The following is a 142,695-nucleotide window of genomic DNA, read 5'->3' as shown; positions in this document are numbered from 1 at the left end:
TTAACGAGCAAGATGTTGTGCGATATAGTGTCAAAGGCACGAGAAAAATCCGTATAGATAACATCTATCTGACCCCTTCTATCAAGTGACTCACATAAATCTTGGGTTAAAACAGCTAAATTTGTAACAGTGGATCGCCCCGTCATAAATCCATGTTGGTTCTCAGAAATGTAGCTATGAACGTTACCATCTATACACCGATAGAGAACTTGTTCAAAAACTTTTGCAAAATTGGGAAGGATGGAGATCGGTCTATAATTACTTAACAGATGTGGGTTATCCTTTTTTAAAACTGGGATAACTCTATTTCTTTTCCAACGACCCGGAAACGAACCTGAACGTAGCGCCAAGTTTATTATTATGGCTAAAGGCTTCACTAGCAAAAACCTACAGTCTCGAACCATGAAGCTAGGGATTGAATCATCTCCAGCAGTTAGATTGTTTGAGCATTTTGCCATTATAGGGATTAGATCTTCCTCCCTGACATGAGATAATGAAAATGATGACAATGAGCAAGAGGAGAACTGAGGAGGAGACGAATCAACCGGGGAAAATGCTCTTTCAAATGTACTTGCAAACGCATCAACAATTTTCTGCGGTTCGGCATATTCAGTGTTGTCATCATCAACAAGTTGATTAGGTATTCTGGAAGTACCTTTCTTTTGGTGTAAGAATCTCCAAAGCGCAGCAGGATTGGATTTAACATCCTCTTGAATTTTAGCAAGGTAAAAATTATAAGATACGGATATTTGACGTTTCAGCACAGCTCTCAATTTTTTAAATTCTTGATAATGATGAGGGCAACGGGTTCTCATCCATAGATGTCTGTGATAATTTTTTGTTTTTATAATCTGCTTAATATCGGATGATATCCAGGGCGGAAAATTAGACTTATTCGGCTTTGTTAGAGGAACATGTAGGTTAATAATTAGATACAATGAATCATAAAATTTATCAAGGGCAAGATTCACATCATCAACTGAATCAAGAAATGACCAGTTAATATCACAAAGATCTTCATAAAGTCTACAAAAATTAGCTCTACGAAAGTTGTATCGGCAGTTATTAGAAGATGGAAATGAAGAATTCTTAGTGGTCAACGGAATGGTAACAGTTATAAAGAGAGCTGGATGATGTCTGTCTTCCGGCACCAGAGCTGGAATAAGATGATCAATGTTGAACTGACCACTGTTATTGACAAACAGTAAATCTAATATGTTGCCATAAAAGTTGCTAATCGAATTACATTGGGTGAGTTTTACAACATAGCAGAAGTCTGTAAGGACTGAACTTTTAGGACAGAAAGCACCGCCCCGTTTGGAAAATTGGGGTACATTAAAGTCGCCAATAAGTATAACATTCTCATTTATTAAAAGAACTTCCAACGCATTGAGAAATATTTCAAGATCTTGACAGCTGACATCAGGTGGAATGTAAACAACAGCAATAAGATAACGTATATTAGAAAGAATACATCTGCATAAAACAATATCAATAATTGGAACGAGGTCGGTAAGAAACATTGTATCAACTATAGAGAAGTGGACAGCACTAGAGATAGCAAGCAAGACTCCTCCACCCTTAGTTCGACCTACCCTTGCAAATTTCCGGTCGCATCGTACTACATTAAATTCCGAAGTAAATAATTCCGAATCATAGACCGAGTCGTTAAGCCACGTTTCTGTAAGCGCAATCATATCAAAAGACTGATCAGAACAATTTTTTAATAGTAGATGTGTTTTACAATTAAGACCACGTACGTTTTGATAGCATAAAGAAAAGCTATTTATTTTAAGATTTGTTCCCAAACTCACGCAATGGTTTTTGGTATTCATAAAAAATTAGTCTTAGGAAAATTAAAACGCCTCAGTATAATACCTTTCGGCCAAAATTCTGTATCCTGAAGGACCTCTTTGTGAATAAAAGGCACCCCTAATTTAAAAGCTTGGAAGTTACCTTTTGCTGGAAGTTTCTCAATTATTAATTCTACGTCAGAATTCTTCAAACGTTTTCCTATATATGTCTTAATTGCATCAATTTCTGCATCTTTATCAACCTTGCCTATATAAAACCATGCTCTTTTTACGTAGGATGAAGTAAAACTACTATTGTTGTCATCTGTAGATGTTCCTGTTATAGTAGCTCTTTTTTTAAATCTACGTCTGCGCTGAGTTAGCCACGATCCTTGCTCATCATTCATTTTGTCCTCTACATTTGCAGGGACCTGCTTTTTATGCACAGACACTATATCATTTGTTTTGTCATCTACATTTGCCGGGATCGATTTGCTATGCCCAGACACAACATTAGTATCCTCAATGTTGTTATACACGTTCATATCAGATTCTAAGGCCGATTTATTTACCGATGGGGGATGACCTTTCATCAACTGCTTATCATATATATTATCATGTTTCGGTTGCTGAGAAACTGAAGATGATAACTTAAAAGACTTTGAAAACATTTTACTATTAATATTAGTGTTTGGACTATTGAAGAAAAGCTTCACAAGATCCAGATTACTATCACGAAGGCACTTCACCTCATCTGACAAAGTTTTAATTTCTAAGCGTAATGGAGCGACAGCTGCATCAACGGTATCATTGTTTTTCTTCAAACTCATTACTTCCTGTCTCAACAACTTTATTTCTTCGAGCAATGGGGAAATTGTCTCTATCACAAACGTACGGATCCACATGTCTCTGGGACTTACTTCATCCTGATCCTCAGATCGATCACAACAAATTATTTCTTTATCACTTATGTATTTTATATTTCTTAGAAGTTTTATACAACTTGGGTGGCTCAAAGAATTACATTTCAGGCAAGTTAAACCTGAATTCGGTAGAATTTTGCATTTCTTACAAGGCAGGGCCATGTAAGCGTCTTTACTATTCGACATCCTGTATACGTGTCAACAGAAAGTATTACGGTAAGTATTTAATGACGATCTTTAAACACGAATAAATACTGCAAAGTAATTCATATACAAAGAAAATAGAATATAAAAATAAAACTGAAAAGTAAACAAACACAGTGAACCCACCTGATGAACAGATTTCAATAATCCGAGCGCCGCGCGGCGGCAACTTCGTGAGTCCTCAAACAATAACAAAAATATTTACTGGAAGGCACACAATACCGTTAAAAAGATGAACAAGAAGCTCAATTAACTTCTGAACCCATTCGGGAGACGAATAATGTGGCCCTAACACCAATTTTGAAAATTATAATCACATTAAACACAAAATAATGATAGTGATAAGCACAGCACACACTACTATTCCATGACAGTTTTTATTTTTGGTGTTCTGAGGAATTCAGGATTATGGGGTTCTGAGGATCTGAGGATTTGGCTGTTTTGAGGAATTGAGGATTTTGGTGTTCTGAGGATTTAAGGATTATGAGGTTTTGAGGAATTGAGGATTTTGGAATTCTGAAGATTTGAGAATTATGAATATCTGACAATTTGAGGATTTCGCTGTTCCGATGATTTAAGGATTTTGAGGTTTTCAGGATTTGAGGATTTCGCTTTTTTGAGGAATTGAGGATTTTGGTATTCTGAGTATTTCAGGATTTTGGATTTCTGAGGATTTGAGGATTACACTGTTCTGAGTATTTGAGAATTTTGGTGTTCTGAGGATTTCAGAATTATGGTGTTCTCAGGATATAAGGATTTCCTTGTTATAAGGATTTGGGGATTGTGCATTTCTGAGAATTTGAGGTTTCGGAGTTTTGAGGAAATGAGGATTTTGGTGTTCTGAGGATTTGAGGATTATGAAGTTCTGACGATTTGAGGATTTCGCTGTTCTGAGAATTTGGGGATTTCGTCCTTCTGAGGATTTGCGGATTATGGAGTTCTGAAGATTTGAGGATTTCGTTGAGGATTTGAGGATAATGGAGTTCTGAAGATTTGAGGATTTCTTCGTTCTAAGAATTTGGGGATGGAGGGTTTTGGTGTTTGATTTAAGAATTATGGCGTTCTGAGGATTTGAGGATTTCGCTGTTTTGAGGAATTGAGGATTTTGGTATTCTGAGTATTTGGGGACTATGGAGTTCTGAGGATTTGAGGATTTCTCTGTTCTGAGGATTTGAGGATTTTGGTGTTCTGAAGATTTCAGAATTTTGGTGTTCTGAAGATTTCAGAATTTTGGTATTTTGATGATTTGAGAAATATGGAGTATTGAAAACTTGAGTATTTTGGTGTTCTGAGAATTTGAGGATTTTGGAATTCTGAGAATTTGACGATTTTGGTGCTCTGAGGATTTGAGTGTTTTGGACTTTGAGAATTTGAGGATTTTGATGTTCTAAAGATTAGAGGATTTTGGTATTCTGAGGATTTGAGGAATTTGGGCTTCTGAGAATTTGAGGAATTTGGGCTTCTGAAGTTTTGAAGATTTCGCAGTTCTGAGGATTTGAGGATTTTGTAGTTCTGAGCATTTGAGAATTTTGGAGTTCTGAGGATGTGAGGATTTCGTTGAGGATTTGAGGATAATGGAGTTCTGAAGATTCGAGGATTTCGTTGTTCTAAGAATTTGGGGATTGTGGATTTCTGAGGATTTGAGGTTTCGGACTTTTGAGGGATTGAGGATTTTGGTGTTATGAGGATTTAAGGATTATGGAGTTCTGAGGATTTGAGAATTTGGCTGTTTTGAGGAATTAAGGATTTTGGTATTCTGAGTATTTGGGGACTACGGAGTTCTGAGGATTTGAGGATTTCGCTGTTCTGAGGATTTGAGGATTTTGGTATTCTGAAGATTTCAGAATTTTGGTGTTCTGAAGATTTGACAATTTTGGTATTTTGATGATTTGAGAATTATGGAGTTTTGAAAATTTGAGTATTTTGGTGTTCTGAGAATTTGAGGATTTTGGAATTCTGAGAATTTGAGGATTTTGGTGCTCTGAGGATTTGAGGGTTTTGGACTTTTGAGAATTTGAGGATTTTGATGTTCTAAGGATTAGAGGATTTTGGTATTCTGAGGGTTTGAGGAATTTGGGCTTCTGAGAATTGGAGGAATTTGGGCTTCTGAAGTTTTGAAGATTTCGCAGTTCTGAGGATTTGAGGATTTGGAAGTTTTGAGCATTTGAGAATTTTGGAGTTCTGAAGATTTGAGGATTTCGCAGTTGTGAGAATTTGAGGAGTTTTAAGTTCTGAGGATTTGAGAATTTTGGAGTTCTGAAGATTTGAGAATTTTGGAGTTCTGAGGATTTGAGGATAATGGAGTTCTGAGGATTTGAGGATTTCGCTGTTTTGACGATTTGAAAATTATGGTGTTCTGAGGATTTGAGGATTATGGAGTTCTGAAGGTTTGAGTATTAGGAAGTTCAAAAAGATTTGAGGATTTTGGTCTTTTAAGGAATTGAAGATTATGGTTTGAGTTCTGGGGATTTGAGCATTTCGCTGTTTTGAGGATTTGAGCATTTCGCTGTTCTTAGGATTTGAGTATTTTGGTGTTCTGAGGATTTGAGGATTTTGAAATTCTAAGAATTTGAGGATTTTGGCGGTCTGAGGATTTGAGGGTTTTGGACTTTTGAGAATTTTAGGATTTTGATGTTATGAGGATTTGAGGATTTTTGTATTCTGAGGATTTGAGGAATTTGGACTTCTCAGGATTTCAGGATGTCGCAGTTCTGAAGATTTGAGGATTTTGAAGTTCTGAGGATTTTGGTATTCTCAGGATTTGAGAAATTTGGGCTTCTGCGGATTTGAGTATTTCGCAGTTCTGATGATTTGAGGATTTTGAAGTTCTGAGCATTTGAGAATTTTGGAGTTCTGAGGATTTTGGTATTCTCAGGATTTGAGGAATTTGGGCTTCTGAGGATTTGAGGATTTCGCAGTTCTGAGGATTTTGAAGTTCTGAGGATTTGAGGATTATGGAGTTCTGAAGGTTTGAGTATCAGGAAGTTCTAAAAGATTTGAGGATTATAGTGTTCTGGGGATTTGAGGATTATGGTGTTCTAAGAATTGTGACGATTATGGAGTTCTGACGATTGGAGAATTTCGCTTTTCTGACGAGTTAAGGATTATATGAGTTCTGAGGATTTGAGGATTCCGCTGTTCTGAGGGATTGAGGATTTTGATGTTCTGAGGAATTGAGTATTTTGCTATTCTGATAATTTGAGAATTTTGTTGTTCGGAGGATTTGAAGATTTCATTGTTTTGAGGAATTGAATATTTTGGTGTTCTGAGGATTTGAGCATTGTAGAGTTCTGAGGATTTGAGGATTTCGCTGTGCTGAGAATTTGAGAATTTTAGTGTTCTGAAGATTTGAGGCTTTTGGAGTTGAGTATTTGAGGATTTTGAGGTTCTGATAATTTGAGGATTATGGAGTTCTGAGAATTTGGTGATTATGTATTTCTGAGGTTTTGAGGATTTTGGTGTTCTGAGAATTTGACAATTATGGAGTTCTGAGGATATGAGGAGTTCGTTGTTATGAGGATTTGAAGATTTTGGTGTTCTGGGAATTTGAGGATTATGGAGTTCTTCAGATTTGAGGATTATGGAGTTCTGAGAATTTGAGGATAATGGAGTTCTGAGAAGTTGAGGATTTTTGGTGTTCTGACGATTTGAAGGTTTTGGTGTTCTGAGGATTTGTGGATTATGGAGTTCTGAGGATATGAGGAGTTCGTTATTATGAGGATTTGAAGATTTTGGTGTTCTGAGAATTTGAGGATTATGTAGTTTATGTAGTTCTTTGGATTTGAGGATTATGGAGTTCTGAGAATTTGAGGATAATGGAGTTTTGAGAAGTTGAGGATTTTTGGTGTTCTGACGATTTGAAGGTTTTGGTGTTCTGAGGATTTTTGGATTATGGCGTGCCGAAGATTTGAGAATTATGGTATTCTGAGGATCTGAGGATTGTGGAGTTATGAGGATTTGGGGTTTATAGTGTTTTGATGATTTGAAAATTGTGGTGTTTTGAAGATTCGTGGATTAATGTAATTTGGGACTTTGAGGATTATGGTTGTCTGAAAATTTAGGCATTATGGTGTTGTGGAGATCTGAGAATCATGATGTTCTGAAGATATGAGGTTTATGGAGTTCTGAGCATTTGGTAATGCTAACTTTACAACGCTTTCGGAAAGTATCAAACAATACATATTCATTGTGACTAGATGAAATTTTAAATTTTTTGTGCGAAACTTTTTTAGACTTAATTAATTTAAACAGCGTTAGTGAACCAATTGGAATACATATGTGGATGATTTTTTACACTTAAGGGTAGCATAATATAAATGAGAATAAAATTTGGAAACCGCTTCTTCAATATTTGGACTATTTAAAACTTCAAGGCAATTAACATTAACTAATTTAGTTTCCCTTACAATTAGAATTTTAATTATATTGATAATAGTTAAGACTAGAGTAGCCATCAAAGAGAGAAGTCTCTAGACCCTTTGATCTTCTGCCATGAAAAACTGGACAAATTAAAATCACGTTAAGCAACAATGTGACAATCTGTTTCACTGATCAACTCTGAGGAACTTCTTTCTCTTATTATTGTTACTTAAAGCTGGGCTGACCTGACTTGACATGATTTTGACTTACTCTCTATTAATCGCCATTTGGATTTAAGGAGACTTGAAGTGGAAATAAATACTGAAGTGATTTGTGACCGTGAAATAAATGTTCTTGGGTGTTTTGACACAATTATCGCTTGTATCTAAGCGTTTAGATTCTTAATTAGAAATGCCAGATTTTATTAAGTCATTTAAGTCTTCCAAACTTATTCAAATGTCGCTCATAATTCTAGCAGAAGTTTTTTGTGCCTCAGGTAACAATGATTTTTTTCTTATTAATTTTCTTCCTTCCGTTTTTTTTTGTTGCTTATTAATTGGATACGCTCCGTCAGGCAGTCTAATTAATAATAAAAATAGTAAGACAATAATAATACTAATAATATTCAGTTCTTTCGGGGCTGCACTTCTAATTAAAACCTACTAACAAATAATACCCACCTGCTGACCCTTACTAAACAACCACCATTTTTCCCTTCCAAAACACCAGCACCCCAAACTCCAACAATTACAAAAACCTAGCTAATTTCTTAACCTTGACAGGCTTTTGCACTGTCGCTGTTTTTGGCGCAGCTTAATGAGATCGTCTTTTTTATAAAATATGCAGACTAATGCAACGTGCCAAATATTCTCACAGTTGAATAGTTTCCATTGCGAAACTCGGATTCAATCTATTTAGGAGTCACTAGGTCAAAAGTCGCCAACACAATTAAAGATAACCGAATTTCCGGCGCGAGTGAAAGCGGCAGTGGGTTTTAGTTCCTATTTTTCAAACCTTCCGTCCTTTCCCTTCATAGGAAGGCAACAATGTTGCGACCTTTATTTTTATGCGGCGACCTAAAGGTCAACATTCGCAACACCACTTTCGGTTAAGTAATAATTCAAGCATCCGAAGATGCTCTTTATCAAATGTGAACTGATGTTATTCTTTTTTTGCGTTGGCATTAAAAGAACCGAGATTTATTGTGTGAGCTAATTTTTGTCTGTTTTTTGTTTGCTAGTTCGCAGTTTGTAGAATACGAAAATGCCTAGATCGTTTCAAGTAGTAACTACTCTGACCCAAAGCAAGATTACATTGTATTATTTGACTTAAATCTCTTCCCACTTTCACCAAAACCATAAAACAGCGACATCTCACCTTTAATTATTCCATTATGATTTCTGCGGTATTGCACCATCCAAAACCATTCAGTTCTTGAGAGGCTGTGACAAGCTTACCCACTTTACGTAATCCATTTTAGCGACGAATGCATTAAGCTACAGGGTAGAATCTCGTCAAGGTCACTGAAATTTCGCCACTTTTTTTTAATAAGTCGTTTTGCGTGAATTGCTAATGGTTTTGGCATTTGGTAAGAAAAACACTGCTTTGTATTCATAATTAACAAAACTTTGCCAATCGGTGGCGCAACGGGTAGGTATTATTTGAATAATTAGTCACGGATTTAGTTTTTTTTTAATTAAGTGGCCAAGTTGACATTAGGAGTGACATTGACTCGAGAACTAATCAAAATGGGTAAAGTGTGTATTAAGACTGACTGTCGCATGGATGAACACCGACAACTGATGAGAATTATCGGGTTGAGTGTGTGCGACCGACCTTTTCTAAGGCTCGGATTATATGCATCAAAATATCGAAGAAATAGGTGAATTATACAGGGTGTTTATTTTATCTGTTCACGCCTGAATATTTTTTTATTTTATTTTTAAATAATAATGAACGCATAGATAGCAGTGATCGTTTGCTTTAAAATGTTTTCGAGTTACATGACAATGTGCAGACCGGTCTCGATGACCTCGAGACCGACACCGACACCGACACCGACACCGAGCTCGTAGCTCGAACTGGACATCCCATTCCGGCGCGCGTCGTATACGTGTTCTATATTACGACAAGAAAGGAGTTAAAACTCCAAAACGAATTTTCGATTTCCGATTCTTATTAGATATTTTCAATTAGTTTAATTTTCGGTTTCCATTGAAGAAGCTAAATATTGAGAAATTCAAAAAACTAAAATATCGAAAAATTAAAAATCAAGTTATCGAGTGAAGTCGAAAAGTTGGTAAACTAAAATCGAGAAAAATTTTAAAATAAAAAAATTAGAAAAACCGTAAAACTCAGTGCAACATTGGAAAATTGAGAAATCAGAAAATTGAAAAATTGCAACACTGAAATATCGAAAAAAAAATAGAAAAATTGAGAAACAAAAATTCAAAACTTAAAAAATCAAAAAATTGAAAAATCGAGAAATTGGAACATTCCAAAACTGAAATGACGAAGAATTGGGAAATCAGAAAACGAGAAATTGAAAAATTGGAAGGTCGAAAAATTTGAAACTGAATCGATCAAAATCGAAGGGTTACAAATTGAAAGTTTTAAAATTAAAAAACCTCGAAAAATTGAAAACGGGGGAAATCGAACATTCAAAAATTCGAAAGATCGAAATCTGTATAAATCGAGAAATTTAAAAATTTAATAAAGAAAAAATCGAAAATATAAAAATTCCAAAAATTGAAAAATAAAAACATCGAAGATCTGGAAAATCGCAAAATTGAGACATCGAGAAATCTAAAGTTTCAAAATTGAAAAATGAAAAAAAACGAAAAATTGAGAAATCAAATATTTAGAAAGGCGGAAAAGTAAGAAACCGACAAATTCCATTCTTCGTTTTTCGATTTTCGGTACTCTAATTTTTAATCTTTCTACTTCTAGATTTTCAATTTCTGTTTTTACAATTTTTCAAGAAAATGGAATTTCAATATAAGTAGACTGTGAAATTACGCGATGAACATAGGTATATAATTTCTTGCCCATTCGATCAATATATAGCTTATCCTGCACCCAAAAATGAAAAAAATATTAAATCTGAATCCGGGTAACACCCGAGTACCAAAAAATTGAAAACGTCACCACCAAAATGTTTAGGTAGGTATTTATTGCAGTTTCTACAATAATTTGAAGAGAGCAAACATAATTCACTGTTTTAGAATGAATAAATTTGCTAAATGTCTAATTTCACATTTTTTCGACTGTTCATAACCCCTAGAGTATGGAAAAGTAGGTCCCCGTTTCCATCTGATTGTTGTCTGTGTATTGGCGGATATACTTTATTTTATGAGTCATCAACTCATCAATTATAGACTATAGATATGAATGAATTTATATATTGTTGTCAGGTTGGGTTATGTAACGTCGATAAATCATAAATGCGATGTACCCTTTGATACTATCGATCACACAATCTTATCTTGTTTCGACAAGATTAATTTAGGTGACATAAAAAAACTCCTTATTCAACTAAGTACACAGCAACACCCATTTGCATGATGTTCTTTAATAAAATTAACTACTACATCCTGTTTCGTCTGATCTGCAATCCACAACGGCGTCTGTCCGCTCTGGTTGGCCCCCAACCCATCAACTTCTCTCTGGACAAGAACCTTCATCAAATCAAATTCGCGTATTGCTATCGCAAAATGCAGAAGATTATTTCCTGCAAGATCTAGAACCTTGACATCTGCACCACTCTCAATCAAAACTTTAGCACTTTGCACATTTCCAGTCATTAAAGCTGCCATTAGTGGAGTATACTCATAACGGGTATCCACAGTGTCTAGTCTTGCTTTTTTCTCAACTAGGTACTTAACAACAGCACTACTATCTTTTTTTTACACCTGTAGCCATGTACAGAGGTGTCACTCTATTGAGGTCAGGTACATTCAGCGCCATTTGTCACCAAAGCTTTGACAACATCTAGATGGCCGTTGGTCGAAGCTCTATGCAATGCTGTAACACCCTCTGGTGTCGTCGAGTTAAAATCGGCACCATTTTTGATTAGGAACTCAACAAGGAGTAAACAGCCTGAGGTTGATGCTACATGGAGTGGTGAAAGCCCGTTTTCGTTACGTGAATTGGGGTCGAACCTGAAACTGAGTAAGTGTTTGACGATATCTAAACATCTAGAGCGAGCCGCTACCAAAAGATGCCCCACGTTTGGTTTCGAGTTGTCAATATCAATTTAACTAATTCGACGTTTTTATTTAGTATGGACACCTCTATGACGATTTCGTTGACAAGGGCGCCTTTTTCCATCAAGAATTTCGTCATCGATATGTTGTTTCTCGCAACCACGTGCGCCAGCGTTGTCAAGCCGCGTTTATTGACACTATTTACATCGACATTTTTCTCAACCAGGTACTTGACAATGCCGAAGTGTTCCTCGGATGCTGCCGCAATGACAGGTGTGTCTCCTTGATCATCGGCTGTGTCAACGCTCGCCCCTCGTTCTACCAAGAACTTGACAACTTCGAAGTGACCGTTTTGGGCAGCTAGGAACACCGGTGACACTAGATCTTGACTAAGAACGTCAATGTTGACATTTTTCGCTACGAAAAACCTAACGACATCTAAATGACCGTTTTGGGCCACCAGGTGGAGTGGCGTTAACCCATTGTCATTACTCCTGCGGATATTGCCGTCTGCCAGGTGTTCGACAACGGCAATATGTCCCTTGAAAGCGGCGTTATGGATACGTCCATCACCAACTCGATTTTTGACGTTGACGCCACAGTTATTGTCAAGCAGAATTTTGACAATTTCCAGATTTCCTTGAGTGCGGCTTCATGAATCTGGGTTATTCCTTGAGAGTCGGCGATATTGACATCGGCACCGTTTTTTGCCAAGTGGTCGACGATGCGGTGGTGGTTTCCGGAAACTGCGGCAAATAAAGATATCACGCTTTCTGAGTCGGCTATGGTGACGTCGGCGTTAATGTCAAAGAGGTATTTGACTACTTCTATGTGTCCTTCAAGGGCGGCTTCACATATTGTGGTTCTTCGGCTTCGATTGACAAGATTGACATCGGATTTGTTTTCTACCAGGAACTTGACTAGCTTGAGACGGTCGATTTTCTTGTTTAGGACTGCGGCGTGGAGGAGAGAATTGTCGTGGTCGTTGACGGAATTGATGTCTCCGTTGGTTTTGAGCAAATCTTGGACTGCTGGAATCTCACCATAGAGCGCAAACTCCCAAATCGTCTAAAAATGAAAAATACAGACAATGGGTGTATGTTTTCAGATCTTCTATGTTTACCTTCGGATTCTACATTTTGTACTGCCACTGATACATGTATTATTTCTCTCGACCATCTGGTTTTTGTTATTAGATAAGCGCTGATAACTGATTTTTGCCAAAAATGATAAGAGCGTCATTTGTTTTACAACTGCACTTATTCGTCAACGTGGAATGTTTTGCTTTTACTGATATCAGATTGCCAAAATAACTACTTAATTACGTAGATATGAGCGTCACATTATTAAAATGTTTTCGTCGACGAGAAGGAGAAGGAAATCAGATAAGATATTTTTTGTCATTTTGATTTTATCTTTGTTATTTTAAATTTGTTTTGCAAGAGGCGTCTACGTCAGTAAATTAGTCATTTCCTTTTTTCTCCTCATGTGTATTTTTGATTTTTCGAATTTTCCATTTTTCAGTTAGTCTATTCTTCAGTTTTTAGATTTTTGTTTACTTTTCGATTTTTCGATATTCAAATTTTTAATTTTCTAGTTTTCGATTCTCAATTTTTCTATTCTTGAATTTTTCGATTTTGCAATTTTTTCACATTTTCCGGGTTTCAATTCTTGTATTCTTCGGTTTTTCAATTTTTCAATTTTTTTACTTTTCGGATTTTCCAATTTTTAAAATTTCTGGTTTTGTAATTTTCGATTTCTCCAATATTTGATTAATCGAATTTTTGATTTATCGATTTTCGATTTTGATATTTCGAATTTTCGGTTTTTCAAATTTTCGACTTTCGGATTTTAGAATTTTCCATTATTCGACTTTTGATATTTCGTTTCTTTTGTAAGTATTTCGTTTATGCGTTTTTTTCGGATTTTCGATTTTCGAATACATATTTGATTTTTCAATATTTAAATTTTCTATTTTTTAATTTTTTGATTTTCATTGAAGAATCGAAATATCGAAAAATACCAAAATTGAAATATCCAGAGATTGAAAAATCAAGAAATTGAAAAATCGCAACATTGAAAATCTAAAAATTCAAAAAACTGAAAAATCGAAACATTGAAAAGTCGAGACATCCGGAAGTGGAAAAATCAAAAAATCGTTTAATCGAGAAATTGAAAAATCGGAAACTTGAAAATTTTGAAAATTAAAAAATTTAAAATTTAAAAACCCGAAAAATATAAAAATAGGAAGTTTGGAAAATCGTAAAACTGAAACATTGGAAAAATCGAGAAATCAAAATCCAAAATTTAAAAATTCGAAAATGTATTTCCCAGAATTTTTTTAAGATGTTTTGGTAAATTTTTGAATATAAATTTTCCGATGAGTTTTTCAATTTTTGGTTTGTCGAATATTTGATTAATCGAATTTTCGATTATTCGACTTTCGATATTTCGTTTTTTCGTAGGTATTTCGTTTATGCTTTTTTTTTAATTTTTCGAATTTTGGATTTTTCGGTTCTGTGACTTGCGTTTATTAAATTTTCGAATTTTCGGTTTTCCGATTTTTCGGATTTTCGATTTTCGATTATTTGATTTTTCTATATTCGAATTTTCCAATTTTTTTTACTTTCCGATTTTCTTTGTAGAACCGAAATATTGAAAAATACCAAATTTGAAATATAGAGAAATTAAAAAATCAAGAAATCGAAAAGTCGCAAAATTGAAAATTTTTAAATTCAAAAAACCGAAAAATCGAAACATTGAGTAGTTGAGGCATCGAGAAATGGAAAAACAAAAAAAATCGTTTAATCGAGAAATTGAGAAATCGAAAAACTGAAAATTTAGGAACGTCAAAAATTTAAGAATTATAAACTCGAAAAACATAAAAATAGTAAATTTGAAAAATCGTAAAACTGGAACATTGGAAAATTGGGAAATCGAAAAATTGAAAAATCCCAACACCGAAATATTGAAAAATAGAAAAACCGATAAATCAAAATCCAAAATTTAAAAAATCGAAAATATATTTCCCAGAAAGTTTGAAGATTTTTGGATAAATTTTTCATAAATCTCATTTTTCAATATGCATTTTCCGATGAGTTTTTTCAATTTCCGGTTTTTTGAATATTTGATTCAACGAATTTTTGATTTTTCGACTTTCGATTTTGATATTTCGAATTTTTTCATTTTTCAAATTTCCGGTTTTCGAAGTTTGGAATTTTTGATTTTTCCATTTGCGACTTTCGGATTTTAGAATTTTCGATTATTCGACTTTGGATATTTCGTTTCTTTGTAGGTATTTCGTTTATTGTTTTTTTTTCGGTTTTTCGAATTTCTGATATTTCGGTTCTTCGATTTGAGTTTATTAAATTTTCGAATTTTCCGTTTTCCGATTTTTCGGATTTTCGATTTTCGAATACATATTTAATTTTTCTATATTTGAATTTTACATTTTTCAATTTTTCGATTTTCATTTAAGAATCGAAATATCGAAAAATACCAAAATTGAGATATCGAGAGATTGAAAAATCAAAAAATCGAAAAGTCGCAACATTGAAAATTAGAAATTCAAAAAACTGAAAAATCGAAACATTGAAAAGTCGAGACATCGACAAATGGAAAAATCAAAAAATCGTTTAATCGAAAAATTGAAAAATCGAAAAATTGAAAATTTAGAAACATCAAAAATTTAAAAATTAAAAACCGGAAAAATATAAAAATGGGAAATTTGAAAAATCGTAAAACTGGAACACTGGAAAACTGCGAAATCGGAAAATTGAAAAATCCCAACAATGAAACATCGAAAAATAGAAAAATCGAGAAATTAAAATTCAAAATTTAAAAAATCGAAAATGTATATAATTCCAAGAAAGTTTGAGGATTTTTTGATAAATCTCATTTTTCAATATGCAATTTCGGATGAGTTTTTCAATTTCCGGATTTTCGAATATTTGATTCAACGAATTTTTGATTTTTCGACTTTCGATTTTGATATTTCGAATTTTCTCATTTTTCAAATTTTCAGTTTTCGAAATTTGGAATTTTTGATTTTTCCATTTGCGACTTTCGAATTTTAGAATTTTCGATTATTCGCCTTTCGAAATTTCGTTTATGGGTGCTTTGATTTTTCGAATTTTTGCATTTTCGATTCTTCGAATACATATTTGATCTTTCTATATTCGAATTTTCTATTTTTCAATTTTTCGATTTTCATTGAGGAATCGAAATATCGAAAAATACCAAAATTGAAATATTTAGAGATTGAAAAATCGCAACACTGAAAATTCAAAAATTCAAAAAACTGAAAAATCGAAACATTGAAAGGTCGAGACATCGAAAAATGGAAATATCAAAAAATCGTTTAATCGAGAAATTGTGAAATCGGAAAATTGAATATATAGAAACATCAAAAATTTAAAAATTAAAAACTCGAAAAATGTGAAAATAGATAATTTGAAAAATCGTAAAACTGGAACATCCGAAAATTTTTTCAATTTGTTTACTCTTTTATCTAGTTCAAGTTTAGTAAGATTTATATTTTTAATGTTTTTTTTTTCTCTGAATACTTTTGTTTATGTTATTTGTTTCCACAATAGACTAATTGTCTGTTGGAATAAAGCTCTATTTATTTATTTATTTATTTATTTATTTAAATTGGGATATTGAAAAATTCAAAAATCCCAACATTGAAATATTGAAAAATAGAAAAATTAAAATCAAAAATTTAAATATTCGAAAATATATCTCCCAGAATTTTTTAAAGATTTTTTGGTTAATTTTTCACAAATCTCAGTTGTTGAATATGAATTTTCGGATGAGTTTTTCAATATTTGATTTTTCGACTTTCGATTTCTATATTTCGATTTTCGGTCTTTCAAATTTTCAGTTTTCGAAATTTGGAATTTTCGATTTTTCCATTTTCGACTTTCGGATTTTAGAATTTTTTATTATTCGACTTTCGATATTTTGTTTCTTTTGTAGGTATTTCGTTTATTGGTATTTTCGATTTCTCGAATTTTTGATTTTTCGATTCGACTTGCGATTATTAAATGTTCTAATTTTCGGTATTCCGATTTTTCGGATTTTCGATTTTTAAATTTTTCGATTTTCATTGAAGAATCGAAATATCGAAAAGTACCAAAATTGAAATATCGAGAAATTGAAAAATGAGAAAATAGAAAAGTCGCAAAATTGAAAATTTAAAAATTAAAAAAACTGAAAAATCGAAAGAATGAAAGTCGAGACACCGAGATATGGAAAATTCAGAAAATCGTTTAATCGAGAAATTGAGAAATCGAAACATTGAAAATTTAGAAACATCAAAAATTTAAGAATCAAAAACTCGAAAAATTCGAATTTTCTATTTTTTAATTTTTCGATTTTCATTGAAAAATCGAAATATCGGAAAGTACCAAAATTGAAATATCGAGAGATTGAGAAATCAAAAAATAGAAAAGTCGCAAAATTGAAAATTTATAAATTCAAAAAACTGAAAAATCGAAACATTGAGTAATCGAGACATCGAGAAATGGAAAAATCAAAAAATCGTTTAATAGAGAAATTGAAAAATCGAAAAATTGAAACTTTACAAACATCAAAAATTTAACAATTATATATAAACTCGAAAAATATAAAAATAGGAAATTTGGAAAATCGTAAAACTGAAACACTGGAAAATTGAGAAATCGAAAAATTGAAAAATTCCAACACTGAAACATCGAAAAATAGAGAAATCGAGAAATCAAAATCCAAAACTTAAAAAATCGAAAATGTATTTCCCAGAAATTTTGAAGATTTTTTGATAAATTTTTCAAAAATCTCATTTTTCAATATACATTTTCGCATGAGTTTTTTCAATTTTCTGTTTGTCGAATATTTGATTCATCGAATTTTTGATATTTCGATTTTTCAAATTTTGAGTTTTCGAAATTTGGAAAATCCGATTTTCACATTTTCGACTTTCGAATTTTAGAATTTTCGATTATTCGACTTTCGATATTTCGTTTCTTCTGTAGGTATTTCGTTTACTGTTTTTTTTCGGTTTTTCGAATTTTTGATCTTTCGTTTGTTCGATTTGCGACTATTAAATTTTCGAATTTTCGTTTTTCCGAGTTTTTGGATTTTCGATTTTCGAATATTAATTTTTCTGTATTCGAATTTTCAATTTTTTTAGTTTCCGATTTTCATTGAAGGATCGAAATATTGAAAAATACTAATATATCGAGGAATTGAAAAGTCGCAAAATTGAAAATTTGAATATTCAAAAAATTGAAAAATCGTTATATTGAAAAGTCGAGACATCGACAAATAAAAAAATCAAAAAATCGTTTATTCAAGAAATATTGAAAAATCGAAAAATGTAAAAATAGGAAATTTGAAAAATCCTAAAACTGGAACACTGTCAAACTATCGAAAAATAGAAAAATCGAGAAATCAAAATCCAAAATTTCAAAATTGAAAATGTATTTTCCAATATTCTTGTCAATTTTTCAAAAATTCTAATGTTTCAGTATGAATTTTTTTGCAATTCTACAAGCACACTTGGAAACTCACCAAAGACACTTGCAGATTTCGAATTGAAGAAGTTTTTTTTTGCTTTTTATTTTTTCGAAAATTTCAAAAATTTATCCAGAATCCAAAAAATGAAAAATTTCGATTTTCAAACCGAATTTTTCGAAAATCTTGGATGATTTTCGAGTAAGGTGAGACATGTTCTCATATAATTCGAGTTCTAGAAACCGTTTTCGAAAACCTAAAACACCAAATTAACCAAATTTCATTTTCTTTTAATCGCTAATGTTCGTGCTAGTAGTCGAATTCGGTTGAAGTATAAACATAAACAGTCGAAGTTAAGCATGTTTTGAGAAATTGAGAATGTCTATTTTTGTCCCGTTAGTTATCTACTTTATCTTTGAAGACGCATTATATTACATTATGCTTCAAGGGCGAGGTAAGTTCTGTCAAAAAAAATCCTGTTTGTTTTATTCGCAGTTTTATCTCCCCTCTGGCACAATTTTTCCACGGCCTGACAATGCAATTCCCGGATAATGAATGAACGTTCTCATTCCGATGCAACAATTAGTAAAAGTTGCGCTATAATAATTCATAATTCAATTCAACACACGTGAGATAGAAAAATTCACACAACACCCGGATAATTCCGTTACATAACCGCCAATCAGTGTCCACGCCGTTCTAATAATAATAATTGTAAACATAATAATAACAAATTTATTGAGTCAGTTTCGTATCTCGAGAAACAATAATTGTCGCTACGTTTTTAAACGTTATCGATCTACGTCAAACGCTAATAAAGCGACCGAGTGCAGTAAATGTCAATCAGTTGGAAAAATGCTAAAAATGCTTTATGTAACAGTCAGACGACAGGTGGTTGACGGTAATTGTTTTGTTTCCTGTTTGATCGTTGTGTGGACTATTTTTCAGACTGAAAAACAATGGATGGGACTGAAGCGAGAGCATTAGAACATTATCTTATTGTGTGTTGGTATTATGCAACCCGAGATTAGAGTTTGTGTAGTTAACCTTCTGGTTGGTACCGACAGCAAAAAACCCATGAGTATACCAAGAAATAGAAAAGTTGGACAAATTTCCGAAAACTTTGTTATATCGGATATATTAAAATAAACGTGTGTCGAAATTTAAGAAGCAGACTTTCACGACTAAATAAATGCAAGACGTTCGAAAAATATATGGGATGCTGTAATGTTTAAAAGTATAAATATTTATTGAATTCGTAACACCTTTCTTGAGTGAAACATTCACTGTTTTCGCTTTTGAGGTCAACGTGTGTCTGAATAGTAACTCCGTCTACGTCTGGTCTTTTTTATGATTACTTCCGGAGCGTCAATCGGGGGATTTGCCACTTTCATGTTTTCTCGACGTTTCATGACCTCTAGAGTACGAAATGTGCGAAATTTAGGAAACCTATATTTACCTGTAATGGGTTGTTTCTATTCTCGTTGCCCTGACATCTTACAATTAATTAAATTAATTAGTTTATAATTATACAGTTATTATAAATAATTTGGTACAAGACATATAGTCGTTAAATTTAATTACTAAACTGCGATGTTTGTGTAATTGTAATAGGATCCATTTAAAGAGTAGTTGCTAATTTCGTGTTCTCTACCTTTTGATAACTTTTATCTAAAGTCGTTTAAAAGTAGTTCTAAGCTGATTTTTTTTTTTCAAAAAGTCACCGCTTACTGCTCATGCTGAGTAAAAAATATTTATTCACTGATCGTTATTTACAAGGTGAACATCTATCTTAAGTTAATGCCATTAACACTCCTTAGCTGATTTTTTTCAAAAATTTCACTTAAAATAGCTGTTTTGTTCTGCATGGATTCTTCATCTGCAGTGGGTGGCCTTCAACCACAATGCGTTTTTAACTTAAAATATCTGCTCTAACATCTGGACGAAAGGCGGCAGACGACCTTCTAGAAGAATGTCCGGTGTATTTCTGTAGATTGAACAATCCAAGATCCTTATTTTGAAAAATTTGTCTAAAAGTCCATAAAAATTCTAGGATATAGATCTCGATGTGCTGATTCGAAGACTAATGTTTATGGTCCCAAAATGAGACTTTACAAACATTAGGCTTGAGTGTCAATTTTTTTTTAAACCTAAAAATTAGCATAATTTTGGAGTTCGGAGTATAGAAAAAGTGAGATTTCGAAAAAGTTGGCTAAAAATATTCCAAAAAAGACCATAAATAAAGGAGACAAAAAAGACAACAAAAAAAGAAGATGAAAAAGAGACAAAAATGACAAGAAAAAAAACGTGACAAAAAAGTGAAAAAATGCGAGAAAAAATATTGTCAAAAAATTCGACAAAAAAAATAGGAAGAAAAAAAAAACAAAAAAAAAGGCAACAAGAAAATGGGTGAAAAATAGGCGACGAAAAAGCGATAAAAAGAGGGCGTAAAAAATCCAGGAAAAAAAGAAGAGACAAAGAAAACCTAGAACATTACTATAAAAAAAATATATTTTGGAAATTTCCGCAAATGGCCGAAAAAAGGTCTAAAATTTCATAAAAGGTGCAAGACGATAAAACGATCATAAACAGAGGTGAAGAATAGGCGAAAAAAAGTAAGATAAAACAGGCAATTTGCAATTTTTGATTTTTGCTTTTTCGATTTTGCAATTATTCGTTTTTCAGTTTTTTGATTTTTCAATTTTTTTCAATTTTTGTGTTTTAATTTTTCGATTTTTCGATTTTTCAGTATTTTGTTTCTTCATTTTTTAAAAATTAAAGAAATCGGAAAATCGTATAACCGGAAATCCAAAAATTGCACAATTGAAAATTTTCAAAATTGGAAAACTCAGCGACTGGAAAATCTAAGACTGAAAATTTGAAAAGCTGAATAAAATATAAAATTGAAAGAAACACTGAATAAATAGAGGAAATAAAAAAAACAAAAATTGTGACAAAATCGAGAAAATGAAAATAAAAAATCGGGAAAATTACAAATAAATATCAAGAAAAGTCAAACAATTAAAAGTCGAAGGGTGGAAAAATCGAAAGTCAAAAAACTCAAAAATCCCGAAACTGAAATATCGAAAAATTGAGAACTCGAAATATCGAAATATTCAACAATCGGTTATCAAAAAAATCTCTTTTCTTTTAGATTTTTCAATTATTGGATTTGGTTTTCATTTTGAATATGTAATAATAATTTTAATTTTTAAAATGTGTCACTTTTTCAATTTGACAATTTTAGAATTTCTCCATTTTTCACTAATTTGATTTTAAATCTCTTTTATTTTCTGATTTTTTAATTTTTCTATTTTTAATTTTTCACTTTCTCGATATTTAGTTTTTCAGTCTTTCGATTTTTCAGTGTTACATTTTTAGCATTTACAATTTTGAGGATTCTATAATTTTTGGATGTTATGATAATTGGATTTCCAATTTTTTTATTTGGATTCGATTTTTCGTCTTTTCAGTTTTTCAGTTCATTAATTTTATTCGATTTTATTTTCTCGATTTTTGTTTTTCATGCTTGAATTTTTCGATTTACAATTTTGATTTTCCATTTTTTCGATTTTGCAATTTTTTTTTCAGTTTTTCAATTTTGCAATTTTTTCTGATTTTTGAGTTTTTCGTTTTTAATTTTTCGATTTTTCAGTTTTTTGATTTTCCATCTTTTCAGATCAAAAAAAAATTGAAAAATTACAAAATTGTAAAATTGAAAAAACAAAAATAAAAATACCAAAATGTATAAAATGAAAACTTTGAAAAAAAATTATTTGGGAAATTTTCGAAAATGGCCGAAAAAAGGTCTAAAATTTCATAAAAGGTGAGATTTTGAAGAAGTTTTCAACAACTCTACAAAAAAATTTGAGACAATAAAGACGATAAAAAGATCATAAATAGAGGTGAAGAATAAGCGATAAAAAAGTAAGATAAAAAAAGGCAATTTCCAATTTTTGATTTTCCACTTTTTCGATTTTGCAATTTTTCGTTATTCAGTTTTTCGATTTTTCAATTTTTCCAATTTTTGTGTTTTTAATTTTTTGATTTTTTGATTTTTCAATATTTTGTTTTTCCATTTTTTTAAATTTAAAGAAATCGGAAAATCGTATGACCGAAAATCCAAAAATTGCACTGGAAAATCTAAGACTGAAAATTTGAAAAGCTGAATAAAATATAAAATTGATAGAAACACTGAGTAAATAGACGAAATAAAAAAAAGCAAAAATTGTGACATAAAATCGAGAATATGAAACATAAAAAATCGGGAAAATTACAAATAAATATCAAGAAAAGTCGAACAATTAAAAATTGGGAAAAAATTGAAAATCGAAAATTTGAAGAAACGAAATATCGAAATGTCAAAAACTCAAAAATCCCGACACTGAAATATCGAAAAATTGAGAACTCGAAATATCGAAAAATTCAATAATCGATTATCAAAAAATCTCTTTTTTTTAGATTTTTCAATTTTTTGTTTCTTCAGTTTTTGGATTTGGTTTTCATTTTGAATATGTAATAATAATTTTAATTTTTAAAATGTGTCACTTTTTCAGTTTGACAATTTTAGAATTTGTCCATTTTTCACTTATTGGATTTTAAATTTCTTTCATTTTTCTGATTTTTCAATTTTTCTATTTTTAATTTTTCACTTTCTCGATATTTAGTTTTTCAGTCTTTCGATGTTTCAGTGTTACAGTTTTTCGAATTTACAATTTTGAGGATTTTATAATTTTTGGATTTTATGATAATTGGGTCTCCAATTTTTTTGTTTTGATTCGATTTTTCGTCTTTCCAGTTTTTCGCTTCATTAATTTTATTCGATTTTATTTTCTCGATTTTTAGTTTTTCATGCTTCAATTTTTCGATTTACAATTTTGATTTTCCATTCGATTTTGCAATTTTTTTTCAGTTTTTCAATTTTTCAATTTTTTCCGATTTTTGAGTTTTTCGTTTTTAATTTTTCGATTTTTCAGTTTTTTGATGTTCCGTCTTTTCAGATAAAAAAAAATTGAAAAATTACAAAATTGTAAAATTAAAAAACATAAACAAAAACACAAAAGCAAATAAAATGAAAACTCTGAAAAAAAAAAATTATTTTCGAAATTTTCGAAAATAGCCGAAAAAGTCTAAAATTTCATAAAAGGTGAATATAAAAAATGAGATTTAGAAGCAGTCTGCAGCAACTCTACAAACAAATTTGAGACAAAAAAACGATAAAACGATCATAAACAGAGGTGAAGAATGGGCGATAAAAAAGTGAGATAAAAAAAGGCAATTTGCAATTTTTGATTTTCCACTTTTTCGATTTTGCAATTTTTCGTTTTTCAGTTTTTCGATTTTACAATTTTTTCCAATTTTTGAGATTTTTATTTTTTGATTTTTGATTTTTCAGTATTTTATTTTTCCATTTTTTTTTTTAATTAAAGAAATCGGAAAATCGTATAACCGGAAATCCAAAAATTGCACAATTGAAAAATTTCAAAATTGGAAAACTCAGTGACTGGAAAATCGAAGACTGAAAATTTGAAAAGCTGAATAAACGAAAAAATATAAAATTGAAAGAAACACTGAATAAATAGAGGAAATAAAAAAAACAAAAATTGTGACATAAAATCGAGAAAATGAAAAATAAAAAAATCGGGGAAATTACAAAAAATTATCAAGAAAAGTCGAACAATTAAAAATTTGGAAAAAATTGGAAATCGAAAATTTGAAGAAACGAAATATCGAAATGTCGAAATTAGGGAAACCGAAAAAAAAATCGAAAAGTCAAAAACTCAAAAACCCCGAAACTGAAATATCGAAAAATTGAGAACTCGAAATATCGAAAAATTCAACAAATTTTTATTTGTAACAATTAAAATTTGTTGAATTTTTTGTTACTTTTTCAATTTGACAATTTTCGAATTTCTCTATTTTTCACTTATTGGATTTTAAATTTCGTTCATTTTTCTGATTTTTCAATTTTTCTATTTTTAATTTTTCACTTTCTCGATATTTAGTTTTTCAGTTTTTCGATTTTTCACTGTTACAGTTTTTCGATTTTACAATTTTGAGGATTCTAAAATTTTTGGGTTTTTGTGATAATTGGGTTTCCAATTTGTTTGTTTTGATTCGATTTTTTGTCTTTCCAGTTTTTCGCTTCATTAATTTTATTCGATTTTATTTTCCCGATTTTTAGTTTTTCATGCTTCAATTTTTCGATTTCACAATTTTGATTTTCCATTTTTTCGGCTTTGCATTTTTTTTTCAGTTTTTCAATTTTTTTTCCGATTTTTGAGTTTTTCGTTTTTAATTTTTCGATTTTTCAGTTTTTTGATTTTCCATCTTTTCAGATCAAAAAAAATTGAAAAATTATAAAATTGTAAAATCGAAAAAACAAAAATAAAAACACAAAAGCGGATAAAATGAAAACTCTAAAAAAAATTATTTTGGAAATTTCCAAAAATGGCCGAAAAAAGGTCTAAAATTTCATAAAAGGTGAGTATAACAACATGAAATTTAGAAGAAGATTGCAACAACTCTACAAACAAATTTGAGACAAAAAAGACGATAAAACGATCATAAACAGAGGTGAAGAATAGGCGATAAAAAGTGAGATAAAAAAAAGTCCCAAGAGAAAAAAAGCGATACAAAAGGGTTAAAAATAATCAACAAAAATGCGAAAAAGAGCCGATAAATAAAGGTGGCAAAAAAGCTATAAAAAGGCGATTAGAAGAAGTGATTCAAATAAAGACGACAAAAAGAAAGGCGAGAAATAAGCTACGAAAAATAATTGAAGAAAAGGCGCCTAAAAAGCAAAAAACAAAAAAAAGAAACAAAAAAGACAAAAAGGCGAATAAAGGCGACAAAGACAATAAATAAAGGGGCAAAAAATGCTACAAAAGAGGATAAAAAAGGTGAAAGACCACAAACTGCCAGAAAAAAGAGTTTATAAAAAAGTGGCAAAAACGGCGACAAAGAAAATACGATAAAAATAAGTGACAAAAAGGCATAAAAGAATTGGAAAAGAAGAACGGATATAAAAATATAAACGGATGACAAAGTGTAACTCAAATAAAGACGACAAAAAGAAACGTGTTAAGAAAAATCTATAAAAAATGCTAGAAAAAGCGACGAAAACCTTGATTAAAAGAAAAGGAAACACAACAGGTGAATGATACGAAACAAAAAAATTGGAGTGAAAAAGGAGACAAAAAGACAAAAAAAGGCGACAAAGACAAAGAGTCAATTAATAAAGGAGATGAAACAGGTGAAAAAAAAATAACAAAGGGCAACAAAAAAGAAGATGAAAATTGACCAAAAAATGCCACTCAAAATAAAAGTCAAATAAAGAAAAACAACAAAAAAATTAACTGAAAAACTGAGCAGGCTTTTGAAAACGTTGCTAAAAAATTCACAAAAAATTCTGAGATATATAGATTATAATTCCGGGGGCAAGATTTTCACAATATTTGTCTCAATAGTGCTTTTTAATCTAAAAATTGCCATATTTCTTATAGGAGATTCTGAAAATTCGTAGATATTTTCGACGAAATGGAGCCGAAATCTACACAAAATACGAAAATCTGTTTCACACTATGATGCAACAAAAAATACACACTCACACTAATAAATTTTTTTCTATAACGTGGGTCAAAGAGAAGGCAGTCGACTTTGACTAAAACTAATATTGGCATTTCTGTAAATGTTGTTCTGTCATGTTGAAATCGTGGTTTTAACTTGAAATTACACTGACATTTTAATTCAGTGGTTAACATTCAGAGTTGACTGACAACCTGACGTAATGTGATGGACCAAAATTGCCTATTTCAGTTATTATTTTCTTGGATATGGTATTGTTCAGAAGTGAACCCGTTTGTTGCATAAAATTCCAAGTTATTGTCGTTATAACATAACGGAATAACAGCTAGTAGTTGGAAATTAAAAGGCTAACTATTATGCAACCAGTAAAACTCTCAATTTCTCGGTAAACGCAAAGACGAAATCGTAAATAGAATATTAAATTAACAATAAAAAGGGGAAATTATTGTTAACATCGTAGCTATTAAATATAGAGAGTGTTCGGAAATTTGGATACCAGACAGTCTATCAAAGACAAACTTTCAAAAATCGATGGCTGCCTTTGATCGTATTTGGTATTGCTTGCTTGTATCAGCTAATTTTTGAACATATTTTTGATTTTCAATTTTTCAATTTTTCGATTTGCAATTTTTCGTTTCAGTTTTTTTTCTTTAATTTTTCAATTATTCAGGTTTTCAATATTTCGATTTTATAATTTTTTATGTTTTTCAAGTTTTTTTACATTTAAAATTTCACGAGTTTTCAATTTTTAAATTTTCTCTTTTTCGTTTCTTTATTTTTTTCATTTTTTTTTAAATTTGAATTTTCAGTTTTTCGTTTCGGTTTTTGTTTTTTTTATTTTTACAATTTTTCGATTTTTAATGTTCGGATTTGTTTTCGTTTTTTTCAATTTTAATTTTTTTAAATTTTCGTTTCTTCAATTTTTGGAATTGCAATTAATCAATTTTTTTTTATTCAATTTTCGGCTTTGCAACTCCTTTTGCACCTAATTTTCTAACTTTTTGATTTTCCTATTTTTCAATTTTTGGATTTGCAATTTTTCAATTTTCAATTTTTAATTTTTCAATTTTTCGATTTTCTAATTTTTCGATTTTCGAATTTTTCGATTTACTAATTTTTCTTGTCTTCACTTTTTCGATTTTCTAATTTTTCTTGTCTTCACTTTTTCGATTTGCAGTTTTTTGTGTATGTTTTTTGGTTTCCTAATTTTTTCCGTTTTTCCATTTCTCAACGATCTAATTTTCAAATTTTTTGATTTTCCTATTTTTCAATTTTTGGATTTGCAATTTTTCAATTTTTAATTTTTCGGTTTTTCAACTTCCAGATTTTCCAATTTTTCATTTTCTTAATATTTGACTTTCTCGATTTTTCACTTTTTCGTATTTTTACTTTTTTATTTGCAATTTTTCTAGGTTTCATTTTAAATGTAATGTAATAACACTAATAACAATCAGAATTTTTAAAATGTTTCATTTTTTCAAATTTTCGATTTTAGAGTTTTTCAATTATTGGAATTTAAAACTTTTTCATTCTATAATTTTTCAATCGATTAAATGTTAATTTGGGTTTTCCAATTTTTTGTTTCGATTCGTTTTTTCTTTTTCCAATTTTTCGGTTCATTACTTTTTTTCGATTTTATTTTCTCGAGTTTTAGTTTTCATGTTCCAATTTTTCGTTTCTTCAGTTCTTCAATTTGCAATTTTTGATTTTGCAACTTTTCGTTTTTTCATTTTTCCGATTTTTCAATTTTCGCCAATTTTTGAGTTTTTTATTTTTTGATTTTTCGGTTTTTCAGTATTTTGATTTTCCATTTTGTTAAATAAAAAAAATGAAAAAATGCAAATTTGTAAAAATTGAAAATCAAAAATATAAAGAAAAATCGAAAAAGAGCAAAATCGAAAAAACGAAATACGATGTATTGTTAAATCGAAATATCGAAAATTAAAGAAATCGGAAAACCGTATAACTGGAAATCCAAAAATAGCACAATTGAAAAATTTCAAAATTGGAAAACTCAGTAACTGGAAGATCTAATACTGAATATTTGAAAAGCTGAATAAACGAAAAAATATAAAATTGAAAGAAACACTGAAAAATAGAGGAATTAAAACAAACATTGTAACAAGTCGAGAAAATGAAAAATAAAAAATCGGGAAAATTACAAATACTTGAATATCAAGAAAAGTAGAATTAAAAATTGGGAAAAAACTGAAAATCGAAAATTTGACGAAACGAAAAATTGAGAACTCGAAATATCGAAAAATTCAACAATCCATTACCAAAAAATCTCTTTTCTTTTAGATTTTCAATTTTTCATTTCTTCAATTTTTGAATTTGGTTTTCATTTTGAATATGTAATAATAATTTTAATTTTTAAAATATTTCACTTTTTCAATTTAATAATTTTAGAATTTCTCCATTTTTCACTTATTGTATTTTAAATTTCTTTAATTTTTTTGATTTTCCAATTTTTGCATTTTTAATTTTTCACTTTCTCGATTTTTAGTTTTTCAGTCTTTCGACTTTTCAGTGTTACAGTTTTTCGAATTTACAATTTCGAGGATTCTATAATTTTTCGATTTTTTGATATTTGGTTTTTCAATTTTTTTATTCTATTTTATTTTCTCGATTTTCAGTTTTACTTGCTTCAATTTTTCGTTTCTTCAGTTCTTCGATTTGTAATTTTGATTTTCCATTTTTTCAATTGTTCAATTTCTTCCGATTTTTGAGTTTTCGTTTACAATTTTTCGATTTTTCAGTTTTTTGATTTTCTATCTTTTCGAATAAAAAAAAAATAGAAAAAATACAAAATTGAAAAATTGAAAAAAAAAATAGAAAGACAAAAGTGTATAAAATGAAAACTTGAAAAATCTAAAATGTGGAAATCTAGTAATTGAAACATTGAAGAAACGAAAAATTCAAAAACCGAGAGACTAGAAATTGAGAAGTTGAAAAATTGACAAATCGATTATCGAAAAATCTTTTTTCGCTTTTTCAGTTTTAGGTTTTTTAGTTTCCGGATTTTTCAATTATTCATTTCTTCAGTCCTTCTATTTGCAATTTTTTTAATTTTCCATTTTTTCTTTTTTCCAATTTTTCGTTTTTTCAGTTTTTAAATTTTTTTATTGTTAGTTTTTTCAGTTTTAGTTTTTTCAGTTTCTAGCATTTTCAACTTTTCTTTTCAATTTTTGATTTCCAATTTTTCCAGTTTTCATTTGAAATATGTAATAATAATTATAATGATTTGAATTGTTTCATTTTTTCAATTTGACAATTTTAGCATTTTTCTATTTTTCAGTTACAGAATTTATTATTTTTTTTATTTTTTCGATTTTGTATTTTTTCTATTGTAAATTTTTCAATTTCTCGATATTTAATTTTTCAGTTTTTCGATTTTACCATATTTGGGCTCTAATTTTTCTTTCGATTTATTAATTTTTTGGATTTTTAATTGTCTCAATTTTTTTCAGTGCTTCAGTTTTTCATTTCTTCAGTTCTTCGTTTTGTAATTTTGCGATCTTCTGCTTTTTCGATTTTTTAATTTTTGCAATCAAAAAATTGAGAAAATTGCAAAATCTTAAAATTGATAAATCAAAAATGAAAAAACTAAAATGTATAAAACGAAAACTGAAAAATCTAAAAATTAGACATTAAAAACTTGAAAAATTGAAGAAATGAAAAATTCAAAATCGGAAAAAAACGAAATGTTGAATAAAACAAAGAAATCTGAAAATCGTATAACTGGAAATCCAAAAACTGTAGAATTGAAAACGGGAAAAAAAAATAAAATAAAAGAAACGAACAATTACAAAATTGTAAAATTGAAAAAACAAAAATAAAAAAACAAAAGCATATAAAATGGAAATTTTAAAAATCTAAAAAGTGGAAATCTAGTAATTGAAAAATTGAAGAAACGAAAAATTCAAAAACCGAGACTAGAAATTGAGAAACTTAAAAATCGAAAAAGAGGAAAGTAGAAAAAATGAAATACGTATTGTAAAATCGAAATATTGAAAATTAAAGAAATCGGAAAATCGTATAACAGAAGTCCAAAAATTGCAAAATTGAAAAATTTTAAAATTGGAAAACCCAACAACTGGAAAATGTAAGACTTAAATTTGAAAAGCTGAATAAATAGAGGAAATAATAAAAACAAAAATTGCAGGAAAATGAAAAATAAATATCAAGAAAAGTCGAAAAATTAAAAATTGGAAAAAAACTGAAAACCGAAAAATTGGGGAAATAAAAAATCAAAAAATCGAAAAGTTGAAAAATTTAAAAATCTAAAAGTCAAAAAACTCAAGTCTCGAAACTGAAATATTGAAAAATTGAAAAATGGATTATCCAAAAAATCTTTTTACTTTTAGATTTTTTGATTTTTAGTTTTTTTTTAGTTTTAGATTTTTCAGTTTCTAGCTCTTTCAATTTTTCTTCTCCTCAATTTTTGATTTTCAATTTTTCCAGTTTTCAGTTTAAAATGTAATAATAAATGTATGATTTTTCAATTTGACAATTTTAGCATTTTTCCGTTTTTCAATTATTGAATTTAATTTTTTTTATTTTTCGATTTTTCTTGATATTTATGTCATTTTCCCGTTTTTAATTTTCCATTTTCTTGATTTTCTGTCACAATTTTGGTTTTTTTCGATTGTTAATTTTTCAATTTATCGATATATATTTTTTTTAAGTTTCTCAATTTGGAATCAAAAAATTGAAAAAATGCAAAATCTTAAAATTGACAAATCAAAAATGAAAAAACGAAAATGTACAAAAACGAAAACTGAAAAATCTAAAAATTAGAAATCAAAAACTTGAAAAATTGAGGAAATAAAAAATTCAAAATCGAAAGATTAAAATTGAGAAATTTAAATATCGAAAAAGTGCAAAATCGAAAAAACAAAATATCTAGGTACTGTAAAGTCGAAATATGGAATATATATTAAAAAAATAAAACAAAAGAAAAACTGTGATATCCATACCCATCTACATATTATTACTTGTTTATAGAAAGCGACACAGACGACAGACAGACACACGGACGAAAAATAAAATGCCAAAAAAAAATGAGGACATAAACACTTTATTGTAACAATTTATGTGATTAATTATCCCCTTCGTCAATCCTGGTGCTGCACAAAACTCAAAAATACCTAAAACTCCCCATTAACAACCAGATCTCCCCTTCACCTAAACATACCTGTTCTAAACTACACTGTCCCAACGAGTACTCATCAATCAGAAGATTCTTCTTATTCTTCTCTATTGTCCCAAACATCTTCGACCACGACACCGAAGTGTCCCCCAATTCGTACGTCGCCATCTCCTGAAACTGCTCGACCAACCTAGACCCCGGAAAATTCCTCTTGACAAACTCATCCACATCTTTAAGCTTCCGATCAGTCGGCGGCTTCTTCACCTTCACAATCAAAGAATAAGCTTGAGCAAATCGGTTCTTCAGCCTCTGACTAGACCCAATACACTTGAAATTCCCATTCACCATAATAGCCATCCTGGTACAAAGCGCTTCGCACTCCTCCATGCTATGGGAGGTCAAAATGATGCTCTTCCCCTTTTCCCTCAACTTCGCCAGCGCCGCCCACATGATCCTCTTAGCCGCTGGGTCCATTCCCGTGGACGGTTCGTCCAGGTACACGATGGGTGGATCCCCCGTGGTGGCCACAGCAGCGCTAACCTTCCTCTTATTCCCTCCACTCAAATTCTTGATCCTCTTATCCAGGTGCTTGTTGAAATCGAACTCCTTGGCCAGGGTTTCCGCGAGTTTGCCGCACTCCTTGCGATGCACCCCCCGGATGAGCGCGAACAGGGTGACGGTTTCCCTAGCCGTGAGGTCGTCGAGGAGGGCGTCGAACTGGGGGCAGTACCCCAGGTACTTCTGGACGGTCTTGGGGTCGCTGCTTATGCTCACCCCGTTGACGAAGGCGTCGCCGTGGGAAATGCGGATGTGTCCGGTTATCATCTTGAAGGTGGTGGTTTTGCCGGCGCCGTTTTCGCCCAGGAGGCCGAAGCACTCGTTGGGTTTCACCCCCAGGCTGATGCCGTTGACGGCGCGGAACTTGCCGTAGTACTTGGTGACGTCGCGGAGCACCAGGACGTAGGTGTTGAAGAGGTCCCGAGGGGGTGTCTCCCTCATGATCCTCATTTCCTCTTTGACGTCGCTGTCTACGTTGTCTAGATCGGGGGCTTTGGACTTGAAGCTGAAGATTTTGTGGAAGAGGTAGCCGAAGACGTGGTACTCGTTGATGATGAGTAGGAGGAAAAGTAGCAGACCCATTGCGAAGGATATGAGGATGTTGGCGCCTACTCCGGGGCGCTCGAGGGAGTAGTACTCGAGATCTGAAAATTTCTGATGTGTGTACTTTGCATAACTTTTTTTCTTTTAAAAAGCCGTACTAGTACCCTAAAAGCAGGTAAAAAAAATGAAAAAAAAAAACCTGGAAAAATCCATAAAAACATGTGATAGAGGAAAAATAATAAAAAAAATGGCGATGAAAAAATGGGGACAAAAAAACGATAAAGAGGCCATAAAAAGGAGAATACAAAAAAAAGATAAAAATAAAACAAAAGAGTGCCACAAAAGAGAAAAAAAAGTAGATAAAGAAACGAAAAGGCGAAAAAATGGCGATAAATGAAATTGACAAGAAAGAGACATAACATAGGCAAAATAGATAAAAAGGGACCGTAGAAAAGAAACAAAAAAGGAGATGAAAAATGGGACCAAAACGTGACTCGAATAAAGACGACAAATAGGAAAATTCCTAAAAGCAGTAACGAAAATAAAGTGTGACAAAAATTATACAAAAAATATGTGAGAAAACGAGACAAGAAAAGACAGTTAAAAAAGTAACAAAACGTGTGATTAAAAAAGGTGACAAAAAGGTTAAAAAATTATAAATAGAGATTAAAAAAGCAGTGATAACAAATGCGAAAGAACCAAAAAAGGGAAACAAAAAGATGACACAAAGGGATGAAAGAGGGACCAAAATACGCGAATCAAAGTAAGAAAAAGGTGAGAAAAAAAAAAGTGACCAAAAACGACACTAAAGGAAAAGCGACAAAAAAACAACTAAAAATAGTGGTAAAGAAGCTGATAATAAAAAACATAAAAAACGAGACAAAAATACCAAGAAATGTAAGGAACGAAAATCAGACAACGGAAATATACGTGAACCAAAAACGTGTTTCAAATAAACGTGCCAAAACTAAGGAGACGAAAAAGCGACAAAAAACATCAAAAAGTTGATAAAAAATGGAGAACAAAAAAATACGATAAAAAAGGCCAAGAAAAGAGGGACAAAAAAGGGAATAAAAAAACAAAAATACGAACAGAAAAATAATTGTCAAAAAAGGATCAAAAGAAGACGATAAAAGAAAGGGAACAAAAACACGACTCAAATAATGATGATAAAAGGTAACGAAAATAAAAGACTAAACAAAATATACAATCAAACAAATGCAAAATGAAAGGATAGTAAAAAAGACGGGACGACAAACAAAATGTAAGAAACAAGACGACAAAAAATAAAAAAGTCATACATAAATGCAAGTGAACGACAGGTAATAAAAAATCAGATTAAAACAGAGGTCCAAAGTAACAAAAAAGCAAAAAAAGGGACAAAAAGGCGAAAAAAAAAAGGCCACAAATAGCAATTAAAATAAAACTGGAAGAATGTGACAAAAAATCGATTAAAAAAGAGTCGAAAAGACAAACAAATCGATAAAATATTACCAAAAAGAAAGCGAAAAAGAGACCATACAAATGGGCACAAAGGAAGAAAATGGAAAATAGTGCCAAAAATGGAACTTATTAAAGACGACCAAAAAGGGACAAAAAATGGAGAAAAACCTCTAAGAGGGCATCAAAATGTGAACAGCAGGTCACAAAAAAAGAGATTAAAAGAGTGACAAAAAGGGCGATAAAAAAGATGCCAAAAAGACAACAAATAAGAAGAAAAAAAACGATAAATAAAAGAGATGAAAATGAAACAAAAAGTTGACGATAATGGATAAACAAGGCAAAAAAAGGGCAATGAAAATGAAAATGCAAAGGGGACTCAAAACGCAACTCATATAAAGACGACAAAAGGGAAGGTGGTAAAGAGAGCGACAAAACAAGCAATAAAAAGGGAGATACAATAGGGACTTAATGAAGACATCAGAAAAGGAGTACCAGACACGCAATTCAAAAAAAGCGTCAAAAATTTTGATAAAAAAAAGGCAAAAAAGTGACAAAACGACACCAAATAAAAAAACAACAAAAGTGGGTGAGAAATAAAGTGGATAAAATAATAAAAATATAACAGAAATACCAATAAAATTTAAATAAGAGTAAAAAATATGACCAAAAAGGGGACTTGTCCCTTTTTTTCAAAAGTCAACTATATGGTCCAATTGAAGAGGGGATCAAAAAGTAGACCAAAAACCCGATTTAAATAAAGGGGGCGAAAAAAAATGCAACAAAAAATAACGAAAAAAGACGAGAAAAAACCGATAAAAAAGAAATAAAAAAGCAAAACAGCTCAAAAAATTTTACCAAAAAAAGGCGAGAAAAAAAAACCGAAAAAAGCAACGAAAGAATTGAAAAAGTGGACCGAAAACGCGAGAAAAAGGGAGACAGGGAACAAGACAACAAAAATGTTACAAAAAATATAGCACAAAAAAATGTAGGATAAAAGGCTAAATAAATTAAACAATCAAATGGTTAGAAAATTATCGCAAAAAAATGGAGATGAAGAAAATGCAACATAAAAGACGATGAAAAGGAAACAAAAAATACTATAAAAGTCCATGAGTAAAGGTGAGCAATAGGAGAAAAGAATTAGATTAAGAAGGGGTCCAAAGTGACAAAAAAGCAAGGAAAAAATTAGAAACGGTAATAAACAAGCGATAAAGAAATTTGAAAAGGAATAAAAGACGATATGAAAGAGATAGTAAGAAAAGCGAAAAAAGATTATACAAAAGGGTACGAAGTGGTAGGTGGCAAAGAGTACCAGAAAGAACACGGCAAAAAAGGGAAGAACAAAAGGCGATAAAAAGTTCACAAAAAAATCAAGAAAAAAACTGAAAAATGACTAAAAAAAAGGTGGCAAAGAAAGCACAGAAGTGACTAAAAGAGAGTCAATAAAGACTACAAAAGGTCATTAAAAACGTAGCAACAAGCAACAAAAACAATAAGAATAAAAAGAGGTTTAGAGGTGACAAAAGAGACAAAAACCTAAAAAAGGGGACATGAAAATTAATGGAGACCAAAAATACGACATAAAAAAGGGGATAAAAATAAAGAAGAAGACAAAAAAATAGGAGAAAAAAAGGAGTGAATAAACGGAGACAAAAAAGCGACAAAAAAATCGATAGAAAGAAGACAATAAAAAAATGTGTCAAAAAAGCTATTAAAAAAATGGGAACAAAAACAAAGAAAAAAAGCTATAAAAAAGACGAGTAAAATTCTAGACGGCGATAAAAAGTGTCCAAAAACGCGATTGAAAAGAAAGCGACAAAAATTATTATAAAAAAGCAAAAAAAGTGACAAAAAACCACCAAACAAATATCAGCAAAAACAACGAGAAACAATGTGAAAAAAAGCATTAAAAAAGTAACATAAATACCACTAAAATTTAAAAAGAGGTCAAAAAATGTGACAAAAAGCGGACAAAATAGGGGACCAAAGAGTGGACCAAAAACGTGATTCAAATAAATGGGACGAAAAAAAAACGATAAAAAACGCAAAAAAAGACCTTACAAAAACGGCCCCAAACAAAAAAACCAACAAAAAAACACGAAAAAGTAACAGACGACAACAAAAAACGATAAAAACAAACAAAAAAACAACAAAAGTTAAAAAAGGTAAAAAACGTGACAAAAAAGCTATAAAAAAGGGACGGAAAAAGAAGACTGAACTAACGGACTAAAAACGTTATTCAAGTGAAGGTGACAAAAAGGCGATGAAAAGGGAACAAAAAATACCATGAAAAGTCCATGAACAAAGGTGAGCAACAGGAAAAAAAATGAGATTAAGAAGGGGCCCAAAGTGACAATGAAAGCAACGAAAAAATGAGAAAAAGTGACTAAAAAAACAATCAATAAAGACTATAAAAAAGTCATTAAAACCATAAACAACAGGCCACAAAAACAATAAGAACAAAAAGAGGGACAGAGGCGACAAAAAAGGGACAAAAGCCTAAAAAAAAGAAGGAAGTGGAAAAACGGAGATAAAAAGCGATAAAAATCAGTAAAAAAACATTACAAGAAAATGGAAAGGGGGATCAAACCTCAACTCATATAAATACAACAAAGGGCGACAAAAAGAGGCTAAAAAATCATCAGAAAAAGGCGACAAAAAAGTGGCAATAAAAAAGTTGAGAAAGGGTATCAAAAACGCCAATTAAAAAAAATGCGACATAAAATTCGTTAAAAAAAGCGAGGAAAAAAGAAGTAACAAAAAAATAGCACCAAAGAAAAAGCAACAAAAAAACAACAAAAAAAAGTGAGAAAAAAAGGTGACAGTAAAAAAATATGAAAAGGGGAACATAGATACCAAACAAATTAAAAGGAGGGTTAAAAAATGTGCTAAAAATGGCAATAAAAATGGGTACAAAAAAGGAATTCAAAAATGGGGATGAAAAAGTGGACTTAAAATGCTATAAAAAAGGAAGGGACGAAACAACAAAACAATTTTACAAAAAGATGTAGGGCAAAAAAATGTAATGAGAACAAATTACGAAAAATAAAGACACAAAAAGGAGACTGAAATAACGGACTAAAACAAATAAAAAAATCAAATGCATAGAAAAGGTTGTCAAACAGTAAGAGAGACCAAGAAAATGCAACAAAAAAGACGATGAAAGAATACAAAAATTTGATAAAAAGACCATAAACTAAGATGAACAAGAGGCGATAAAAATTAGATAAAAAAATAATAGCGCTAAAAAGAAACTCAGAGGCAACAAAAGAAACAAAAAGCCGAAAAAGGGGGACATAAAAAAGGAGACCAGAAATGCGACGTAAAAACAAACGATAAAAAGGAAGGAGACAAAAAATACCCGAAAAAAGGAATGAAAAAACGAAGAGGAAAAAAGCAACAAAAAAACGACAAGAAAATGTGACAAAAAATCTATCAAAAAATGGGCGCAAAATAAATCAGGAAAGAATAACAAACAAAAAAGTCATAAAAAAAGGCGGCCACAATTCGAGAAAAAATTGGAAAAAATAAAAATAAGGAATTACAAAATGCGAAAAGGAGACAATAAGAAAGGCACAACAAACGGGGCAAGAAAAACAGGTGATAAATAAAATGAGTAACGAATGCGACAAAATGGGGCAACAAAAGGCGAAAAAAGTAGATTACAAAAATAAAGACAATACAAAAAAATTTGTATTATTCCACTTCTACAATTCAAACTTACCACAGCATTTCGGTGTTGATTGACACGCCAATTCTGGCGTGGGGAACAGCTTACAAATCTTCATCAGCTGGTCTATGTTTGAAATGGCCAACAACCCTCTCACCAGAGAGTAGAACGGGATGAAAAGAAATACCCAGTGCAGTGGTTTCGCTATATGTGTAAGTTCCAGTTCTTCTACTTCTAGTATCATCAACATTAGAGGTGCCAGTTGCCCTACAACCAAAAATCAATCAAACCCGCCCGTCAACAAGTAAATCCGTACCGAAAACGTAGCCTATAAGAAATATTACAATGTAACCCATCGGAGGAGACTCGAAGAAAAACGAAAGCACGTAGACGGAGGTCAACCCATAGATGATGAAGGAGAAAAAAAGAAGACTCAAGCGACCTAAAAAGTACAACAACTTTGGTGCTGGGTTGACTATTTTCGAACGGTTTACCTAATTCTTCGTCCGTTGTTAACCCGTCGTACTGAATTATGAGTACCATGATAATTATAATGCAAAATGTTATCAAGTAAGTAATTATGTCGCACAAGAACGTTACCGTCCAGAACACTAAAACGTTGACACCAGAAACGAATTGAAGGTGCTTGTTCCCAGAAGCACGTTCCCGGATGTAGAAGATGATATAGAATCCGGTAATTATGGCGGTTATAATCCCCATAATGAAAGCGAATTGCAGTCCTGCTAAGCTCTGGGTTTTCAGCAACAGCTACAAGACACATAATTGTCAAAAAACCCGTTTTGGTCGATGTCGTAGGAACCTGGAGCTGCGGAGGCATCGGAAGAGGGTGGTGGTAGTACGTGATGGTACCATTATGCAGCGAGCTTAGCACCAAACCCAGTGACAACGGTGCCGCATGGTACGGATCCCCATTAAACCAAGCTATGATGGTTTGCAAATTATAATCTGACGCCACTATGTAGTGTTTCCTTGTCCCAATGGCGGACAATTTGGTCTACGGGACTTAAACAATTACTCCCAGCGGTACCACGTCACAGAATACCTCTTCCACAATTCGTTTAGCGACGTCGGGAACTCTTTCCAGCTTGTGAGGTCGTACCGCCCTTTCGTACCGCTGGTAGGCCGCATCATCGGATGTCGCCGCAAGCGTTATCGTGGTGTCGTACGATTCCAGAGACATCTTCAGGGGGGCGTACGTGGTGGGTAGTTCTATATCGTCAGTGAGTAAGTACGTTATTACTAAAAGTATGATCGGTAGAAGAAACTGGATGAGTAGGAAAGGCCAGCTTCTGATGGTCGATAACACTTTCTTCAAAAGCATGGCCAAGATTTGGTTTGGGATTAAAGCTATACCCGACAAGTACTTGGTTTCTGTTTCGGTTGCACTTGAAGAGGCTGAAATTGGGGTTTCGTGATGTTGTTTCACTACTGGGTATATTTTTACCTTGTTGATTTGCATTTTTCGCGTATAATTTTGTGATGTCGGCGTCGTGGTCTGCTCCAATTCTGGAAAATTATTTCGGTATAATAATACTTGGACAGTGAAAAGTAGTAGTAAATCAGAATTAGAAAGTAAAACGAGTAGCAAACTCCTACTATTAGGAGGAAAGCAGGCAATGAAAGATGACTACAAAAAAGATAACAAAAAAGTAAAAAACGTGACAAACAAGACGATAAAAACAGCAACGAAAAAAGGTGTCAAAAATGTTTAAAAAACGATAAAAAAGGGAAAATAAAAAGGGCGGCCAAAACGCATTTCACACAAATGAGACAAAAAAGTCTACAAAAAACCAAGAAATGAACAACGACAAAAAAAGAGCGAGAAAAAAGAACAGTAAACAGAATGAATAACAGATGACAAAGAAAGCGAAAGAAACGACAAAAAGGCAATAAACGAAGAAGATAAAAATAGACAAAAAAGGGGACTCAGGGTTCCCTTTACGCGACTGGTGTAAAAGGTAGCTAAACAGTGTATAAAAAAGGGGGCAAAAAAGAATACAAAGAAAGCGAAAAAAGACAACAATAAGAGAAGATGAAGAAAGGACCAATAACATAACTCAAAAAATGATGAAAATACAGCGTCAAAAAAGAAGGCGAGAAAAGGTGAGAAAAAGAAATCTAGAAGTGTCAAAAACCGGAGACAAAGAAAAGCAGCAAGAGAAAGACGACGAAAAAACCGACCAAAAAGAAACTATAAAAAGGTATTAAAAAAGGCTAAAAAAAATCCGGTTACAAACGAGGTGAAGAACAAAATTGCGATAAAAAAACGAAAATGGTAGTAGAAAAAGGAGAAAAAGAAAGTTGACAAAAAAAGACGAAGATGATAAAAAGGAAAAAGCAACAAAGAAAAAGCGATAAAAAGAGGGCCCAAGGCCACAAGAACGCGAAAAAAGTCGAAAAAAAAGTGAAAAGGGATATAAAAAAGTTGGTGAAAAATTCATATAAAAATGAAAAAAAGAAAAAGGACAGAAAATGCAAGAAAAAAGTGACAAAAAAAGAAAAAAAGCAATAAATAAAGGGGAGTGAGAAGACAGTGAAAAAAGGTGACAAACAAAGCGACAAAGAAGGAAAGAAAAGAAATAAAAAAGTCACAATACGCGTCAAAGAAAGAAGATGAATAGGCTGTTCAAAAACGCAGCATAAAAGCGATAAAAAGTGACAAAAAACAAGAAAAAAATGCGAAAAAAGGAAACAAAAATGACCTTAAAAAAGGTTACAAAAAAACAAATGGTGAAAAGAATACGATAAATAAAAGAGCCATAAAGGCAACAAAAAATGGCAAAAAAGGTTTTTATCCTTTTTTCAAAGAAAAAGAAGATGAAAAAAGCGATAAAAGCTACAAAAATCGGTGAGAAAAAGAAATTGGCAAAAGAAAGACGACAGAAAAACAACAACAAAAATACTACAAAGGACAAATACAAAGACTACAAACAAAGCTAATAACAAAATTGCGATAAAAAGAAGTCAAAAACCACCACAAAAATAACGATTAAAAAACCGCAAAAGCCGATTAATCGAGGCAGCAAAACAAGAGATAAAAAAGGCGTCAAAAAAGGATAAAAAAAGAAATCTAAAAAACTGTCAAAAACCGGAGACAAAGAAAAAGCGGCAAGAGGAAGACGACGAAAAACCGACCAAAAAGAGCTATAAAAAGTTGTTTAAAAAGGCTACAAAAAGGTTCACTACAAACGAGACATATAAGTGACAAAAAACAGCGACAAGAAAATCGGGAGACTAAAATAAAGACAAACAAAAAACCCTACAAAAAAAAGATCATAAACACGACGACAAAAGGCAATAAAAATTGTTTAAGTATACAAAAAAAGAGGGATAAAAAAGGGGACCAAAAACTCAACAAAAACAAGGCAGCAAAAAGGAGGACAACAAAATAAGCAACAAAGAAAAAGGCAACAGAAAGTTCACAAAAAATGTGATAGGAAAAACGACAAAAAAAAGATAAAAAAGAAAAGGCGACAAAGAACTCATCGAAAGACCATCAAAAGTAGAAAAAAATGGAATAAATAAAGGAAGCAAAAAAAGGCAACAAAAGCCGATTAATCGAGGTAGCAAAATAAGGGATAAAAAAGGCGCCAAAAAAGAATAAAAAAAAGAAATCTAAAAAAGTGTCAAAAACCGGTGACAAAGAAAAAGCGGCAAGAGGAAGACGACGAAAAACCGACAAAAAAGAGCTATAAAAAGTTATTTAAAAAGGCTACAAAAAAGGTCCACTACAAACGAGACGAAGAACAAAATTGCGATAAAAAATGGTCTGAAACACGACAAAAATGACAGTAAAAAAGGAGAGAACGAACGTTCACCAAAAAGGAAAAGGTGGTAGAAAGAGGATTTGAAAAATGTACCAAAAGCTCGACTCAAATGAAAGCTACAAAAAATACGAGAAAAAAAGTGAGGAAAAAACAAGATAAACAGTAAAAGGCAACAAAAAAAAAGCCGAGAATGGGCTAAAAAGGGATACAAAAAAGTAGAAGAATAAAGGGAACGAAAACGTAATTCATATAAACGTGAAAAAAAAAGAAAAAAGGAAAAAGACAAAAAATGCAAGAAGAAAAGTGACAAAAAAGGACGAAAAAACCAACAAAGAAAGGGGAGAGAGAAGACAGGGAAAAGAAAGGTTACCAACAAGGCGACAAAAAAGGAGAGAAAAGAAATAAAGCGGTCACGAAACGCGTCAAAAAAGACCTAAAAATAGCCTACAAAAAAACGGCAAAAGGCGAAAAGAATACGGTAAATAAAGGAGCTACAAAAGCAACAAAAATGGAGCAAAAAGGATAAAAAAGGGCGGAAAAAGGCAAAAAAGAAGATGAGAAAAATGGGAGCAAAAACGCAATTCAAAAAATTGTGACGGAAAAAAAAACACAAAAGAATAAATAAAGAAGTGCAGAAAGTGACCCAAATCCGTGAGAAAAAGAAAATGGCATAAAAAGACGACAAAAAAACAACAACAAAATGACTAGAAAACGGACTAAAAAGGCCACAAAGAAAGCGAGCAAAAAATTACGATAAAAATGCTCAAAAACCGTCGCATAAATAAGGATTAAAAAGGACAAGAAATGTGTCAAAAAAAGCTTATCGAAGATGAAAAAAGGGGTTCAGAAAAGACAGAAAAATGGGCACAAAAATGAAATTCAAATAAAGGCCACAAGAAGAAATGCAGCGATAAGTCACGGAAACTTTTCTGAAGAAAAAGCCACAAAGAATAAGCGAAAAAAAAGGACAGAAAAAAGATAGTATAAAAAGGCGAGAATCAAGACAAAAAAAGGTAACCAATAAAGGAGACAAAAAGGGCAACCAATAAAGAAGATGAAAAAGGGAACCACAAGTTCGACTCAAAAAAGTATAAAGGGGAATGGAAAAGGTGACAAAAACACAATAAAAAGGACGACAAAATAAGCGACCAAAAAGAAGCGACAGAAAGTAAACAAAAACGACGTCAAAAAAGGCCATAAAAACCAACAAAAAGGCGATACAAAGCAGATATAAAGACGATAAAAAGGCCAAAAAATTGTGAATAACAGGTGATAAAAAATTAAATTGAAATGTCCAAAGTGACAAAATAGGCATAAAGTGATAAAAAGGGGGAGCAAAGAGGTCACAAAAAAGCACAAGGTGAAGGTTGTTAAAGGGGGCAAAAATGAAGACCAAAATGTGACAAAAAAAGCATAAATTAGGGTGAAACAAACGCAACAAAAAAGTCCACCAAAAAAGACGAAAAAAGCCGAAAAGAAGACTAAAAAGGGATACAAAAAAATAGATGAAAAAGGAACCGACTACGTAACTCATATAAAAATGACAAAAGGAAAAGGACAAAGAAATGCATGAAAAAAAGTGACATAAAAGAACCAAAAAGGCGACAAAGCAGGGAAGAAATGATGACAGAAAGATAATATATAAAAGGGTCATAAACGCTTCAAAAAAAGATGGAGATGGTGTTCAAAAACGCAATTCGCATAAAAGCGACAGAAAGTGAGGAAAAAAGGTAACAAAGAAAAAGCAACAAAAAAAGGCAACAACAAGGGATAAAAAAAAGGTTATAAAAACCAGCAAAAGACAAAAAGCACACGATAAATAAAGGAGCCAAAACACATAACAAAAAAGTGGCAAAAAAAGGATAAAAAAGGGCCGAAAAAAGCAAAAAATGAGATGAAAATGGTGACCAAAAACGCGACAAAAGAATAGAAAAAAACAAATCTAAAAAGTTACAAAAACCGGCGAGAAAAAGAAAGTGGCAAAAGAAAGATGACGAAAAAACGACAACAAAAAAAAACTACAAATTTGGATAAAAAGCCACAAACAAAGCGAAAAACGACAAGAAATCTGTCAAAAAATGCGAAGAGAAGGCGAAAAAGGTGGTTCAATAAAGATGGATTAAGGGATTAAAGGGGCACAAAGATACAGCTCAAATAAAGGCAACAAGAAGGAATGCAACGAAAACGTCTACAAAAAACACGGAACCTTTTCCGAAGAAAAAGCGACCAAGAAAAAGCGTTAAAGAAGGGGTGAGAAAAGATAGTAAAAGGTCACAAACAAGACGAAAAAAGGTTATAAACAAAGGAGCAAAAAAGGCAACAAAAAAAATGAAAAATGGGCTGCAAGTGCGAATCGACGAAGAAAAAGGTGACAGAAAGTCCGCAAAAAATGTGACTATAGAAACGACAAAAGAAGCACATAAAAAAAAGATAAGACGGCAAGAATCAACAAAAAGGACAAAAAATGGTGAATAACAGGTGACAAAAAATTAAATTGTTAGGTCCAGACTCCAGACCCACGAAAAACATAAAAAGCGATAAAAAGGGGGTCACAAAAAGACCCTAACAAGATGAAGGTAGGTAAAGGGGACGAAAATGAAGACCAGAAAGTGACAAAAAAAGGATAAATAAGTGTGAAACAAAGGCAAGAAAAAAGTGACGAATAGGCAAGAGAAAAGAGAAAAAGCAACAAAGAAAACGCGATAAAAAAGGGAATAAAAAGCCACAAAAAGGAGAAAAAACTGAAAAGGAGACTACAAAGGGATACAAAAAAATAAATGGAAAAAGGGACCAAAAACTCATAAAAATAACAAAAAGGAAAAGCATAACAAATGGAAGAAAAAAGCGTCAAAAAAGGACCAAAAGGCAAAACAAAGAGAGGGAAGACGGTGAAAAAAAGCGACAAATAAGGAGAAAAAAGGTGACAGAAAAATAATAAATAAAATAATAATAATAATAATATAAAAAGGCAACAAAGAGGAAGCAATAAAAAACGGTGACAAGAATACGATAAATAAAGGAGCCAAAACACATAACAAAAAAAAAATGGCAAAAAAGGATAAAAAACGGCCCAGAAAAGGCAAAAAATGAGATAAAAATGGTGACCAAAACGCCACTCTAAAATTGCGACAGAAAAAAGCGACAAAAGAATAAAAAAAACAAATCTAAAAAGTTACAAAAACCAGTGAGAAAAAAAAGTGGCAAAAGAAAGATGACAAAAAAACAACAACAAAAAAGACTATAAAATGGGATAAAAAGCCACAAACAAAGCGAAAAACGACAAGAAATGTGTCAAAAAATGCGAACAGAAGGCGAAAAAGGTAGTTCAATAAAGATAGATAAAGGGGCACAAAGATACAACTCAAATAAAGACAACAAGAAGGAATGCAACGAAAAAATCTACAAAAAAATACAGAAACTTTTCCGAACGAAAAGCGACCAAGAAAAAGCGTTAAAAAAGGGGAGAGAAAAGATAGTAAAAGGTCACAAACAAGACGAAAAAAGACTATAAATAAAGGAGCAAAAGGCAACAAAAAAATATGAAAAATGGGCTACAAGTGCGCACCGACGAAGAAAAAGGTGACAGAAAATCCACAAAAAATGTGACAACAAAACGACAAAAAAAGCAGATAAAAAAAGATAAGACGACAAGAATCAACAAATGGCGAAGCAAAGCAGATATAAATAATACAAAAGGCCAAAAAAGTTCACAGAAAATACTAGAAAAAAAAATGACGAATAGGCAAGACAAAGGGCAAAAAGCAACAAAGAAAACGCGATAAAAAGGGAATACAAAGCCACAAAAAAGGAGACTACAAAGGGATACAAAAAAGTAGACGAAAAAAGGGACCAAAAACTCATAAAAATAACAAAAAGGAAAAGGATAACAAATGCAAGAAAAAAGCGACAAAAAAGGACCAAAAGGCAAAAAAAGGAGAGAAGGAAGACGGTGAAAAAAGCCACAAAGAAAGAGAAAAAAGGTGACAGCAAAATAATAAATAAAATAATAACATAAAAAGGCAACAAAGAAAAAGCAACGAAAAACAGCGACAAGAATAAGATAAATAAAGGAGCCAAAAGGGCAAAAAAGAAGATGAAAAAAGGGCGCAAAAAGGTAGAAGAAAGCCAAAATCAAGACGAAAAAGGTTTTAAAGACAGGAGGCAAAGAGGCAACAAATAAAGAAAATGAAAAAGGGGACCACAAGTGCGACTCAAAAAAAAGGCAATAAAAACGCTACACAAAAGAATGTTAGAAAAAAGCAACAAACAAGGATCAGACACTACGAAAAAAGGCAATAAAAAGGGCTATAAAGGGGTACGAAAAGATAAAAAAAGCGAAGACGACAAAAAAAGCCATAAAAATTAGCCAAAAGGAGATGCAAAAATTAGATTGAAAGGTCCAAGGCAATGGAGACCAGAAGGTGACAAAAAAGTATAAATGAGGGTGAAACAAAGGCAACAAAAAAAGATAAAAAGGGGATCCAAAACGCTACTCAAAAAAAGGCAACAGAAAAGCTTCAAAAAGAGAAGGGTATAAGAAAATGCGACAAAAAACGGTGGCGAAAAGATGGTAACAAAGCCAAAAACAAAAGTGGGATTACAAAAATTTGTCATAAAAACGCGTTATAATTAGTGTTAATTTTAGTCGTCTAAATCTTATTCTTTAAAATAGAAGTACAATGGCAAAGTAGTTGTTGTAATGCATAATGTCTAGTAAAATACTTAGTTCTCTTAATGATGTTAAAAACTATTAAAAACCTGATAATTTATAACAAAGTAACCTCTGCTAGAACATTACTAAGTGTATAATGTGTTGCCTATCTACCCAAACCATCTACTCACTTCATGAAAACTTCCTCCAACGACGTCAACGAAATCCCATAACTCCGAATCTCCAACATCGACATATTGGCCTCCAAATCGCGCAAAAGCGACTCAAACTTCGCAGCCTCGTTCCCCGGTAGATGATACTTGAGTTCAGACCCCACGAAGGAGTGAATATCCACCTCGGGAATGTGCTTCCTCAGCAACCCAGTAATGCGCTCAGGCCGACAACGCGGGGTAACATCCAACACTAGGTAGTACCCCCCTCCGTACTTCTGCTTCAGAAAAAAACTCGACCCGCAACACTGAATCTCACCCGCCGCCATTATAGCCACCCTATCACCCAACAAATCCGCCTCGTCCATGAAATGCGTCGTCAGCAAAATCGTACGCCCTAAAAAAAACAGTAGTCTTTGTGTGATGCTAACCCACTAACCTTCTTTTTCTTGTTTGAGCAGATTCCAGACGGTCCTTCGGGCAGAGGGGTCCATTCCAGCGGTGGGTTCGTCCAGCATCACTACTTTGGATTTCCCACAGAGCGCTATAGCGACACACAGTTTTCGTTTCATGCCGCCGGATAACTGAGTCGGGTAGTTTTTGACCTGAAACCTACAACTTGAAAAACGTTTTTTGGTGTAGTCAAGAGACAACTTTATTTTCTAGTTCTAGTATTTTGAGGTAGGACCCCATCTCCTCCTTGATTGATTTCTTGCTCACTCCTTTCATCTGTCCGAAGTAGAAGAGGTGCTCTTCCACTGTGAGTTGGTCGAAGACGACGTTGTGCTGCAGACACAAGCCCATGCTATCTCGGACCTTTTGCGGGTTTTTTCGCACGTCGTAGTTGTTGATGAGAGCGGTTCCGTTAGTCGGGGGGATCATTCCGGCGATCATGTTCATCGTGGTGGTTTTACCGGCACCGTTGTGACCCAGGAGTACCGTGAGGTGGCCTTGGTACATGTCCAGGGTGATACCTCTGACGGCTTTGTGGCTTCCAAACGTTTTCGAAAGACTCATAAGTTTTATTCCGACGGGTAAATCTTCACTGAGTACCTCGAAGCTTTGTTTTTTCATGTTTGTAGTTTGTTCTTCTTGGTTGTCAGTTTCTTTGTCGCTGAACCAGAAGGAACGGGTACAGAGGAAGTACCAAGGTAGAGGGACTCCGAATTCGCCGGGGTATATCATTTCGATGTATAGGGCTAGTAGTAGGTAGAGGAAACTGTCTACTATTAGCATTATGAAGATGTCGCCTAGGCTGGTTTTGTGTGGACTTGGTACGGTGAAAAGGTTGTCGAAGTGTATTCCTAGAAAGATTTGGTTAGTGGTGCCGAGGTGGTACTACGTTTCAAATACCGGTGCCGATGGTTTCAAACGCGAAAATGTAAGTAGTCCCGAATCCTACTGCAGTACAAGAGAAGAGACTGGCAGCTAGTACTTTCGTTGCTCCTGGTTTCCCGGAGTCCTGCGATCTGTTAATTAACTGATATGGCAGAAAGGAAATTGCGAAGAAGAGAAGAGCGACCATAGCGGCAACACTTGCTGGAAAAACAACATCAAACAGTTGATAATAACACGACTGACTTACCTTTAGTGAAAAGAGTACTGATAAAGAAGGCTAAAGTGATCATGGTGCACAAATACAGGAACACAAACAAGAACAGAAGAAACCCATTGGAATTAGGGAACACTATGGTCAGCATGATTGTGGCTAAGATGACTGCAAAGGTGTTAACAATCAAACTGTAGGTGAACCAAGACAACCATTGCAACCACCCAGGAATCCCCATCACTTTCATCGATTCCTAACAACTTTTCTCTGTATTAAAGTAACCAAAAGTTGAAATTACCTTCAGCTGTTGTTCCTTTTCATGCGCGATCCCTTTCACCAACATACAAAAGTGAAAGAGATACAGCGCTATCAATAGTTGGGATATACCTGTTTCAAAGGTCACTTCATCCACAGCACCTGTAATTCATAACTGTGTAAAGTCACCACGTCTTGGTGATGTTCACTACCGAAAAACTGATCTTGACGAAACGCCGCAAACGGGAATCTTTGCATTTTGACTTCATATTCGGACCCATTGGCTTTGCCTTCGTTCATTAATGCTAGACTCAGACTTTGTTGAAGGTAAAGAAACCCACGTTCGTGGTAGTCTGGAATTACAAATTAGTACGAAATGAGAAAAATGAGGCAATCTTACGAGGAGTTCCTCCAAACTGGTCTTCAATTTGCCTGTGACCAAGCGACTCAGCCTGTGAGTAGAAAATTTTCGTCCGCCACGGAGAAAACTTGCCTTTTCTGGTCACCGGAAGTCTAAACTTCACCAGTAGGATTATCATCACACCATTATCATCATTTCTACCTATACCTTAACGTCATGTCAAAATCCTCAGGAAGTTCCCCGCTGCTGTTGACTCCTTTCAGATTATCACTAAAAGCCACCGCAAATCTAAGAACTGAGGAAAAGTTCGCATCTGAGTCAATTTTCTGGTCCAAGTCGGCTTTAGTTTCAAAAGGGACTACAAGCTTCACGTCGCTGCACGTGGAATCGATAGACATGGCTATTAACAAGCTCTTTGGGGAGAAGGCAACGACGTTTGGTAGTCTAGAGTTAGTCAATCTTTGATTCGAAAGTACTATTAGTCACCGAGCTTACCCTGCTGTATTTGAACAAACTTCCGACTCTGGGAGGTAAGTGCTTTCTGAAAAAGGTTCGAATGAGGTTTCTGGTATCTCTTCTATTTCGAATTGGTGTCTGATGAGGTAGAGAAGAAGACACACGGCGAGAGGAAAGAGAATCTCGCCAATCAGACGCAAAGGGCTTCGTCTTAATATTATCAAGTGCTTCCACATCAGGAGGTTAAATTTTCTGTAATAACCCATTTTTGGATGGATGAAGGATCAAGATATTAGACACTAAGGCGTAGGCATTTTTTCACTCTTGCTTTAATTGATCAGTTGTCACAAATGACGTGACAAGTTTGATTAGAGTTTGTTTTTTAGTTGCTGGAAGGATATTTGATATTGCTGGGTTAGAAATGACGGGGAGAAGTTTAGATGTTTCTTGAACTCTGAAGAAGAATTTATCGAGACTTTGAGACAGGTCGAATGGTAAAAAATCGAAAGATAAAAAAAAAATTAACGAATCGAAATGTGGCGGCACAATAACACGTTGGTAAGCGGAGAAAGATAAGCTCCTCCGTAGTCTAGTGGTAAGGGCACCCGCCCGGCAAGCGGTAAACGTGTGGTTCGATGCCCACCAGAGAAGCAACATTTTTCTTCGCTTACCTATAAAAGAATTTTAAATAACGAAAAATTAAAACACATCAAAAATATAAAAATGAAAAAATTGAAGAAACGAAAAATTGAAAGACGAGATTTTGAAAAATTTAGAAATTGAGACGGCGAATATTTAAATAATTAAAAACTGAAAAATTGAAAAATTATAAAATCGATAATTTGAAAAAATGAAAACTCCTAGAAACGAAAATTTGAAACTTTCAAAAATTAATAAATCAAAAAATCCAAAAGTCGAAAAATTGAAATTGGAAAAATCTAAAATTTGAAGAAAGAAAAAAATTGAAACGAGGAAAAATTAAAAATCGGAAAGTTGAAAAATTTCGAAAAACGAAAAATTAAAACACACACACGGAAAAATGTTATAATGATAGAATTGTGAAGTCCAAAAATAGTATAATCGTAAAGTTGCTGGTCAAAATAATTAAGAAACAAAAAGTTGAAAAATTGAAAAATTAAAAAATCGAAAAATTAAAAAAATTAAAATTGAGAAAGTGAAATTTTTAAATAATAAACATTGAGAAATCGAAAATTTGAAAAATTCAAAAGTTGAGAAAACCAAAAATCTACTTACTTTCAAGTTTCAGATAACCAGATTGCCAGATTTCCGTTCTTCCAGATTTCAACATTTTAATATTTCCATGTTTCCATATGTCCACATTTTCAAATTTCCAGATATACATTTTACAAGATTTCCACATTTCAGATTTACCTATACATTCAGATTTCCAGATTTTCACACATATATGTCTAGACATCAAAAAAATTACTTTTGATGCTATAAGCATAATCACACAATCTTAATGCTGCTGAAATATGTTTTTTCGGACATCCAAATATCCAGATTGCCAGATTTCTGGATTTGCAGATTTGAAATTTTAAGATTTCCATATTTCCGGGTTTTCTAGACTTCCACATGACAAGATTTCCAGGTTTGCACCTTTCCAGTTTTCCAAATGTTACTTTTAATAAAGGAAACATAAACACAGAATTTTAACCCTGAGAAGACTTTGCATGAGATAGATATCTCGTCCGCTAGATTTGGACGGGTTTTAATAATAAAAAAATCCAGATTTTTAGATATTCAGATTTCCAGATTTCCAGGTTTTCGGATTTCTAGATTTCCAAATTTCTCAATATCCACCTATTTTGACTGCCAGATTTCTATACATCCAGATATTCAGACACCGAAAAATTAACTTTAGACAATGCAAAGATAATCACTAAATCGTAATCCTGCTAAAATTCAGATAGTTCACACGTTATTTTAAATTTCCAGATTTCTAGCTTTCCAGACATTCTGATATCTAGATTTCGAGTTTTTCACACACTCAGTTAACCAGATTTCCGGATTTACAAATTTTCAGAATTCCAGATTTCCAGAAATCTAAGTTACAAAATTTCCAGGTTTCCACATTTTCAGATTTACCCACATTTTCAGATTTCCAGATTTTAAACGAGCTTTAATATTTAAAAAAATCCGAACTTCTAGATTTCCAGATTTCTAGGTTTCCAGGTATTCAGATTTACCGATACCCAGATATTCACGTATCAACATATCCTGACCTCCAGATTTCCAGATTTCCATGCAACCATATATCCAGACATCGAAAAAATAACTGGTGATAATGGAAAGGTAGTCACAGAATCGTCATCCTGCAAAAATTCTGCATGAGATAGACACATCATCTTGTCCGCTCGAATTGGATCCAGATTCCTAGATTGCTTGATTAAGTTACATCCAGATATCCAGACAGCTGGACAAAAAATAACTTATGACAATGGAAAAATAACCGCAGATTTCCAATTTTTCAGACATCCAAATATCCAGATTTTGAGTTTTTCAAACATTCATACGTCCAATTATCCACACCGTCAGGTTTCCGAATTTCCAGATTTAAACTTTCCAGATGTCCAGATTCTCATATTTACAGATTTCTACATATTTCCAGAAAACAAGATTTCCAGGTCTGCACTTTTGCAGATTTTCAAATTGTTATATAACCAGTTATCTACATATCCACATGTGCAGATTTCCAGTTTTACAGATTTTCGCACAGATTTATATCCAGATATCAAAAAATAACTTTTAGCAACGGAAACATAAACACAGAATCTTAATCCTGAGAAAATTTGCCCGCTAGATTTGGACAAGTTTTAATAGTTAAAAAAATCCAGATTTCCAGATTTCTAGGTTTCCAAGTTTTCAGATTTCCAGATTTCCAAATTTTCCAATACTCAGATATCCACATATCTACATATCCTGGCTGCTCGATTTCCAGATTTTCATACACTCAGATATCCAGACATCGAAAAAATATCTTCTGACATTTTAAAAATAATCCTAATCCTGAGAAAATTCTAAATGAGATAGAGAAGACAAGAGTATTTCACATATCCAGACATCCAGATATCAATTTTCCATATTTCGGGATTTCGAAATTTTCAGAATTCCATATTTAAAGACATCCAGATTTCCACCTTTCCAGATTTACCCATATATTCAAAGTCCCGAATTTTTAGACGAGTTTTAATAATTAAAAAAATCCAGATTTCTAGATTATCAGATCTCTAGGTTTCCAGGCATTCACATTTCTAAATTTCGAATTTTCCAGGCATTCAGATATCCAGACATCGAAAAAACAACTTTTGAAAGGTAGTCACGGGATCGGAATCCTAAGAAAAGTCTGTATGAGATAGACACCTCATCTTGTGTGCTCGAATTGGATTCAGATTTCCAGATTTCTAGTTTTCCAAATTTTCAGATATCCAAATGTTATCATCTCCACATATTACCATACATCCAGATATCCAGACAGTCAGACAAAAATCGCAATCCTCGCTGGCTCGATTTTAACGAATTTTAATAAAAAGTGACAGAGAGATGTGGGATTTTCTCCGTCATTGGACGAGATCTTGCAACAATAATAATAACGGAATCGTAATCATAAAATAATTTGCATGAGGGAGAGCTCATGTTATTTCAAATTTCCAGTAGTTCAGTTTTCCACACATCCACATTTCCAGTTATTCAGACATCCAGTCGTCCAAACATCCACACTGCCAGTTTTCTGGATTTCCAGATATAAGATTTTGAAATTTTCATGTTTTCGGATTTCCAGATTCTCCGATTTAGAGATTTCTAGATATCCAGATTACAAGATTTCCAGGTATGCACATTTCCACATTTCCAAATGTTTAGATACCTAGATATCCACATACCCACATGTTCATATTTCCAGATTTCTAGAGTTCCAGACATCCAGAAGTTGGACATCCAGAAATTTAGATTTCTAGTTTTTCCACATCCAGACATCCAGATATCCACATTGCCAAATTTCCAGATTTCCAGATTTAAAGATATTGAGAGTTCTATATTTCCAGATTGTCGGATTTCTAAATTTTCAGAATTGCATATTTTCAGATAGCCAGATTACGAGATTTCCATGTTACCACATGTCCAGAATTCCAAATGTTTCTAGATATATAGATATCCACATATCCACATTTTCAGATTTGCCGAGTTTTAATAATCCGAAAATAATTCCGGATTTCTAGACATCTAGATTTCTGTATTTTCAGGTTTCTAGGTTTTCAGTTTTCCAGATTTGAAAATTTTCCGATACCTAGATATCCACAGATCTAGATTTCCAGATTTCCTAATATCCACACATAGAAAAAATAACTTTTGATAATGAAAAGTGATTTAGAATCGTAATCTTGAGAAATTTTTATCACACATCCAGATTTCCAGTTTTTCGGTCATCCAGATATCCAGATTGCCAAATTTCCGGAATTCCAGATTGAGGATTTTAAGATTTTCATGTTTCCATATTTCCGAATTTCCAAATTCTTAGATTTCCAGATTTCTAGATATCCAGATTACAAGATTTCCAAGTTTGCACATTTCCACATTTCCAAATGTTTAGATACCTAGATATTCACATACCCACATGTTCAGATTTTCAGATTTCTAGATTTCCAGAGATTCAGAAGTTCGCCATCCAGAAATTTAGATTTCTAGTTTTTCTACATCCAGACATCCAGATATACACCTTGCAAGATTTTCAGATTTCCAGATTTCAAGATATTAAAAGTTCTATATTTCCAGATTGTCGGATTTCTAAATTTTCAGAATTGCATGTTTTCAGATAGCCAGATTACGAGATTTCCATGTTTCCACATTTCCAGAATTCCAAATGTCTCTAGATACTTAAACATCCACATACACACATTTTCAGATTTGCAGAGTTTTAATAATCCGAAAATAATTCCGGATTTCTAGGCATCTAGATTTATATATTTCCAGGTTTCTAGGTTTTCAGTTTTCCAGATTTGCAAATTTTCCGAAATCTAGATATCCACAGATCTAGATTTCCAGATTTCCTAATATCCACACATCGAAAAAATAACTTTTGATAATGGAAAGTGATTTAGAATCGTAATCCTGAGAAATTTTTATCACACTTCCAGATTTCCAGTTTTTCGGTCATCCAGATATCCAGATTGCCAAATTTCCGGAATTCCAGATTGATGATTTTAAGATTTTCATGTTTCCATATTTTCGAATTTCCAAATTCTCAGATTTCCAGATTTCTAGATATACAGATTACAAGATTTCCAGGTTTGCACATTTTAAGATTTCCGAATGTTTACATATCCAGAAACCCAAAAAAACGTAATCACAACGCTAGACTTGGACGAGTTTTAATAATAAAATATCCAGATTTCTATATATCCAGAATTCCATATTTCCCAATACTCCGATATTCGCATCTCCATATATCGTTCCAGACATTTAAAATAACGTGCTTTCAGGGTTCCATATTTCCTTATTTCCAGATTCTTAAATATTAGGATTTTCAGATTTCCCGATTTCCAAATTACCAGATATATAGATATCTAGATTTCCACATTTACATACATCCAGACATGTAGACATCCAGATATCCAGACAATCTGACATCATAAAAATAAGTTTTAATAATGGAAGAGTAATCAGATAAATCTGATAGAATTCTGCATAAGGTTTATACCTCGCTAGGTTGATTAGAACAAATTTTATAATTAGATAAGACTAAAGAGGGGGCGATGAAAGTGCGTTCTTCTACGTCATTTGAAAAAAAAATTGTGTAGTTCGAGATATCCAGATTTCTAGGTTTTCAAATTTCCAGAATTTCAAATTTTCCGATACCCAGGTATCCAGATATCCAAACATTCAGATTTCCAGATTGCCATACACCCAATTATCTAGACATCGAAGAAATAGCTTTTGATAATGGAAAAATATTCACAAAATCGTAATCCTGAGAAAATTCTGATTTCATTTCAAATTTCCAGATTTCTAGATTTCTAGGTTTTTAATTTTCCAGGTTTCCCAATATCCAGATGTGCATATTTTCAGATGTTTATGTTTCCAAATTTCCAGAATTCTGGACATCCAAATGTCCAGATTTTGAGTTTTTCACACAGCGAGACATGCAGATATTCATATTGTCATATTTCCAGGTTTCTAGATTTCAAAATTTGCTTAATTTTAGATTTTCGGATTACCAAATTTTCAAAATTTCATATTTCCAGATATCCAGATTACAAGATTTCCAGATCTCCACATTTCCAGATTTTCAAATGGTTATGTAACTAGTTATCTACATATCCACATGTGCAGATTTTCAGCTTTACAGATTTTTGCACAGGTTTATATCCAGATATCAAAAAATAACTTTTGGTAACGGAAATAAAATTACAGAATCTTAATCCTGAGAAAATTTGCCATGAGAGTTTTAATAGTAAAAAAAATCCAGATTTCCAGATTTCTAGGTTTCCAGGTTTTCAGATTTTCAGGTTTCCAAATTTTCCAATGTTCAGATATCCACATATCCACATATCCTGGCTGCTCGATTTCCAGATTTCCATACACCCAGATATCCAAACATCGAAAAAATAACTTGTGCCAATTTAAAGATAATATATCCTAGTCCAGAGTAGGTGAGATAGCTATTTCAAATTTCCAGATTTTAGATTACAAGATTTACATATTCCCAATTATAGGATTTCTAAATTTTCAGAATTCCATATTTTCAGATATCCAAATTACAAGATTTTCATGTTTCCACATTTCCAGAATTCCAAGTTTCTAGATATCTATACATATATCCACATATCCACATATTCAGATTTCTAGATTTCCAGAGTTTTAATAAACCAAAAAAATTCCAAATTTCTAGGTATCTAGATTTCTATATTTTCAGGTTTCTAGGTTTTCAGGTCTCCAGATTTTCCGATACACCAATTATCTAGACATCCAACAAATAACTTTTGATAATGGAAACACAAAAATGACAGAATCGTAAACCTAAGAACATTTTTTCACACATCCAGATTTCCAGTTTTTCGGACATCCAGATACCTATCCAGATTTAGAAAATAATTCCGGATTTCTAGACATCTAGATTTCTATATTTTCAGGTTTTTAGGTTTTCAGTTTTCCAGATTTGCAAATTTTTCCGATACTCGGATATCTACATATCTAGATTTCCAGATTTCCTAATATCCAAATATCCACACATCCAAAAAATAACTTTTGATAATGGAAGGTGATTTAGAATCGTAATCCTGAGAAAACTTTTTCGCACATCCAGATTTCCAGTTTTTCGGTCATCCAGATATCCAGATTGCCAAATTTCCGGAATTCAAGATTGAGGATTTTAAAATTTTCATGTTTCCATATTTCCGAATTTCCGGATTCTCAGATTTCCAGATATACAGATTACAAGATTTCCAGGTTTGCACATTTCCACATTTCCAAATGTTTAGATACCTAGATATCCACATACCCACTTGTTCATATTTCCAGATTTTTAGATTTCCAGACATCCAGACGTTCGACATCCAGAAATTTAGATTTTCAGTTTTTCCACATCCATACATCCAGATATGTACATTGCCAGATTTCCAAATTTCCAGATTTCAAGATATTAAGAGTTCTATATTTCCAGATTGTCGTATTTCTAAATTTTCAGAATTCCATATTTTCAGATAGCCAGATTACGAGATTTCCAGAATTCCAAATGTCTCTAGATACCTAGATATCCACATACCCACATTTTCAGATTTGCAGAGTTTTAATAATCCGAAAATAATTCCGGATTTCTAGACACCTAGATTTATATATTTCCAGGTTTCTAGGTTTTCAGTGTTCCAGATTTGCAAATTTTCCGAAACCCAGTTATCCACAGATCTAGATTTCCAGATTTTATAATATCCACACATCGAAAAAATAACTTTTGATAATGGAAAGTGATTTAGAATCGTAATCCTGGGAAATTTTTTTCACACATCCAGATTTCCAGTTTTTCGGTCATCCAGATATCCAGATTGCCAAATTTCCGGAATTCCAGATTGAGGATTTTAAGATTTTCATGTTTCCATATTTCCGAATTTCCAAGTTCTCAGATTTCCAGATCTCTAGACATCCAGATTACAAGATTTCTAAGTTTGCACATTTCCACATTTCCAAATGTTTAGATACCTAGATATCTACATACCCACATGTTCAGATTTTCAGATTTATTGATTTCCAGACATCCAGAAGTTCGCCATCCAGAAATTTAGATTTCTAGTTTTTCCACATCCAGACATCCAGATATCCACCTTGCCAGATTTTCAGATTTCCAGATTTCAAGATATTAAGAGTTCTATATTTCCAGATTGTCGGATTTCTAAATTTTCAGAATTGCATGTTTTCAGATAGTCAGATTACGAGATTTCCATGTTTCCACATTTCCAGAATTCCAAATGTCTCTAGATACCTAGATATCCCCATACCCACATTTTCAGATTTGCCGAATTTTAATAATCCGAAAATAATTCCTTATTTCTAGACATCTAGATTTCTACATTTCCAGGTTTCTAGGTTTTCAGTTTTCCAGATTTGCAAATTTCCGATCCCTAGATATCCACAGATCTAGATTTCCAGATTTCCTAATATCCACACATCGAAAAAATAACTTTTGATAATAGAAAGTGATTTAGAATCGTAATCCTGGGAAATTTTTTTCACACATCCAGATTTCCAGTTTTTCGGTTATCCAGATATCCAGATTTCCAAATTTCCGGAATTCCAGACTGAGGATTTTAAGATTTTCATGTTTCCATATTTCTGAAATTCCAAATTCTCAGATTTCCAGATTTCTAGATATCCAGATTACAAGATTTCCAAGTTTGTACATTTCCACATTTCCAAATGTTTAGATACCTAGATATCCACATACCCACATGTTCAGATTTTCAGATTTCTAGATTTCCTGACATCCAGAAGTTCGACATCCAGAAATTTAAATTTCTAGTTTTTCTACATCCAGACATCCAGATATCCGCATTGCCAGATTTCCAGATTTCCAGATTTCAAGATATTAAGAGTTCTATATTTCCAGATTGTCGGATTTCTAAATTTTCAGATAGCCAGATTACGAGATTTCCATGTTTCCACATTTCCAGAATTTCAAATGTCTCTAGATACCTGGATTACCACATACCCACATTTTCAGATTTGCAGAGTTTTAATAATCCGAATATAATTTCGGATTTATAGACATCTAGATTTCTATATTTCCAAGTTTCCAGGTTTTCAGTTTTCCAGATTTGCAAATTTTTCGATACCCAGATATCCACATATCTAGATTTCCTAATATCCACACATCGAAAAAATAACTTTTGATAATGGAAAGTGATTTAGAATCGTAATCCTGAGAAAATTCGCACATCCAGATTTCCAGTTTTTCGGTCATCCAGATATCCAGATTGCCAAATTTCCGGCAATCCAGATTGACGATTTTAAGATTTTCATGTCTCCATATTTCCGCTAGATTTGGACGAGTTTTAATAATAAAAAAATCGAGATTTCTATATATCCAGAATTCCAAATTTCCCAATTTTAATTTTTTCATGCTTCTAGATTTCCACATTTACATACATCGAGACATGTAGACATCCAGATTTCCAGACACTCTGACATAAAAAAAATAAGTTTTGATAATGGAAGAATATTCAAATAAATCTGATAGAATTCTGCTTTAGGTTTATACCTCTCTAGGTTGATTAGGACAAATTTTATAATTAGAAAATACTCTTTTCGCCTCTAGATATCTAGATTTCTATAATTATAGGTTTCTAGGTTTTCAGATTTCCAGAATTCCAAATTTTCCGATACCCAAGTATCCAAATCTCCAGATTTCCAGATTGCCAGATATCGATGAAATAACTTTTGATAATGGAAAGACAATCACAGAATCGTATTTCTGAGAAAATTCTGATTTCATTTCAAATTTCCAGATTTCTAGATTTTTAATTTTCTAGTCTTCCCAACATCCAGATGTGCAGATTTTCACATTTCCAGAATTACAAATTTCCACATACCTAAATATCCACATATTAAAATTTCCAGATTTCCAGATTTTCATGCATATATGTATATATTAAAAAAAAAAATTGTGAGAAAATTCTGCATGAGGCAGACACCTCGTCCGCTCGATTATTTCCTGATTTCTGGTTTTCCAAATTTTCAGAAATTCAGGTTTCAAGAAATCCAGATTACAAAATTTACAGGTTTTCAGATTTATTCACATATTCAGATTTACATATTTTCAGACGAGTTTTAATTATTAAAAAAAAATGGAGATTGTTAAAGGAAAAATAATTACAGAATCGTAATCCTAATAAAATTCTGACTCCATTCTAACGAATTTTTGATTTCCTGAAGCGCCGAGAAAATGACATTTTTGAGCCAAAAAACAGTTTTTTGTCAAATTTAAATTGACATAACTGCAGATCGGCACAAAACTTCGTGTTGTGGTTTGCAGCATTCGATTGTCTCAACCTCTATAATCCCACGAGCAAATTTCCACAATCCGTTTAGTTTTGACAAGAAAAGTGTGATTTTTGACAGCATTTGCTCCTGAAGATGTTGTGGTTTATGTGGGAGTTAATGCTGTTGGAGAGGAACCAAAGCCGATTTGCAAAGTTATCCCGAATTATATAAATATGAGGCGAAATTGGGGCATGAGCTGTATGTTGACCCCAAATTTCTACTAGAAAAATAAAATTGCAATGAAAATAATTTAATCAATAATTACATAATTGTGAACAAGTAATCACATCCTCCTGCTTTGCCCTTGAGGAAATCACACAATAAAATGGTTGCATCTTCAACTTTGACCTTCGTCGTACCTTCAAACTAGTCCCGACAATTTCCTGTTTTTCGCTATTTAATTAAGTCAACAGAGTTAGAAATTTAATGTTCAAATGTGTGCCGGAATGCGGTACCACCAAAGAACTATTTCGTAACATCTCGTCCGAATAATTGTATATTTAATTATTAACTAAGCACCGCTAGAACTTGTCGAAATTGGAACGATTTTTCGTTCATTCGCACGGTACCACTTTCTTCTACTCTGTTAACACAACCTTGGAGACCCTGACCTTAGCTCGAATCTCCTCGCACGGTTACATAACAAGTTTGAATATCTCTAGTCACTCGTGGTGCTTCTGAGCGTCAAGAATGGCAGAAGATGACTCCGAAGAAGTCACCTTGCGAAAGTACTCAATCGCCAGTCTGTTACAAGAAAGGCAGCAATTTCTGCAACAAATCAAGATTCTTAGAGGACAGCTGGAGCAAGCTGGTATCACTCCGTTTTCGCTTCAATCCGTAAGTGCACCCGATTTATCACGCCCGAAACGCTTTTCTTTACCAGCACCTAGTACCAAAACTAGCGCAAGTACCGCTGAAATTAAAACCCAACGACTATCATCTTGCATTGACACCCCAAAGAAACAAAGCTTATCGACTTATGACAAAAGAAGTGGTACCAATGATCTCGGTAAGCAGTACGAGTACGTCATGTGTGGGTTCTATGCAGTACGATTTGCCACCAATTCCAACGTGAGTGATTTTGAAATGACCACAAACGACGAAGTGTACGGCGACTTTGACGACATAGCACTTAAAGTCAAATACACAGATGGAAGTACCCACACGTACTTGTTGCAGTTGAAACACACCGAAAACAAGAAAAGCCTAACCGAGAAGATTCTAACCACCGAGAATAAAGATTTCAGTTTGATGAAGTACCTAAAGACTTTCCAAAACCTCGCGGACACCGATAACGTAAGTTGTATTTTGTTTACAAATCGTACCGCTCATTTCAAAGAGCTGTCTCGCTTCGCTTTCAACAATATCGAATTCATTGTCAAGAAGTTTGACGAAGTTAGGTGTGAAGGTCTCCTAGATACCAATCAAACGTCGAAAAAGTCGCTTTATCAATTCAGTACGACCGACCCAGGCGACTTGTGTACCTTCCTCGACCACTTCTACCTCTTCGCTAATCAGAGCAACGTAGCTAAAATGAAGAGTCTCATCACTCTTTGTTTGAAAGATCTTCTACAATGCGACGTCTGCGACACTTTCCTCCACTTTATGAAAACCTGGTGGTGCGGCAATTTTATCCTCACCAAAAACGACGTCATCGCTAAGTTGGCAGAACTGGCGTTGTCGCCCTCCATACGCACCATTTCTGACGAAAAACACAGCGAAAAGAGCGAACTTCTTGAAGACGCCATCTTGAAGTTTGATATGACGGTGGTGAGTGGTATTGATACGGAAATTGTCAGCCAGATTTGGACCGGAAGTGACGAGATTCGAGAGGTGAGTTTGACAGCTCTCAAGTATGGGTTAATGGATAAAGGAATTTCAAGTCTAGAGGAGTTAATGCCAGTACAGAGGAGCAAAGTGTTGTGGTACTTGAATAAGGTACCACTTGTTGTGAAAGTGTACGAATCGAGAAAAGAGCAAGTGCGGCGCGCGATTGAGCTTCTGGGGAAGATGGAAACGAAGAAGAAATTGTTGGTTTTGGGGGATTTGAGGAGGGAGGAGTTTCCGGAATGGAGCGTTTTTGAAAATTTGCACGACTTGGCTGGGGATGATTTATTCGACGAAATTGTCAAAAGGTACGAAGTGTCGCTCCAAGGGCGCGGTTCTATTTCACTAGAAAGGTTAATCGAAACGCGTGACAGGATGAAGATTATCAAAATCAGAGAGCTGTTTTTGATGTCGCAGGAACCGATTTTGATAGGTGACAAAAAAAATCATTTACCTGATTCCTACATATCTAGGACGGTTTCCACGAACTTTCTCAACACAGAAAAGGTTCTTCACCATTTAGAAAACTCAAACGATCTAATCATCTTCCACTGCAAACCCAAATTTACAAGTTTTCTCAAAAACAAGAATATAACTTTCATGGAAACAAACAACTACGAAGGAGATTCAGAAATTTCGGTACTAGTAACATCCGAGTGCACCAAGTCGCAGTTTGACGAAATTTGTACCAAAACCACCAAGCACAGAGTTCACCTCTTGCGAATTTTAAGCGACGAATCGTCACTTTTGGTACTGAGTTCAGACAACACTTTGAAAAGTGAAGATCTAAAGTACCCGAGGTTTTCAATCAAAGAAGATGAAATTCACGAGACGTTTGACAACCCCATTAACGTTTTATGCGCCCAACCAGGCATCGGCAAGTCCACCATGATCAAATATTTGTACAACAATTGCCCATGCGATCATTGGAGCGTCTGCGTCAATCTGCGCAAATTCAACTGTTTGCTGAAAGAAGAACCCGAAGAAGAAGAAATTTTAATGTACTTTTTGGAACTGGAAGGAGTAGCTGAGCGCACTCTACTTGACGAAATCAAAGTACTCTTTTTCGAAACTCGAAAGATCTACTTGTTTCTAGATGGTCTAGACGAAATCGAAAGCAACTGCGTCGACTTCGCTTTAGACTACGTCAACTACATAGCGTCAACAGGAGTTCACGTCTGGATTTCATCCCGACAAAACCTCCAAGAAGTCATTACAACCCGTCTCAACGTTTTTCCCATCGACATTCAAGAACTGAACCGCGACGAACAATCCAAGTACATCAAGCAACGTCTAGAAACGCGCTACGAACCTGACGAAATCCACCAAATCTCGGAAGGAATTTTCCACAGTGCGGACGTCGCCAATAGTCACAACATGTTAGGAATTCCACTACAGTTGTACATTATCACTGAAAATTTCCTCGACGATGTCGAACTTTATCACAGACTGAACGACGAGATCTTCATTTTGACCAAAATGTACCAAAGCTTCTTCGAAGGTAAGAAGAAACATCTGTACGAGAAAGTGGGCGTTCAGTACGAGCAACAGCTGGGTTTTAATTTTAACCTATACTTAGAGAACTACGAAATTCCGGCACTTAAGTCGTGTTTGGACGATACGACTTTCCAGAGGTTGAATTTGGAAAATTCCAAAAGCGAGGAGTTTCTAGAAATGATAAAAACGGAAGGCGACAAATTCGGAATCGTTTCTCAGGTCAACGACGACAGAGCTGTTTTCACCCACCAAACCTACGCAGAATACTTTGCGTGTTTGTGGTTGAAGAAAAATTTTGCTAAAGCGCGAATCTTGAAAGACGAGTTTAAATCCGATAAATATCAAAACTTGAGGTTGATATTTGATATCATGTTGGCTGAAAATTGTCCCTTGCACTTGGCTGTGATATACCAGAATAGCGACCAAGTCCGGAAACACCTGGTTAATATAGCGTCACGAGACGAAGGAGGACGAAGTGCCCTTCACCTTCTCTGTTCCTACGGGACCAAGTACCTTCCACTACCATTAGTACCAAGTTTGTATTCCAACCAGCTCTACTACGACGAAAATCAATTTGGAGGCGAAAGCGCCAATTACCGAACAATTTTCACTTATTTGTCTCAGTGCGACCCTTTCGAAGTGGACAAAGTTTTCCAGTGGAATTCTCTAGACTACTGCTTCCACTTCCAGTGTCTATACCCAACTGAAATGTTTCTAGAGCAATATGAAGACAAAGTCAAAGTGGATTTGTTGCTTGGGAAACTCAACAGTGTCACTTTAGCCTACTATTCTTCCAAATTGGGTTACCCCAATCTTCTTCAATCCGTTATCAAAAGAAATCGTAACGTCGTACATTTCAAAATTGGAGAAGCGATGTTGTCGCTATTACATGTCGCCGTAGGCGACGATGTAGATGCTCCTCCAGTTAAAGGTACTTAACTTAATTCAATGTAAAGCGGTACTAAATGACAATTTTTTCCAGATAGCACCAAAATCAAAGTTATCAAAATCCTGATCAAAAATGGTATTGATATCAATGTCAAAGACCAAAACGGGGCTACAGCTCTTCACTGGGCGGTGGCTCAAGGCCGCTATAAACTTGTCAAGGCGCTTCTAGACGAAGGTGCAGATGTCAACGCCACCACGAACAAAGGAGAAACTATAATCCACTACGCCCTCCTCGAGTGGCAAAATCAAGTCAAAATCTTCAAAACTGACACCAACGTAGGGTTTGATACGTCACCTAGAGACAAAGACGGAACCACAATTCTACAGTGGGCATGTCGTGAAGGTGACTACGATTTAGCACGAAACGTCATCGATGCAGTCAATATCACCAATCAAATTGGAGAAACCGCTCTTCATTACGCCGTCCAAGCATGGAAGCCCAATTTAGACATTGTCAATCTGCTAATTGACAACGGGATTGATGTCAATTGCACTGACTGCAATGGAATAAGTCCGTTACACTGGGCTTTCGATAAAGGCCACTATGACCTTATCGGAGTACTGCATCAAAAAGGTGCCAACGTCACTACTATCACAGCGGAACACAAATCACTCCTGAGAAACGCTTACAAACCTCAGCAGCCCAACATGTATGTTGTCGAAATGTTGATAGACTATGGGTTCAATGTCAACGCCAAAGGGTGCGACGGAGTCACCCTTCTTCACTGGGCATCTGAACAAGGGCACGTCGGTATCGTCAAGCTCCTAATCGCAAATGGGGCCAATATTAACGCAACTACTAAGAGCAACGAAACCGTTCTACACCACGCCGCGAGAGGCTGGAACACCACACTGATTACAATTTTCACGGAGATTGGTATTGACGTCAATGGTAAAGACATCGATGGCACTACGGCGTTACACAGAGCGGCACAACGAGGCAATCTTAACATGGTAAGATTTCCGACTGTTTTATATACTTCTACCACAATACGAGTAATTCCAGGTTAAAACTCTAGTAGATGAAGGTAGTACCATATCGTCTTCCACCAACCACGGCGAGAACGTCCTTACCTTCGCTGTGAAAACGCACGAGCCCCACCCAGACGTCATCACTTACCTTGTCAAAACCGGAATTGACGTTAACAATCAAGACCAGGATGGAGTAAGTGCCCTCCATTGGGCTTGCGAACGCGGTCATTACTCCATCGTCAAACTCCTCCTCGACCATGGAGCCAACGTCAACTCCGTCACGAAAAAAGGAGAAACTCCGCTCCACTACACAAGTCCCAACACCCAAATGATCAAACTTCTGCTTGACAGTGGAGTCCGCGTTAACGCTACAGACATTGACGGTATGACAGCTCTACACTGGGCAGCCGAAAGAGGTCAGTTTGATCTAGTCAAAACTCTGCTTCAATTCGGAAGCGATATCAACTCCACTAACAACGAAGAAGAAACAGTTTTGATTTATGCAGTCAAACAGAGGAAGATTAACATAGAAGTGGTAAAATTTTTAGTCCGAAAAGGTGCCACTATTGCCGCTATGGATAAAAACGGGATGAATGCGTTGCACTGGGGGAGTAAATGTGGCCACTACGACGTAGTCAAACTCCTACTCAAGAAAGGTGTGGACGCCAACTCCCACACTAACAAAAACGAGACCACTCTACACTATGCCTCGATGTCTTGGCAACCGAACACTGACATAATCAAACGTCTAGTATCAACCGGTGCATGTATCAATTTCCAAGATGGCGACGGTGCTACAGCTTTACACTGGGCTTGTAAAGAAGGACATTACACGAACGTCGCCATTTTAGTCGATTTAGGGGCGGATCTTCACGCCACCACTAAAAACAAACAGACGACGTTGCACTTTGCCGCTAACGCTTGGAAAATCAACTTCGAAGTGTTCGAGCTTTTAATTGACAGAGGTGTAGATGTCAACGCTGTTGACGGCGATGGTAAAACTGCCCTTCACTGGGCAGCCGAAAAGGGTTTCTACGATAACGTGAGTTTCCTCTTGGAAAAAAAGGCCAGTGTGGATGCTGTCACTCGTACGAATTTGACAGCTCTGCACTTCGCCGTCTATGGAGGGCACGTTAGAATTATCAAACTTTTGCTAGACAAAGGACTGACTATTGATAAAGTCGATTCGAAGAATGTGAATCTTCCGCTGTATTTCGCTGTTCGTAATGGACACTTGAAGGAAGATTTGTTGATCATGATGGCTGGTACCATTCGGGAAAAGTTCCCGTTGTTGTCGTGGAAGAGGTACTCTTATCAAGAGGTCATCACGTATTTGCAAGAGGTGCAACCGTACATGGAACCACCACCAGTGATGGTAATACAAGTTATTTTTTGGTTTGATAGTGTTAATTGTGTTTTTTTAGAGAAATGTGTCGACGAGCATGGAAAATCGAGGTGGTTTGCTTCGAACGTGTGGGGATGTTGTTGTAGACAATGTGAGGAGCTCGACGGTGTGGATACAAAATGTTCTGAACACAATGATTTGCCGAAAGGTGATAGTTTAACACATTTGTATTTAAAGTATAAAATATGTTTGTTGTTATTTTTTCAGACTGCACGTCATCCCCGTTCTCCTACTTTTATTGTTCACTATCCTGTATTTCCAACCGAAGATCTGTGTAATGAACAAGAAGTCAAACTACCTACAATTGAGTAAGTGTGAATTTTGTCGTCAACGCTTGCTAAAATTTGTTGTTTCCAGTCGAGGATACAGTTTTTGAATCAACAACCTGATTTATTTTTTTCTACAAAATAACATAAGTTTTGACATATACAAATGTACACATTTTCTAAATAAAGTAAAGAATTTGTTTTAGTGTTTATGATCGTAGTTGTTGAACTTTCGGTTTTTACTTTAACGGTTAACCTCTATAAAGTGGTTAAATATGTTTTTTATTTTACTTTCTACTGATTTCAATGTGCAAATCTCATCTAAAACGTCTGATAAATCCAATCCTTAAGCCCGAGTCATTCAAATGAAAATTGGATTTGAAATGATAAAAAATGCTTTTGCAATCGCCAAAATTTTTATTTGGTAAATACCGGGTGTCTGGAAAATGGCAGATTAACTCTTCACTACGCTCTTAACAATCAACAATCAACGATTCAGGGGAAAATAGTAAAAACATTCGTTCTCATAGTTTGGTGGGATTACAGTGATTTTAAAATTGGTGCTTTTGCCACGTTAAATAACTAAGTTTGCCGTTTAAAACTTTTAAATATATATTAAAGAAATTTTTAATAGAGAAGGCACTTTATAACTTTGAGGAATACCTGTGCAATAAGTACTATTTTAGTTGTTATATTTAGTTTTATTATTTGTATTTTTTACATGTTCATAGTCTGACTTATGCAAAAACTATATGTTATAAGCATCAATAAAATATTCTATACTCTTTACTTCTATTCTAAACAACCATTCATTATGACAATGACTAGGAACAACAATTTCTCTCACCCATGACCACGTTAAATTTAATAATTACCATTTCAGTCAGAATGTACAAAGATATGATGGTTGTGTTGTTTTCGTCATACATAATTTGATAAAATTTCATTTGACGACAATGTTTGCTTGATATAAAGCGAAGGTACAAAGCAACAAAAATCGAGTAAGCAGTTAAAAATAAAGTAGGAAACGAAAGTAGGAAAGAGGACGAAAAAGAACAAAAAAGGACGAAAAAGACGAAAAGGACCAAAAGGACGGAAAAGGATGAAAAAGCCGAAAAGGACGGAAAAGGATAATAAGGACGAAAAAGGACGAAAAGGACGGAAAAGGATAGTAACGACGAAAAAGGACGAACAAGGTCGAAAAATTACGACAAAGGACGAAAAAGGACGAAAAAGGACAAAAAGGACGAACAGGACGAAAAAGGACGGAAAGGCCGAAAAAGGACGAACAAGGACGAAAAAGAGCGAAAAAGGACGAACAAGGACAAAAAAGGACGAAAAGGGCGACAAAGGACGCAAAGTAGGAAAAAGGACGAAAAAGAACGCAAAAGAAGCAAAAGTAGGAAAACGACGAAAAGGACGAAAAAGGACGAAAAAGGACGAAAAGGACGAAAATAGAATAGAATAGAATATTATTATTATTATTTTATTGACGGATAACTCCAATTACAATAATAGTACATAAAATAAATATACAAGTATACAAACATAAACTGCTTAATTAATTCATCTTAACAATAAGAAAAATAAGCAATGGGAATGAGAACAGATAAAAAAAATATATATATTCATATTACACTGTTTATAATGCCTAAAATCAGAAGACATAAGTAAGAAAAAATAATAATAGAATTCTAAACTAAAAATTGTGTCGGAAATAATCGCTTTAGTTTTCTTTTAAACTCGTGTTTACCACTGTTGAATAATACGAAATCGTTATATTTATTCAGATGATTTGCTGTCTCCATCATTCTTAAAATATAGAATAGAATAGAATAGAATATTTTATTGATGCTTGTAACATATAATAGTTTTTACATAAGTCAGACTATGAACATGTAAAAAAGGATAATAAGGACGAAAAAGGACGAAAATGACGAAAAGGACCAAAAAGACGAAAAGGACCAAAAAGGACGAAAACGGACGAAAAGTAGGACAAAGGACGAAAAACGACCCAAATTAGGAAAAAGGACGAAAAGTAGAAAAAGGACGAACAAGAACAAAAAAGGACCAAAAGTAGGAAACAGGACGAAGAAAGACGAAAAGGAACGAAAAGGACGAAAAAGAACGAAAAGGACGAAAAAGGACGAAAAAGGACGAAAAGAACGAAGATGGACAAAAAAGGACCAAAAGTAGAAAGAACGAAAAGGACGGAAACGACGAAAAAGGACGAACAAGGACGAAAAGGGCGAGAACGGACGAAAATGAACGAAAAAGATGAATAAGAACGAAAAAGGACGAATAAGAACGGAAAAGGACCAAAAAGGACGAATAAGGACGAAAAAGGACGAAAATGACGATAAAGGACGGAAAAGGACGAAAAGGACGAAATAGAACAAAAAGGACGAAAATGGATAAAATGAACGAAAAAGAACGAAAAAGGACGAAGAGGACGAAAAAGGACGAACAACAGCGAAAAAGCACGAACAAGAACGAAAAAGGACGAAAAGGACGAGAAAGGATAATAAGGACGACAAGGACGAAAAGGACGAAAAAGGACGCAAAGTAGGAATAAGGACGAAAAAGAACGCAGAAAGATCAAAAGTATGAAAAAGGACGAAAAGGACGAAAAAGGATAAGAAGGACGAGAAAGAACGAAAAGTAGGACAAAGGACGAACAAGAACGAAAAAGGACGAATAAGGACGAAAAAGGACTAAAAAGGACGATAAAGGACGAAAAATAGGACAAAGGACGAAAAAGGACCAAAAGTAGGAAAATGGACGAAAAGGACCAAAAAGCACGAAAATGCACGAAAAGGACGAAAAAGGACGAAAAGTAGGATAAAAGACGAAAAAGGACGAAAAGGACGAAAAAGGACGAAAAGGACGTAAAAGGATAATAAGAACGAGAAAAGACCAAAAGTACAAAAAAAGGACGAAAAGGACGTAGAAGGACGATAAAAGACGGAAAAAACGAAAATGGACGAACAAGGATAATAAGGACGAGAAAGGACGAAAAGGTCGAAAAAGGACGAACAAGGACGAGAAAGGATAATAAGGCCGAAAAAGGACGAAAAGGACGAAAAAGGACGAAAACTAAGAAAAAGGACGAAGAAGAACGAAAAAGGACGAACAAGGACGAAAACGGATAATAAGGACGAAAAAGGACGAGAAGGATGAAAAGGACCAAAAGGACGAAAAAGGACGAAAAGGACCAAAAGGACGAAAAAGGACGAAAAGTAAGCCAAAGGACGAAAAAGGACCAAAAGTAGGAAAATGGATGAAAAGGACGAGAAAAGACGAAAAGGGACGATAATGGCGAAAACGGACGAAATGGACAAAAAAAGGACGATAAAGGACGAAAAAGAACGAAAAAGGACGGAAAGGACGAAAAAGGACGAAAAGGACGGGAGAGGACGAAACAGTTCTTCGAGTATTCATTTTAAAATTTTTTAATTTTCCAATTTTTGAGCTTTTGGATTTTTCAATTTTTCGTTTCGGTTTTTTATTTTCTTTATTTATTACAATTTTCCGATTTTTCAAAGTTTTGAATTAACAATTTTTCTTTTTTTTTTTCAATCAGAGATTTTCGATTTTTTCATTTTTCAATGATTGCATTTTAAAACTTTTTATGCATTCGATTTTTCAATTATTCTATTTTTAGATCTTTAAAATCTCAAAGTTACATTTTTTCAATTGTACGATTTTGACGATTCCATAATTTTTAGATTTTACAATATTTGGGTTTTATAGTTTTCCGATTTATTTTTTTTTTCGATTTTATGTTTACAGATTTTTAGTTTTTCAGTGCTTCAACTTTTCGTTTCTTCGATCTGCAATTTTCCACTTTCCCCATTTTGCAATTTTTCGTTTTTTCAGTTTTGCGATTTTTCAGTTTTTGAAGAATCAAAAATGGAAAAACGAAAATGTGTACGATGAAAATTGAAAAATCTAAAAATTGGACATCAAGAACTTGAACAACTGAAGTGAAAAATTCAAAATCCAAAAATTAAAATTGAGCAACTTAAAAGTCGAAAATTGTAAAATCGAAAAAATGAAATATGTAGGTACTGTAAAATCGCAATATTGAAAAGTAAGGACATCAGAAAATAATATAAATAGAAATAAAAAAATTGAAAAATTGAAAAACGTAAAACCGACGAAATGAAAAATTTGAGAATATTTGAAAAATTGAATAAACGAAAAATTATAAAATCGAAAGAAACATTGAAAAGTAAAAGAAATGAAAAAACAAAATATTGTAATATAAAATCGAGAAGAGAACATGGAAATAAAAAAAAATGCAAATAGAAACATTAAAGAAAGCAAATATTGAAAAATTTGGTAGTCACGAAATTGAAAAATTGAAAAAAAATTCGATGTCAGAAAATTGGTCCAAAATAAATAAATCCGAACTTTTCTAAAAATCGTAAGATTTAAAACAAAAAATTTGCATCGGGTGAGTTTTTCCATTACAAAATTTTGAAGTCATCCACATTTTCCCAGACATTTATTAATTTGGATAGATGCAAGGTAATACTAATAATAACAGTATCATACTTATTCGCAAATTTAGTGAGTCGTTCTTGAATTAATTAATAAATTAAATTGCGTCATTCAGTTTTTTTTGAGCCACCTTGATTAAGTAATTCTAAAAACTGTGATATTAATGTTAAACCACACGCATTACAGTCATAATATTTTGCATATTTTAGAGATAATTAATTAGGCAAAATTTTGAGATGACGAAACGGACGAAAAGGACTAAAAGGACGGAAAGGACGAAAAGACGAAAAGGACGAAAAAAACGAAAAACGACGAATAACACGAAAAGGAAGAAAAATGACTAATACAAGGACGAAAAGGACGAAAAAGGACGGAATGGACGAAGAGGACGAAAAAGGACGAAAAAAAAAGGACAAAAAAAAGACGAAAAAGGAAAAGACAAAAAAAGGACGAAACGGACAAGAAGGACGAAAAGGACGAAAAGGACGTAAAGGACGAAAAGGACGAAAAAGGACGAAAAGGACGAAAAAGACGAAACGGATGAAAAGGACGAAAAAGGACGACAAGTTCGAAAAATAAATAAATATAAATAAATAAATAAAGTTTATTGCCCAACAGAACTACACATTCCAGTTACAGGACAATTATAAAGAATATAAAAACAATGACAACAATTCAGAATCAAAGAAAATAACAAATTAATAAATTAAATGCATAAATAATCAAAGATCTCAATATAATGAAACATAAGAACAGTAACTTAACTTAAATAAAATTAAAATAGAAATAAATGAATGAATGAATAAATTAAAGCCGAAATAAATACCTACATTTATCTACAATATCAAAAATCAAACACACAATCTTTAAATCTAGGCATATACATCAAGAAGTAAATAACTTAAATTAAAATACAACAGTATGAAAACCATATCTGAAAGTAAAGTGTAAACTACTTAAGCTTAATTCTAACAGTGTCTTTTATAGACTTAAGGCTAGTGTTAAAAATGTCAAAATCGGAATTCATTTCTATTTCTTTTAAAAAATAACTTATTACATACATCGGTGCTTTTCTCCCAAAATTAGTTCTAGCAATGCTTGTGTATAATGTTACAGAATGACTGCTGCTAGTTCTAGATACGAGAAAGGATAAAGAATTAGTTAAGGCCCTGCAATCAATTTGATTATTTAATAATTTATATAAAAAGACGATAACGCCGGTAACACGTTTACAAAATAATGAACTCAAATCAAATTTTTTCGACAAGTTCGAAAAAGAAGAAAAAGGACAAAAAAAGGACGAAAAGGACAAAGAGGACGAAAAAGACGGAAAGGACGAAGAGGACGAATAAGGATGGAAAGGACGAAAAAGACGAAAAGGAAAAAAAGGATGAATAAATACGAATAAGGACGAAAAGGAAGAAAAAGGAGAAAAAAAAATACAAAAAATGGACGGAAAGGACGAATAAGGACGGAAAGGAAAAAAATTGGTCTAAAGAGTTTAGACAGTACTTCCCTCGCTGTCGGAAACTTGACGACTGCATGCCTATTGTGTTTTTTTTCTCATTACATTTTTGTAGTGGGAATTTAAAAAAAAAATGCGATGACGTCATCAACATTTTTGCAAGGACACGTATATCAGTTGGGATAGATGTAGTGTAATACTAAGAATAAAATTATTATATTCTAAAATTTTCGGGAAAATGAATTGGGTCGTTTTGAATATTGATTTGTAATAATCAATAAAATAACGAAACAATTTACTCACGTATACGTATCAGAGGCAACTGAAAATCGTGTATGTATAAACATTCTTAATTTAAGATGACAGGCGTAACAGCATACGTGAGAGTCAAACAGAGAAACTGTAAACAAAACGACCATCGGTTTTATTGCTTCGACTTCCGCTTATTATATAAAACATTGGGTTTTATTTTAATTCTTGACGGTGAAATTCACAATTGGTTGATTATAAACATGTCTATTTCACATTCGCGGAACCAAGTGAGCGCATAAAACAAATGCAGGTCTGTAATGTTAAAGTCGATGTAAATAAGCGTGCTACCCTTATGTTTCAACCGAGTTTTTCCTTTAACAAATTTTGTGTCTACCAAATTGGGTTGGTTGGGGTGTAATACTAATAATAAGTGTTGCCTTTAATTTAATCAATAAAATAAATTGACTTCATTAATTTTTTTGAACCACCTCTTAAGAAAATCTAAAAAATATGAATGGAATGATAAATCACAAGTACAAACTCATCATATTTTTTGCATTTTAGATAGGATTTATTCAGCAAAATTTAAGGGTGACGTCATCAATTTTTTTAGGAGGGATGAACAAATACATTTTGAACAAAAGTTTGCCATGCTTATAATAACTTTAAAATATTCCCAAGATTTCAAAGCATTCGGTTTTGTAATTCCTGATTAAATCGATAAAATAAATTCACGCCTTCATTAATTTTTTTGAGTCACCCTGCATATGCAAATCCAAAAATATGAATGGAATGATAAATCACAAGTACAGACTCATCATATTTTGTACATTTTAGATATGATTTATTCGGCAAACTCGAAAGTTTGCTCGAAAGCTGACGTCATCAAGTTTTTGGAGGGGATAAGCAAATATATTTTGACTAAACATTTATTATGCTCTTTATGACCTTAAAACATCTGCAAGATTTCAGAGCATTCGGTTTTGTAGTTCCTGATTAAATCAATAAAATATATTTACGCATTCATTAATTTTTTTGAGTCACCCTGTATATGCAAATCCAAAAAATATGAATGGAGTGATAGATCACAAGTACAGACTCATCATATTTTGTACATTTTAGATATGATTTATTCCACAAACTTTTGAGCTGACGTCATCAAGTTTTTGGAGGGGATAAGCAAATATTTTTTGACTAAAGATTTATGATGCTCTTTATAGCCTTAAAACATCTGCAACATTTCAAAGCATTCTGGTTAGCAGATTAAAAATTAAATTTCAAAATGTTGTTTTATAATTTTGATTTTTTTTCCAAAAATCTGGACGTTTCGGGTGAAAAGTCGATTCAGAGTTGTAAACTACATGTGTAGGACTATGTTATTTTATACAATTGAAAACCAATTTACTATGTACAATTTTGAAGTGACGTCATCGCATTAGTGGTGGGGATGATTAGACAAATTTTGGTTAGCGTTTTACCATCTACATGATATTCTTAATATAAGTACAAAATTTCACAACAATCGGTCGAGTACTTTCGGAGATTATCTGTCTAATAAAAATCCGGGACGGCAGACGGACAGACGGACGGACAGACGGACGGACAGACGGACAGACGGACAGACGGACAGACAGACGGAAATGGGAGACCTATTTCTTCGTCTTCTAGGGGTCATGAAAGATCGAGAAAACTTAAAAGTAGAGAGTCGGCCGACGGACTCGATTACAATACTTCCTTTGCTTACGCTCGGGAAGTAAAAAGGACAAAAAAAGAACGAAGCAGTCAAAAAGGACGAAAAGGACGAAAAGGACGAAAAGGAACGAGAAAAGACGAAAAGGAAGAAAAGGACGAATAAATACGAATAAGCACGAAAGAGACGAAAAGGACGAAAAAGACGAAAAGAAAGAAAAAGGACGAAAAAGACGAAAAGGACGAAAAGGACAAAAAATGACACCCTTGAAGCGAAACCTCGTACATTTTGACAATTTCGTCGAACAAACCATCCCCAGCCAAGTTCTCAAATCCTCCAAAACTAACAATTTCTTCTTCGTTTTCATCTTCCTCAAAAGTTCAATCGCACTTGCTCTTTTCTAGATTCGTACACTTTCACAACAAATGGTACCTTATTCAAGTACCACAACACTTTACTCCTCTGTACTGACGTTAACTCCTCCAAAGTCGAAATTCCTTTATTCGTTAACCCGTACTTGAGAGCGGTCTAACAGACCTTCACACCTACTTAACTTGGTCAAACTTTTTAACAATGAATTCGATATTGTTGATACTGTTGTTAGGTACTTCATCAAACTGAAATCTTTATGCTTAGTGGCTAGAAACTTCTCGGTTAAGATTTTCTTGTTTTCGGCATGTTTCAACTGTAACACGTACGTGTGAGTACTTCCATCTATGTACCTCAGTTTGAGTGCAGTGTGGGATAGTTAATCGTTGTCTTTTATTTCAGTGGTACTTCCACTAGATTTGGTACTAGATGATAGCAAATAAAAGCGTTTAGATTGTGGTAAATCGGTGGCTAGAATCTTCTCCATATATTTCGTCGTTTGTGCTATTTCAAAATGGCCTTATTCATAATTCAAATATTTAATTACTGACGTTGTGTTGACGCAAGAATTCAAACTTACCTATTTAACTTTTAGGTCGTCGAATATTATGCAATTTTATGAGATATTAGACCCAATTATGCAGTCCTATTACTATTAGTGCACAAAAGTTTAACACTGTGATCACAAGGTAATGAGCTGACGAAACAAAACAATAACAACCTGCATTAACAAAACCTTAACAAAGGAAAATTCAAATTAAATTACTACAGACTCGCTTAATTCCATTGCAAAAGTGAATATTTAAGGAATCTTTTGATCAATTGAACGTCAGTGTTTAACAGGTCGTCATGTCGGGCAATTACCATTACAACAAAGAATTGTTAGAAAATCCCGCAGGAAGTGGGGTTGCGATTACAGGTTAGTTTTAATCCACTTAAATTTTATTAACCTTGTCCGCTTTTATTTTTTCAAGGAATCTCTGGACGTTTCCCCAATTCCAACAATGTACTCGAACTCAGAACGACCCTCTTCAACAAGGAAAAGTCCCTCCGGGAGGACACTGGTCGTTGGGACCCGAACCTCTCTGGAATCCCCCAAAAATATGGGGTGATCAAAGACACAGAGAAGTTCGACTGTGGTTTCTTCGGGGTCCACCACCGTCAAGCCCAAACCATGAGTCCAATGACACGAAAGTCCCTCGAGGTTGTAATGGAGGCCATATTTGACGCTGGTGTCAACCCATATCAGTTACAAGGCTCAAGGACTGTGGTGTTTTCGATAACATCATGTACTGATGGTGAAATTTTTGCCACGAGTGGTACTCTTGAGACACAGAGTGGATGGATGAGGTCAGAGATAGCGCATCGGATTAGTTACTTTCTGAAAGTTAAGGGTCCATCGTGTGGCTTAGTTACGGATTGTTGTGGATCCTTTCTGGCTTTAGATATGGCCAACGCTAGTTTAAAGATGGAGAAGTGTGATAATGCTATTGTGGTTGCTTGTAATGTACTCCAACATCCTGAATTTTGTCGGCAGGTAGCTGAGTAAGTCATAACACGGTCGTAATAACCGGGGTATTTGATTGATTCTTCTGCTAACCTCAAAAATTTTAAATTATTTTTTTTTTAATAACATACAAAATTTGGGTACCATTGTAAAGTATGTAAAGTGTTTGGGTCAATTAAAAAATCTTTAAGTAGAAAATGAAAAAAATAAAGAACGTTTAAAATCTCTGGACAAAATCAAAAATTTTGATAACCGAAACATCGAAATTCGAAAAGTCTCGAAAGATCGAGCATTCGAAAGATCAAAAAATCGAAAAATCCAATCCAAGAAAAGTCTCCAAAAATAAAATGTTAAAAAATTAAAAAAATGAAACAGCGACAACTCTAAAAGAGATGTCAATAAATCGAAACATCAAAAAATCATAAAATCGAAAAATGAAAATTTAAAAAAAAGTTGAAAAATCAAAAATTTTAAATTGGAAAAGACCGAAAAATAGAAATATCGGAGAACTGAAACATCGAGAAATCAAAAAATCTAAAATTTTTAATAATTAAAAAATTAAAATATCAAAAAAGTTAAAAAATCTAAAAATTAATACAAAATTGTAAAAACTAAAACTCGAAAAATTGGAAAAACTAAAGTTGAAAAATAGAGAAATCGAAAATCTAAAATTTAAAAAATCGTAAAATTTGAAATATTGGAAAATTGTACAAAAATGAAATTGAAAAATCTAGAAATCTGAAATAACGGAAAATTGAAAAACCGAAATATCGACAAATGGAAAATTGAAAAACCAAAACGTCGAAAAATCGAAACCCCAAAATATTCAAAACTGAAACATCAAAATATCAAATATCAAAAATATCGAGAAATCGAAGGATGGAAAAAACGAGAAATCGAAAAATTGAGAAATCTAAATAAACATGCCAAAATGGAAAAATAGAAAAGTTAAAAATTGAAAAATAGAAAGATTTGAATTAAAAAAAATCGAGTAATCGAAAAATTAAATAATCAAAAAATTGGCAAATTTAAAAATCGAAAAATCAGAAATTTTAAATTTCGAAAACATAAAAAATAGCCAAATTGGAGAACCGAAAAATCGTGAAATCGAAAAATTTAAAATTTAGATTGAAAAATTAAAATATCGAAAAATTAAAAAATTAATTAAATTGAAAAATTGAAAAAATAAAAAGTTGGAAAATCGAAAAACCGACAAATTCATAAATAGAATACTTACAATTAATAAAAATGTAGAAACCTGAAACGACGAAAAATTGACCAATCGAAAAATCAAAAATCGAAACATCGAAAAATTGGAAAATCCAAAAGCCAAGAAGTCAAAAAATCGGAACATCGAAATTATAGAAAAACTGAAACATTGAGAAGTTGAAACATCAAAAGATCGAGAAATCGGGAAATAGAAAAGACGAGAAATCGAAATAGGCCAAAATGGATAAATCAAAAAGTTCAAAATTGAAAAATTGGAAAATTTTAAAATAAAAAAGATCTATTAATCGAAAAATTGAACAATAAAAAATGGGAACATCGAGAAATATCAAAAATTAAAAAATCAAAAATTTTAAAAACTGAAATAATGAAAAACCGAAAAATTTAAAACCGAGAAGTCGAAAAATCGAAAAATCGAGAAATCGAAATATCAAAAAACGGAAAATCTAATTTCAAAAATTGAAATATTGCAAAATCCCAGATTGCAAGAAAAATTGAAAAGTTCAAAAATTGAAAAATTTAAAAACAAAAAATCGAAAATTCGAAAATCAAAAACTGAAAAATTGGAAAATTGAAAAATTGAAAAAACGAAAATTTGGCAAAACGGAAAGCTGAAAATTCGAAAATTCAAAAAACTAAGAAATCGAAAAATTGAAAAATCGAATTAGGCCGAAATCTAAAAATTAAAAAATGAAATTGAAAAATTTATCACTAAAAAAAATCGAAAAAATGAAAAAATCGATACATTCAGAAAGAGAAAAATTGAAAAACCGAAAAATTCAAAATTCGAAAAATCTAACACTAAGAAGTCCAAAAATTGATTAATCAAAAAACTGAAGAATCTATAATTTAAAAACTCGAAAAAATGAAAATTTGAAGAACTGAAAAATCGAAAAATCGAGAAATCGACAAACCAAGAAATTGGAAAATCTAAAATATTAAAAAGAAAAAAATTAAAACATCAAAAAATTGAAAAATCGAGAAATTTCCGAAACAAAAAAAATTGAAAATGAAATGTAAAAATCCAAAAAATAAAAAATTAAGATATCGAAATATCAAAAAATTAAAGAATCGAAATACGTATTGCAAAACTGAAATATCGAAAAATTGAACATTTAATATTCAAAATTCACATCACATCAAAAGACCAAAAAATTGAGTAAATCTAAAATTTGAAAATCGAAGAATTGAAAAAACCCAAAACTGAAACATCGAGTTGAAAAATTGAAAAATTGAAAAATCAAAAACCTGAAAATCCAACAAATGGATATATTTGAAAAATCAAAAAACAATTAATCGAAATTGAGAAATCGCAAAATATCAAAATTCGTATAATTTAGAAATAAAAAATTGTTCTATCTACGGTTATCACTTTTTGGCAAAAATCTCGATGTCGAGGATAAAAATTCATAACGGATTCATAAGCCACAAGTTCAGGACATGTTAATTTACTCGTACTTATCTTCATCGTTCAATCGTCCATTACTTTATACTATTTTTCTTTTGTTCATTTTTAATATGTTCGTGTTTTTACACTTTATTATTTCTATTATGTTAGACAAGTCACGTTCTTTCTAATTTTATAAAATTTTGAAAGAAAAACTTTGAAAAGCAAACTTTTTTGTTCCGTCAATCAGAATTATTCAAAATTTAACGAATTTTGGGGGTTAGCGGAACCAATTTTACAACGAAACCAAAAATTTTGAGCAAACTTTTTTGTTAGACTGGGAGTTTTGACCCCTGATGGTGAATGTAAAGTTTTCGATGAAAATGCCAGCGGCTACGCTCGATCTGACGCCATCGCTTGTGTGTTCCTTCAAAAAGCAAAACATGCCAAGAGGGTTTATGCAAAGGTAACTAACTCATCATGGGGAGATTTCAACAAACAATCTTCAATTTTCTTGATCTTTCTAGATCACCCATATTAGAACAGCGAATGAGGGCTACAAAATCGGAGGCTTACTCGTACCGTCATCCAAAACACAAGCCGAGTTAATTGAAGCTACTTTATCAGAATCGGGAATCAACCCATCCCAGATTGGTTACCTGGAAGCTCACGGAACCGGGACCATTTTAGGTGATCCACAGGAAGCAGAGTCCATAGATGTGGCTATTGCCCAAAAACGACAAAAACCTCTTCTTATTGGTGCTACTAAAAACAATATAGGTCATACTGAGGCGGCATCAGGACTTTGTTCTCTAATTAAAGTTATCATTGCGATGGAATCTGGGCTAATTCCACCAACCATTAATATCGATCAATTAAGAAAGGGGATCAAAGGTTTCCAGGAAAATCGAATGAGGGTGGTCACCCAAGTGGAAGAACTACCAAATAATACCTACATTGGAATCAACTGCTTTGGTTGGGGAGGAAACATTGCCCACTTGATCGTAGAACCTTCAACCAAGAAAGTTGACAACGAGTCGTCACCAAATGACTTTCCAAAACTAGTTTTGGTTAGTGGAAGAAGTAAACAAGCAGTTGTTGAAACACTTCACCAAATAAATCGACAACCAAATGCAGACTTTGTAAATTTGCTGCACCACATCTTCAAAGACAACGTCAATGGACACATGTATAGAGGATTCACGATTTTGGAAGACGGTCAACAAGCTAAGATATCTGTGGAGTTGTACCGTCAACACCCAAAGAAACTATTTGTGTTTTTTGGACCTCTTGAAAGTGGTTTCTTGTTTTTGAAACAACAGTCAATAAAAGTGTCCCTTTTTCGAGACACTGTTGTCAGATACTGAAATCCAGACCGTGACAATTTCAACCAAATTTTTGTTTGTAGGGTTTTGAAGAGGTTTGTTCAGCTAAAAGCCAACTTCGACGAAAACGATACCTTGCTTGGGGGGTTTGCGTTACAACTGGGTATAGCAAAGGTGCTGAGAGTGTTGAAGGTTGAGTTAACACCAGTGGTAGAAGATTCATTCCATCAGGTGTTAGTTCTTTATTGTAAAGGCAAAATTAGCTTGGAGGAGGCAGTCGAAATGGCAATCAAAAGTACGACTTGTAATTAAGGAAAAAAATTTGACCAGAGTTTTCTTTTAGGCAAACCCAATAAAAATAATAATCACTCTGTGGACATTTCGAAGCATTCCATTGTGCTTAATCTTTCAGACAAACCTCTACGAATCAACAACGACGACATGGTTCTAACAACTAATTTCTTTCATATACTAGGAAGGTACGTTTTACATTGTCGTTGACCCAGAGAAAGTAAAATATTCATTTATTCAGACTATACCAAGAAGGTCACGATTTACAAATCCACAAACTCTACCCAAATGCACAATTCCCGGTAAATCGAAACACACCCATGCTTTCCCATTTGATTAAATGGAACTGTGACAAAAACTGGTACTGTTACAAATTCTCAGAAGACACAGACACTCCATTGCAAAAAAGTTACAAGATAACGGACCATGAATACCTAACTGGTCACCAAATCGACGGACTTGGTACTATTCCACCAAGCGAAATCTTAAACTTGGTCTGGCAGACATTCAAATCACGTTTAGTACCAGCAATCGTCTTCGAAAATTGCGAATTCGTAGAAGTCGTACCTCTCGACAATGTTGACATTTTCGTATCCATTTTACCCAAAAGTGGAAAGTTTGAGGTCTACAAAGACAACAAAGTTGTAGCTTGTGGAAGAGTGTTCGTACCCGACGACATCAAGAAATACCAAATAAGTGTTCCTTGCTTTGAACAAAAATCAAGTGAAATTTTGACACAAAACGAAGTTTACAAGACTTTAAATCTAAAAGGGTACAACTACAGGTGGGTCAAAACAGACAAGTACTAGAGTTGTCTCAGTGGTTTGTTTCAAGGGGTTGAAAAGTGTGACCTTGAAGTAAGTGAGGGGTCACTCCGCTGGGAAAACAATTGGACTACTTTTATAGATAGCATGATACAGACGGTGCAGCTGCAAGATAGTACCCACTTGCTTCGTCTACCTGTTGGTATCAGGCGGTTGACAATAGATGTTAATAGTCACTTGAGGATCGTCAATCAGACGAAATCGTGCCATTTTTGCTTTCACAAGAAGAATAAAACCATAAAGTGGGTGAGTAAATTCCACTGGGTGTTTTTAGCTACTTGGTTGTAGGTCTGGAGGGATTGAAATTTTTGACGTTTGTACGAAACTTCGTCAAAGACAATGTCAACAATCACCGGTTCTAGAAAAACATGTTTTTGTTCCAAACGTGGTTACGCTTGATCTGGAGGAGTCTTTAATAGTCAACACACAGATTGTAGTTGAGAAAAGTTTGACAAGTTGTATCAAGGCGGTAGAAATTGTCGACGACAACAGTGACCCTCTTCTTCCTCTGGTACACCGAATAGTACAACGAATGCCAACAGTCACTTCCGACTTTACGATTTGCGCAACCAAATATCCAGAAATTATCGACAAGTCAAAAAATTTGCTTTTGGTTGTTGGTACCAAGGTACCAGCGCTTTTGGACCAAATTTTGGCCCTTGTTAGTCAAGACGGTTTCATCTTGACTCGCGAAAAACCCTCTTTTCGGTATAAGGAAGTCGCCAATTTAGAACTTCTCACGGAACATTGCACTCCCCAGGAAAAACTACTATTGTTACAAAAGTCAAAATCGGTTTATTATGTCAAACACGTACGACTTTCCTGGAAACAGTTAAACTGGTTGCCTACTCTACAACGTGCTCTGAAAACCAAAAATGTGGTGGTTGATTCCAGCAACGTAGAACCTGAGGGTGTTTTAGGGTTGACGACTTGTGTCAGACTGGAGCGTGGTGGTACCAAACTCAGGTGTTTTGTCACGATGGACGAAGTACCAGAGTTTGATTCAGGGAGTGTTTTCTATCAAGACCAACTAAGAAAGAACTTTGCCGTTAACGTCTTCAAAAGTGGCCAGTGGGGTACTTATAGGCACTTACCTTTAAGTCAAGATGGGTCACGTAACTTTGCGTGCGACGAAGACAAATCTTATGTCATCGTTGGAGGTTTGGGGGGGTTTGGGTTAGAACTGACCGAGTGGTTGGTGGCTAATGGTGCCAGAAAGGTGGTACTGGTGTCTCGAGTGGGACTACAAAGTGGCTACCAAAGACGCAAAATTGGGTACGATTTAGACATTGCGGGTACCATAATAGCAAGAACTTTTCAGGCTGTGGAGGTCTTCTGGTGTCGCTGTAACAGTGTCTACTGTAGACACCACCACCAAGCAGGGTTGTCTGGAACTAATCCAAAAAGCAATAAGTGAGTTAGGACCAGTGGATGGCGTTTTTAATCTGTGTGTGGTACTGAAAGACGCCTTCTTTGAAGATCAGACTGAAGAAACATTTAAGGAGTCGTTATCGTCTAAGGCTAATATTGCTGTTGCGTTGGACCAAGTGACACGACAGTGTTGCAAAAACCTCAGGTACTTAATTCTAGATACAGATTTGTCACTTGGTGTTAAAGGTACTTCGTTATGTTTTCGTCTATGTCGTGTGGACGTGGCAACCCTGGCCAAAGCAACTATGGAATGGCCAACTCCGTCATGGAACGACTTTGTGAAAAAAGACGAAATGATGGTCTACCAGGTTTGGCGATACAGTGGGGTCCCATAGACGATGTAAACTCCGAAAAGGGTTTAATTGGCAATTAATACCACTTGCTTTAGGTTGGGGTTTATGCCAAAGCAATGGGTCAAAAAAAAATTCCTCTTCAAGGTTTCGTAGCCCAGAAGTTAGGGTCATGTTTCAAGGTTTTGGAACGTTTTTTGGAGCGAGCAGACGCTGTTGTCTCTAGTGTAGTGATTGCGGAAAAAAACATCGTCAACGGAAATTCACACAGCGTGCTTGACCAACTTGCTCATTTACTAGGGGTTAAGGATACGAGAATTCTTAACAAGGAATTGACTTTGGCAGACCTTGGAATGGATTCGATGATTGGGGTTCAGTTTGCCCAAATTTTGGAGCGAGGTTATGGAATTTGTATACCGCTTGAAGATCTTAGAAGTCTCACGGTGTCAGAGTATGGTAGCAACAAATGAGTGTCATTTTGTTAATCTAAATGAGTGTTCCAGGTTAGTCGAAACCGAAGACAAAATGGGTAAACTTTAACAATATGTTAATACTTGACGAAATAAAACTCCAGTGAAAATTTCGAACTTTACTACAAACAAACGTCTCAATATCACATTTAAGAACATCACTCACGTTTCATTACCTTGTCACAATAAATAAGTCCAGCAACGGTACTCTGAAACCCTGCGTTATAATCCAACGTCACCTCATTATAAAGAAACTCGTCTCTGATATCTTCGTAATGGTCGTTCTGGTCTGGTCCACTAACCAAAGCCCCGTAGAGAATCTGTGGATTGGGACCTTTCCACGTGAACTGCTTCCACCCACATGGTTCGGGCAAATCAGGGCAGGAACTACAGCAACACCGCTAGATCTAGAAATTACAACGGTACCACTTACCTTGCGGAGTGGTGGGGCTGCTTGGGATAGTTCAACCCGTACCCCACGAGATAACTTCGCCCCTTTGAGCCCAGAATGTAGTCGATTTGTTCTTTGGCGAAGTTGATGTAGGTACTTTGAGAAATGTTGAGACCAATGGCAGCCTGTAAACAGTTAATTTGGAGTGAGGGTGGTACTGTGGTGTGGGTGGTACCTGTAAACAAATGAAGGCGACATTGGCAGCGTGCGAGAGAGTTCCGGACTTGTCTATGAAAATTAGGCCTTGAGGAGTCCGCAGTTGCTCCTTGATGGAGTAGTCGCAGAAGCTCTTCGTGGCCGCTTTGTACTCGGGGCGTTGGGTTTGCTCGGCAAGGAGGAGCTAAAAGTGTAGTGGTTAAGTCGGTTTGAGGTACTTAAGTCGATTAAGTACTTGAATTCCGGCCACTTTCTTGTTGTAGAAAAATTCGTTGGGGCGGTCTTTGATTCGGAACTTCGTGTAGAAGTTTTCTGCTTGTTCCACGTATCTGACGTTTCTTGTGGCTTTGTATAACCAAACGGCTGCCCAGGTTAGTTCGTCACCATAACCTGTGGACCTAAAAATATCTTAAAAGTTCCGTCCTCCGTTTCCTTGTGTCGTGAAAAAATTGGTTGTTTCGACAGAACAAATTCGGCTTCTTTGAAAAATGATAAAATTTGATTTTGAGAAGTTTTATTATGACAACCTCGATAAATTGAAACAAAAATAATACATACCAATAACAGTGTAAGGTACCAAATTCCAGCTTATAAATGCGCTTTAACATCCCATATTTTTTTTGTGTTTGTCTTTAACCGAGCATTTGAAAATCGAGAAATTTGGAAACTCGGATAATCTAAAAATTTTGAGATGGAAAAAATTCTATAACTGAAATACCGAATTATTAAAAAATTAAGTCGCAAAATTGAAAAATCTAATACTTGAAAAACCATAAATTACTTCATTAAAAACAAAATAATTGAGAAATCGAAAAAATGTAACAATATAAAACTGAAAAATCAAAAAATTAAATATAAAATTTAAAATTGAATAATTTTATAAACAAAAATTGAAAAATCAGATAGTTGATTGTTAAATAGAAAAATTACAAAATCGAAAAATAGAAAAATTGCAAAACTATAAATTAAAAAAATAAAAAAGAAAAATTTTGAAAAATTTAAAATCGAAATTTTTAAAAATAAAAAATCAAAAACTTAACAATTCAAAAAACGGCAATTTTTAAAAACGAAGAAAAAAATCAAAAACTTGAAAAATTGGAAATCGAAATTTTTAAATATTAAAAATCAAAACATTGAAAAATCGAAACAATGAAATTCGAAACAATGAAATTCGAATAATTGATAAATCAAAAATTGAATAGTAATTAAAAAAATGAGGAATTTAAAAAACGAAAAATTATAAAATTGAAAATTGATAAATAGATTAATAAGAACCGAAAATTATAAAAATGGAAAACCGAAAAATCAAAAATGTGAAACGGAAAAATTGTAAAAAGAGAAAGAGGAATTTATTGAGTATCTGCTCAGATAAAACTGATTTTGGCAAATGACATACATTCCAAGAAAAGAATGGGTGGGTGAGCGGGGCTAGTACCTGCTAAGATAATAGTGATTTTGGCAAATGAGATACACTCTAAGAGAAGAGCGAGCATATCCAAAAGTACTGTTTAAAGGTAGACTTTTACATTTAATTGCAGGCGACAATTTAACGGTGACCGCACTTTACTTAAGTTTCGAAAATAGTCGAAAATGGGTCGAAATTTGCATAAGGGGGTATACAGAAGTCGTCTAAATATTCTCAAAAAATCCAGAGTTATACATTTTGACGTGCTGATTCCAAAAATATAGTGTGTTTAGGGGATAATAAATACTTGGAAGTTCAAACGTGTTAAACTTCATATCTTTTATACAGAAGTTTGGATTTTACAGTTAAACTCCGCCCCCCGGTCTCATAACGAATAAAAAATCAATCACAACTGAGATACGGGAGGGTGGGTGGGGGATAATTTTTGGTTTCTTTTTTAATATAACTTTCTTTCAACAACACGATACTTAAAACCTCTTAAGGTGGAATTTTTTTGTAGAGAAATATAAACTTTGGAATTAAGCTCCGCCTCCCGTCTCACGACGAATAAAAAAAATTATCACAATTCAGAGGGGGTGGGTGGGTGGGGCTTATCCATTCACTTTCTTTTAAACGCTTAATTACTTAAAATATCGAATGGTGAATTTGAAGTTAGAATTATGTTTTAAGCGTCGTGTTATTGAAAGAAAACTCTATAGATTTAGAAAATGAAGCCAATATTTAAGCCCTACCCACCCACCCTTATCTTTATTGTGATGAATTTTGAATTTGTTGTCAGTTGGAAATCCATATTTCTTAAAAAAAATTACTATTTTATACATATTTTAAATTTCTTGTTGCGAAAAGATGTCTGTACGTATATTAAGGAAAATACAAAGGCTTATTATAAGCCCTCCATCCCCATCTCAATTGTGACGGAGAAATTACTATGTTTTAAGTATGGTATTGTAGAAAAAAAAAGCTATATATAATATGAAGAAAAGACACACATGATTAAGCCCCACCGGTTTACGCAGAGAGGTAAAGTTTTATTTTTCTAAAGTTTTTTTCTCTTCTTCATTCCCTATTTTTTCTCAAAACAATACGGTATTAAATACTTCAAACGTGTTAAACTTTGTATTTCTTCCGCAAAAAATTGGACTTTACTCCGCATGTGATTTTTTTTGTAGAGAAATATAAATTTTGCAATTAAGCTCCGCCTCCCGTCTCACGACGAATAAAAAAAATAATCACAATTGAGGAAGGGTGGGTGGGTGGGGCATATCCATTGTTTTTCTTTTTGTAATATACGTAGTCTTCTTTCAACAAATAAGCAAACCTATTTTAAGTTTCTTGTTGTGAAAAGAGTGCTACGTACATTGAAAAAAAAACAATATGTAAGCCCCGCCCACCCGCCCTATCTCAATTGTGATGATTTTTTTGTATTCGTCGTGAGTCGAGACCGGATTTTATTGTGGGGACTGCAAGTTGTGTTCCCACAGAAGCTGTGCCGATAAGAAAAAGTGCTGTGGTACCATCAGTTATATCTTATAACCACCTACAACATCCTAACATCCAAATTCAGAAATTTGAGAATATTTGAAAAATTGAATAAACGAAAAATTATAAAATCGTAAGAAACATTGAAAAGTAAAAGAAATTAAAAAACAAAATATTGTAATATAAACTCGAGAGGAGAAAATAAACATAAAAAAATTGCAAATAGAAAAATTAAAGAAAGTAAATATTGAAAAATTTGGAAGTCAAGAAATTGAAAAATTGAAAACAATTTCTATGTCAAAAAATTGGCCCAAAATAAATAAATCCGAACTTTTCTAAAAATCGTAAGATTTAAAATAAAAAATTTGTATCGCGTGAGTTTTTCCATTACAAAATTTTTATGGCATCCACATTTTCCTAAAGACATTTATTAATTTGGATAGATGCAAGGTAATACTAATAATAACGTTATCATATTCGCAAATTTAGTGAGTCGTTCTTGAATTAATTAATAAATGAAATTGCCTCACTCAGTTTTTTTTGAGCCACTGAGTTTTTTGAATAAGTAATTCTAAAAACTGTAATAGGACGAAAAAGGACGAAAAAGGACGGAAAAGGACGAAAAAGGACGAAAAAAGACGAAAAGGACGAAAAAAAACGAAAAGGACTACAAAGGACGAAAAGGACGAAAAAGGATAATAAGGACGAAAAGTAGGACAAAGGACGAAAAAGATGAAAAAGGACGAAAAGGACGAAATAGGACGAAAAGGACGAAACATTTCTACGAGTATTCATTCTAAAATTTTTCAGTTTTCCAATTTTTCAGCTTTTGGATTTTTCAATTTTTCGTTTGGGTTTTTAATTTTCTTTATTTTTTCAATTTTTCGATTTTATAGTTTTGAATTAACAGTTTTCCTTTTTTTTTCATTCAGAGATTTTCGATTTTTTCATTTTTCAATTATTGCATTTTAAAACTCTTTGATTCATTCGATTTTTCAATTATTCTATTTTTAGATCTTTAAAATCTCAAAGTTACATTTTTTCAATTGTACGATTTTGACGATTCCATAGTTTTTCGATTTTACAATATTTGGGTTTTATAATTTTTCTATTTATTTTTTTTTCGATTTTAAGTTTCTAGATTTTTAGTTTTTCAGTGCTTCAGCTTTTCGTTTCTTCATTTCTTCAATCTGCAATTTTTCGATTTTCCACTTTCCCCATTTTGCAATTTTTCGTTTTTTCAGTTTTGCGATGTGTAAGATGAAAATTGAAAAATCTAAAAATTGGACGTCAAGAACTTGAACTGAAGAAGTGAAGAATTCAAAATCCAAAAATTAAGAGCAACTTAAAAATCGAAAATTTTAAAATCAAAAAAAAAGAAATATGTTCTGTAAAATCGCAATATTGAAAAGTAAGGACATCAGAAAATAATATAAATGGAAATACAAAAATTGAAAAACTGAAAAATGCAAAACCGATTAAATGAAAAATTGAATAAACGAAAAATTATAAAATCGAAAGAAACATTGAAAAGTAAAAGAAATGAAAAAACAAAATATTGTAATATAAAATCAAGACGAGAACATGGAAATAGAAAAAAATGCAAATAGAAACATTAAAGAAAGCAAATATTGAAAAATTTGGAAGTCAAGAAATTGAAAAATTGAAAAAAATTTCTGTCAAAAAATTGGTCCAAAGTAAATAAATCCGAACTTTTCTAAAAATCGTAAGATTTAAAATAAAAAATTTGTATCGCGTGAGTTTTTCCATTACAAAATTTTTATGTCATCAACGTTTTCCCAAAGACATTTATTAATTTGGATAGATGCAAGGTATTACTAATAATTACAGTATCATATTCGCAAATTTAGTGAGTCGTTCTTGAATTAATTAATAAATTAAATTGCCTCATTCAGTTTTTTTTGGGCCACCTTGAATAAGTAATTCTAAAAACTGTGATGTTAACGATAAACCACACGCATTACAGTAATAATATTTTGCATATTTCAGAGATAATTAATTAGGCAAAACTTTGAGATGACGAAACGGACGAAAAGGACGAAAAAGGACGAAAAGAACGAAAAGGAAGAAAAATGACTAAATAAGGACGAAAAGGACGAAAAAGGACGGAAAGGACGAAGAGGACGAAAAAGGACGAAAAGGAAGAAAAAGGACAAAAAAAGGACGAAAAGGACGTAAAGGACGAAAAGAACGAAAAAGGACGAAAAGGACGAAAAAGACGAAACGGATGAAAAGGACGAGAAAGGACGATAAGGACGAAGAGAACGAAAAGGACGAAAAAGGACAAATAAGGACGAAAAAGAACGAAAATTACGAAAAGGACGCATAGGACGAAAAGTTCGAAAAAGAAGAAAAAGGACAAAAAAAGGACGAAAAGGACAAAGAGGAGGAAAAAGACGGAAAGGACGAAGAGGACGAATAAGGATGGAAAGGACGAAAAACACGAAAAGGAAAAAAAGGATGAATAAATAGTAAATACGAATAAGGACGAAAAGGAAGAAAAAGGACAAAAAAAAATACAAAAAAAGGACGAAACGGACCAAAAGGACGAAACGGACCAAAAGGATGAAAAGGACGAAAATGACGACAAAGGACGAAAATGAAAAAAATGGACGAAAAAGACGAAAAGGACGAAAAAGGACGAAAAGGACAAAAAATGACACCCTTGAAGCGAAACTTCGTACATCTTGACAATTTCGTCGAACAAACCATCCCCAGCCAAGTTCTCAAACCCTCCAAAACTAACAATTTCTTCTCCGTTTTCATCTTCCTCAAAAGTTCAATCGCACTTGCTCTTTTCTAGATTCGTACACTTTCACAACAACTGGTACCTTATTCAAGTACCACAACACTTTACTCCTCTGTACTGACGTTAACTCCTCCAAAGTCGAAATTCCTTTATTCGTTAACCCGTACTTGAGAGCGGTCTAATAGACCTTCACACCTACTTAACTTCGTCAAACTTTTTAACAATGAATTCGATATTGTTGATACTGTTGTTAGGTACTTCATCAAACTGAAATCTTTATTCTCGGTGGTTAGGATCTTCTCGGTTAAGATTTTCTTGTTTTCGGTATGTTTCAACTATAACACGTACGTGTGAGTACTTTCATCTATGTACCTCAGTTTGAGTGCAGTGTGGGATAGTTAATCGTTGTCTTTTATTTCAGTGGTACTTCCACTAGATTTGGTACTAGATGATAGCAAATAAAAGCGTTTAGATTGTGGTAAATCGGTGGCTAGAATCTTCTCCATATATTTCGTCGTTTATGCTATTTCAAAATGGGCTTATTCATAATTCAAATATTTAATTACTGACGTGTTGTGTTGACGCAAGAATTCAAACTTACCTATTTAACTTTTAGGTCGTCGAATATTGTGCAATTTTATGAGATATTAGACCCAATTATGCAGTCCTATTACTATTAGTGCACAAAAGTTTGACACTGTGATCACAAGGTAATGAGCTGACGAAACAAAACAATAACAACCTGCATTAACAAAATTTTAACAAAGGGACATTCAAATTAAATCACCACAGACTCGCTTAATTCCATTGCAAAAGTGAATATTTAAGGAATGTTTTGATCAATTGAATGCCAGTGTTTAACAAATCGTCATGTCGGGCAATTACCATTACAACAAAGAATTGTTAGCAAATCCCGCAGGAAGTGGGGTTGCGATTACAGGTTACTTTTAACCCACTTAAACTGTATTAACCTTGTCCATTTTTATTTTTTCAAGGAATTTCTGGACGTTTCCCCAATTCCAACAATGTACTCGAACTCAGAACGACCCTCTTCAACAAGGAAAAGTCCCTCCGGGAGGACACTGGTCGTTGGGACCCGAACCTCTCTGGAATCCCCCAAAAATACGGGGTGATCAAAGACACAGAGAAGTTCGACTGTGGTTTTTTCGGCGTCCACCACCGTCAAGCCCAAACCATGAGTCCCATGACACGAAAGTCCCTCGAGGTTGTAATGGAGGCCATATTTGACGCTGGTGTTAACCCATGTCAGTTACAAGGCTCAAGGACTGCGGTGTTTGCGGTAACGTCATGTACTGATAGCGAAATTTTTGCCACGAGTGGTACTCTTGAGACACAGAGTGGATGGATGAGGTCAGAGATCGCGCATCGGATTAGTTACTTTCTGAAAGTTAAGGGTCCATCGTGTGGCTTAATAATGGATTGTTGTGGATCTTTTCTTGGTTTAGATATGGCGAACTCGAGTTTAAAGATGGGGAAGTGTGATAATGCTATTGTTGTTGTTTGTAATCTACTGCAGCATCCTGAAGTTTGTCGGCAGATAGCAGAGTAAGTCATTGTAGCACGGTCGTAGTAACCTAACCTCAAAAATATTGAATGAAAAATTTTGAAAATAATTGAATTCCAGAGTGGAATAAATCTTCAGCAAAGAATCCACGGGAAAAAATGCTTTTCGAAAATCGAGACATTCAGAAATCGAAAAAAATTTAAAACCGAAAAATCGAAATCCGAAAAGTCAAAAAATCGAAAGATCAATTAATCCAAATAACAAAAAATCGAAAAATTAAAATATCCAAAAATTGAAAAGATCTGGACATTAAAAAGTTAACGAACATGAAATTTTAAAAAATTGGCATATCGAAAACTCAAAAAAAACGAAAAATCAAAAATTTTCGAATTCAAATCACTGAAAAACAAATAACGGAAAATTGAAAGATCGAAATTTCTAAAAAACTAAAATTTAAAAAATTGAAGAATTAAAATAACGAAAAATTGACAAATCAAGAAATCTAGAAATTGAAAATCTGAAACTTAAAAAATCGGAAAAATTGAAAAATAAGAAAATTGAACAATCGAAAAATTGAAAAATCTAGAAAGCTGAAATGACGAAAAACTGAGTAATCGAAAAAGTCGAAAAATCGAAACATCGAAATATTTAAAAACTTCAATGCAAGAAATCAAGAGATCGAGATGTCGAGAAATGGAAACGACGGAAAATTAAAAATTGAAAAATAGGAAAATTTTAAATTAAAAAATTGATAAATTTAAAAATTGATAAATTTAAAAATTGGACAATCAAAACCAAAACATTAAAATCTCAATAAGTCAAGAAAAATTGAAAAATGTAAAGCCGAGGAGTCGAAAAATAGAAAGATCGAGAAATCGAAATATCAAAAAATGGAAAATCTAAAATTTAAAAATTCGAGAAATTGAAAAATCGAAGAACTGAAAAACAAAAATTCTAAAATTTTAACAATTGAAAAATGAAAATACCGAAAAATTGGATAATTGATTTAGAAAAAAGTGAGAAATTGAAAAATCGAAATATTGCAAAATCCTAAAACTGAAATATCGCAAAATTGAAAAATGGAAGAAAAATTGAAGAACGGAAAAATTGAAATGTTGCAAAATCTTAAAACCAAAATGTTGCAAAATTATAAAGTCGAAGAAAAATTAAAATATCTCACAACTGAAACATCGAAAAATCGAGATACTGAAAAACAAGATGAAGAATCGGAAAACTGAAAATTGAAACAGCGAAAAATTAGAAAAACGAAAAGCCGAAAAATTGAAAAATCTAAAAACTAAGAAAACGTTTTCGTTGATGAAACATGAAACATGGAAATATTCAAAAACTGAAACATCCAGAAATCGAAACATCAAAAGATCGAGAAATCGAGAAAGACGAGAAATTGAAAAATCGAAAAATTGAGAAATTAAAAAATGGAAGTTAAAAATTGAAAAATTCGAACATTTAAAATAATAAAAAAAATCGGTATATCGGATAATTAAACAATCACAAACCGAAAAAATCGAAAAATCGGTAATTTTTAAAACTGAAAAATTGAAAAAACGAAACATCTAAAATCGGGAAATCGAAAAATCGGACGATCGAGAAATCTCGACATGATTGAACTGGAAAATCCAAAATTTAAAAATAGATTAAAAAATTAAAAAATTTACAAAATTGAAGAATCGAAAAATTGAAAAATCCCAAAATTGAAACATCGAAACATTGAAAAGTCGAAAATTCAAAATTTGGAAAATTGAAGAATCGAAAAACTGAAAGATTGAAACAACAAAAAATTGAAAAAACGAAAGGTCGAAAAGTCGAAAAATCGGTACATCGATATAATTATCCAATAACTGAAATATCGAGAAATCGAAAAATAGAAAAGTCGAAAGGTCCAAAATCGAAAAATTGAGAAATCAAAATAGGCTAAAACCGAAAACTTAAAAAATGAAAAATTGAAAAGTTGAATATTAATAAAAATTGAGAAATTGGACAATCAAAAATTCAATGTTTCGAAATTTCAATAAATCGAGAAAAAGAAAAATGTGTAAATCAAAAAACCGAAAGATTCGAAAAATTGAAAAATCTAAGAACTGAAAAATCGATAAATCGATAAATCGAAAAATTTAAAACCCAGGAGTCGAAAAATTGAATTATCAAAAGACTGAACAATCAAGAATTAAAAATTCGAAAAAACTGAAAAATCAAAGAACCGAAAAATCGAAGAATCGAGAATACGACAAATCGGAAAATTGAAAAATCTAAAATATTAAAAACTAAAAAATTGAAAAATACAGAAACCGATACAAAAAAAATCAAACAATTGAAAAATCTGAAATGAAAAAATCGAAAAAATAAATACTGAAAAACTAAAATATCAAAAAATTCAATGTCGAAATACTCAAAAACTGAAACATCAAAAGTCAAAAAAGGATAAAATTGAGTTTTTCTTGGATTAATCAAAATATTGCAAAATTCTAAAACTGAACTATTGAAAAACTGAAAAATTGAAGAAATAGTGAAGAATCAAAAACCCAAATCTGAAACGTCAGGAAATCGAAAAGTCGAAATATCGAAGTCGAAAACCGTAAAACCTGAAAAATCAGAAACCTGAAAATCGAGGAACTTCAGAATTGAAAAAGTGTAACATCGAAACATTGAAAATTCTAAAAATCGAGAAATGGGAAAATTAAAAATCAATTACTCGAGAATGAAAAATCCAAAAATTGAAAATTTAGAAACGCCAAAAATTGAAAAATGTGAAGTCATGCTGTCGGCAAAGCTTAAACGTTTGCAAGATTTCAAAGTACTGGATTTGGCAATTTTAAAGTGAAATTATAAAATGTTATCATACAACTTTGTTTTTTTTTTTAAATCTGGATCTACCGTAAAAATGCGTACTTGTTCTTCATCGTTCCATGTTCCATTAGTTTATGCTATTTTTCTTTCGTATTTCAATTTTGTCATACATATCACATCCTTTCTAATTTTTCGAAATTTAATTACTTTCTCTTGGGACTGACAACTTTGAATACCAAATTTTTTTGTTGCGTGAATCAGAACAATTATTCAAAATACCACGAAATCTTGAGGTTAACAGAATTAATTTCAACAACAAAACCAAAAATTTTGAATCCACTCTTGTTTTTAGACTAGGAGTTCTAAGTCCCGATGGTGAATGTAAAGTTTTCGACGAAAGCGCCAGCGGTTACGCCCGATCTGATGCCATCGCTTGTGTGTTCCTTCAAAAAGCAAAACACGCCAAAAGAATTTATGCAAAGGTAACTAACTCACCATGGGGACATTTCAACAATAAATATTCAATTTCCTTGATTGTTCTAGATCACCCATATTCGAACAGGGAGTGAGGGCTACAAAGTCGGAGGCTTACTTGCACCATCATCCAAAACACAAACCGAGTTAATTGAAGCTACTTTATCAGAATCGGGAATCCACCCATCCCAGATTGGTTACCTCGAAACCCACGGAACCGGTACCATTTTGGGTGATCCACAGGAAGCTGAGTCCATAGATGTGGCTATTGCCCAAAAACGACAAAAACCTCTTCCTATTGGGGCTACTAAAAACAGTATAGGTCACACTGAGGCGGCAGCAGGACTTTGTGCTCTAGTTAAAGCTATCATCGCAATGGAATCTGGGCTAATTCCACCAACCATAAATATTGACCAATTAAGAAAAGGGATCAAAGGATTCGAGGAAAATAGGATGAGGGTGGTCACCCAAGCAGAAGAACTACCAAATAATACCTACATTGGAATCAACTGCTTTGGCTGGGGAGCAAATATTGCCCACTTGATCGTAGAACCTGCAAGCAAGAAAGTTGACAACGAGTCGACACCAAATGACTTTCCCAAACTAGTTTTGGTTAGTGGAAGAAATAAACAAGCAGTTGTTGAAACACTTCACCAAATAAATCGACAACCAAATGCAGACTTTGTAAATTTGCTGCACCACATCTTCAAAGACAATGTCAATGGGCACATGTATAGAGGATTCACGATTTTGGAAGACGGTCAACAAGCCGAGATATCTGTGGAGTTGTACCGTCAACACCCAAAGAAACTATTTGTGTTTTTTGGACCTCTTGAAAGTGGTTTCTTGTCTTTGAAACAACAGTCAATAAAAGTGTCCCTTTTTCGAGACACTGTTGTCAGGTACTGAAATCCAGACCGTGACAATTTCAACCAAATTTTTGTTTGTAGGGTTTTGAAGAGGTTTGTTCAGCTAAAAGCCAACTTCGACGAAAACGATACCTTGCTTGGGGGGTTTGCGGTACAACTGGGTATAGCAAAGGTGCTGAGAGTGTTGAAGGTTGAGCTAACACCAGTGGCAGAAGATTCATTCCATCAGGTGTTAGTTCTTTATTGTAAAGGCAAAATTAGCTTGGAGGAGGCAGTCGAAATGGCAATCAAAAGTACGACTTGTAATTAAGGAAAAAAATTTGACCAGAGTTTTCTTTTAGGCAAACCCAATAAAAATAATAATCACTCTGTGGACATTTCGAAGCATTCCATTGTGCTTAATCTTTCAGACAAACCTCTACGAATCAACAACGACGACATGGTTCTAACAACTAATTTCTTTCATATACTAGGAAGGTACGTTTTATATTGTCGTTGACCCAGAGAAAGTAAAATATTCATTTATTCAGACTATACCAAGAAGGTCACGATTTACAAATCCACAAACTCTACCCAAATGCACAATTCCCGGTAAATCGAAACACACCCATGCTTTCCCATTTGATTAAATGGAATTGTGACAAAAACTGGTACTCTTACAAATTCTCAGAAGACACAGACACTCCATTGCAAAAAAGTTACAAGATAACGGACCATGAATACCTAACTGGTCACCAAATCGACGGACTTGGTACTATTCCACCAAGCGAAATTTTAAACTTGGTCTGGCAGACATTCAAATCACGTTTAGTACCAGCAATCGTCTTCGAAAATTGCGAATTCGTAGAAGTCGTACCTCTCGACAATGTTGACATTTTCGTATCCATTTTACCCAAAAGTGGAAAGTTTGAGGTCTGCAAAGACAACAAAGTTGTAGCTTGTGGAAGAGTGTTCGTACCCGACGACATCAAGAAGTACCAAATGAGCGTTCCTTGGTTTGGGCAAAAATCAAGTGAAACTTTGACACAAAACGAAGTCTACAAGACTTTAAATCTGAAAGGGTACAACTACAGGTGGGTCAAAAAAGACAAGTACTAGAGTTGTCTCAGTGGTTTGTTTCAAGGGGTTGAAAAGTGTGACCTTGAAGTAAGTGAGGGGTCACTCCGCTGGGAAAACAATTGGACTACTTTCATAGATAGCATGATACAAACGGTGCAGCTGCAAGATAGTACCCACTTGCTTCATCTACCTGTTGGTATCAGACGTTTGACAATAGATGTTAATAGTCACTTGAGGATCGTCAATCAGACGAAATCGTCACATTTTTGCTTTCACAAGAAGAATAGAACCATAAAGTGGGTGAGTAAATTCCACTACGTACTTTTAGTTACTTGCTTGTAGGTGTGGAGGGATTGAAATTTTTGACGTTAGTACGAAACTTCGTCAAAGACAATGTCAACAATCACCGGTTTTAGAAAAATATGTTTTTGTTCCAAACGTGGTTACGCTTGATCTGGAGGAGTCTTTAATAGTCAACACACAGATTATAGTTGAGAAAAGTTTAACAAGTTGTATCAAGGCGGTAGAAATTGTCGACAACAACAGTGACCCTCTTCTTCCTCTGGTACACCGAATAGTACAACGAATGCCTACAGTCACTTGCGACTTTACGATTTGCGCAACCAAATATCCAGAAATTATCGACAAGTCAAAAAATTTTCTTTTGGTTGTTGGTACCAAGGTGCTGCAAAAACCAGCGCTTTTGGACCAAATTTTGGCCCTTGTTAGTCAAGACGGTTTTATCTTGACTCGCGAAAAACCCTCTTTTCGGTATAAGGAAGTCGCCAATTTAGAACTTCTCACGGAACATTGCACTCCCCACGAAAAACTACTATTGTTACAAAAGTCAAAATCGGTTGATAATGTCAAACACGTACGACTTTCCTGGAAACAGTTAAACTGGTTGCCTACCCTACAACGTGCTCTGAAAACCGAAAATGTGGTGGTTGTTTCCAGCAACGTAGAACCTGAGGGTGTTTTAGGGTTGACGACTTGTGTCAGACTGGAGCGTGGTGGTACCAAACTCAGGTGTTTTGTCACGATGGACGAAGTACCGGAGTTTGATTCAGGCAGTGTTTTCTATCAAGACCAACTAAGAAAGAACTTTGCCGTTAACGTTTTCAAAAATGGCCAGTGGGGTACTTATAGGCACTTACCTTTAAGTCAAGATGGGTCACGTGACTTTGCGTGCGACGAAGACAAATCTTATGTCATCGTTGGAGGTTTGGGGGGGTTTGGGTTAGAACTGACCCAGTGGTTGGTGGCTAATGGTGCCAGAAAGGTGGTACTGGTGTCTCGAGTGGGACTACAAAGTGGCTACCAAAAACGCAAAATTGGGTACGATTTACACATTGCGGGTACCATAATAGCAAGAACTTTTCAGGCTGTGGAGGTCTTCTGGTGTCGCTGTAACAGTGTCTACTGTAGACACCACCACCAAGAAGGGTTGTCTGGAACTAATCCAAAAAGCAATAAGTGAGTTAGGACCAGTGGATGGCGTTTTTAATCTGTGTGTGGTACTGAAAGACGCCTTCTTTGAAGATCAGACTGAAGAAAAATTTAAGGAGTCGTTATCGTCTAAGGCTAATATTGCTGTTGCGTTGGACCAAGTGACACGACAGTGTTGCAAAAACCTCAGGTACTTAATTCTAGATACAGATTTGTCACTTGGTGTTAAAGGTACTTCGTTATGTTTTCGTCTATGTCGTGTGGACGTGGCAACCCTGGCCAAAGCAACTATGGAATGGCCAACTCCGTCATGGAACGACTTTGTGAAAAAAGACGAAATGATGGTCTACCAGGTTTGGCGATACAGTGGGGTCCCATAGACGATGTAAACTCCGAAAAGGGTTTAATTGGAAATTAATACTACTTGCTTTAGGTTGGGGCTTATGCCAAAGCAGTGGGTCAAAAAAAAATTCCTCTTCAAGGTTTCGTAGCCCAGAAATTAGGGTCATGTTTCAAGGTTTTGGAACGTTTTTTGGAGCGAGCAGACGCTGTTGTCTCTAGTGTAGTGATTGCGGAAAAAAACATCGTCAACGGAAATTCACACAGCGTGCTTGACCAACTTGCTCATTTACTAGGGGTTAAGGATGCGAGAATTCTTAACAAGGAATCGACTTTGGCAGACCTTGGAATGGATTCGATAGTTGGGGTTCAGTTTGCCCAAATTTTGGAGCGAGGTTATGGAATTTGTATACCGCTTGAAGATCTTAGAAGTCTCACGGTGTCAGAGTATGCTAGCAACAAATGAGTGTCATTTTGTTAATCTAAATAAGTGTTCCAGGTTAGTCGAAACCGAAGACAAAAGGGGTTAACTTTAACAATATGTTAATACTTGACGAAATAAAACTCTAGTGAAAATTTCGAACTTTACTACAAACAAACGTCTCAATATCACATTTAAGAACATCACTCACGTTTCATCACCTTGTCACAATAAATAAGTCCAGCAACGGTACTCTGAAACCCTGCGTTATAATCCAACGTCACCTCGTTATAAAGAAACTCGTCTCTGATATCTTCGTAATGGTCGTTCTGGTCTGGTCCACTAACCAAAGCCCCGTAGAGAATCTGGGGATTCGGACCTTTCCACGTGAACTGCTTCCACCCACATGGTTCTGGCAAATCAGGACAGGAACTACAACAACACCGCTAGATCCAGAAACTACTAAAGTACCACTACCTTGCGGAGTGGTGGGGCTGCTTGGGATAGTTCAACCCGTACCCCACGAGGTAACTTCGCCCCTTTGAGCCCAGAATGTAGTCGATTTGTTCTTTGGCGAAGTTGATGTAGGTACTTTGAGAAATGTTGAGACCAATGGCAGCCTGCAAATAGTTAGCATGGAGTGAGGGTGGTACTGGAGTGTGGGTGGTACCTGTAAACAAATGAAGGCGACATTGGCAGCGTGCGAGAGAGTTCCGGACTTGTCTATGAAAATTAGGCCGTGAGGAGTCCGCAGTTGCTCCTTGATGGAGTAGTCGCAGAAGCTCTTCGTGGCCGCTTTGTACTCGGGGCGTTGGGTTTGCTCGGCAAGGAGGAGCTAAAAGTGTAGTGGTTAAGTCGGTTTGAGGTACTTAAGTCGATTAAGTACTTGAATTCCGGCCACTTTCTTGTTGTAGAAAAATTCGTTGGGGCGGTCTTTGATTCGGAACTTCGTGTAGAAGTTTTCTGCTTGTTCCACGTATCTGACGTTTCTTGTGGCTTTGTATAACCAAACGGCTGCCCAGGTTAGTTCGTCACCATAACCTGTGGACCTAAAAATATCTTAAAAGTTCCGTCCTCCGCTTCCTTGTGTCGTGAAAAAATTGGTTGTTTCGACAAAACAAATTCGGCTTCTTTGAAAAATGATAAAATTTGTTTTTGAGAAGTTTTATTATGACAACCTCGATAAATTGAAACAAAAATAATACATACCAGTAACAATGTAAGGTACCAAATTCCAGCTTATAAATGCGCTTTAACATCCCATAATTTTTTTGTGTTTGTCTTTAACAGAGAATTTGAAAATCGAGAAATTTGGAAACTCGGATAATCTAAAAATTTTGAGATGGAAAAATTCTATAACTGAAATACCGAATTATTAAAAAATTAAGTCGCAAAATTGAAAAATCTAATACTTGAAAAACCATAAATTACTTCATTAAAAACAAAATAATTGAGAAATCGAAAAAATGTAACAATATAAAACTGAAAAATCAAGAACTTAAATATAAAATTGAAAATTGAATAATTTTATAAACAAACATTGAAAAATCAGATAGCTGATTGTTAAATAGAAAAATTACAAAATCGAAAAATAGAAAAACTGCAAAACTACGAGTATAAATTAAAAAAATAAAAAAGAAAAATTTTGAAAAATTTAAAATCGAAATTTTTAAAAATAAAAAATCCAAAATTTAACAATTCAAAAAACGAAAATTTTTAAAAACGAAGAAATATAAAATTGAAACATGAAAAATAAAAATTTGAAAAATAGGTTAAAAGTAAAATCGAAAAATTATTAAAGTCTAAATCTCAAAAGTGGAAAAATTTAAAAATGTTCAAAGGAAAACTAAAAAAATTGCAAAATTATAAATGGCTAATTGTAAAATCGTAACACAAAAAAAACTTAAACTCGAAAAATCGCGAAATTATGAAATTGAAAAATCAAAAACTTGAAAAATTTGAAATCGAAATTTTTAAATATTAAAAATCAAAACATTGAAAAATCCAAACAATGAAATTCGAAACAATGAAATTCGAATAATTGAAAAATCAAAAATTGAATAGTAATTAAAAAAATGAGGAATTTAAAAAACGAAAAATTATAAAATTGAAAATTGATAAATAGATTAATAAGAACCGAAAATTATAAAAATATAAAACCGAAAAATCAAAAAATGTGAAACGGAAAAATTGTAAAAAGAGAAAGAGGAATTTATTGAGTATCTGCTCAGATAAAACTGATTTTGGCAAATGACATACATTCCAAGAAAAGAATGGGTGGGTGGGCGGGGCTAGTACCTGCTAAGATAATAGTGATTTTGGCAAATGAGATACACTCTAAGAGAAGAGAGAGCATATCCAAAAGTACTGTTTAAAGGTAGACTTTTACATTTAATTGCAGGCGACAATTTAACGGTGACCGCACTTTACTTAAGTTTCGAAAATAGTCGAAAATGGGTCGAAATTTGCATAAGGGGGTATACAGAAGTCGTCTAAAAATTCTCAAAAAATCCAGAGTTTTACATTTTGACGTGCTCATTCCAAAAATATAGTGTGTTTAGGGGATAATAAATACTTGGAAGTTCAAACGTGTTAAACTTCATATTTTTTATACAGAAGTTTGGACTTTACAGTTAAACTCCGCCCCCCGGTCTCACAACGAATAAAAAATCAATCACAACTGAGATACGGGAGGGTGGGTGGGGCACAATTTTTGCTTTCTTTTTTAATATAACTTTCTTTCAACAACACGATACTTAAAACCTGTTAAGGTGGAATTTTTTTGTAGAGAAATATAAACTTTGGAATTAAGCTCCGCCTCACGACGAATAAAAAAACGTATCACAATTCAGAGGGGGTGGGTGGGTGCTGCTTATCCATTCACTTTCTTTTTGTAATGTGCGCAGTTTTCTTTAAACGCTTAATTACTTAAAATATCGAATGGTGAATTTGAAGTTAGAATTATGTTTTAAGCGTCGTGTTATTGAAAGAAAACTCTATAGATTAAGAAAATGAAGCCAATATTTAAGCCCTGCCCACCCACCCTTATCTTTATTGTGATGAATTTTGAATTTGTTGTCAGTTGGAAATCCATATTTCTGTAAAAAATTTACTATTTTATACATATTTTAAATTTCTTGTTGCGAAAAGATGTCTGTACGTATATTAAGGAAAATACAAAGGTTTATTATAAGCCCTCCATCCCCATCTCAATTGTGACGAAGAAATTACTATGTTTTAAGTATGGTATTGTAGAAAAAAAAAACCTATATATAATATGAAGAAAAGACGCACATGATTAAGCCCCACCGGTTTACGCAGAGAGGTAAAGTTTTATTTTTCTAAAGTTTTTTTCTCTTCTTCATTCCCTATTTTTTCTCAAAACAATACGGTATTAAATACTTCAAACGTGTTAAACTTTGTATTTCTTCCGCAAAAATTTGGACTTTACTCCGTATGTGAGTACACAATTGAGGAAGGGTGGGTGGGTGGGGCATATCCATTGTTTTCTTTTTGTAATATACGTAGTCTTCTTTCAACAAATAAGCAAACATATTTTAAGTTTCTTGTTGTGAAAAGAGGGCTACGTACATTGAAAAAAAAAACAATATATAAGCCCCGCCCACCCGCCCTATCTCAATTGTGATGATTTTTTTGTATTCGTCGTGAGTCGAGGCCGGATTTTATTGTGGGGACTGCAAGTTGTGTTCCCACAGAAGCTGCACCGATAAGAAAAAGTGCTGTGGTACCAGTTATATCTTATAACCAGTTGTATCTTATAACCACTACAACATCCTAACATCCAAATTCAGAAATTTGAGAATATTTGAAAAATTGAATAAACGAAAAATTATAAAATCGTAAGAAACATTGAAAAGTAAAAGAAATTAAAAAACAAAATATTGTAATATAAAATCGAGAGGAGAAAATAAACATAAAAAAATTGCAAATAGAAAAATTAAAGAAAGTAAATATTGAAAAATTTGGAAGTCAAGAAATTGAAAAATTGAAAAAAATTTCTGTCAAAAAATTGGTCCAAAGTAAATAAATCCGAACTTTTCTAAAAATCGTAAGATTTAAAATAAAAAATTTGTGTCGCGTGAGTTTTCCCATTACAAAATTTTTATGTCATCCACGTTTTCCCAAAGACATTTATTAATTTGGATAGATGCAAGGTAATACTAATAATTACAGTATCATATTCGCAAATTTAGTGAGTCGTTCTTGAATTAATTAATAAATTAAACTGCCTCATTCAGTTTTTTTTGAGCCACCTTGAATAAGTAATTCTAAAAACTGTGATGTTAATGATAAACCACACATATTAATAATAATAGTAATAATATTTTGCATATTTCAGAGATAATTAATTAGGCAAAATTTTGAGATGACGAAACGGACGAAAAGGACGAAAAGGACGAAAAAGGACGAAAAAGACGAAAAGGAAGAAAAATGACTAAAAAGGGACGAAAAGGACGAAAAAGGACGGAAAGGACGAAGAGGACGAAAAAGGACGAAAAGGAAGAAAAAGGACAAAAAAAAGGACGAAACGGACAAGAAGGACGAAAAGGACGAAAAGGACGTAAAGGACGAAAAGAACGAAAAAGGACGAAAAGGACGAAAAAGACGAAACGGATGAAAAGGACGAGAAAGGACGATAAGGACGAAGAGGACGAAAAGGACGAAAAAGGACAAATAAGGACGAAAAAGGACGAAAATTACGAAAAGGACGCATAGAGCGAAAAATTCGAAAAAGAAGAAAAAGGACAAAGAAAGGACGAAAAGGACAAAGAGGACGAAAAAGACGGAAAGGACGAAGAGGACGAATAAGGATGGAAAGGACGAAAAAGACGAAAAGGAAAAAAAGGATGAATAAATAGTAAATACGAATAAGGACGAAAAGGAAGAAAAAGAACAAAAAAAGGACAAAAAAAGGACGAAAAGGGGAAAAAAGACAAAAAAAGGACGAAACGGATAAGAAGGACGAAAAGGACGAAAAAGACGAAACGGATGAAAAGGACGAGAAAGGACGATAAGGACGAAGAGGACGAAAAGGACGAAAAAGGACGAAAATTACGAAAAGGACGCATAGGACGAAAAATTCGAAAAAGAAGAAAAAGGACAAAAAAGGGACGAAAAGGACAAAGAGGACGAAAAAGACGGAAAGGACGAAGAGGACGAATAAGGATGGAAAGGACGAAAAAGACGAAAAGGAAAAAAAGGATGAATACATAGTAAATACGAATAAGGACGAAAAGGAAGAAAAAGGACAAAAAAGGACAAAAAAAGGACGAAAAGGGGGAAAAAAGACAAAAAAAGGACGAAACGGACAAGAAGGACGAAAAGAACCAAAAGGACGTAAAGGACGAAAAGGACGAAAAAGGACGAATAGGACAAAAAAGACGAAACGGATGGAAAGGACGAGAAAGGACGATAAAGACGGAGAGGACGAAAAGGACGAAAAAGGACAAATAAGGACGAAAAAAGACAAATAAGGACGAAAAAGGACGAAAATTACGAAAAGGACGCATAGGACGAAAAGTTCGAAAAAGAAGAAAAAGGACAAAAAAAGGACGAAAAGGACAAAGAGGACGAAAAAGACGGAAAGGACGAAGAGGACGAATAAGGATGGAAAGGACGAAAAAGACGAAAAGGAAAAAAAGGATGAATAAATAGTAAATACAAATAAGGACGAAAAGGAAGAAAAAGGACAAAAAAAGGACAAAGAAAGGACGAAAAGGGGGAAAAAAGACAAAAAAAGGACGAAACGGACAAGAAGGACGAAAAGGACGAAAAGGACGTAAAAGACGAAATGGACGAAAAAGGACGAAAAGGACAAAAAAGACGAAACGGATGAAAAGGACGAGAAAGGACGATAAGGACGAAGAGGACGAAAAGGACGAAAAAGAACAAATAAGGACGAAAAAGGACGAAAATTAGGAAAAGGACGCATAGGACGAAAAGTTCGAAAAAGAAGAAAAAGGACAAAAAAAGGACGAAAAGGACAAAGATAACGAAAAATACGGAAAGGACGAAGAGGACGAATAAGGATGGAAAGGACGAAAAAGACGAAAAGGAAAAAAAGGATGAATAAATAGTAAATACGAATAAGGACGAAAAGAAAGAAAAAGGACAAAAAAAGGACGAAACGGACCAAAAGGACGAAACGGACCAAAAGGATGAAAAGGACGAAAATGACGAAAAAGGACGAAAATGAAAAAAATGGACGAAAAAGACGAAAAGGACGAAAAAGGACGAAAAGGACAAAAAATGACACCCTTGAAGCGAAACTTCGTACATTTTGACAATTTCGTCGAACAAACCATCCCCAGCCAAGTTCTCAAACCCTCCAAAACTAACAATTTCTTCTCCGTTTTCATCTTCCTCAAAAGTTCAATCGCACTTGCTCTTTTCTAGATTCGTACACTTTCACAACAACTGGTACCTTATTCAAGTACCACAACACTTTACTCCTCTGTACTGACGTTAACTCCTCCAAAGTCGAAATTCCTTTATTCGTTAACCCGTACTTGAGAGCGGTCTAACAGACCTTCACACCTACTTAACTTCGTCAAACTTTTTAACAATGAATTCGATATTGTTGATACTGTTGTTAGGTACTTCATCAAACTGAAATCTTTATTCTCGGTGGTTAGGATCTTCTCGGTTAAGATTTTCTTGTTTTCGGTATGTTTCAACTGTAACACGTACGTGTGAGTACTTCCATCTATGTACCTCAGTTTGAGTGCAGTGTGGGATAGTTAATCGTTGTCTTTTATTTCAGTGGTACTTCCACTAGATTTGGTACTAGATGATAGTAAATAAAAGCGTTTAGATTGTGGTAAATCGGTGGCTAGAATCTTCTCCATATATTTCGTCGTTTATGCTATTTCAAAATGGGCTTATTCATAATTCAAATATTTAATTACTGACGTGTTGTGTTGACGCAAGAATTCAAACTTACCTATTTAACTTTTAGGTCGTCGAATATTATGCAATTTTATGAGATATTAGACCCAATTATGCAGTCCTATTACTATTAGTGCACAAAAGTTTGACACTGTGATCACAAGGTAATGAGCTGACGAAACAAAACAATAACAACCTGCATTAACAAAATTTTAACAAAGGGACATTCAAATTAAATCACCACAGACTCGCTTAATTCCATTGCAAAAGTGAATATTTAAGGAATGTTTTGATCAATTGAATGCCAGTGTTTAACAAATCGTCATGTCGGGCAATTACCATTACAACAAAGAATTGTTAGCAAATCCCGCAGGAAGTGGGGTTGCGATTACAGGTTAGTTTTAATCCACTTAAACTGTATTAACCTTGTCCATTTTTATTTTTTCAAGGAATTTCTGGACGTTTCCCCAATTCCAACAATGTACTCGAACTCAGAACGACCCTCTTCAACAAGGAAAAGTCCCTCCGGGAGGACACTGGTCGTTGGGACCCGAACCTCTCTGGAATCCCCCAAAAATACGGGGTGATCAAAGACACAGAGAAGTTCGACTGTGGTTTTTTCGGCGTCCACCACCGTCAAGCCCAAACCATGAGTCCCATGACACGAAAGTCCCTCGAGGTTGTAATGGAGGCCATATTTGACGCTGGTGTTAACCCATGTCAGTTACAAGGCTCAAGGACTGCGGTGTTTGCGGTAACGTCATGTACTGATAGCGAAATTTTTGCCACGAGTGGTACTCTTGAGACACAGAGTGGATGGATGAGGTCAGAGATCGCGCATCGGATTAGCTACTTTCTGAAAGTTAAGGGTCCATCGTGTGGCTTAATAATGGATTGTTGTGGATCTTTTCTTGGTTTAGATATGGCCAACTCGAGTTTAAAGATGGGGAAGTGTGATAATGCTATTGTTGTTGTTTGTAATCTACTGCAGCATCCTGAAGTTTGTCGGCAGATAGCAGAGTAAGTCATTGTAGCACGGTCGTAGTAACCTAACCTCAAAAATATTGAATTAAAAATTTTGAAAATAATTGAATTCCAGAGTGGAATAAATTTTCAGCAAAGAATTCACGGGAAAAAATGCTTTTCGAAAATCGAGACATTCAGAAATCGAAAAAAATTTAAAACCGAAAAATCGAAATCCGAAAAGTCAAAAAATCGAAAGATCAATTAATCCAAATAACAAAAAATCGAAAAATTAAAATATCCAAAAATTGAAAAGATCTGGACATTAAAAAGTCAACGAAAATGAAATTTTAAAAAATTGGCATATCGAAAACTCAAAAAAAACGAAAAATCAAAAATTTTCGAATTCAAATCACTGAAAAACAAATAACGGAAAATTGAAACATCGAAATTTCTAAAAAACTAAAATTTAAAAAATTGAAGAATTAAAATAACGAAAAATTGACAAATCAAGAAATCTAGAAATCGAAAATCTGAAACTTAAAAAATCGGAAAAATTGAAAAATAAGAAAATTGAACAATCGAAAAATTGAAAAATCTAGAAAGCTGAAATGACGAAAAACTGAGTAATCGAAAAAGTCGAAAAATCGAAACATCGAAATATTTAAAAACTTCAATGCAAGAAATCAAGAGATCGAGATGTCGAGAAATGGAAACGACGGAAAATTAAAAATTGAAAAATAGGAAAATTTTAAATTAAAAAATTGATAAATTTAAAAATTGATAAATTTAAAAATTGGACAATCAAAACCAAAACATTAAAATCTCAATAAGTCAAAAAAAATTGAAAAATGTAAAGCCGAGGAGTCGAAAAATCGAAAGATCGAGAAATCGAAATATCAAAAAATGGAAAATCTAAAATTTAAAAATTCGAAAAATTGAAAAATCGAAGAACTGAAAAACAAAAATTCTAAAATTTTAACAATTGAAAAATGAAAATACCGAAAAATTGGATAATTGATTTAGAAAAAAGTGAGAAATTGAAAAGTCGAAATATTGCAAAATTGAAAAATGGAAGAAAAATTGAAGAACGGAAAAATTGAAATGTTGCAAAATCTTAAAACCAAAATGTTGCAAAATTATAAAGTCGAAGAAAAATTGAAATATCTCACAACTGAAACATCGAAAAATCGAGATACTGAAAAACAAAATGAAGAATCGGAAAACTGAAAATTGAAACAGCGAAAAATAAGAAAAACGAAAAGCCGAAAAATTGAAAAATCTAAAAACTAAGAAAACGTTTTCGTTGATGAAACATGAAACATGTAAATATACAAAAACTGAAACATCCAGAAATCGAAACATCAAAAGATCGAGAAATCGAGAAAGACGAGAAATTGAAAAATCGAAAAATTGAGAAATTAAAAAATGGAAGTTAAAAATTGAAAAATTCGAACATTTAAAATAATAAAAAAAATCGGTATATCGGATAATTAAACAATCACAAACCGAAAAAATTGAAAAATCGGTAATTTTTAAAACTGAAAAATTGAAAAAACGAAACATCTAAAATCGAGAAATCGAAAAATCGGACGATCGAGAAATCGAAACATTGAAAAATCGAAAATTCAAAATTTGAAAAATTGAAGAATCGAAAATTCAAAATTTGAAAAATTGAAAAATCGAAAAACTGAAAGATTGAAACAGGCAAAAATTGAAAAAACGAAAAGTCGAAAAGTCGAAAAATCGGTACATCGATATAATTATGCAATAACTGAAATATCGAGAGAAATCGAAAAATAGAAAAGTTGGAAGGTCCAAAATCGAAAAATTGAGAAATCGAAATAGGCTAAAATCGAAAAGTTAAAAAATGAAAAATTGAAAAGTTGAATATTAATAAAAATTGAGAAATTGAACAATCAAAAATTCAATGTTTCGAAATTTCAATAAATCGAGAAAGAAAAAAATTTGTAAATCAAAAAACCGAAAGATACGAAAAATTGAAAAATCCAAGAACTGAAAAATCGATAAACCGAAAAATTTATTACCCAGAAGTCGAAAAATTGAATTATCAAAAGACTGAACAATCAAGAATTAAAATTTTGAAAAAATTGAAAAATCGAAGAACCGAAAAATCGAGAATACGACAAATCGGAAAATTGAAAAATCTAAAATATTAAAAACTAAAAAATTGAAAAATAGAGAAACCGATACAAAAAAATCAAACAATTGAAAAATCTGAAATGAAAAAATCGAAAAAATAAAAACTGATAAACTAAAACATCAAAAAATTCAATGTCGAAATACTCAAAAACGGAAATATCAAAAGTCAAAAAAGGATAACATTGAGTTTTTCTTGGATTAATCAAAATATTGCAAAATTCTAAAACTGAACTATTGAAAAACTGGAAAATTGAAGAAATAGTGAAGAATCAAAAACCCAAATCTGAAACGTCAGGAAATCGAAAAGTCGAAATATCGAAGTCGAAAACCGTAAAACCTGAAAAATCAGAAACCTGAAAATCGAGGAACTTCAGAATTGAAAATGTGTAACATCGAAACATTGAAAATTCTAAAAATCGAGAAATGGGAAAATTAGAAATCAATTAATCGAGAATGAAAAATCCAAAAATTGAAAATTTAGAAACGCCAAAAATTGAAAAATCTGAAGTCATGCTTTCGGCAAAGCTTAAACGTTTGCAAGATTTCAAAGTACTGGATTTGGCAATTTTAAAGTGAAATTATAAAATGTTATCATACAACTATGTTTTTTTTTTTAAATCTGGATCTACCGTAAAAATTCGTACTTGTTCTTCATCGTCCCATGTTCCATTAGTTTATGCTATTTTTCTTTCGTATTTCAATTATGTCATACATATCACATCCTTTCTAATTTTTCGAAATTTAATTACTTTCTCTTGGGACTGACAACTTTGAATACCAAATTTTTTTGTTGCGTGAATCAGAACAATTATTCAAAATACCACGAAATCTTGAGTTTAACAGAATTAATTTCAACAACAAAACCAAAAATTTTGAATCCACTCTTGTTTTTAGACTAGGAGTTCTAAGTCCCGATGGTGAATGTAAAGTTTTCGACGAAAACGCCAGCGGTTACGCCCGATCTGATGCCATCGCTTGTGTGTTCCTTCAAAAAGCAAAACACGCCAAAAGAATTTATGCAAAGGTAACTAACTCACCATGGGGACATTTCAACAATAAATATTCAATTTCCTTGATTGTTCTAGATCACCCATATTCGAACAGGGAGTGAGGGCTACAAAGTCGGAGGCTTACTTGCACCATCATCCAAAACACAAACCGAGTTAATTGAAGCTACTTTATCAGAATCGGGAATCCACCCATCCCAGATTGGTTACCTCGAAACCCACGGAACCGGTACCATTTTAGGTGATCCACAGGAAGCTGAGTCCATAGATGTGGCTATTGCCCAAAAACGACAAAAACCTCTTCCTATTGGGGCTACTAAAAACAGTATAGGTCACACTGAGGCGGCAGCAGGACTTTGTGCTCTAGTTAAAGCTATCATCGCAATGGAATCTGGGCTAATTCCACCAACCATAAATATTGACCAATTAAGAAAAGGGATCAAAGGATTCGAGGAAAATAGGATGAGGGTGGTCACCCAAGCAGAAGAACTACCAAATAATACGTACATTGGAATCAACTGCTTTGGCTGGGGAGCAAATATTGCCCACTTGATCGTAGAACCTGCAAGCAAGAAAGTTGACAACGAGTCGACACCAAATGACTTTCCCAAACTAGTTTTGGTTAGTGGAAGAAATAAACAAGCAGTTGTTGAAACACTTCACCAAATAAATCGACAACCAAATGCAGACTTTGTAAATTTGCTGCACCACATCTTCAAAGACAATGTCAATGGGCACATGTATAGAGGATTCACGATTTTGGAAGACGGTCAACAAGCCGAGATATCTGTGGAGTTGTACCGTCAACACCCAAAGAAACTATTTGTGTTTTTTGGACCTCTTGAAAGTGGTTTCTTGTCTTTGAAACAACAGTCAATAAAAGTGTCCCTTTTTCGAGACACTGTTGTCAGGTACTGAAATCCAGACCGTGACAATTTCAACCAAATTTTTGTTTGTAGGGTTTTGAAGAGGTTTGTTCAGCTAAAAGCCAACTTCGACGAAAACGATACCTTGCTTGGGGGGTTTGCGGTACAACTGGGTAAAGCAAAGGTGCTGAGAGTGTTGAAGGTTGAGCTAACACCAGTGGCAGAAGATTCATTCCATCAGGTGTTAGTTCTTTATTGTAAAGGCAAAATTAGCTTGGAGGAGGCAGTCGAAATGGCAATCAAAAGTACGACTTGTAATTAAGGAAAAAAATTTGACCAGAGTTTTCTTTTAGGCAAACCCAATAAAAATAATAATCACTCTGTGGACATTTCGAAGCATTCCATTGTGCTTAATCTTTCAGACAAACCTCTACGAATCAACAACGACGACATGGTTCTAACAACTAATTTCTTTCATATACTAGGAAGGTACGTTTTACATTGTCGTTGACCCAGAGAAAGTAAAATATTCATTTATTCAGACTATACCAAGAAGGTCACGATTTACAAATCCACAAACTCTACCCAAATGCACAATTCCCGGTAAATCGAAACACACCCATGCTTTCCCATTTGATTAAATGGAATTGTGACAAAAACTGGTACTCTTACAAATTCTCAGAAGACACAGACACTCCATTGCAAAAAAGTTACAAGATAACGGACCATGAATACCTAACTGGTCACCAAATCGACGGACTTGGTACTATTCCACCAAGCGAAATCTTAAACTTGGTCTGGCAGACATTCAAATCACGTTTAGTACCAGCAATCGTCTTCGAAAATTGCGAATTCGTAGAAGTCGTACCTCTCGACAATATTGACATTTTCGTATCCATTTTACCCAAAAGTGGAAAGTTTGAGGTCTGCAAAGACAACAAAGTTGTAGCTTGCGGAAGAGTGTTCGTACCCGACGACATCAAGAAATACCAAATGAGCGTTCCTTGGTTTGGGCAGAAATCGAGTGAAACTTTGACACAAAACGAAGTCTACAAGACTTTAAATCTAAAAGGGTACAATTACAGGTGGGTCAAAACAGACAAGTACTAGAGTTGTCTCAGTGGTTTGTTTCAAGGGGTTGAAAAGTGTGACCTTGAAGTAAGTGAGGGGTCACTCCGCTGGGAAAACAATTGGACTACTTTCATAGATAGCATTATACAGACGGTGCAGCTGCAAGATAGTACCCACTTGCTTCGTCTACCTGTTGGTATCAGGCGGTTGACAATAGATGTTAATAGTCACTTGAAGATCGTCAATGAGACGAAATCGTGCCATTTTTGCTTTCACAAGAAGAGTAGAACCATAAGGTGGGTGAGTAAATTCCACTAGGTGTTTTTAGCTACTTGGTTGTAGGTCTGGAGGGATTGAAATTTTTGACGTTAGTACGAAACTTCGTCAAAGACAATGTCAACAATCACCGGTTCTAGAAAAATATGTTTTTGTTCCAAACGTGGTTACGCTTGATCTGGAGGAGTCTTTAATAGTCAACACACAGCTTATAGTTGAGAAAAGTTTGACAAGTTGTATCAAGGCGGTAGAAATTGTCGACGACAACAGTGACTCTCTTCTTCCTCTGGTACACCGAATAATACAACGAATGCCTACAGTCACTTCCGAGTTTACGATTTGCGCAACCAAATATCCAGAAATTATCGACAAGTCAAAAAATTTGCTTTTGGTTGTTGGTACCAAGGTGTTGCAAAAACCAGAGCTTTTGGACCAAATTTTGGCACTTGTTAGTCAAGACGGTTTTATCTTGACTCGCGAAAAACCCTCTTTTCGGTATAAGGAAGTCGCCAATTTAGAACTTCTCACCGAACATTGCACTCCCCACGAAAAACTACTATTGTTACAAAAGTCAAAATCGGTTGATAATGTCAAACACGTACGACTTTCCTGGAAACAGTTAAACTGGTTGCCTACCCTACAACGTGCTCTGAAAACCGAAAATGTGGTGGTTGTTTCCAGCAACGTAGAACCTGAGGGTGTTTTAGGGTTGACGACTTGTGTCAGACTGGAGCGTGGTGGTACCAAACTCAGGTGTTTTGTCACGATGGACGAAGTACCGGAGTTTGATTCAGGCAGTGTTTTCTATCAAGACCAACTAAGAAAGAACTTTGCCGTTAACGTTTTCAAAAATGGCCAGTGGGGTACTTATAGGCACTTACCTTTAAGTCAAGATGGGTCACGTGACTTTGCGTGCGACGAAGACAAATCTTATGTCATCGTTGGAGGTTTGGGGGGGTTTGGGTTAGAACTGACCCAGTGGTTGGTGGCTAATGGTGCCAGAAAGGTGGTACTGGTGTCTCGAGTGGGACTACAAAGTGGCTACCAAAAACGCAAAATTGGGTACGATTTACACATTGCGGGTACCATAATAACAAGAACTTTTCAGGCTGTGGAGGTCTTCTGGTGTCGCTGTAACAGTGTCTACTGTAGACACCACCACCAAGAAGGGTTGTCTGGAACTAATCCAAAAAGCAATAAGTGAGTTAGGACCAGTGGATGGCGTTTTTAATCTGTGTGTGGTACTGAAAGACGCCTTCTTTGAAGATCAGACTGAAGAAAAATTTAAGGAGTCGTTATCGTCTAAGGCTAATATTGCTGTTGCGTTGGACCAAGTGACACGACAATGTTGCAAAAACCTCAGGTACTTAATTCTAGATACAGATTTGTCACTTGGTGTTAAAGGTACTTCGTTATGTTTTCGTCTATGTCGTGTGGACGTGGCAACCCTGGCCAAAGCAACTATGGAATGGCCAACTCCGTCATGGAACGACTTTGTGAAAAAAGACGAAATGATGGTCTACCAGGTTTGGCGATACAGTGGGGTCCCATAGACGATGTAAACTCCGAAAAGGGTTTAATTGGAAATTAATACTACTTGCTTTAGGTTGGGGCTTATGCCAAAGCAGTGGGTCAAAAAAAAATTCCTCTTCAAGGTTTCGTAGCCCAGAAATTAGGGTCATGTTTCAAGGTTTTGGAACGTTTTTTGGAGCGAGCAGACGCTGTTGTCTCTAGTGTAGTGATTGCGGAAAAAAACATCGTCAACGGAAATTCACACAGCGTGCTTGACCAACTTGCTCATTTACTAGGGGTTAAGGATGCGAGAATTCTTAACAAGGAATCGACTTTGGCAGACCTTGGAATGGATTCGATAGTTGGGGTTCAGTTTGCCCAAATTTTGGAGCGAGGTTATGGAATTTGTATACCGCTTGAAGATCTTAGAAGTCTCACGGTGTCAGAGTATGCTAGCAACAAATGAGTGTCATTTTGTTAATCTAAATAAGTGTTCCAGGTTAGTCGAAACCGAAGACAAAAGGGGTTAACTTTAACAATATGTTAATACTTGACGAAATAAAACTCTAGTGAAAATTTCGAACTTTACTACAAACAAACGTCTCAATATCACATTTAAGAACATCACTCACGTTTCATCACCTTGTCACAATAAATAAGTCCAGCAACGGTACTCTGAAACCCTGCGTTATAATCCAACGTCACCTCGTTATAAAGAAACTCGTCTCTGATATCTTCGTAATGGTCGTTCTGGTCTGGTCCACTAACCAAAGCCCCGTAGAGAATCTGGGGATTCGGACCTTTCCACGTGAACTGCTTCCACCCACATGGTTCTGGCAAATCAGGACAGGAACTACAACAACACCGCTAGATCCAGAAACTACTAAAGTACCACTACCTTGCGGAGTGGTGGGGCTGCTTGGGATAGTTCAACCCGTACCCCACGAGGTAACTTCGCCCCTTTGAGCCCAGAATGTAGTCGATTTGTTCTTTGGCGAAGTTGATGTAGGTACTTTGAGAAATGTTGAGACCAATGGCAGCCTGCAAATAGTTAGCATGGAGTGAGGGTGGTACTGGAGTGTGGGTGGTACCTGTAAACAAATGAAGGCGACATTGGCAGCGTGCGAGAGAGTTCCGGACTTGTCTATGAAAATTAGGCCGTGAGGAGTCCGCAGTTGCTCCTTGATGGAGTAGTCGCAGAAGCTCTTGGTGGCCGCTTTGTACTCGGGGCGTTGGGTTTGCTCGGCAAGGAGGAGCTAAAAGTGTAGTGGTTAAGTCGATTTAAGGTACTTAAGTCGATTAAGTACTTGAATTCCGGCCACTTTCTTGTTGTAGAAAAATTCGTTGGGGCGGTCTTTGATTCGGAACTTCGTGTAGAAGTTTTCTGCTTGTTCCACGTATCTGACGTTTCTTGTGGCTTTGTATAACCAAACGGCTGCCCAGGTTAGTTCGTCACCATAACCTGTGGACCTAAAAATATCTTAAAAGTTCCGTCCTCCGTTTCCTTGTGTCGTGAAAAAATTGGTTGTTTCGACAGAACTTCCTTGGCCTTCGAAGTACAGTCGAACTAATTCGGCTTCTTTGAAAAATTATAAAATTTGATTTTGAGAAGTTTTATTATGACTACATCTATAAATTGAAACAAAAATAATACACAATAACAGTTTAAGAAACTATAAATGAGCTTTAACACCCTATAATTTTTTTGTGATTGCCTAGAACCGAGAAATTTGGAAAATATAATACTTGAAAAATTATTTTATTAAAAGCAGAATAATTGAGAAATCCAAAAAATGTAACAACATAAAAATGAAAAATCAAAAAATGAAATATAAAATTGAAAATTGAATAATTCTATAACCAAAAATTGAAAAATCATATAATTAATTGTAAAATAGAAAATTTGCAAAACTATAAAATTAAAAAAAATAAAAAAGAAATTTTGAAAAATTTAAAATCGAAATCTTGAAAAATAAAAAATCGAAAACTTAACAATTGAAAAAACGAAAAAGTATAAAATTGAAAAATGAAAAATAAAAAATTGAAAAATTCCTTAAAAGTAAAATCGAAAAATTGCTTAAAAGTAAAATCGAAAAATTATTAAAGTCTAAATCTGAAAAATGGAAAAATTCTAAAAATGTTCAAATAAAAAATCAAAAAATTGCAAAATCGTAAAAAAGAAATTAAAATCGAGAAATTGCGAAATTATGAAACTGAAAAATAAAAAACTTGAAAAATTGGAAATCGAAATTTTTAAATTATAAAAATCAAAACTTTGGAAAATCAAAATGAATTCGAATAATCGAATAATTCAAAAGTCAAAAATTGAATAGTAATTGAAAAATGAGAAATTTAAAAAAAAAAATTATAAAATTGAAAATTGAGAAATAGAGAACCGAATAATTGAGACATCCAAAAATTATAAAAATGTAAAACTGAAAAATCCAATAATGTAAAACGGAAAAACTGTAAAATAATTACACCGAAAAATTAAGCACTTGAAAAATTAAAACTGAAATTTTGAACAATTAAAAAACAAAAAATTGAAAACTTCCAAAATACAAAATTATGAAAAATGATAAACCAAAAAATTGCAAAATCGAAGCTTTCCAATTGAAAAATCTGCTAACTGAAAAACTGATTAATTAAAAACTGGACAACTAAGAACTAGACAAATTGTAAAAGCATTAAATTGAAAAATCAAAAACTCGTACAATTGTAAATCCAAATTTTGAAATATTAAAAATTAAAAAATCGAAACAATGAAATTCGTATTATTGAAAAATCAAACATTAAAAAATCGGAAACCTTTAAAAACGAAAAATTGTTAAAATAATGAAAGTGAAATATCAAAAACTCGAAAAATTAAAACTGAAATTTTGAAGAAACTATTGAAGTGAAAAATCAAGAACTTGAAAAATTGCAAAATTACAAAAATGGAAAACGAAATAATTGTAAATTAGAAAATTTATTAAACAGTAAAAATGAAAAATTATATAATTATTATTAACTCGCAAAACGAAAAATCGAAAATTTAAATATCGAGAATTTGGAAAATCTAATAATTGAAAAATCAAAATATTCTAAAATTATGAAATCGAGAAATCAAAAACTCAGACCATTGGAAATCGAAATTTTGAAATACTAAAAATAAAAGAATTAGAAAATCGGATAACTAAAAAATCAAAAATCGGATATCTTTATAAACCAAAAATTTTAAAATATTTAAACTGAAAAACTAAAGAACTTGAAAAATTAAAATTAAAATATTCAACAATTAAAAATGTAAAAATTGAAAATTTGTAAAATTATAAAATTGAAAAATTACACAATCGAAAAATTGGATAATTGTAAAATTGAAAAATTATTAAATTAAAAAATCGAACAATTGAGAAATGAAAAACCGAAAAATTGCAAAATCAAAGGTTTCCATAACCAAAAAATCTGCTAATTAAAAAATTGAAAAACTGATTCATTAAAAACTAGACAACCGAAAAAAATTGTAAAAATATAAAACTGAAAAATCAAGAACTAGGACAATTGCAAATCAAAATTTTTTAATATTAAAAATCAAAAAATGAGAAAATCGAAACAATGGAATACGAATTATTGAAATTCAAAAATTATAAAAATGGAAACCTTTAAAAACGAAAAATTGTTAAAATAATGAAAGTAAAAAACTAAAAACTTGAAAAATTCAAGTTCAAATTGTGAACAAATTAAAAATAAAAAAATTGAAAAAATGCAAAATTAGAAGAATGCAAAATCCAATAACTGTAAATCCAAAATTTATTAAACAGTAAAAATAGAAAACTGCATAATTATTATGAAAAACGAAAAAACAAAAAATTCAAAAATCGGACTATTCCAAAAGCGGAGAACTAAAACCCCAAAAAATTTAAAAATTGAGAAATTGCAAAATTTGATTATTGAAAATTCAAAAATTGAAAAACTGCTTCATTAAAAACTGGGCAGTTGGAAAAACTGTAAAAATATGAACGAGGAAAATGAAAAATTTACAAAATTACAAAGTGAAAATTCGTATAATTTTAACACTGAAAAATTAAAAAAAATCAGATTGTAATTTTTCTGTTTGACAATTAAAATAGAAAAATTTCAAAATTGAAAAATCGAAATCAAAAACTCGGCCAGTTGGAAATCGAATTTTTGAAATATTAAAAATAAAAAAATTGGTCTAAAGAGTTTAGACAGTACTTCCCTCGCTGTCGGAAACTTGACGACTGCATGCCTATTGTGTTTTTTTCTCATTACATTTTTGTAGTGGGAATTTAAAAAAAATTGCGATGACGTCATCAACATTTTTGCAAGGACACGTATATCAGTTGGGATAGATAGATTGGGTCGTTTTGAATATTGATTTGTAATAATCAATAAAATAACGAAACAATTTACTCACGTATACGTATCAGAGGCAACTGAAAATCGTGTATGTATAAACATTCTTAATTTAAGATGACAGGCGTAACAGCATACGTGAGAGTCAAACAGAGAAACTGTAAACAAAACGACCATCGGTTTTATTGCTTCGACTTCCGCTTATTATATAAAACATTGGGTTTTATTTTAATTCTTGACGGTGAAATTCACAATTGGTTGATTATAAACATGTCTATTTCATATTCGCGGAACCAAGTGAACGAATAAAACAAATGCAGGTCTGTAATGTTAAAGTCGATGTAAATAAACGTGCTACCCTTATGTTTCAACCGAGTTTTTCCTTTAACAAATTTTGTGTCTACCAAATTGGGTTGGTTGGGGTGTAATACTAATAATAAGTGTTGCCTTTAATTTAGTCAATAAAATAAATTGACTTCATTAATTTTTTTGAACCACCTCTTAAGAAAATCTAAAAAATATGAATGGAATGATAAATCACAAGTACAAACTCATCATATTTTTTGCATTTTAGATAGGATTTATTCAGCAAAATTTAAGGGTGACGTCATCAATTTTTTTAGGAGGGATGAACAAATACATTTTGAACAAAAGTTTACCATGCTTATAATAACTTTAAAATATTCCCAAGATTTCAAAGCATTCGGTTTTGTAATTCCTGATTAAATCGATAAAATAAATTCACGCATTCATTAATTTTTTTGAGTCACCCTGCATATGCAAATCCAAAAATATGAATGGAATGATAAATCACAAGTAGAGACTCATCATATTTTGTACATTTTAGATACGATTTATTCGGCAAACTTTTGAGCTGACGTCATCAGTTTTTTGTAGAAGATAACCAAATATATTTTGACTAAAAATTTATTATGCTCTTTATAACCTTAAAACATCTGCAAGATTTCAAAGCATTCGGTTTTGTAGTTCCTGATTAAATCAATAAAATAAATTTACGCATTCATTAATTTTTTTGAGTCACCCTGGATATGCAAATCGAAAAAATTTGAATGGAATGATAAATCACAAGAAGAGACTCACCATATTTTGTACATTTTAGATAGGATTTATTCAGCAAAATTTTGTGGTGACGTCATAAATTTTTTAGGGGGGACGACCAAATACGTTTTGATCAAAAATTTACCATGCTTATGATAATTTTAAAATATCTTCAAGATTTCGAAGCATTCGGTTTTGTGGTTCCTGAGTAAATCAATAAAATAAATTTACGCTTTCATTTATTTTCTTGAATCACCTTGTATATGCAAATCCAAAAAATATGAATGGAGTGATAGATCACAAGTACAGACTGATCATATTTTGTACATTTTAGATATGATTTATTCGGCAAATTTTCGAGCTGACGTCATCAAGTTTTTGGAGGGGATAAGCAAATATATTTTGACTAAACATTTATTATGCTCTTTATAACCTTAAAACATCTGCAAGATGTCAGAGCATTCCGTTTTGTAGTTCGTGATTAAATCAATAAAATATATTTACGCATTCCTTAATTTTTTTGAGTCACTCTGTATATGCAAATCCAAAAAATATGAATGGAGTGATAAATGACAAGTACAGACTCATCATATTTTGTACATTTTAGGTATGATTTATTCGGCAAACTTTCGAGCTGACGTCATCAAGTTTTTGGAGGGGATAAGCAAATATATTTTGACTAAACATTTATTATGCTCTTTATGACCTTAAAACGTCTGCAAGATTTCAGAGCATTCGGTTTTGTAGTTCCTGATTAAATCAATAAAATATATTTACGCATTCATTAATTTTTTTGAGTCACCCTGTATATGCAAATCCAAAAAATATGAATGGAGTGATAAATTACAAGTACAGACTCATCATATTTTTACAGTTTGGATAGGATTTATTCGGCAAACTTTCGAGCTGACGTCATCAATTTTTTGGAGGGGATAAGCAAATATATTTTGACTAAACATTTATTATGCTCTTTATAACCTTAAAACATCTGCAAGATTTCAAAGCATTCGGTTTTGTAGTTTCTGAGTAAATCAGTAAAATAAATTTACGCATTCATTAATTTTTTTGAGTCACCCTGTATATGCAAATCCAAAAAATATGAATGGAGTGATAGATCACAAGTACAGACTCATCATATTTTGTACATTTTAGATATGATTTATTCCACAAACTTTTGAGCTGACGTCATCAAGTTTTTGGAGGGGATAAGCAAATATTTTTTGACTAAAGATTTATGATGCTCTTTATAGCCTTAAAACATCTGCAACATTTCAAAGCATTCTGGTTAGCAGATTAAAAATTAAATTTCAAAATGTTGTTTTATAATTTTGATTTTTTTTCCAAAAATCTGGACGTTTCGGGTGAAAAGTCGATTCAGAGTTGTAAACTACATGTGTAGGACTATGTTATTTTACACAATTGAAAACCCATTTACTATGTACAATTTTGAAGTGACGTCATCGCATTAGTGGTGGGGATGATTAGACAAATTTTGGTTAGCGTTTTACCATCTACATGATATTCTTAATATAAGTACAAAATTTCACAACAATCGGTCGAGTACTTTCGGAGATTATCTGTCTAATAAAAATCCGGGACAACAGACGGACAGACGGACAGACGGACAGACGGACGGACAGACGGACAGACGGACAGACGGACAGACGGACAGACGGACAGACAGACGGAAATGGGAGACCTATTTCTTCGTCTTCTAGGGGTCATGAAAGATCGAGAATACGTAAAAGTAGAGAGTCGACCGACGGACTCGATTACAATACTTCCTTTGCTTAAGCTCGGGAAGTAATAATTAAAAAATCGAAACAATGAAAAATCAAAAATTGAAAAACTGGGCACGTTTTTAAACGAAAAATTGTAAAATATTAATTAAACCGAAAAATAAAAAACTTGAAAAATTAAAAATTTGAAATTTTCAAGAATTACTTCTATTAGTTAAAATAAAGATATATATATGTAATGTTAAAATAAATAGCATGCTAGGCGTGTATTTTAAATGCGTTTTTCATAATAACAGTATTGAACCGAGAAAATAAAAAAAAAACAAAATATGTGATATAACATCGAGAAAATGAAAAATAAAAAATTGGTCTAAAGAGTTTAGACAGTACTTCCCTCGCTGTCGGAAACTTGACGACTGCATGGCTATTGTGTTTTTTTCTCATTACATTTTTGTAGTGGGAATTTAAAAAAAATTGCGATGACGTCATCAACATTTTTGCAAGGACACGTATATCAGTTGGGATAGATGTAGTGTAACACTAAGAATAAAATTATTGTATTCCCAAATTTTCGGGAAAATGAATTGGGTCGTTTTGAATATTGATTTTTTATAATCAATAAAATAACGAAACAATTTACTCGCGTATACGGCAACTGAAAATCGTTTATGTATAAACATTCTTAATTTAAGATGACAAGCGTAACAGCATACGTGAAAGTCAAACAGAGAAACTGTAAACAAAACGACCATCGGTTTTATTGCTTCGACTTCCGCTTATTATATAAAACATTGGGTTTTATTTTAATTCTTGACGGTGAAATTCACAATTGGTTGATTATAAACATGTCTATTTCACATTCGCGGAACCAAGTGATCGCATAAAACAAATGCAGGTCTGTAATGTTAAAGTCGATGTAAATAAGCGATGCTACCCTTATGTTTCAACCGAGTTTTTCCTTTAACAAATTTTGTGTCTACCAAATTGGGTTGGTTGGGGTGTAATACTAATAATAAGTGTTGCCTTTAATTTAATCAATAAAATAAATTGACTTCATTAATTTTTTTGAACCACCTCTTAAGAAAATCTAAAAAATATGAATGGAATGATAAATCACAAGTACAAACTCATCATATTTTTTGCATTTTAGATAGGATTTATTCAGCAAAATTTAAGGGTGACGTCATCAATTTTTTTAGGAGGGATGAACAAATACATTTTGAACAAAAGTTTACCATGCTTATAATAACTTTAAAATATTCCCAAGATTTCAAAGCATTCGGTTTTGTAATTCCTGATTAAATCGATAAAATAAATTCACGCATTCATTAATTTTTTTGAGTCACCCTGCATATGCAAATCCAAAAATATGAATGGAATCATAAATCACAAGTACAGACTCATCATATTTTGTACATTTTAGATACGATTTATTCGGCAAACTTTTGAGCTGACGTCATCAGTTTTTTGTAGAAGATAACCAAATATATTTTGACTAAAAATTTATTATGCTCTTTATAACCTTAAAACATCTGCAAGATTTCAAAGCATTCGGTTTTGTAGTTCCTGATTAAATCAATAAAATTAATTTACGCATTCATTAATTTTTTTCAGTCACCCTGTATATGCAAATCGAAAAAATTTGCATGGAATGATAAATCACAAGAAGAGACTCACCATATTTTGTACATTTTAGATAGGATTTATTCAGCAAAATTTTGTGGTGACGTCATAAATTTTTTAGGGGGGACGACCAAATACATTTTGATCAAAAATTTACCATGCTTATGATAATTTTAAAATATCTTCAAGATTTCGAAGCATTCGGTTTTGTAGTTCCTGAGTAAATCAGTAAAATAAATTTACGCTTTCATTTATTTTCTTGAATCACCCTGTATATGCAAATCCAAAAAATATGAATGGAGTGATAGATCACAAGTACAGACTGATCATATTTTGTACATTTTAGATATGATTTATTCGGCAAATTTTCGAGCTGACGTCATCAAGTTTTTGGAGGGGATAAGCAAATATATTTTGACTAAACATTTATTATGCTCTTTATAACCTTCAAACATCTGCAAGATGTCAGAGCATTCCGTTTTGTAGTTCCTGATTAAATCAATAAAATATATTTACGCATTCATTAATTTTTTTGAGTCACTCTGTATATGCAAATCCAAAAAATATGAATGGACTGATAAATGACAAGTACAGGCTCATCATATTTTGTACATTTTGGATATGATTTATTCGGCAAACTTTCGAGCTGACGTCATCAAGTTTTTGGAGGGGATAAGCAAATATATTTTGACTAAACATTTATTATGCTCTTTATGACCTTAAAACATCTGCAAGATTTCAGAGCATTCGGTTTTGTAGTTCCTGATTAAATCAATAAAATATATTTACGCATTCATTAATTTTTTTGAGTCACTCTGTATATGCAAATCCAAAAAATATGAATGGAGTGATAGATCACAAGTACAGACTCATCATATTTTGTACATTTTAGATATAATTTATTCCACAAACTTTTGAGCTGACGTCATCAAGTTTTTGGAGGGGGTAAGCAAATATTTTTTGACTAAAGATTTATGATGCTCTTTATAGCCTTAAAACATCTGCAACATTTCAAAGCATTCTGGTTAGCAGATTAAAAATTAAATTTTAAATGTTGTTTTATAATTTTGATTTTTTTTCCAAAAATCTGGACGTTTCGGGTGAAAAGTCGATTCGGAGTTGTAAACTACATGTGTAGGACTATGTTATTTTATACAATTGAAAACCCATTTACTATGTACAATTTTGAAGTGACGTCATCGCATTAGTGGTGGGGATGATTAGACAAATTTTGGTTAGCGTTTTACCATCTACATGATATTCATAATATAAGTACAAAATTTCACAACAATCGGTCGAATACTTTCGGAGATTATCTGTCTAATAAAAATCCGGGACGGCAGACGGACAGACGGACAGACGGACGGACAGACGGACAGACGGACAGACAGACGGAATTGGGAGACCTATTTCTTCGTCTTCTAGGGGTCATGAAAGATCGAGAAAACGTAAAAGTAGAGAGTCGGCCGACGGACTCGATTACAATACTTCCTTTGCTTACGCTCGGGAAGTAAAAATCGAAAAATGAAAAATTAGGAAAAAGCTGAAAATCGAAAAATTGAATAATCGAAATGTCGAAATTGGGAAACCGAAAAATCAAAGAATCGAAAAGTGGAAAAACTCATAAATCCCGAAACTGAAATATTGAAAAATCGAGAAATCGAAAAATCAAAAATCGAGAGCTTGAAATATCAAAATATATAAATCGAAACAAAAAAAATTGATAAATCGAAAAATCACACTGGGAAAATTGAAAATCCAGAAATGGAAATATTGAGAAAACAGAAACCTTAAGTCGAAAAATTGAAAAATCAGAAACATGAAATGTGGGAAAGTCGAAAAATCGAATAGTATTAAATTAAAAAAAAATGAAAAGTTGAAAACCTAAAAAATCGAAAAATCAAGAAAATCAAAAAGTCGAAAAATCAAAACGTGGAAAGGTGGAAACGTTGAAAAGCATTAAATTAAAAAAAAACTCAAAATATTGAGCAACTGAGAAATCGAAAAATCGTGAAATGGAAATATTGACAAATCTGAAATTTTTAGTCTAAAAATTGAAAAATCGGGAAACCGAGAGATAGAAAAATCGATCATCTGGGAAAAGGAGGAGCCGAAAACTCAAAAATTGGAGAAGTTGAGAAATCAAAAAGTCGAAAAATCAAATAGCATTATTAATTAAAAAATCTAAAAACTAAAAATTCAGAATTCGAGAATCGCGAAATTGAAAAATCAATAAGTCGAAAAACTGAAAAACCAAAAAATCTAAAAATCAAAAATCGAAAATTCGAAAGGTGGAAAAATTGAAAAATCAGAAACATGAAGGTGGGAAAGTAGAAAAATCGATTACTATTGAATTTAAAAAAAAACGGAAAATTGATATGTTGAAAAACTATAAACTTGAAAAATAGACAAATCGAAAAATCGAGAAATTGCAATCGGAAAATTGTAAATGCCGAAATCGAAAAATCAAAAAATTACTAATTTTAAAAGTAAATAAGTTGAAAAATTGGAAACCTAAAAAATCGAAAAATCAAGAAAACCAAAAATCAAAAAGTGGAAAGGTGGAAACGTTGAAAAACATTAAATTTAAAAAACTCAAAAAACTGGGCAATTGAGAAATCGAAAAATCGAAAACTCGAAAAATCGAAAACGCGAAATATCGAAAAATTGGAAAGTTAGAAAATTGCACTCAAAAATTGACAATCGAGGGATGGAAATATTGACAAATCTGAAATTTTTAGTCTGAGAATTGAAAAATCGGAAAACCGAGAGATAGAAAAATGAAGCATTTGGGAAAACGAGGAGCCGAAAAGTCTAAAATTGGAGAAGTCGAGAAATCAAAAAATCTAACAGTTAAAATGGAAAAATTGGAAAGTTGAAAGGTCAAAAAGTCGAAAAATCAATAGCATTATTATCAAAAAGTCGAAAAACTGAAAAACCAAAAAATTTAAAAATCAAAAATCGAAAAGTCGAAAGGTGGAAAAATTGAAAAATAGAGAAGTAATGAATGTAAAAAATCGAAGTATCGAGTAAAAAAAAAATTAAATCGAAAAATTGCGAAATTATGAAATTGAAAAATCAAAAACTTGAAAAATTGGAAATCGAAATTTTTAAATATTAAAAATCAAAAAATTGAATAGTAATTGAAAAATGAGGAATTAAAAAAACGAAAAATTATAAAATTGAAAATTGATAAATAGATTAATAAGAACAGAAAATTATAAAAATGTAAAACCGAAAAAAAAATTATAAAATAATTACACCGAAAAACTAAACACTTGAAAAATTAAAACTGAAATTTTGAACAATTAAAAAATAAAAAATTGAAAATTTTCAAAAGTACAAAATTGAAAAATCGAGAATTTGGAACATCTGATAATTGAAAATTCGACAACTAAAAAATTGATTCATTAAAAACTGGGCCATTGAGAGATCGAAAACGTCCAAAAATATGTATAAAACCAAAAAATCAGAAATTTGAAAAATTACAAACTGAAAAATCATATGATTTTACCTGAACAATTGAAAAATAAGATAATTTTTGTATTTTGCAATTAAAATTGAAAATTTACAAAATTAAAAAATCGAAATATTCTAAAATTATGAAATCGAAAAATCAAAAACTGAGACCATTGGAAATCGAAATTTTGAAATACTAAAAATAAAAGAATTAGAAAATTGGGTAACTAAAAAACCAAAAATTGAAAAATCGGATATTTTCATAAACCAAAAATTTTAAAATATTTAAGTGAAAAACCAAAAAATTTGGAAAATTAAAATTGAGATATTCAACAATTAAAAATCATGAAATTGGATAATTGTAAAATTGAAAAATTATTAAACTGAAAATCGAACAATTGAAAAATGAAAAACCGAAAAATTGCAAAATCAAAGTTTTCCATAACCAAAAAATTGAAAAATCTGCTAATTAAAAAATCAAAAATTGAAAAACTATTCATTAAAAACTGGACACTAAAAAATCGAAAAATTGTAAAAATATAAAACTGAAAAATCAAAATTGCAAATCATAATTTTGAAATAATAAAAATCAAAAAATTAGAAAATCGAAACAATGAAATACGAATTATTGAAATTCAAAAATTAAAAAAATGGAGACCTTTAAAAACGAAAAATTGTTAAAATAATGAAAGTAAAAAACCAAAAACTTGAAAAACTCAAGTTCAAATTGTGAACAATTAAAAAAAAATTTAAAAAATGCAAAATAAGAAGAATGTAAAATCCAATAACTGTAAATCCAAAATTTATTAAACAGTAAAAATAGAAAACTACATAATTATTAAACTGAAAAACAAAAAATCGAACTATTCCAAAAGCGAAAAATTCCAAAATTATAAGTTTTAAAACCCCAAAAAATTGAAAAATTGGGAAATTGAAAAATTTGATAATTGAAAATTGAAAAACTGCTTCATTAATAACTTACAATTACAAAATTACAAAGTCAAAAATCGTATAACTTTAACACTGAAAAATTGAAAAAAATCAGATTGTAATTTTTCTGTTTTACAATTAAAATAAAAAAAAAACAAAATTTGTGATATAAAATTGAGAACATGAAAAATAAAAAATCGAAAAAATGAAAAATAAAAATCACGAAAAAAAGAAAAATGAAAAATTAGGAAAAAACTGAAAATCAAAAAATTGAAGAAACGAAAAATTGAACAATCGAAATGTCGAAATTGGGGAAAAGTGAAAAAACTCAAAAATCCCGAAACTGCAATATCGAAAAATTGAGAAATCGAAAAATCAAAAATCGAGAACTCTAAATATCAAAAAATTGAAAAATCAATGATCGAAAAATCGAAAAGTCAGCAAATTAAAAACTCCTAATTCGAAAAACCGAAACAACAAAAAATTGATAAATCGAAAAATCACACTCGGAAAATTGAAAATCCATAAGTGGAAATATTGAGAAAACAGAAACCTTGTAAAGTGTAAAAATTGAAAAATCTTAAACATGAAAGGTAGGAAAGTCGAAAAATCGAATAGTATTAAATTTTAAAAAATCGGAAAATTGATAAATCGCAGTCGGAAAATCGTAAATGCCGAAAACGAAAAATCGAAAAATTACAAATTTTAAAAGAAAATAAATTGAAAAATTAAAAACCAAAAAAATCGAAAAATCAAGAAAATAAAAAAATTGAAAAATCAAAAAGTGGAAAGGTGGAAACGTTGAAAAGCATTCAATTCAAAAAACTCAAAAAACTGAGTAATTCAGAAATCGAAAAATCGAAAATTCGGAATATCGAAAACTCAGGAAATCGAAAAATCAAAAATCGAAAACGCGAAATATCGAAAAATTGGAAAGTTAGAAAATTGAAATCGAGAAATGGAAATATTGACAAATCTGAAACTTTTAGTCTAAAAATTGAAAAATCGGAAAACTGAGATAGAAATTTGCAGCATTTGGGAAAACGAGAAGCTGAAAAGTCTAAAATTGGAGAAGTCGAGAAATCAAAAAATCTAACAGTTAAAACCAGAAAACTGGAAAATTGAAAGGTCAAAAAGTCGAAAAATCAAATAGCATTATTAATTAAAAAATCGAAAAACTAAAAATTCAGAATTCGAGAATCGCGAAATTGAAAAATCAATAAGTCGAAAAACTGAAAAACCAAAAAATCTAAAAATCAAAAATCGAAAATTCGAAAGGTGGAAAAATTGAAAAATCAGAAACGTGAAGGTGGGAAAGTAGAAAAATCGAATACTATTAAATTTAAAAAAAAAACGGAAAATTGATATGTCGAAAAACTATAAACTTGAAAAATAGAGAAATCGAAATATCGAAAAATTGCAATCGGAAAATTGTAAATGCCGAAATCGAAAAATCAAAAAATTACCAATTTTAAAAGTAAATAAGTTGAAAAATTGGAAACCTAAAAAATCGAAAAATCAAGAAAACCAAAAACCAAAAAGTGGAAAGGTGGAAACGTTGAAAAACATTAAATTTAAAAAACTCAAAAAACTGGGCAATTGAGAAATCGAAAAATCGAAAACTCGAAAAATCGAAAACGCGAAATATCGAAAAATTGGAAAGTTATTGCACTCAAAAATTGACAATCGAGGGATGGAAATATTGACAAATCTGAAATTTTTAGTATGAAAATTGAAAAATCGGAAAACCGAGAGATAGAAAAATCAAGCATTTGGGAAAACGAGGAGCCGAAAAGTCTAAAATTGGAGAAGTCGAGAAATCAAAAAATCTAACAGTTAAAATGGAAAAATTGTAAAGTTGAAAGGTCAAAAAGTCGAAAAATCAATAGCATTATTATCAAAAAGTCGAAAAACTGAAAAACCAAAAAATTTAAAAATCAAAAATCGAAAAGTCGAAAGGTGGAAAAAATGAAAAATAGAGAAGTAATGAATGTAAAAAATCGAAGTATCGAGTAAAAAAAAAATTAAATCGAAAAATTGCGAAATTATGAAATTGAAAAATCAAAAACTTGAAAAATTGGAAATCGAAATTTTTAAATATTAAAAATCAAAAAATTGAATAGTAATTGAAAAATGAGGAATTAAAAAAAACGAAAAATTATAAAATTGAAAATTGATAAATAGATTAATAAGAACCGAAAATTATAAAAATGTTAAACCGAAAAATCAAAAAATGTAAAACGGAAAAATTGTAAAATAATTACACCGAAAAACTAAACACTTGAAAAATTAAAACTGAAATTTTGAACAATTAAAAAATAAAAAATTGAAAATTTTCAAAAGTACAAAATTGAAAAATCGAGAATTTGGAACATCTGATAATTGAAAATTCGACAACTAAAAAATTGATTCATTAAAAACTGGGCCATTGAGAGATCGAAAACGTCCAAAAATATAAAACCAAAAAATCAGAAATTTGAAAAATTACAAACTGAAAAATCATATGATTTTACCTGAACAATTGAAAAATAAGATAATTTTTGTATTTTGCAATTAAAATTGAAAATTTACAAAATTAAAAAATCGAAATATTCTAAAATTATGAAATCGAAAAATCAAAAACTGAGACCATTGGAAATCGAAACTTTGAAATACTAAAAATAAAAGAATTAGAAAATTGGGTAACTAAAAAACCAAAAATTGAAAAATCGGATATTTTCATAAACCAAAAATTTTAAAATATTTAAGTGAAAAACCAAAAAATTTGGAAAGTTAAAATTGAGATATTCAACAATTAAAAATCATGAAATTGGATAATTGTAAAATTGAAAAATTAATTAAACTGAAAATCGAACAATTGAAAAATGAAAAACCGAAAAATTGCAAAATCAAAGTTTTCCATAACCAAAAAATTGAAAAATCTGCTAATTAAAAAATCAAAAATTGAAAAACTATTCATTAAAAACTGGACACTAAAAAATCGAAAAATTGTAAAAATATAAAACTGAAAAATCAAAATTGCAAATCAAAATTTTGAAATAATAAAAATCAAAAAATTAGAAAATCGAAACAATGAAATACGAATTATTGAAATTCAAAAATTAAAAAAATGGAGACCTTTAAAAACGAAAAATTGTTAAAATAATGAAAGTAAAAAACCAAAAACTTGAAAAACTCAAGTTCAAATTGTGAACAATTAAAAAAAAATTGAAAAAATGCAAAATAAGATGAATGCAAAATCCAATAACTGTAAATCCAAAATTTATTAAAGAGTAAAAATAGAAAACTACATAATTATTAAACTGAAAAACAAAAAATCGAACTATTCCAAAAGCGAAAAATTCCAAAATTATAAGTTTTAAAACCCCAAAAAATTGAAAAATTGGGAAATTGAAAAATTTGATAATTGAAAATTGAAAAACTGCTTCATTAATAACTTACAATTACAAAATTACAAAGTCAAAAATCGTATAACTTTAACACTGAAAAATTGAAAAAAACCAGATTGTAATTTTTCTGTTTTACAATTAAAATAAAAAAAAAAAAAACAAAATTTGTGATATAAAATTGAGAACATGAAAAATAAAAAATCGAAAAAATGAAAAATAAAAATCACGAAAAAAAGAAAAATGAAAAATTAGGAAAAAACTGAAAATCAAAAAATTGAAGAAACGAAAAATTGAACAATCGAAATGTCGAAATTGGGGAAAAGTGAAAAAACTCAAAAATCCCGAAACTGCAATATCGAAAAATTGAGAAATCGAAAAATCAAAAATTGAGAACTCTAAATATCAAAAAATTGAAAAATCAATGATCGAAAAATCGAAAAGTCAGCAAATTAAAAACTCCTAATTCGAAAAACCGAAACAACAAAAAATTGATAAATCGAAAAATCACACTCGGAAAATTGAAAATCCATAAGTGGAAATATTGAGAAAACAGAAACCTTAAGTGTAAAAATTGAAAAATCAGAAACATGAAAGGTAGGAAAGTCGAAAAATCGAATAGTATTAAATTTTAAAATATCGGAAAATTGATAAGTCGCAGTCGGAAAATCGTAAATGCCGAAAACGAAAAATCGAAAAATTACAAATTTTAAAAGAAAATAAATTGAAAAATTAAAAACCTAAAAAATCGAAAAATCAAGAAAATAAAAAAATTGAAAAATCAAAAAGTGGAAAGGTGGAAACGTTGAAAAGCATTCAATTCAAAAAACTCAAAAAACTGAGTAATTCAGAAATCGAAAAATCGAAAATTCGGAATATCGAAAACTCAGGAAATCGAAAAATCAAAAATCGAAAACGCGAAATATCGAAAAATTGGAAAGTTAGAAAATTGAAATCGAGAAATGGAAATATTGACAAATCTGAAACTTTTAGTCTAAAAATTGAAAAATCGGAAAACTGAGATAGAAATTTGCAGCATTTGGGAAAACGAGAAGCTGAAAAGTCTAAAATTGGAGAAGTCGAGAAATCAAAAAATCTAACAGTTAAAACCGGAAAACTGGAAAATTGAAAGGTCAAAAAGTCGAAAAATCAAATAGCATTATTATTTAAAAAATCGAAAAACTAAAAATTCAGAATTCGAGAATCGCGAAATTGAAAAATCAATAAGTCGAAAAACTGAAAAACCAAAAAATCTAAAAATCAAAAATCGAAAATTCGAATGGTGGAAAAATTGAAAAATCAGAAACATGAAGGTGGGAAAGTAGAAAAATCGAATACTATTAAATTTAAAAAAAAAACGGAAAATTGATATGTTGAAAAACTATAAACTTGAAAAATAGAGAAATCGAAAAATCGAGAAATTGCAATCGGAAAATTGTAAAAGCCGAAATCGAAAAATCAAAAAATTACCAATTTTAAAAGTAAATAAGTTGAAAAATTGGAAACCTAAAAAATCGAAAAATCAAGAAAACCAAAAAATCAAAAAGTGGAAAGGTGGAAACGTTGAAAAGCATTAAATTTAAAAAACTCAAAAAACTGGGCAATTGAGAAATCAAAAAATCGAAAACTCGAAAAATCGAAAACTCGGAATATCGAAAAATCGGGAAATCGAAAAATCAAAAATCGAAAACGCGAAATATCGAAAAATTGGAAAGTTAGAAAATTGCACTCAAAAATTGACAATCGGGAGATGGAAATATTGGCAAAGCTGAAATTTTTAGTCTAAAAATTGAAAAATCGGAAAACCGAAAGATAGAAAAATCGAGCATTTGGGAAAACGAGGCGCCGAAAAGTCTAAAATTGGAGAAGTCGAGAAATCAAAAAATCTAACAGTTAAAATCGAAAAATTGGAAAGTTGAAAGGTCAAAAAGTCGAAAAACTGAAAAACCAAAAAATTTAAAAATCAAAAATCGAAAGGTCGAAAGGTGGAAAAATCGAAAAATAGAGAAGTAATGAATGAAAAAAATCGAAATATCGAGTAATCGATAAACCGAAAAGTCAAAAAACTGAAAAATTAAGAACTCGAAACCAAAAATCAAAAAATGGGGAATTTACTTTAAGGGAATCAGAAGGGGGAATCGAAGGAAACAGATTAGAAACGGCAAAAAGATGAGGAATGAACCTGGAGAGATGATTATAGGTATCAATTTTTCTAGTTCAAAATTATTTTTGAGGCATATTTGTTATCAAATAGCGGATCTTGAACTTCTAGATTTAAATTATAAAATATTGATACCCAGTTTCGAGTTTTTTTTTTACAAAAATCTATATACCTAGGGTATCAAAATATTCTAGGTATCATGAAACGTCGAGAAAACAAAAAAGTAGTGAGTCGCTCGACAAGTAAAAAATACTTACTCGTAATAGACTCTCGCCCCCGGAATCGCGTCATGATACAACCCCCTATAGGTGGTCGCAAACTCGTACAGCTCCACCGCATGCTTCAGCAACTCCTCCGAGTAGGTCTTGTTCCTCTCCCGAAACAAAAGACTGGCGGCCGACAACGCCGCCGACGCCTCCCCCGCCAACTCCGACCCCGGGTGGTCCACATCTATCTTATAAGCCGGTCGCGTCATATTCATCTCCTCGGGCCGCCCCCAGAACGTATGATCCAACGAAAAATCGCCCACTTGTCCGTAGAACTCGAACGGCGCCACGTGACACTTGACGAAGTAGTCAGTAGCCCACTTGATGGCGTCCAGCCCGTACTCGTACTGACCTGGACAAAACTTCTGGTAGCATATAATAGTCATTTGCGACACCAGTTTTGTGTATGGTTTTCTACGACCACAGCAGTTTTACCTGTTTCGTTGTACACGTCCTTGAAGGAGAGCATCCCCCAGGCTAGGATGGTGGTGGTGAAGGCCATGGTGAAGCTGAACTTGACGAAGTCGCTGGCGTCGTAGTAGCCCCCGCTGAGGTCCTCCCCGTGGAGGCCCTTGTCGCTGAGGGCCGAGTCCCTTCGCCATGGTATCCTGGTGGTCTCTGGGAGGTGGCCGGAGCGTTGCGCTTCGTAGAAGAGGAGGGAGAGCTTGAGGGCGGTGGCGTAGTCGGGGGTGGCGGATTTGAGGGAGTGGGGGGTGGCTTGGCAGGCGGTGAGGAAGAGTAGTCCGAGAGCGTAGACAGGCATCTGGAAAAATGTCGAGACGTTGATTTTCGATTTATTTTCGGGTCACGTATTGGTGGAAATTTGCGAATATTACGTAATGAGGTGTGACTATAGGTAAATACACTCTGAAGGAGTTTGGTTGATCGTAGTTGTGCGACTGGTGGAAATATAGTACTTTTAAGGTGATGATTTTAATTCGTTGGATGTGGGGACTGTTTTCTCAGAAATTCGACGAAATTACTAAAATTATACACTGTAGTTTGAACAGTTGGTTATCGACGCAGAATTATTCGAAATGTGTTTGCAGGTGCAATTCGAGCGAAAACGAATAACACATATCTGGAAAAATTAAATAAATATTGAAATTTCGAACTACGTATAAATAAATATAAGCGTACTACGAAAACAGGATTCAGGCGGCCTTTGCTTGACCGCTACTTATGTAATATTAATGTATGTATTCATTAAAGCATTTAAACGCTAATTTTTAAAACACTCTGGTTCATTAAAATCTTTAGGAACTACTTATTTGTGTGTTAATGACAAAATTATGTACAATTAATGACAACCAGTTGACAAATAAAAAATTATGTAAAAGTGGTCCAAAATACAACGTGCCATTACTAGAACAGAATTTAAAAGATTTGAAGACACTTGAAGACCGCAAGTTAATATATTCTTGAAAGTTTTTTATTAACACAGTGATAAATGTCATGGATTTGTTTAATTCAGGGCACGTCTTGTGGTATATGCTGATTTAGTATGAAACATTCATTGATGCTGAAAATTAGGGTAACGTACGAAGGAGATTCTTGGATAGAGTGGAGGCCAAATATACAGGTGTTCGGAATTGGGCACACCGGAAGGTTACTACACTGAAGACCTAATTATAAAAAATTGGTCGAAGGTTATTTCGACAGAACTTCCCTTGCCTATGAAATACGCTCAACAAATCCTGCTTCATTGCAAAATTTTTCGAAATTTTAAAATTTTCCATTTAAAATTTCTCGAGTTGTCAGTTTTTCATTTTTCAACTTCTCGATTCTTTAATTTTTTATTTTTTCAAATTTTTCCTTTCGGTTTATTATTTTTTTTATTTTTACAATTTTTCGATTTTTCGGTGTTCTAATTTTATAATTTTATATTTTTTCAACTTCAGTTTTTTGAATTTTTCGTTTCTTCAATTTTCCGATTTTGAAGTTTTTCAATATTTATTTTTTTTTATTTCTTCAGTTTTATGATATATGCAACAATTTTTCGATTTGCAATTTTTAGATTTTTTAATTTTTCGTTTTTTCAGTTTTACATTTTTCAGTTTCATAATTTTTCAATATTTGGTTGTATGATTTGCAATTTTTCTAGTTATCGTTTTATATATGTTATAATAATAACCATTTTTAAAACATTTCGTTTTTTCAATTTTATGATTTTACAATTCTTCCCTTTTTCAATTACTGGATTTTAAAACTTTTTCATTTATTCGACTTTTCAATTTTTCGATTCTCCAATTTTTCATGTTTTTAGATTTTCGATATGCAATTTTTCGTTTCGGTTTTATAATTTTTGTTTTTCAATTCAAATTTTTCCAGTTTTTCGATTTGCAATTTTTCATTTCAATCTTTTATTTTTATTTTTTCAATTTTACGGTTTTTCAATGTCTTGATTTTATATTTTTTCTTTTCTTCAATGCAAAATTTTCATTTTTGGAATTTTCATTTTTACGATATTAGAATTTTTCCATTTTTCAATTATTGGATTTTAAAGCTTTTTAATTTATTTGATTTTTCAGTTTCTCGATATTTAATTTTTCACTTTTTCGATCTTTTGCTTCATAATTTTGACGATTCTATAATTTTTCGGTTTTACAATTTTGGGTTTTCCAATTTTTCGGTTCGTTTTGTTTTTTAAATCTCTCGATTTTTATTTTTTCAGTGTTTCAATTTTTGTTTTTTAGTTATTTAATTTTCCAATTTTTTCCGAATTTCCTGTTTTTCTAGTTTTAATTTTTCAATTTTTCATCTTGTCGACATTCGAAATATTGAAAATGAAGGAACTCGAAAAATCGTATAACTGGAGATCCAGAAATAGCAAAATTTAAAAATTTATAAATTGAAAAACCGAGCAACTGAAAAATCAAAGGCTAAAACTTTGAAAAACTGAATAAACGAAAAATTATAAAATCTAGAGAAACATTGAAAGAGGAAATGAAAAAAACAAAAATTGTAATATAAAATTGAGAAAACGAAGAATAAAAACTCGCAAAAGTGAAAAATAGAAATAAAAACTTGAAAAATTGAGGAAACGAAAAATTAAAAAGTCAAAAACTCAAAAATCCCGAAACTGAAATATCAAAAAATCGGTATATCGAAAAATCGAGAAACCCAAAAATCAAAAATCGAGAGAGTTTAGAAGAGCCAAAAAATTTAAAAATCCGAAATCGAAAAACCGAAACATCGAAAAATCGCACTCGGAAAATTGAAAATCGGGAAATCGAAATATTGAGAAACCGGAAATCTTAAGTCGAAAAATTGACAAAGTGGAAGATCAAAAAATCGAGAAATCAAAATATCGAAAATTTCGATTTTTAAAAAATCGAAAAATTTGAAAAACGAAAAATCAAAAAGTTGAAAGGTGGAAAACTCGAAAAATCGAAAAGTATTAAATTTAAATATTGAAAAATTTAAAAAGTCGAAAAACTGAAAACTTGGAAAATCGAAAACTAAAATTAAAAAAATCGGAATATTGGAAAAACCCAAAACTGAAATATCGAAAAATTGAGAAATAGATTATTATCGAAGAACAGGAAAGTCAAAAATTAAAAAATCCTAAATCGAAAAATCGAAACACCGAAAAATTGATAAATCAGTAAATCGCACTCGCAAAATTGCAAATCCAGAAATGGAAAAATTGAGAAATCTGAAATCGAAAAATCAAAAAAGGTTGAAATCGAAAAGCCGAAAAGTCCAAAATTGGGGAAATTAAAAAATCGAAAAAGCGACAAATGGAAAAATTCCAAAATTAAAAAATCGAAAAATCGAATAATCCAAAGCTCAAAAAGTCGAAAAACCGAAAAATTGGGAATTCGAGAATTGGGAAAGGGAAAAATCGATAAATCGGAAAATGAAGAAGACGAAAAATAGAAAAATCGAAAAACCGAAAAATCAAAAAATCTAATAGTGAAAAGTGGAAAAATTGAAAAATCAAACGTAATAAATTAAAAAAATCCAAATATCGGGTAATCGAAAAAAATAGAAGAATCAAAAAACTCAAAAATTTAGAAACCAAAAAATCGTGAAATCGCAAAGTCAAAAAATGGGGAATTCGAAGAATCGAGAAATCGCAGTCGAAAAATTGAAATTCCCGAAAACGAAAAATCGAAAAATTTTAAATTTGAAAAATCGATAAATTGAAAAATCGAAAACCTGAAAAATCGAAAAATAGAGAACTCGAGAAATCGAATAGTCGATGAATCGCGAAGACGAAAATTTGACAAATCGAAAAATCGACTAATCGAGAAACCGAAAAAGGAAAAATCAAGAACTCGAAACATCCAAAAATTGAAAACTCGATTATAGGAAAATGGAAAAATGATAATCGAGAATTTAAAAAATTGAGAAATCTGAAATTTTAAGTCGAAAAACTGAGAAATCGAAAAAGCGGAAGCTCGAAAAATCGAGAAATTGGGAAATCGAATAGCCGAAAAGTCTAAAATTGGAGAAATCGGGAAATCAAAAAATCGAAAAATCGAAAAGTCGATTGGTCCAAAAGTCGAAAAATCGAATAGTATTACATTTAAAAAACTGACAAACTGAAAAGTTGAAAAACTGGAAAATTGAGAAATCGTGAAATCTGAAAATCGAAATGTCGAAAAAAGGCGAAATAGAAAAATTGAAAATCCTGAAAACGAAAAATCGAAAAATTCAAATTTTAAAAGTCGATAAATTGAAAAACTGAAAACTTGAAAAATCGAAAAGTCGAAAATTGGGGAAACCGAAAAATCAAAAAATTAAAAAATCGAAAATTATCAAATTTAAAACGAAAAATTGAAAAGTCAAAAAGCTGAAATATTGAGAAATCAAAAAATCGGAAAATTGTACTCGGAAAAATGAAAATCGAGAAATGGAGAAATTGAAAAATCTGAAATTTTAAGCCGAAAAATTAAAAAATCGAAAAAGTGGAAGATTGAAAAATCGAATAGCCGAAATATCTTAGATTGGAGAAATCGAGAAATCAAAAAATCGAAAAATTAAAATGTGGAAAATTTTAAAAATCGAAAAATCGAATAATATTAAATTCTAAAAATTGAAAAATTGAAAAGTCGAAAATCTGTAAAATTGAGAAATCGAGAAATCGGGAAATCGAAATGTCGAAAAAAAGAGAAATCGAAAAATTAAAATGGCATTCGGAAAATTGAAAATCCCAGAAACGAAATATCGAAAAATTCTAATTTTAAAAGTCGATAAATTGAAAAACTAAAAACTTAAAAAATCGAGAAGTCGAGAAGTTGAAAGGTGGAAAAATCGAAAAATCGAAATTTATTAAATTTAAAACCAAAAATTAGAAAGTCAAAAAAACTGACATATTGAGAAATCGAAAAATCGAAAACTCGGCATATCGAAAAATCGAGAAACCGAAAAATAAAAAATCGAAATTCAGAAATTTTAAGTCGACAAATTGAAAAATCGTAGAAGCAGGAGAACGAAAAATCGAGAATTTGAAAAAGTCTAAAATTTGAGAAGTCAAGGAATTAAAAAATCGAAAGGTCGAAGAGTTGAAAAGTCGAAAAATTTCAAAACCGAAAAATAGAAAATCTGAAATATCAAAAAGTCGAAAAATCGAATAGCATTATTATTTAAAAAATCGAAAATCTGAAAATCTAAAAATCAAACATTGAAAAGTCGAAAGGTGGAAAAATTAGAAAATCGAGAAGTATTAAATTAAAAAAAACGAAATATCGAGGAAGTAATCGAAAATTTGAAACGCGAAAAATTGAAAATCCCGAAAATCAAAAATTTAAAATTCTAAAATCGAAAAATCGAGAAATAAAGAACTGGCAATTGAAAAATCGTAAATGGAAAAGCCGAAACATTGAAAAATTTAAAGTTCGAAAGATCGCACTTGGCAAATTGAAAATCGAGAAATGGAAAAATTGACTAATCTGACTAAGATTTTTGTTATAAGAATTTTAACACTTTACATACACATTTTAATGACGTGTATAAGCAATTTAAGTGCAAAAAATATGAAAATAAATTATTATTATTATTTTAAATCGAAAATTTGAAAAATCGAAATATTGAAAAGTTGAATGGTCGAAAAGTCGAAAAATCAAATAGAGTGTTAAATTTAAAAATCGAAAAGTCGAAAGGTGACAAAATTGAAAAATCAAGACGTATTAAATTTAATAAATTGTAAAAATTTAAAATTTCAAAAATCGATGAACTGAAAAATCGAAAAATAAAAAATGAGAAACTGGAAAGTCAAAACTCTAAAATCCTTGAAATCCTTTTGATTTTTGATTTTTAAACTTTTAGATTTTTTAAAAAGTCAACTTTTCGATTTTTTTATTCTCCAATTTTCAGCCTTTGGGCTACTCGATTTACCAATTTGTCGATTTTTCGATCTTCCGCTTTTTAGATTTTTCAGTTTTTCGATTTAAGATTTCTGATTTCTTAATATTTCCATTTCTCGATTTTCAATCTTCCGAGTGCGATTTTGCGATTTATCAATTTTTTCGATTTAGGATTTTCATGTTTTTTGACTTTTCCATTTTTCGATAATCTTTCGATTTTATTTAAAAAATTGAAATTTTGAAAAATCGAAAAACTGAAAACTTGAGAAATCGAAATGTCGAAAATGGGGAATTAAAAAATCAAGAAATCAGTCGGAAAATTGTACATCCCGAAAACGAAAAATCAAAAATTCAAATTTTAAAAGTCGATAAAATGAAAAATCGAAAAATGAAAAATCAGAAAGTCGAAAAACAGAGAAATTGAGAAATCGAGTAATTGAGAAATCTAAATATCGAAAAATCGAGAAGTCGAAATCTAAAATTTAAAAAATCGGAAAATTGAAAAATCCCGAAACTGAAATATCGAAAAATTGGGAAATCGAAAAATCGAAAGGTCGGGATATCGAAATCTCGAGGAACCGAAAAATCAAAAATTGAGATCTCGAACTATCCAAAAATTAAAAAATCGATTATCGAAAGGCGGAAAAGTCAAAAATTGAAAAATCCTAAATTGTAAAATCGAAACATCAAAAAATTGATAAATCTAAAAATCACACTTGGAAAATTGAAAATAAAGAAATGGAAAAGAAGAGAAATCTGATATCGAAAAATTGAAAAATTGAAAAGCCCAAAAATTAAAGAATGGAAAAATCGAAAAATTGAAAAAAAAGTCGAAAAATTGAGAATTCGAGAATCGGGTAATCGAAAAATCGATAAGTCGAAAAACGGAGAAAAGAAAAGACAGAAAAATCTAAAAATCAAAAATCGAATAGCCGAAAGGTGAAAAATTGAGACGTAATAAATTTAAAAAATCGGGTAATCGAAAAATAGAAGAATCAAAAAACTCAAAAATTAAGAAATCAAAAAATCAAAAACTGGAGAATTCGAAAAACCGAGAAATTGCAGTCGAAAAATTAAAATTCCCCAGAATGAAAAAAATTAAAATTTTAAAAGTTTGAAACATCGAAAACCTGAAAAATCGAAAAATGGAGAACTCTAGGAATCGAATAGTCGATGAATCGCGAAGATGAAAATTGAGAAATCGAAAAATCGAATAAGCGACAAATCGAAAAATTGAAAAATCGAAAATTTTAAAAATCGAAAAGTTGATGGGTCCAAAAGTCGAAAAATAAGTAGTATTAAATTTAAAAAATTGAAAAATTAAAAAGTCGAAAAACTGGAAAATTGAGAAATCGAGAAATCGGAAAATCGAAATGTCGAAAAAAGGAGAAATCGAGAAATTGAAATGGCATTCAGAAAATTCAAAATCCCGGAAACGGAAAATCGAAAAATTCAAATTTTAAAAGTCGTTAAATTGAAAAACTGAAAACTTTAAAAATCGAAAAGTCGAAAATTGCGGATACTAAAAAATCAAAAAATCGGTAAGTTACAAGGTGGAAAAATCGAAACTTATTAAATCTAAAACGAAAAATTGAAAAGTCTAAAAACTGAAATATTAAGAAATCGAAAAATCGAAAACTCGGGATATCGAAAAGTAGAGAAACCGAAAAATCAAAAATCGAGAACTCGAAATATCGAAAAATTGGAGAGTCAGAAAACCGAAAAACTCTAAATCGAGAAACCGAAACATCGAAAAATTGTACTCGGAAAAATGAAAATCGAGAAATGGAAAAATTGAGGAATCTGAAATTTTAAGCCGAAAAATTAAAAAACCGAAAAAGTGGTAGGTTGAAAAATCGAGAAACAGGGAAATCGAATAGCCGAAATATCTTAAATTGGAGAAATCGAGAAATCAAAAATCGAAAAATTAAAATGTCGACAATTTTAAAAATCGAAAAATCGAATAGTATTAAATTCTAAAAATTGAAAAGTCGAAAATCTGGAAAATTGAGAAATCGAGAAATCGGGAAATCGAAATGTCGAAAAAAGGAGAAATCGAAAAATTGAAATGGCATTCGGAAAATTGAAAATCCCAGAAACGAAAAATCGAAAAATTCAAATTTTAAAAGTCGATAAATTGAAAAACTAAAAACTTAAAAAATCGAAAAGTCGAAAAGTTGAAAGGTGGAAAAATCGAAAAATCGAAAATTATTAAATTTAAAACGAAAAATTAGAAAGTCAAAAAACTGACATTGAGAAATCGAAAAATCGAAAACTCGGGATATCGAAAAATCGAGAAACCGAAAAACAAAAAATCGAAAAGTCAGAAATTTTAAGTCGACAGATTAAAAAATCATAAAAGCAGGAGATCGAAAAATCGAGAATTTGAAAAAGTCTAAAATTTGAGAAGTCAAGGAATTAAAAAATCGAAAGGTCGAAGAGTTGAAAAGTCGAAAGATGGAAAAATTAGAAAATCGAGACGTATTAAATTTAAAAAATCGAAATATCGAGGAAGTAATCGAAAATTTGAAAGGCGAAAAATTGAAAATCCCGAAAATCAAAAATTTAAAATATTAAAATCGATAAATTGAAAAATCGAAAACCCAAAATCGAAAAATCGAGAAATAAAGAACTGGGAATTGAGAAATCGTAAATGGAAAAGCCGAAACAGTGAAAAATTTAAAGTTCGAAAGATCGCACTTGGAAAGTTGAAAATCAAGAAATGGAAAAATTTACTAATCTGACTAAGATTTTTGTTATAAGAATTTTAACACTTTATGTACACATTTTAATGACGTGTATAAGCAATTTCATTGCAAAAAATACGAAAATAAATTATTATTATTATCTTAAGTCGAAAATTTGAAAAATCGAAATATTGAAAAGTTGAATGGTCGAAAAGTCGAAAAATCAAATAGAGTATTAAATTTAAAAAATTAAAAAATCGAAAAGTCGAAAAAGGGAAAAACCAGGGAATCGAATGACCAATAAATAAATAAATAAATAATAGTGATAATAAAATAAAGAAATAATATATAATGGAAAATATTGAAAATTCGAAAAGTAGGAAAATCTAACAATCGAAAAGTATTAAATTGACAAAATCGAAAAATCGAAAAAAAAAAATCGAGAAATCGACAAAAGAAGCATAAAATTCGAAGAAATTTTGTGCTTATAGTAGGTATACGCATATATAGTGACAAATATTTGTAGATTACCCATATTAGGCCACTGTCTATATTGCGAAAAACACTTCTTTACATTTGCGAGTGCACACATTATTTATTACTGGAAATTTTTAGTAAATTTTTCCTACAAGTGGGTTTTACCCGTTGGAAAAAAATATTAATCATAGACTACCAAACGAAGAGTGAAATTGAGGAAACGTTATACAGGAACAAAACAAATTTAAATGTGTTTATCACAAGAGATCTTCAAAAGCTCATTAATTCCAGTAAAGGTTAAAAACAATGACCTCAAACAACCTGACAATGCGTTAAACGAAAGTAGAACTCTTAAAACCGAATTAAAACATATTGTTGTCCTAGTAACATGAAAATTCATGCAAGGCGGCAAAGTTCACGTACCTATTTCCACCATAGTTTTATATTTAAATAAATACAAGACCAGATTTAGCCAGTTTTTTGCTTGCATGGAACGGTTCTTTGACTGCCCGTTTAGGTGCTAATTAGTTCCTTATTGCCGAGCACTTACGGACGATAAATATATTTAGAACTGATTCATCCGAAAGCCTGTCTCGTTCCACTTTCCCGCCCCACATTCCCCCGCCCCAACCCTCCAGCCCCCAATTAATCGAATTCTCACCTCCAGCAACCCGTGCGAATTATTTCTCGTCCTCAACCGGATGCCAGAAACGCGTCTTGAATAAAAACCCAATAAATTACAAGATCGACATTCGCATAACAATAATTATCGCGCTCTCAGACGAGACTGGGATGAGATGGAATTACATAAAACGCCGATATTGAATTTCAAATCGTTTCCAACTAAACGTTACGCAATTGGAAAACGACAGAATTTTGACGAACGTTGCACCTGTCGACGGATAACTTAGCGATTTTAGGGATTTTCCTAATTGCGGGTGACGCAGGTGTTGTCACGTTGCGTCGTACCAACGTGGTGCCCATGGCAGGCGTGGGAGCGGTTATCAGCGATTTGGTGGTACTCACTTTGGTCGACTGATAACGGGGATCTAGTGGGTCGGCGATGGCATCTTGGTGCTCCTGGCACGAATTCACTGGCACTGAACAATGCGATTTTCACTTTTACGAAACGGTGGATGTCTTGCGGTGTGGTCAAGTACTGAATGACGATCATTTCAATGCCTTTCACTTTTTAAACGGAGGTTTATATGGAAATATAGTGTGACGGCTTTTGTGGTTCTGGGATTGGCGCTATGGGGCTTGATGGAACGAGAGTCCGCTTTTTTTCGTGGTGGACGAAACGGATCGGATTTGGTGATTCAGGATGGGTGGGATTTCGGATTGGGTTTTTGAACGGTTTTTTGTGGGTCCGTTTTGTAATTTTGTCCGGGATAGAAGGAGTTGTCTTGAGAGTGGTTTTCATTCTTGATAATTGCAACAGGCGCATTCCATTGGAAATCGATGAGTTTTGTAAGAACTTTGGAATTAAACTGTTCCAAGAGGTACCTATATGGTGTATGTGCCGTTATGGTTTAATTGCTAATTAATTTGCAGTAAAATATACAAGTACGTTACAACAAAGAAATCAA

General features: G+C 32.7%; 10 protein-coding genes across 13 annotated transcripts; 5 read left to right on the top strand and 5 right to left on the bottom strand.

Annotated features, from left to right (window-relative positions):
- Positions 1-10,805: 10,805 nt before the first annotated feature.
- Positions 10,806-19,373, bottom strand: LOC135137911 (serine/threonine-protein phosphatase 6 regulatory ankyrin repeat subunit B-like). The gene is made up of 5 exons (XM_064067688.1): positions 19,338-19,373; positions 12,310-12,552; positions 12,178-12,230; positions 11,493-12,134; positions 10,806-11,445 (listed from the first exon to the last, which is right to left on the bottom strand). Exons 1-5 carry the CDS (start codon positions 19,371-19,373, stop codon positions 11,226-11,228), a joined length of 1,194 nt encoding a protein of 397 aa, XP_063923758.1. The 3' UTR covers positions 10,806-11,225.
- An 11,269-nt stretch (positions 19,374-30,642) lies between these two features.
- On the bottom strand, positions 30,643-49,506 carry LOC135138119 (phospholipid-transporting ATPase ABCA1-like). 3 transcript variants are annotated; one of them, XM_064067992.1, is made up of 19 exons: positions 49,417-49,506; positions 48,202-48,414; positions 47,914-48,150; positions 47,746-47,858; positions 47,558-47,698; positions 47,389-47,507; positions 47,127-47,343; positions 46,895-47,080; positions 46,196-46,845; positions 45,981-46,146; positions 45,563-45,938; positions 38,398-38,459; positions 37,996-38,348; positions 37,753-37,947; positions 37,427-37,700; positions 37,249-37,374; positions 36,987-37,199; positions 30,764-31,920; positions 30,643-30,716 (listed from the first exon to the last, which is right to left on the bottom strand). In XM_064067992.1, the coding sequence occupies exons 2-19, from the start codon at positions 48,396-48,398 to the stop codon at positions 30,684-30,686; spliced, it is 4,815 nt and encodes a 1,604-aa protein (XP_063924062.1). In that variant the 5' UTR covers positions 48,399-48,414; positions 49,417-49,506; the 3' UTR covers positions 30,643-30,683. The 3 variants fall into 3 exon arrangements, with proteins under 3 accessions (XP_063924062.1, XP_063924063.1, XP_063924061.1); XM_064067993.1 differs by lacking the exon at positions 49,417-49,506 and having other exon boundaries at positions 30,764-31,435; positions 31,493-31,920; positions 48,202-48,500; XM_064067991.1 differs by lacking the exon at positions 49,417-49,506 and having other exon boundaries at positions 48,202-48,500.
- A 9,892-nt stretch (positions 49,507-59,398) lies between these two features.
- On the top strand, positions 59,399-65,793 carry LOC135138723 (uncharacterized). Its single transcript, XM_064068708.1, has 6 exons — positions 59,399-62,965; positions 63,017-63,936; positions 63,989-65,329; positions 65,379-65,507; positions 65,567-65,667; positions 65,717-65,793. The coding sequence occupies exons 1-6, from the start codon at positions 59,401-59,403 to the stop codon at positions 65,733-65,735; spliced, it is 6,075 nt and encodes a 2,024-aa protein (XP_063924778.1). The 5' UTR covers positions 59,399-59,400; the 3' UTR covers positions 65,736-65,793.
- An 8,963-nt stretch (positions 65,794-74,756) lies between these two features.
- On the top strand, positions 74,757-79,551 carry LOC135138364 (fatty acid synthase-like). Its single transcript, XM_064068328.1, has 5 exons — positions 74,757-74,826; positions 74,882-75,452; positions 78,365-78,494; positions 78,556-79,383; positions 79,437-79,551. The coding sequence occupies exons 1-5, from the start codon at positions 74,757-74,759 to the stop codon at positions 79,548-79,550; spliced, it is 1,713 nt and encodes a 570-aa protein (XP_063924398.1). The 3' UTR covers position 79,551.
- A 13-nt stretch (positions 79,552-79,564) lies between these two features.
- On the top strand, positions 79,565-82,769 carry LOC135138363 (fatty acid synthase-like). Its single transcript, XM_064068327.1, has 9 exons — positions 79,565-79,648; positions 79,697-79,832; positions 79,886-80,428; positions 80,465-80,710; positions 80,757-81,743; positions 81,790-82,044; positions 82,086-82,239; positions 82,288-82,640; positions 82,693-82,769. Exons 1-9 carry the CDS (start codon positions 79,636-79,638, stop codon positions 82,727-82,729), a joined length of 2,724 nt encoding a protein of 907 aa, XP_063924397.1. The 5' UTR covers positions 79,565-79,635; the 3' UTR covers positions 82,730-82,769.
- Positions 82,770-82,817: 48 nt separating this feature from the next.
- Positions 82,818-83,874, bottom strand: LOC135137910 (uncharacterized). The gene is made up of 5 exons (XM_064067687.1): positions 83,825-83,874; positions 83,502-83,664; positions 83,286-83,450; positions 83,093-83,235; positions 82,818-83,046 (listed from the first exon to the last, which is right to left on the bottom strand). The coding sequence occupies exons 1-5, from the start codon at positions 83,872-83,874 to the stop codon at positions 82,818-82,820; spliced, it is 750 nt and encodes a 249-aa protein (XP_063923757.1).
- A 5,729-nt stretch (positions 83,875-89,603) lies between these two features.
- Positions 89,604-98,037, top strand: LOC135139049 (fatty acid synthase-like). Its single transcript, XM_064069135.1, has 13 exons — positions 89,604-89,881; positions 89,937-90,507; positions 93,624-93,753; positions 93,815-94,647; positions 94,696-94,907; positions 94,956-95,091; positions 95,145-95,687; positions 95,724-95,969; positions 96,016-97,011; positions 97,058-97,312; positions 97,354-97,507; positions 97,556-97,908; positions 97,961-98,037. The coding sequence occupies exons 1-13, from the start codon at positions 89,812-89,814 to the stop codon at positions 97,989-97,991; spliced, it is 4,530 nt and encodes a 1,509-aa protein (XP_063925205.1). The 5' UTR covers positions 89,604-89,811; the 3' UTR covers positions 97,992-98,037.
- On the bottom strand, positions 98,034-104,262 carry LOC135137909 (uncharacterized). Its single transcript, XM_064067686.1, has 5 exons — positions 104,181-104,262; positions 98,769-98,941; positions 98,553-98,717; positions 98,360-98,502; positions 98,034-98,314 (listed from the first exon to the last, which is right to left on the bottom strand). Exons 1-5 carry the CDS (start codon positions 104,260-104,262, stop codon positions 98,086-98,088), a joined length of 792 nt encoding a protein of 263 aa, XP_063923756.1. The 3' UTR covers positions 98,034-98,085.
- A 613-nt stretch (positions 104,263-104,875) lies between these two features.
- Positions 104,876-113,225, top strand: LOC135139050 (fatty acid synthase-like). The gene is made up of 13 exons (XM_064069136.1): positions 104,876-105,185; positions 105,241-105,811; positions 108,812-108,941; positions 109,003-109,835; positions 109,884-110,095; positions 110,144-110,279; positions 110,333-110,875; positions 110,912-111,157; positions 111,204-112,199; positions 112,246-112,500; positions 112,542-112,695; positions 112,744-113,096; positions 113,149-113,225. The coding sequence occupies exons 1-13, from the start codon at positions 105,116-105,118 to the stop codon at positions 113,177-113,179; spliced, it is 4,530 nt and encodes a 1,509-aa protein (XP_063925206.1). The 5' UTR covers positions 104,876-105,115; the 3' UTR covers positions 113,180-113,225.
- Positions 113,222-142,302, bottom strand: LOC135139051 (uncharacterized). Of its 2 annotated transcripts, none has more exons than XM_064069137.1 (7): positions 142,133-142,302; positions 132,064-132,391; positions 131,620-131,980; positions 113,957-114,119; positions 113,741-113,905; positions 113,548-113,690; positions 113,222-113,502 (listed from the first exon to the last, which is right to left on the bottom strand). In XM_064069137.1, the coding sequence occupies exons 2-7, from the start codon at positions 132,389-132,391 to the stop codon at positions 113,274-113,276; spliced, it is 1,389 nt and encodes a 462-aa protein (XP_063925207.1). In that variant the 5' UTR covers positions 142,133-142,302; the 3' UTR covers positions 113,222-113,273. The 2 variants fall into 2 exon arrangements, with proteins under 2 accessions (XP_063925207.1, XP_063925208.1); XM_064069138.1 differs by lacking the exon at positions 142,133-142,302 and adding an exon at positions 141,768-141,866.
- Positions 142,303-142,695: the final 393 nt, after the last annotated feature.

This window comes from Zophobas morio, unplaced genomic scaffold (genome assembly GCF_036711695.1).
Source record: "Zophobas morio isolate AGI-343-1 ecotype UQ-CSIRO unplaced genomic scaffold, CSIRO_AGI_Zmor_V1 ptg000030l, whole genome shotgun sequence".
NCBI classification, from domain to species: domain Eukaryota; kingdom Metazoa; phylum Arthropoda; class Insecta; order Coleoptera; family Tenebrionidae; genus Zophobas; species Zophobas morio.
The sequence above is the reverse complement of the archived record's forward strand: the minus strand, read 5'-3'. Positions and strand labels throughout refer to the sequence as shown.

Bases quoted from the DNA above. Each gene is read 5' to 3' on its own strand.
- LOC135139050 (XM_064069136.1), top strand. From the start codon at position 105,116: ATGTCGGGCAATTACCATTACAACAAAGAATTGTTAGCAAATCCCGCA. The intron at 110,096-110,143 runs GTACGACTTGTA...GTTTTCTTTTAG, and splicing joins AGTCGAAATGGCAATCAAAA to GCAAACCCAATAAAAATAAT. The intron at 112,501-112,541 runs GTACTTAATTCT...TTGGTGTTAAAG, and splicing joins CAATGTTGCAAAAACCTCAG to GTACTTCGTTATGTTTTCGT.
- LOC135137910 (XM_064067687.1), bottom strand. From the start codon at position 83,874: ATGTTAAAGCGCATTTATAAGCTGGAATTTGGTACCTTACACTGTTAT. The intron at 83,665-83,824 runs GTATGTATTATT...AGATATTTTTAG, and splicing joins GGTACCTTACACTGTTATTG to GTCCACAGGTTATGGTGACG. The intron at 83,236-83,285 runs GTACCACCCACA...AACTGTTTACAG, and splicing joins TCGCCTTCATTTGTTTACAG to GCTGCCATTGGTCTCAACAT.
- LOC135138363 (XM_064068327.1), top strand. The intron at 80,711-80,756 runs GTGGGTGAGTAA...ACTTGGTTGTAG, and splicing joins AAGAAGAATAAAACCATAAA to GTCTGGAGGGATTGAAATTT. The intron at 82,045-82,085 runs GTACTTAATTCT...TTGGTGTTAAAG, and splicing joins CAGTGTTGCAAAAACCTCAG to GTACTTCGTTATGTTTTCGT.
- LOC135137909 (XM_064067686.1), bottom strand. From the start codon at position 104,262: ATGAAAACGGAGAAGAAATTGTTAGTTTTGGAGGGTTTGAGAACTTGG. The intron at 98,942-104,180 runs GTACGAAGTTTC...GGAACTTTTAAG, and splicing joins TTCGACGAAATTGTCAAAAT to ATATTTTTAGGTCCACAGGT. The intron at 98,718-98,768 runs GTACTTAATCGA...CTACACTTTTAG, and splicing joins AGAAAGTGGCCGGAATTCAA to CTCCTCCTTGCCGAGCAAAC.
- LOC135139051 (XM_064069137.1), bottom strand. From the start codon at position 132,391: ATGCCTGTCTACGCTCTCGGACTACTCTTCCTCACCGCCTGCCAAGCC. The intron at 131,981-132,063 runs GTAAAACTGCTG...AGTTTTGTCCAG, and splicing joins GGACGTGTACAACGAAACAG to GTCAGTACGAGTACGGGCTG. The intron at 113,906-113,956 runs GTACTTAATCGA...CTACACTTTTAG, and splicing joins AGAAAGTGGCCGGAATTCAA to CTCCTCCTTGCCGAGCAAAC.
- LOC135138364 (XM_064068328.1), top strand. From the start codon at position 74,757: ATGTCGGGCAATTACCATTACAACAAAGAATTGTTAGAAAATCCCGCA. The intron at 75,453-78,364 runs GTAAGTCATAAC...CTTTTTTGTTAG, and splicing joins TTTTGTCGGCAGGTAGCTGA to ACTGGGAGTTTTGACCCCTG. The intron at 78,495-78,555 runs GTAACTAACTCA...TGATCTTTCTAG, and splicing joins CCAAGAGGGTTTATGCAAAG to ATCACCCATATTAGAACAGC.
- LOC135137911 (XM_064067688.1), bottom strand. From the start codon at position 19,373: ATGAAAGTGGCAAATCCCCCGATTGACGCTCCGGAA. The intron at 12,553-19,337 runs GTAATCATAAAA...TTTCATTTTTAG, and splicing joins CCCCGATTGACGCTCCGGAA to ACGATTTGGGAGTTTGCGCT. The intron at 12,231-12,309 runs GTAGTCAAATAC...TATTTGCCGCAG, and splicing joins CCCTTGAAGGACACATAGAA to TTTCCGGAAACCACCACCGC.
- LOC135139049 (XM_064069135.1), top strand. From the start codon at position 89,812: ATGTCGGGCAATTACCATTACAACAAAGAATTGTTAGCAAATCCCGCA. The intron at 95,092-95,144 runs GTACGTTTTATA...TCATTTATTCAG, and splicing joins TTCTTTCATATACTAGGAAG to ACTATACCAAGAAGGTCACG. The intron at 97,313-97,353 runs GTACTTAATTCT...TTGGTGTTAAAG, and splicing joins CAGTGTTGCAAAAACCTCAG to GTACTTCGTTATGTTTTCGT.
- LOC135138723 (XM_064068708.1), top strand. From the start codon at position 59,401: ATGGCAGAAGATGACTCCGAAGAAGTCACCTTGCGAAAGTACTCAATC. The intron at 62,966-63,016 runs GTACTTAACTTA...AATTTTTTCCAG, and splicing joins AGATGCTCCTCCAGTTAAAG to ATAGCACCAAAATCAAAGTT. The intron at 63,937-63,988 runs GTAAGATTTCCG...GAGTAATTCCAG, and splicing joins AACGAGGCAATCTTAACATG to GTTAAAACTCTAGTAGATGA.
- LOC135138119 (XM_064067991.1), bottom strand. From the start codon at position 48,428: ATGGGTTATTACAGAAAATTTAACCTCCTGATGTGGAAGCACTTGATA. The intron at 46,147-46,195 runs GTTGTCTCTTGA...TGTAGGTTTCAG, and splicing joins TACTAGAACTAGAAAATAAA to GTCAAAAACTACCCGACTCA. The intron at 30,717-30,763 runs GTATGTTTAGGT...GGGGAGTTTTAG, and splicing joins GACAGTGTAGTTTAGAACAG to GTATTTTTGAGTTTTGTGCA.